The sequence below is a fragment of the Catharus ustulatus genome, chromosome 15 (genome assembly GCF_009819885.2).
Source record: "Catharus ustulatus isolate bCatUst1 chromosome 15, bCatUst1.pri.v2, whole genome shotgun sequence".
NCBI lineage: Eukaryota > Metazoa > Chordata > Aves > Passeriformes > Turdidae > Catharus > Catharus ustulatus.
Window position 1 is genome coordinate 13,873,685 of NC_046235.1, and position 139,211 is coordinate 14,012,895.

The window sequence follows — 139,211 nt, forward strand, 5'->3', positions numbered from 1 at the left end:
AGGACCCCTCAGCCTGGAGCATGTGGGCACTTCAGTTCCAGATGTGATGCAGGGGGACATCCTGGCTTGACTTCTAGGTTTGAAGGGCTCAGGAGCCTCATTTGGCTTCAACCCACATGTGCACTTGGGTATGTAGGCAAAGCAAGTGACCTAGGGTGGTCCTCAAGGTGTTGGGGTCCCTGCCTTGAACACTGATCAAAGTGAACCCCCCAGAGCTCTGGGCTGCCAGCTCAGGGAGGGATTCAGATGCTCAGAGGAGTCAGTGCAGCAGCAGGATGACAAAGTGAATAGTACAACCTGACCAATGAGATGGGCTTTGTTTTATCTAGAAAGCTGGGAATAGAGAGGGACATGATAGAATCTCCGAGGACCCTTGAGACAACAGTGATCAGTTGATCTCTGTGTGTGCTGAAGTTGGGACAAACTATAATCAGCTTGATTTGCAATGAGAAAGTTCAGAGGTGAGATATTAAGACAAAAGATTTGGTCACCATAGGACAGTCAAGCCTGGGCCAGGTTATGCCAAGGGTGTTTAAAAACCAAGCTGGACAAGGCTGTGGCAGAGCAGTCAGGTGCAGGTGTGGGGCTTAGAAGGGCTTTAATTCCCTGAGCTTGGTGCTCAGGCAGGGGACACACAGTGGCACCATGGACCCAAGGACATCCTTGTCCTGCATGCCTGGCTGTCCCCATTCCAGCAGCTGTGTCTCCTTGCTGGCCGGACAGGTTTGACCCAAACCATTCATCCCTTTGTCACAGCACAGCCTGGACCACTCAGTGTCCCCTCAGCAGCTCCTGCCCTGCAATGGGACAGGGACCAGTGACATTTCCCAGTGGGACAGGGACCAGTGAGATCCCCCAGGCCCTCCCTCCCCCTGTGATTCCGCTCTGGAGGTGGCATTTCTAAACCCAGGAAAGCAAAGCTTGGCGGCTTTTAGACACTTACAAGCTATTTTACAGGAATTTTCAAGCTATTTTCTAAGCCTTGTTTTGGGCTGGTGCCTTTTGGCATTTTAAAGAGAAAAGTTATGTGGAGGCTGAGGCATATAAAAATCCAAAACTCGACCACTCCTGCAAAAACAACCCTGCTTGTTCTAGGCTGGCTTTTATGGCTGCCTGTGCGTGATGAAAAGTGGCAGGGGCTAGCGGCAGAGTGCTGTGGCTATTGCCACATCCCAAACCGCATGTTCGCGGGTGTGCTCCTGATTTGTTGAAGCGCTCCGACTTTGGAAAGGTTTCCTTCAAACAGAGAGGGTGGGGAGCGGTGCTCGCTTGGGGTTTTGTGGCTCTTTTCATGTTACTTTAGCTCTCTGGTTAAATAAGCAGAATTAACCAAGATCAATCAAAAGAAAAGCACTTTCCTCCCCTTTCGAAGGCTGCGAGGAGCACACACACTCTGCAGTTACAGCAGGAAAGCTCCAAACACCGCACCTCCCCAACTCACACCGGTCCGCATCCTTTCTGTCGGTGCCTGCAGTCTGCTGGTGACTAAGGAGGTTTATCTGCAGGGCTTTGCAATCAAAGGGCTGCGATAGGCAGGGAAGGATTAACCCCAGAAGGGGAGGAAAATCCCCGGCCGCCTCCTGCTCCATACATCAAACGCAGCGGCTCATCCGCAGCGCAGCGCAGTTAATCACGGAGCGGCCCTTGGAGAGCCTTGGAGTCGGGCAGGACCTGAGATCTGGGCAGGCTGGGACACTCAGGCACCCCTCAGCCTGCCCCAGCCTCGGTGTCCCACTCATACCCATCACCTGCCCCCAGCTGTTCTCCTGAGTTGTCCCACACCGTGGGGCTGTGTCCACTTGGGAGCACTGAGTGTGCAAAGAGGGATGGGATGATTCATTCCACGGTCATGGCACAGGTCAGGAATGGGGCATCAGCTGTGCCACTCTGGCTGCCAAGCCTCCCATCCTGGGACCAGAGCATGTCCCTGGCACTCCAGGGCTTCCCCCAGATGGTTTCCATCCCATGGGCTGATGCTTATTGACGACGATCCTTTGGAAGCTTTTTGCACTTACCACGGGAGGTAGCAGCCGGCTCAAACTCCACATGTGTTCATAAACTTGCTACCTGTGCTGTTCCCCGTTCCTTTCAGTGCAGCCTGCATGTCCTACACTCCAACCCAGCCCTTTCTCACCAGTGCCAAGTGCTGGATCACACCCACTGCAGCCTGATAGCAGAGATGTTCCACCTGGGCAGTGCCAATACCACAAATGGCACCGTGCCACACACTTCCCCTGGATGATTGATCACCACCAGGACTTCAGAGGAGAGAGATGGTAGCCCTGGGAGCTGGATGAGGGTTTCAGCTGGAGTGCTCAGCTAATGCTGTGATGCCTTGCTGAACATGTCCAAGAGCAGCTGTAACATCCTGGCTGGTGAGTGGTCCCTGAGCAAGCAGAGTAGTTTGGTATTTGGAGGAAAGCTCAATGAACTTTTTAAGGGGAAAGATCCTGTTTTTGCAGCTGTAAGAGTTTCCTCAGAAGAGGAAATGGCCTCCCTGCCCAGCCCACAAGCCCACCTGTGGGAGGCAGCCAGGCACGGATGCTCCAGGTTGGACTGTTGTGATCCATGTTCCTGACCTAAACCTTCAGTATCCAGCCCACCATGGAGGATGTGTGCTGCCACTCTGGCATGGCCACCTGGGTATGTTTTCAGGCAGATGCTCAGTGCTGGCCATAACCCTGGAGTCCTGATGAATGCCCTGTCTCACTTGGAACATGATCCCGGCAGCTCATCCTTGCTGGCCATGGAAAGGACGGCTGCTGGAGCCAGAGTGCTGTGTTGGGGACAGCCCCCATGGCACAGGGAGCACAGGTAGGCTGGCAGCAACCGCATCCCACGGAGCATCCCTGCTCAGGGAGTGGTGGGGAGGCAGGATCCCTGGGGAGGGCTCTGCAGACAGCACAGGGCAGTGCCAGACCCGCTCTTCACGGGCACCAAGAGGGTTATCCCGGCCTGTCTGCAGCTCCATCCGCAGTGGAAATACTCCAAGCAGCAATGCAGGACGCATGTGTTCACCGTGCTGTGGGGATTTCCCTCCCAGCGGTGACCGTCACCTGGGCAGCAGCATCCCCAGGAGGGCGGAACGGGCCAAGCCCCGAGCGGAGCCGCAGTCCACATGTGCCACCGCCTGGACACTCTGCGAACCGACTGGAAACCTCCGATCCCGCCGCTGGAGCCTCCTCGGGACAGGGAGATGTTTGGGGCTCCTGGGATTGTCCTCCCGGTCAGCGGGACCCAAAGGGCTCAGAGACAGGGCGCAGTAGGGAACACAACCCACAAACCGCATCCTCCCGGCTGGGCTCTCGCTGTTTGGGGCTCTCCCGTCCCTGAGGAGGGCAGGGACCGCAGGGAGCACCAGGGTTTAGGAATTGTTACATCAAACTATCTCCACACTTGCAAAGAGCACGGAAACCTCAGGGCTTTTCCACCTCCGGTTTCTGCCAACCCAGCCCTGCTGTCTGTGGAGCTGAAATTTAGCGAAACGAGGAGAAGGAATTGGCTCTCACTGGCCCCGACAGCAGAGGACACAGAAACAAAAAATAAGACCTCTTTTGGGAACTCTTGGGAAATGGGATTTCATATGAGTTTATCGCACAGGCGGATTTCGCGTCTCTCCGCACACCTCGCAGAAGCGCTGCTGCTCGCCCTGGCACCGGCGATGCTCGGCTCTGCGGGCTGAGATCTTATCAGGGGGATGCCCCGGCCAGAGCCAGGGCGTATCAACCAGTGCTGTGCTGAGGACACCTTGGAAACAACATCGCAGCGTGTTCCTGGGCTGTGTTTCTGGGATGAAGCCAGGCACGAGGAGGCTTTCTGCTTTGCTGCCCCGGGCAGCTGCTTTTCAAGCAAATCCTTTGTTCCCGCAGGACAAGTGTTTTCCTTTAGGAAGAGAAAAGGGTTGGTTTCGGTGGTTTTGGAGGAAGGGGTGAGCAGAGCGGTGCTGTGGCTCCCCCGGGCCGGGCTGCCGGCGGCAGGTGGCAGCAGAGCCGAGCGGGGGCTGCGCTGCGCTCCGGGGCTCCTCTCATCCCTGGAACTCACTTATCCAGGGGCTCCCCGCATCCCTGGAACTCACTTATCCAGGGGCTCCCCGCATCCCTGGAACTCACTTATCCAGGGGCTCCCCGCATCCCTGGATTTCCCTGATCCAGGGGCTCCCCGCATCCCTGGATTTCATTTATCCAGGGGCTCCCCGCATCCCTGCATTTCATTTATCCAGGGGCTCCCCTCATCCCTGGAACTCACTTATCCAGGGGCTCCCCGTATCCCTGCATTTCATTTATCCAGGGAACCCCCGTATCCCTGCATTTCATTTATCCTGGGTCTCCCCGCATCCCTGGATTTCATTTATCCTGGGTCTCCCCGCATTCCTGGATTTCATTTATCCAGGGGCTCCCCGCATCCCTGGATTTCATTTATCCAGGGGCTCCCCGCATCCCTGCATTTCCCTGATCCCGGGACTCCCCTCATCCCTGGAGTTCCCTGATCCCGGAGCTCCCTTCATGCCTGGATTTCCCTGATCCCGGGGCTCCAATCATCCCTGCATTTCCCGGCTCCCGGGGCTCCCCTCATTCTGAATTTCCCCGATCCCGGGGCTTCCCGGACTGCCCCGATCCCGGGGCTCCCCCGCTCCCAGCTTCATCCCGGAACGAGCCAGCAGCAGCATTTCCTTCCAAACCGATTTTCCTTCTCTCCCGGCTGTGCCGTGCCCTGGCTCCTTTCCCAGCAGGAAAGGGGAAGCACGCAGGCAAATTCAAGCTGGATCTGCGCTGCTCCCCATCCATCCTCAGCCACCCCAAAGCTTCCACCGCGATCTTTGCCCTGCTGGGCACAGTGACGGCTCAAACATTTCTCTGCCTGCTCCATCCCGGGGTCTCGTCCCTCCCAGAAAGGATAAGCAATTCCCACTGCATCGATTTTCTAATGCCTCTCCAGAATGAGCCCCAGGAACCAGGCAGAGGGGGAACCTCTCTCACCTCTAAATACTCTTTAGGAAAACATTTTAAAAGCACAGTACAAGGCTGTGGGAGCCATAAACAGGTTTTCAGTGGGTTTTCCATGGCACCCACCGTCTGCTGGGGGCTCAGCCAGAGCCCACGGCAGAGCATGGCTGGCCAAGGCACCAACCAAAGCCCAAAGCTCTCCCCTGGCTCCAATGCACTGCTGGGAGGGGTCCAAGGACATCCCCCCCCATTCTTGGGGTGCTCTGGGGTGCCTGTTTACAGGGTCAAGTGGTTTTGTTGAGTCACGGGGCAGGGCTGGCAGGTGCCCAGAGCTGCACCATCAGCTGGATGGAGGCTTGGGGCTGTGCCACCCTCAAAGAAATAGTGGGGGGAAAACTGTAACCCCTGGCAGGGAGCTGGGAGCGTCCTCCCCAGACTGCCATGCTCCTCTAACACCCTGTTTGGTAAAAAAAAAAAATCAATTAAAAACATGGAGAGAAAAAAATAGTCTGCTTTGAGAGCAGAGAGCCCTGGCTGGTGGAGCAGCTCCTGCCAGGAGGGTGGGCACAGGAATGGGGTCAAGCTGCCCTGACAGACATGGTGTGAGTTGCAAAGCTGGGATCAGGTCCTGATTTGGAGCCATATGATTTTAGGAAGCCCAGGTCAGGTCACAGGGGCACATAAAGCTGCTGCAAGCAAGAAGAGAGGCTCTGAGCCTGTAAGTGCTTCTGAGCAGGACAGGAGGTGTTTGGGACCAGCTGGGGATGCTGGTGGTGGAGGATCTGCAACCCGTGGTGCTGAGCCAACCCCAAACATCTCCCTTTTAGTCCTTGGATCTCCTGTTCCTGGAAGCAGGGATGTGGGAGTTCCACTGCAGAGGCCCAGGGAGAGGGAGAGGGCAGGAGAATGGCACTGCCAGTTCCCAAAGGACTGAGCATGCAGGGCAGCCCACCAGAGCTGCACAGCTGCACTAGCACTGCTGTGGTGGGAAATCCCCTGCCACAGGCAGCCCCTCTCTCCTTGCCAGCTCTGTCCCCTGGGGTGCTGAGTTATCTCCAGCACCGTGGTCCCGGGTGCCTGTGTCACCCCACCCAGCCTGGCTCACCAGAGATGCAGTTAAGAGCTAGGGCTGCCCTCTCCTGATTACACACAGGGGTGCTGAAGCTTTTATCATGGGCAAAGCCCTGCAGGCTCACTCATCCCTCTGGCCCCTCCGAGTGCTCCCAGCCTGGCTGTGCTATCTCCCCTCTTCATGTGAACTGCACGCCTTGCAGCCTGCCTATCTGCAAAGCCCTGCTGAGCAGGACAGGGTCCCTGGCCTCTGCCCAAGGGAAAGTGCCACTTGCTGCTACCTGGGGAACTGGTTCTTCCAGGGAAGGACGGATCCTGATTGCTCTGGTGCTGGCACTGCAAACCCCCAAACACCAGCAGCTGCTCCTGGGACAGGTGCAGTCTAGGAGCTGCCTCCAAACCCTGTGCTGGCCCCTGGAGGTGGGATGAATGGGCAGGACTGCCCTCCAGCAGCCAGCAGACCTTCAAGATGGGACAAAATTGGTTATACAGTGTGTTAGAAAAAGTTAAAATATAAACAGCCAACCTCACTGTAACTTCCTGGGGGGTTTCGTGGTGTTTGGGCTATGACACAGCTGAGCAGAGGGGTTGCAGGGAGAACAGCTTCAGTAGGCAAAGCATCTCAAACAGCAGAATATCCCAAGTAGTCCTCAAAGAGCAATTGCACTGCATCTATCCCCGGACCCCCTGCTTGGAAAGGGGACAAGAGGGAAGTGTTTGGCCCCCAGAGACTGTGGGGAGGGGGAGGAAGGCTGGAGAGCCCTGGGAGGAGATGTCTGTGTTTGAGGACTGAGCAGACACTGTGCCCAGGTGCCTCTCAGCAGCAGCAGCAGCAGCTCAGTGCCCCAGCCTTGGCCAGGATTATCAGTGACTCTAACACACCATTGCCGTGTGCAGAAAGGCAGGAGGTGCCTTAATGAGGCTTGCTAAAGTTAATTATTAAATTACCAGCTAAGACAGTGCAGCTGCAGAGGCCAGTGCTGGCACAGGAGGTGCAGTGCCACGCAGAGCAGGACGGCTGTGCCTGCCAGAGGGAGCGATCGGGCAAAACCACCTCGGGAGCTGCTGGAGGAGAAATGGGGCTGGATTGGGCAGGTGCAGGGAGGCAGAGATGTGTGTGCCCTGGGTTTCCCCCTTTCTGGTGTCCCCATCCCACCAGGCAGGAGAAAAAGTCAAAAGCAGCCACTAATGTGCTTTTTGTGTCGTGCTGTCCTGGGGAGCAGTCCTGGCCCACCAGCATTAACCATCCCTGGCTGCTCTCCAGGCTCCAGCTGCCGTCCTGCTCCAGGCTCTGGGCCACCTTCACATGCTCCTCCCTGCTCAGATAAACTGCAGGGATGTTTTGGTTTGGCACGAGCCTTGGTTTTGCATCTTTAGGAGAGGAATTACAAAATAATGAGATAAGGCTGTAGACTAGAAGCAAGCTAAAAAAAAAATCCCGTTTCAGGAGTAAAGATCTCTCTCCTGCTGGGCAGACTTACAGGGTGATCTTGCTTGAGGACATAAATTGCTGTCAAGGGTTTCTGGAGAGTGGGAAAGACCAGCTTAGGGTGGTCTTGTGCTGACCTTGTTCTGGCTCTACTGAAACAGAGGCAAGATTTCACTGTGGGAACAGGAGCTTAAGTAACTTGCTGGGGTGGAGAGGGGCAATATGTGCTTTTCTCCTTGCTCTTTTTCTGAGGATGGAGAGAACCTGAAAGATGTCTCTCTCTGAAGAGGATAAATTCCTCTCTGCCTCCTGTTGTTTCCACTCTGAAGTCCTGGCCTTGCTAGCTGTCAGATGAAAATGTGTTTAGGAACAAACAGTGTTAGCTGAAAAGCATGAAAATTGAACAGACTGAAACACAGGCGAGGAATCCTGGCTCTGACTGCACATGGCTTCACTTTGCATTTATTTTGCTCATGATTGAACTTCAAAGTCTAACAACAAGCCTGGCAGGAGGACAGACTCCCTTACAGGTCAGCACTGTTCCTCTCACCAGACAAGGGAATGCTCTTGTATCACTGCCAAATTGGGCAGCCAAAATATAACAAAATCCACCTGCAAATTCTGCACTTCTGGCCTGAGATTCTTTCACCCAACCTGGCTGGAGCTGGTCAGTCATTGTCACTCCTCCATCAATCTCCATCATCTAACATCCTCAGGACTTCTTCAATCACTGAATATAATTGATACTGCTCAATATAATTGTAAAAATGAATGCATTGATGCAGAACACGGGCACTGCATCCCCAGATTTCAAATTGAACTTCTCATCCCTCATTAATTTCCCCTGATGGTGTTGGAGACAGAGGATGTTTCAGGTCCCTGAGGTGGGTCTCTTTTTTTCCTCATTGCTTATTCAGCTGTCAGGGACCTCAGGAGCTCATTGGGAAGTGCAGGGGCAGAAGAGGCAAGGGCAAATATATAAAGTCATAAAGTACAGTATTTTGAAGCCTGGGCTCCTGAGCTCTGGCTCCCTGTGGTCTGGGGACTCCAGATCCTCCTGGAGGCTTTACAGGAGCATGTCCATGAGCATCCTATGGTTTTACTTGCCTCCTGGAGCTGGGAAAGCAGACAAGCTATATAGAGATCCTCTGGTTAATGCCATTGCAGCTGCTGACTTTCCTGATCTCCAGGCTGACTTTTCAAAACCACTGGTGGAACAATTCCTTTCCTTTGCTCTCATCTCCAGAACCAGACGAGGTTCTCCAGCCCTCCTGAGGGCCACCACAGAGCCAGGGAGTTCCCTGCAGCCTTCCAGGCACTACAGCATTATCTGCCACCCCCAGCCCGGGTCTCTGCAGGGAGGGGAGCTGGGGGACAGTCCCCTTGCCTGAGGCCAATCTCACCCTGCCATCCCCAGCCCTGTTCCTCCTCTGGCTGACAGGACTGACGCAGACACTGCTTGTCCAGCCCTCCAGGACCCTTTCCCATCCCCAGTGACCTCCCTGGGGACAAAGCATGAACATGAGCCCTTTTAGCTGCTGTGTTTGTGTACACAAGCCCACTGCTGACACAGATCTCTTAATCCCCCCGCCTGTGTCCCACGGGCCGTGCTTGTACAGCGGTGGCCACGGCTGGGTGCTGGCACTGCACTTTGCTGAAGCCCTTTTACCTCTGACTCGCTGATCAGCTGCTGACAGGGTGTTATCAGGAGGCTGTGGTGGCTGCAGTGGCAATGCCAGCATCCTGGCTATGGGGACTGTCCCCAGCTTGACTTGCCAGAGGGTGAGGACGACTGGTGCATGTTGCTCTACACTTCTGAATTGCTTTGCTTCCAAGTTATCATCTCTCCCACTTCATGGGCTTCAGATCAGAGGTGGAGGTGGCTCAGCTCACAATTCAGCAGGCTGATGTTTCCTTTGCACCAGCAAAATATTTGGGAAAGCAAACACAAAGCTGGTGAGTTGGAGTCACAGACAGAGGGCCTGGCTGGAGGCAGAGCACAGGTGGAGGGGAGAGGATGCTCAGAGCATGGACCCATGTCCCCTCCATGCACCCTGGGTGCATGGGACAGCTCTGCTGGCTGCTGGGGGAGCATCTGTGCAGCATGGAGCCTGCCCAAGACACAGCATGTGGAGAAAAGGCAGGAAAACCTGCTCAGCACTGAAACTTCCCTGCAATGGAAGCAGGGATGGGAGCAGAAACATAGGCAGTGGAGGAAGAACCTTGTGATACCAGGAGCACAACAGGGCCTCACAGCACAGCACAAGGTTAAAGGAGGATCATTTAGCACGCCTGAGGGTCAAGTAGAGTCAGGCATGGAGCTGCCCCAGCTCCAGCCCCTTTGCCTGTGTGCACAGTGCAGCTCCTGGATGCAGAGATGTGCTGTACCCTCCTGGGGTCCTTTGTCACTCATGGGGTGATGGCTGGTGCTCAGGGCAGGCAGCCAGGACTGGCTGGACAGGCAGAGTGTGTGCTGACCCTCTGCTGTGGGTCACAGGAGGGGACATGAACTCTGTGTGGGACAGCTGGCCAGGCAGCTCAGCCCCACCATTCCAGACTGGCTTTTGATGGGGTTCCTGCCTGGTTCCACCTCCTCTGGTCCCCTCAGCTGCTGGCTGCTTGTGCCTGGCACCAGAGTCAATGTGGCAGCAAAAGTGGGAACGAAAGCACTGGGGCAGGATGCCCAGTGCCCTCAAAAGTTCAGGGGCAGAAATCTGAACTCTTGCACACAAGAGCAAAAAGATTCTAACTTCTCACTATTTTTCAGTTCCCTGGCTGTCCAAGGAGGAGAACAGCACCCACTGGGTCTGTACCTACTGGTGCAACACAGATCCCAGCGTGCTGCCTGCCAGGGAAACACCTGGCCGCAATGTCCTTGTGCTGTGGGTCAGGCTAGGATTTGAATGGCAAAGCCCAGGGCTTTGCTTTGACTGCAGAGGGGTAAAACAATATTTAAATAACTGCCAGGCACCGGAAGGAGCAGAAGTCCCATGGGAAAAGAGAGAATTTGTGGCTGTGCATGGCTGATGGCTTCATCGTGAATGTACAACCTGCAAAGGGAGCTGCCTCTGATTTAGTATTTCATAACTTTGGTGGTTGACTCCAAGCATTTTGGCTGTTAATTATCCTTATGTGCTTAGAGGAAAATATCCCAGCAATTCCACCCATCAATCTTATTGATTCTCACCTTGAGTCTTTGGGAGCTTTTAGGGCACCTGCACAAGCTGCCACTGCTTGAATTAATTGAGCTCTGTGGAGCAGCCGCTGGCTGCTGCCTCCCTGCACATCAGGCACAAGGCAGAAAGATGTATGACCCTGGCCAGCGCTGGTGCAAGGAGCTGATGGCAGGGAAATACAAATTCCTGGGAATTACAGCACATTGCCAGCATGCTTTGGTTCTCCATAGGAATGGCACATCCTTGAGTGGGCTGAGTTAGGGACCTCTGGCACTGCTCTGGGGGGTTGGGACCTGGGAAGGATGCAGGACATCTCATCTGAAGCATCTTGAACAAGGATAGTAGAGTCCTTATACCTCATTTCTCCTTGTAGAAGTGTCTGAAATATTTCCTGATGATGGAGGGGTGGCATGGAGGGTAAATATCCTTCAGAGAAAATATCAGGTACAGTGGTCAACTTATGTTTCCACGAGCTCCTGGAAATTGAGGTTGTTTAGGGGACATAAGAAACCTTGGGCTAGTATATCTCCAGCAAAATATACAAGGTGAGAAATTGTGTTCTAGAGGAGGTATTGCTTTCCAAAGCCCATGTCATCAATAACTAGGAAATGGGGGAATTTTTCTCAAGCAGTCAAGATTATTTACTGGCTTTGGGGAGTCCTACAAGAACTGTGGCTTTTGGAGGGAAAAGTTTTGATGATAAAGCAGTTATTTATCATTAGATATCTCCCCCCAATCCACTTATTAAAAACATGCAAAAGCTGCATAACAGGCTTCAGATTTTAATTACAGGATATTTGCTCACATTTCAATCTAACTTCCTAGCACCAGGAAAATCCATGGGGTGTACTCAGACACAAAGACATCTGCAACACCTTCCCACCGTGCAGAGGATGGCTGGAAGCAGTGAGGGGTGGGCAGCTTTGAGAGCTGGTTCCTACCCCACACATGGCACCAGCGCCCTGAGAGCACACTGCCTTTGGCTGGGCTGCAGCATCAAACCACTGAGCCCCTGGGCTGTGCAGTCCTGCTAAGTGAAAGCACTTTTTAATGGGGATGTAATGGAACTCGTTAGTGTCCGCTGTTTTATTACGCAGGTTGAAAATTACTTATTGGTGGGAACGCGCTCACTCTTCACACTGATCCTTCATATGCTTTGCTGGAAGGGTCCAAGTGAATTAATCTCAGAGCCAGGGAGTGTCTTCCATCTCTCTGCATCGCATGGCTGCAGATAGAAAAAGCCTGTGGAGCTGTCTGGGAGCACTCAGTGTGTTCTCACCCCTGTGCCCTAGCAGCAGAAGTGGAGAAGCCGAGCTTGCTGCTCTGGCTGCACATTGTGCTTCACTGCATGGTCCCTCTCTCCAGAGCAGAAGTGGGAGCCCTGGGGTTTAAAACGGAGCAAGGAGAGGCTAAGATCTGGGTTAAACAAGGGGATGTTGGAGTTGTCTCTGGCATAAACAGAAACCTGCAGGAATGGGTGTTTCTTCTTTCTTCTTCAACTTTCTTCTGGTTCTGAGCTAAAGCGGGTTGAAATGTGGGTATTAAAAATAGTAGAATAAAAGGTTTGGGTGTTTTATTTTAAAAGTATTCTAGTCCTTTGTGATGGCCACTATGTGCCACTAATAGGTGTCTGCTGGGGTTGGGAGGCACTTTCTATGGCAGAGTCACAGAGATTTGCTGGCAGCCTGCCCTCAGCCCCACCAGTGGCACAGCAAATTGGGACTGAAAACTTCCACTGTTCTGTGTGAAAGAATCTCAAACAGACCGAATAGGTTGGGTCCGATTATCCTGATGAGGAACTTTAGGGCAAGCTGAATATTTTTCAAATTCCCATTTCAATCAGGCCATGAGACCTAAGAATGGTTCTGCACCAGCATACCACCTCTCCTCAGATCAAAGGCCTTTTTCTTCTAGGAATGAGCTCTGGGTATCCTTTGAAAAGCTTTTCCCTGTGGGCACCAGCAGTTGAATGGTCAGGCTGCATTTGCAAGTCCATTGGGAGCAGGATTTTGACACCTCTTGGGGGTAGTTGGGTTTGCTGGAGGGAAACACTGCAGGGCTGCTGCAGGAAAGTCAGCCCAGCCTTGTGTGCATTGTCCCTGACAATGTTTCTGCCTGGCAGGGTTCACGGAGCAATAACAACCACATAAATAAGTCAAAGCATATGACTCAGGATAGGAAGCTTGGGCTTTCCTTGAAAAAATCCTCTTTCTCTTTTGCACAGTGTTAAAGATGCCTGAGCCTTAATATTCTGCCATCCACGTGTAAAACTTGGGCATCTCACCAGGGAACAGCGTGACCAGCACTGGCAGAAAGCAAACTGGTCTGGAGGTGCTGGAGAGAGAAAATTCCCTTGAAGCACACTGCAAATCTGAGCTGACTGAGAGGTCTGCACAGCCCCTGGGTGCAGGGAAAGGAGGGGTGATCAGGAGTGTGCTGCAAACGCTGATCAGCATTCGGGACCAGACTAGAGCAAAGGTGAAACTGCAGGAAACGCTTTTAACGGTGACCTCGTGGTCACAGAGCTGGACAAAATTAGGCAAGTGGAACCTGAGAAAGGGGCTGAGCTACCAGCCAAACAGGATGGTGAAGTTAAGGAGCATATCAGTCACATTGGCTGCTTTGTGCTGCTTGCCATGCACAGGCCTTGCTCCAGGCCACTGAACTAAAGCTGTTCCCAAAGGGAAGGCTGGGCCCCTAGGTGAGCTTGCCAGACCAGCAGAAATGAAGCTGGGGATATTCCAGCCAAGCAAGATCCAGAGATGCTGAGACATTAATGGCCACCATCAAAGCATCTTTAAAGCTCCAGGCCAGCACCAAAGCAGCCGGCTGTCTGCAATAAATATGCAAGCCACGCTTCAGTCGGGGAGAAATAAATAAGCTGTTGTACACGGAGCAAGGGAGGTGGGGAGCTCCTGCCCAAATCACTGCTCAGCAGAGGAGTTTCCCTGGAGACTGCTTCCTCAGAGCCTGTGCAGGGCCAGCACAGGGCCAGGAGGCAGCACCTGGAGCTGCTTGATGTGGTCTGGGCAGGCACAGGGACACATCTGGGGTGAAGGATGAGGCAGAGAAGCAGGACTGTGGATGCTGGTCAGGTGCTTTTGTTGAATTTGGGGAAAGCAGAGATGGATTACTTCCCAGTGAATTGTTCTTCAGAAATGTGGAGACTCCTTGGCTGCTTCTCAGCAAGCCCCTGGAGGGAGGAACAGAATATCCAAGTGCTGTGGATGCTGGGTAGAGCAGGGGAAGTTGGGTTCAGCAGAGATGAGGACACCAGGGGAGAAGAGGAGCTTGCTGGGCATGGCCAGTGTGTTTACACCACTGGAGGTGGTGCACACCCAGCCTCCCTTCCCATGAAGGATGCATGTTTGAGAGCTGACCTGCCAAGGTGATGCTCCCTACAGCTGATGCAAGAAGCTTGCACAGACACTTTCCTCTCTCCCCCCTCGCTCGTGCATTTATTTTCTAACACTGAAAATGTGACGGGGTTTGGCCTGGCTGGGCACCACAGGAGGGTGAGACATGCCCAGCTCCCTCCTGCCTGGAAGCTCTGGAGCCAGTTTGGTTCTTGGCCACCGTGGGCTGGTTCCTGCTCATGTGGCAGCAGAGCAGTGCCCCAAAGGAGCTGGAAGGCTGCACCTGGCTGGGGGACAGGTGAGGGTCACCATCAGCCTGCAGCTCCCCTGGCTGCAGCCACCTTCCTCACCCAGCTGTGCTCCCCACACAGGGACCTGCTCCTAGAGAGGGTGTGGGTGGGACGGCTTGAGAGCGCAGATCCCAAGTGGAGCTCATGAGGAGCACATCAGGGACTGGGCACAGCAGCACAGGATGTGGCTTGGGTTACAGCAGCTCAGCTACTGAGCCAGCCAGCCCAGCAGACCTCTCTACTGGAGTTATATTTAAACTTGCTTTTGGAATTTTACTGGCCAAATTCTTGAATGATTTGGGACAACTGCTGGTGTTCCCTGAGGCTGTGGCACAGGAGGGTACTCTCTGAGCCAAGAGGTTGGGTAGCAGGGCACACAGAGAGCTGAGATGGTCTCAGTGGATCATCCCTGACAGACTGGAACTGCCTCTACGGATCCACCAGAGCCCTGATGCTGTTGCCCTTCCAAATGTTGTGCTGAGCTCATGCTTGTTTCTCACTTTCTTCTTTCCTTGCAACAGTGAAATCAGCTTTTCATCCTTCTCCACACATCAGCAGCTGGCAGCTATATCTTCAGTGCCTTGTCATGCTGACGGGTCTCCTGCAGGGATTGCATAGATGTGTCCCTGGGGCTGCAGGACATGCCGGGATTTCCAGATGAACCTTTCTGGGCAGAGGCAGAGTGCTTGCTGTGATGAGGGAAGAGGCTGGGAGAGGCTTGCATTGAATAAAAAGCACATCAAGTGAGGGCTGCTGTGAATTAGTCAGGTTGTGCTAAATGGTATCAGCAATGCAAGTTGCCTTTTAAATGTGTATAATTCATGTGTACATTCACACACAGTCTGCAGTTGCTGTCTTGCTGGCTGCAAGAACTGAGGACAAATACCAGGAATATTAATGATGATGATGAGCAAGTGACATTCTATCAGCTAGAGATCAATTAAATGTTTTAGCCTATTCAAACAAAGGTTTTGCTGGGCACAGGAGACGAGAGATGATTTCTCCCTCATCAGTGTGTATAAATATCTAAAGGAGGGGGGTGCCAAGAAGATGAAAGAGGGCTCTTCTCTGTGGTTTTGAGCAATAGGACACAGGCAACGGGCAAAAATTGATGCACAGGAAGTTCCACCTGAATATAAGGAAGAACTTTAGTGTGCAGTGACCCACACTGGAGAGCAGAGAGGCTGTGGGGTCTCCCTCACTGGAGATACTCAAGAACCGTGCGGATGCAATGCTGTGCCATGTGCTCTGGGACATGCTTTACACAGGGAGCTGGGACCTCATGGCCCAACCCGACCAGATCTGCGGTTCCGTGATTCCCCAGCACACGCACCGAGTCCCTTTCTGCACTTTCCAACCACGTTATCCCCACCCGAGAACACCCCTATCCCTCGGCTCCTCCGGCCGGGGACACTCTGTCCAAGCGGGCTCGGGGACTCTGGGGCTCCACGGTGCGTTCGTGCCCGGAGTCCCCGAGCCCGGCCGGTCCCAGCCGGGCAGCGAGGCCGGGCTGCCGGGGAAGGGCCCGGAGCCCTTTAAGCGCCCCCGCCCGCCCCCCTCAGCCCAGCCGGGCGTTGCATCAGGCCCGTGCGCGCCGCCGGCCGCCCCGCGGGGGCGCGCCCCGCACCGCCCCTCCCCTCGCCGGCGGCGCGCACGGGCGGGCGGTGCGCGCCCCCGCGGCAGTCGCGTGGTCCCCGCGCGGCTCCATATTGCGGCGGCACCGGGGTCGGGGGGTTCCCGGCGGGGCTCGGGGGCGCGCAGATGGCGACGCAGGTGGAGGCGCTGCTGCCCGGCACGGCCCCGCTGCTGCCCGCCGAGGAGCGCGCCCTGGTGCTGAAGCCGCCGCAGGACGGCGGCCGGGAGAAGGGCGAGCCGCCCATGGGCCCCGACGGCGGGCCGGCGGCGCCGAGGCCGCCCAGCGCCAAGCAGCAGAAGGAAGAGAGCAACAACCAGGAGAAGGAGAGCCTGCTGAGAGCCGGCGGCGAGGCGGAGGACGGCGGCGAGGCGGGCGGCGCGGGGCGCCGGGAGTTCATCGAGGCCCCGCCGCCCAAGGTGAACCCCTGGACGAAGAACGCGCCGGCCGTGAACGGGCAGTCGCCTCCCGGTGGGTGCTCGGGGGTCGCTGGGAGCGGGCCGGGGGGGGCCGGGTGCGCCGCCGACCGCGCCCCGGGCGGCCGCGCCATGCGGCACACGCGGCGTGGGGCCGCGCCCGCGGCCTGCGGGGCCGCGCCGGGGCGGGGGGCGCGGTGCGGGCGGGGGGAGCGGCGGCGCCGGCCGCGGCCACGAGGCGGGGAGGGCAGCGCGGCCCGGCCATGCGGCGGCGGGGAGCGGAGGGCGCCGGGGGCCCGGCGGCGGCGGGCGGGCCCGGCGGCGGACACGCGGCCCCCCCCCCGCCTTCTCCTCCCGCTCCCGGCATTCCGCCGCAGCAGCGCCGGCAACGTGGTCGGTTCCCGGCGTGCGGCTCCCCCGGGAGCGCGGCCCCGGTGCCCCCGCGGGGGCCCTTCCCCGGGCCGCGGCCTGCGCTGCCCACGTGTGCGCGGCCGCGGCTCCCCCGCGCAGGCCGCGCCGCCTTTCTCTGCCGACTCATGGCGGCGGCGGGGCCGGGGGCCGCGGCCGAGCGCGGCTCTGCCCGGCGCGATCGCTGCCCCGGGGCAGGGGCACGGCTGGGCACCGGGGGTCCCCGAAAAGGGGAGCGGAGGGGCTGCGCTGTCCAAATCGCGCTTGTTAACCCGCTGCTGTCGTCAGCAAAGGCTGAAGCTGCAGAGCACCATTTCCTCGCCTGTCGGGATGGGTGTTGCGCTCCCCTCGTACCTGCTTCAAGTGAATCGGGAGTAGGGGAAAACCTCAGAAGTTTCCACTAAGCGTCTTGTTTGGCAAAGACTTAATCTTTTTCTACCTGTCTCTGTTAACTCCGAAATCACACTGCCAGATGTGCCATCAGATTCCCAATTACTGTACGTGCCAGTGTTTTGTAAGAACTGTTACTGCCTAGCATGATGATTCATCAGAGTTATTGATCTTTGGGAGATGGACAGCTCTGCAATTTCCACCTGGAAAGCTGTCATCTTAATGGCAAGTATAGAGGACAAGTTAATCGTGCCAGGTAGAAGTCTGTGTTCGGATTGTTTGGTGGTTTGTCGTTGTAGTCATGGACATAAGCAAAGCTTAAGGAAATCCAGGACAGCGTCGCTGTCTGCGTTTCCCTCGTGCGTTATGACACAAAACTGGTCACATCGCTCCTTTGTGTGAAGGTTGCACTCTATTGTGATGCCTTCTGAGATAACGATCCCGAGAAATAAACCAAAAAATGCAAAACTGCAAGGTTGAATGTTCCTGTTTGAGTCTCCTGCATAAGGAGTGTCCAGATTCATTACCAGGCTCGGCAGTCGCAAAGGTGTGGGATTTGTCAGAGTCAACAGCGTCGAGGCAGCTGCCCAACACAAACAGGGGGCCCTTGGAACTGCTGGGATGGTTTTTTGAAGGAGAGAGCTCAGAGTGTGTCATTAGCGTGTCCACGCTTTGTAGGGTAAGGGAGTAATGCTGCAACACTCCGAATTGTCCTTGGGCCCAGCACAGTTGTCTCTGTATTCCCAAAGGTGTGTAAAAAATGAAATTTTGTTAGTGGTGTGTTCTGGGACGCTTGGCAGCACTGACTGGTTTCAGCAGTGCCCCCAGTGCTGCTGCCTGGCTCTCCTCTCTTGGGCCATTGTTTCTTTTGCTGTCTGTTCATTAGCAGAAGAGAAAACGTGTAAAATAAACACGGCTGGTGAGCTCCCACGAGAGGCAAGGCTGGCAGCTGACCTTGCCTGGCAGCCCTGCACCCAGGTGCCTTCTTGTAGAGTTTGCAGTCTCATGTTGTGTCTTCATTTCATTGGGTGGAGGATTTGTTTTGGCAGGCACTTACCAAAAAAGATCTGGAGCATGAATTTGTGTGAAAGAATCAGCTGGTGAGGTGAGTTTTAATGTTGTAGTGACCTCCAGGAGGATCACCCAAGGAAAGCGACTCTTTCTCCACCCTTGCAGTGGATTGAGATCTTCTGAGCTCTGGAAAGTCATACTGGAAGTTTTTAGTTTCTCAGCAGAGCTTACAGAGCCTTTGCTCATAATCCAGTGTTCCCAGTGCAGTGCTTGTGTGCTGAAGATACTAAATGTTTTCAGAGGAGAGCAGAGAGCGTAGTGAAGACAGCTCTGTAAAGATAAAGGGATCCCTCTATGACTTGTTTTACAGGCTTTGAAAGCCCTAATTTTTTTTATAATGATTACATTAATTATAGACCCGTAGAGCAGATTTAATGGACAAGACCTTCTCCTTAGATGTCCACACATTCTGTAATGGCCTGTGTTGGAATTGGTGCTTATAGAAGTAGAAGTATTGTGCTCAGGGAAAACAGAGCTACTTACAAGGTCTTGGTGAGTTTTTGCTGTCCGTGTCAGAGCATGGATAGGGAAGAACTTAACAAATCCACCTCCAGATGGTCAAAACACCAGTTTGTTTGGAACTGTTTGACTTGGCATGGCTGGGCCAGTTGAGAGCAGTGGGGGCCTGACACAGGGACTGAAGAACAGGGTTGGTTTTTTCATGGATTTACCTTTAGAAGCTTGTGTCTTGCCTACCTGCTGCAGTATTTTTCTGCTCGAAGTTGGCAGTGCAGCCTGTAATATAATAGGATGTTCGAGCAAACGTTTGTGCTTTTTCAGGAAGGAGGGCTCTTCAAGTGAAGCCTCTCCTTGCTTCTTAATCTGCCAAAAGCACAACGACTTGGCAGTAAGTGGGGCAACCATTAGGTCGGGTTAGACAGCAGTGGTACTGCTGATGCTCTGAGTGGAGGCTGAGACTCGCCTGGGGTGATCTCATGGTCTCTTGTCAAGATGCACGTTAGCTTTTTATTCGTGTGTGTTTCTGTCAGGTGCAAGGTGCAAAGAGGAGGGGGGATCCTTTGAGTCTTGAGGTACACATGGTCCTGTCCTATGTGGCAAGGCTTGTACTTGACACTGCTGGCTGCTTGTGACTGCTGCAGAGCTGTAATGATGCCTCGTTTTTACTCTCTAATGATCTAGTAGCAAGGTCTGTGTGACCATGCCCTCGTTATTACATGTTCTCTTCTTATCATGTAAATAAATGCAGCCGGCAGCCTGATGGTACATGATGGTAGTGTATGTGTGTCTGCAGTAGTGAAGGAAATGTTTTCTGGCAAAACCAGCTTTGCACTACTGGCTATAAACCAAATTTAAAGTATTTTCTCCAATTCTTCTGTAGATCAGAAGTGTGGCTTGCAGTTAAGACAGTTCGACCTTCTGGAACATGTTGTACTCCTCCACTGTGCCCTGCACCAGGGCTGGTGCTGATGCAAGCGTTGGTGTGGACAGGTGTTAACAGCACCCCGTTTTGAAAACCTGCTGGATGTATTTCAAGAAATGTTGCATCAAGGCAGTTGGCACTTCTTTATTTTTAAAGCCATTTACATCTTGGAAGTAAGAACATACAGGTTTTAATGACCAGCACTGCAATTGCTGAGCTTTACCTGCACTAACTTCTTAAATTCTCTTTACAAGTACTCGACCAGGGAAAGTGGTGTATTTCCTAGTGGAGATGCAGGAGATGCTTTGATTTCTTGAGTCGAGTTTCCTGCGTGCTCTTTGGCAAATGTGCTGGATGGTTAAGCAGTACTTTCCAGAAGGCACACCTTCGTTGCTAGCAGCAAGCACCAGGGTGAGCTGACTGTTGTTGGGAGTGCATGTTGCTTTATGCCTGAGCAGAGGCTGACTTGGCTACCGGTACTGAGGAGAAGGCAGGGGAAGATTCATTAGCATCTCACCCCTTGCTGACTAACTCCCCATAGGGCTTTCCTTGAAACCAACCTCCAGTGCAGGAGATAAGACGGAGGGGAAGCTTGTTTTACCATTGGCATTTCTTCGTGTTCAGAGGAGGCACACACATCTGCTTGCTCAGGTATCCATCTTGGTAGTCCTGCACACACCTATTTCCAAAGTGTTGGGCAATTCTCACTCTGTCGTGGCATGTAGTTGTGGAGCCCTTCTGGCTGTTGCAACAGAGCTGCTATCGCAGCAGGAGCCCTCCCCCCCACCACCCCAAGTTTCCTCTCCAAACTACTGTTTTGTTCCGATCCCACAACTCACGTTTGAGTAACTCTTCCCATCTTGTTGGGGTGGATGAGGGTAACTGGAACTTGTTGCTCCAAAAAAAACGTGAGGCTTAGTGTTTTCCCTCCCCCGCATACCTTTGCCCTTCAGCTTTGTGCTGGACCTTTGCCCTGTTCTGCACTGTTTGTTTCGGGAAGAGAAGGCTGGGGAATGCGGCGCAGCTCCTGGGAGCTGACTCACTGGCCCTGCTTGCTGGGCTTCAATGCCTGCTTCTGCTGCGACCTCCAGTTCCAAACTGCCACATCCAAGGTGTCACTGAAGGATTGTCTCCAACTATCTCCTTACTCTCACAACTCTTTTTTTAAACTTTATGTTGCTCGTGGTGCCCTGGAGGTCTCCACCAGGATTGTGGCAGTATGGGGGCTTCATTCAGATGTGAAGACAGATTGAGTCCAGAAAGCAGGACTGGGAATAGGGGCACTGGGGCTGCAATGCTCTGCTCTCCCTTCCAAATTATGACACCAGATCTTTTTGCTGTGCTCAAACAGTATGAAATTATCTTCAGGGTAATGCCAAATGCAGACTTGGATAGGGTTTGTGGCTCTTTACATACTTGAGGCTATAATGAATCTCCAGCACTATCTCTGTGGTTGAGCTTGTTTGGCAAAATAAGGAATGGGCATTCTAGTAGGAAGCTGTGCTTGCTGTTCAAACCAGGCTGAATGTTTTAACCCTTACAGTTATTACAGGTGCTCTTACCCTGAGTCCAGTTGGGTCTGGGGAGCTTTGATCATTCCCAACCGCGATACGCGTTTACATTATGGTCTTTAATGTGTTACTTATCCTTTGGTCATCTTGGTGTTGAAGCCTTTGCTGACTTCCTACCAAGGGCCTGAGTCTCCACACTGCTGGCTCTGGCAAATTCCTGGCTTGCTGTGTACACAGGGAGCTTGGGGAAAGAGGTGATGCAACCTTGGTGATACCTGCTGAGCTCTCCCATGGTGATAGTGCTGTCTAGGTGGAGCTTTTCATGGCCAAGAAGTTGTCTTCCTGGGGTTGGCTAAAGCTCTGGGTGGATCTCTGAATCCACTTTGTGGTCTCTGGCATGGTCAGCTCTGCATTTGTTCCTTTCCTCACTTGAAGCCAGCCTTTGGTTCCACTTGTTCTGCAGGTCCCGGTCCTTGTTAGTGAGGTCTGAATGGAACTGGGAAATTGTCTCCTTGCATTGAAATAACTGGTTAATCTGAATATCTTGTAGCAGATAGTGCAGCTGCATGATTTGAGGTCAGAGGAGAGGAAAAAGAAGGGCTTCAAAGAAGTTAGTGCCATGCTGGGAGAACTTAATGCTACTGGTGTATTTAGGTAATGCTGATGGGTGACCAGAACAAATAGGAACTGAATTTGGCCTTGAAGAAATCAATTACCAGACTTCTTTGTGGGTAAAGTTTTGGGTCAGGGTCGGTCTGGATTGCTTGGCAAACAGAAGTGGGTGTGCACATGAATGTCCCACAGCTGTGGAGCAAAAACTGGCACAAGGCATTTGGTGGAAATAGGTTTGCTGATAGCAATTCTAATGCTGTGCAAGATAAAATTTTGTTTTTGGGAAAGGTGGTGGAAACTGTGGTCAAGTGTCAACATGTTTCTGAAGGGAGGCTCATCCTGTAACTGGAAGTTCCCAGAAGATCCCCTTAACTGAACTTTGCTCTGTCAGAGCACACATTTGTGCTGCAGTCTGGGGGGCTCCGTGGGTAGATTGCCTTTCCCGAGCAAACTGGTGTGTGCTTTGTTGTGGCTCTGCTGGTTTCAGTGTTTCACCAGGCTCATGGTGCTTGTTCAGCTGTTGGAGCCGTCCTTAGCAAGTCATTTGGCCCCGCTTTTGTGTGACACTTGCTGTGAATATTGCCAGGATCAAGAGCTCTTCCTTCAGCATTAAAGCTACATGTGCTGGGGGATGTTCTGCTGAGACATGCAAGGAGAGGGAGGAAGGGCTGGTAACTGGCTCATCTAATACCTGCTTTATCAGTGAGTTACCTTCACTGTCCTTCTGGAGGAAAGCTGACTTAGGAGCAGAAGCTTCCCTTGACAGTTTCATGTGTTTCAGGGTTGTATAGGAACACGCAGCAGGGTTCAGTGCTTTATTTTTGTTTTGTGGGTTTGAGTCACCCTGTTCCTTTGTGTGGTGACAAACAGTAAGATTTGGTAGAGTTCTCTGCTGCAGACTGACCTTGTGTTGGAGGTGACCATGGTGGCCCTGACTGGGCTGGGTGCTCTGTCACAGCATGCCAGGTGGAAACCTTAATTTGCTTTAGAAGTGGTCAATGGGGATGGTTGTTGGTGTGACTGAGGTCTTGATGCTGCTCAGTCTGATTCTGGTGACACTCACAGGTGACACAAATGCCCTTTGTTCTCTTGATCTAGAAAATGTTGTACTGGTCCCTCCAGAATACGTGTGACACTCACGCTGTGCTGACGGGCACAGCCTGCCCTGACCTGTGCTGCTGGGGAAGCTCATTTGCTTCCTGCTGGACACCCCTTGAACTGGCTGGGAACAGGTCTGCAAGCTGCTGCTCTGGCAGGTGCTTCTCTGCACTCCCCACTCGCTCCCCAAAACTGCCCTGGCTGCTGATGGGGCCCAGGAGAGGCGCCCCTGCCCCAAGGTGTTGAGGAAAAGCACCTCTGGTGCTCCTCAGTGTCACTCGTTTGATCTGCCAGGTTCTGCAGAGATCCCTTGGTGACCATGGCAGCTGGGGACAGCCGGGAGAAATGGGGACTCAGCTGGGGCTTGTGAACCTCACACGTCCTTGACACATGAGGCAGAATTAAAGCACGATTGGGAAGCTGGACAGGGGATGGAAATGTGCTGTGTGTCCTTGTGCTGGCTGAGGTGGGGTCTGGCAGGTGGGATACAGGCACTGCTCCACTCTCCCCAGCCCAGGAATGGGGGCACAGCTCGGGGGGCAGCAGAGCCTGTCCCGGGCACACTGCTGAGCACGTTTTTCCAGCCGAGTGGAAAAGCTGGGTGCTGTGCTCCTGCAGAGTGACTCTGCAGTCTGCAGGGCACGGCTGCGCCGGAGGGAGCCACGGCTCTATCGCTTCTCCTTTCCTGGCAGTCATTCCAGCACTTGGACTTGCCTGCAGCCTGAATGCATGGAGAGAACAGGGGGTTGTCAGGGCTGGATAGGGTAGCTTTTAAGGAGTCTGAAAAAAGCTGAGAGAAGAGGTGAGTTTTTTTTCCTGGCTAAATATGTGGGGAAACAAGTATGAAATTGGAAAAACCACAGAAATGAGGAAAGGGTAGAGTTTTGTTCGTCTGAAAGTGAGAGAAGAAAGGAGTGTGGGGAGATTGGTGTTTTACCTGCCTGGTAATTCAGAGGTGGGTGTGCTGGTAAATGCTGAGCACTGTCTTTAAAGCAGATTATTTATGATATATATTCAGCCTCCACACTAAATCACACAGCCTTTTTTGTTTTTCTTTATAACTGTGCTTTTGAAAGCTTCTAGTCAGTGATGTAAATTAGTGATTATTTTACCAAGTTTTAGCTACCAAACTATCTGGTTTGCACATTTGCAGATGATGAAGCTAGTGACAGAATAAAGTAGTGAGAACTCACAGTAAATAAGCAACACTCAAATGTTTGATAAGCCAGCATTCACTTAAACTCCAGGAAATTAATTTCTTCGGATTCTCCAAGGTCACATATTTCTTTTTTTCTTTTATTGTATGTTGCAAAAAAAGCACTGAGTTTATTCCTGCGAGACCCTTAGGATTCTCTGCAATTTTTATGCCTTTGCTGTAACTGGAAAAGTTACACTTCCAAGTAGTCAAAAAGTCTGTATCAGCTCTCCTGACCTCACAGAACAAGCCTACTAAAAGTAAAGACAACCACAGTAACAAAAAGCAATGCTCTTGGCCTCGTTCAGCACAAAAAGAGACACCTAAAGGAGTGGCTGAAGCACTTTAACGTAGCTGTTACCTCCAGGTGGGCTTGTGTTGGCAGGTCAGCTGGAAGCTGTGCAAGGGGCAAAGCAGAGGGAAAAACAGAATGAAGAATTAAGTGTAGGGAGTGACACCAGTATGTGTGATGCTGAGAAATGATGTGTCTGTAGCAGCAGATATTGAAATGTGGAGAAACACATCCCAGAAATGCAGTCAGGAGGATTTTGCTGTGACTGAAACAGAAGTGATGGGACGTTTGTGCACGAGGTTCCACCCAGCAAGACAGGAGCGAATCACGGAGGTGTCTCCACCATGTGCTCAGATGACAAAGCATTGAGACTTCACTGTCTGTAATCATATTGAATTTCACTTCTCAACTCCCAGCTCAACCTTGAGAGCTCGGGGGAATACCGACTATGATCTCATGCATCTTCTGAGTGCTCAGAAATCCTCTGCCACTGAAGAGGGTCTTGCACTGAGCTGAACAAAAAGGGGACTTTTATTTTGGCTTCGCAATCTCAGGTGAGCTCTCCAAGCTCACTGTTGTGGTTTTTTGGGGCTTTTTTTTTTAAACTGTGGAATGATGAGTGTGACATTTGCATACTTGGCAGGGAGGAATTTGCTGTAAATGAGCCACTGTTTAAAATTTTAAAATTAAACCTGTATAGACTTTTGTGACAATGATTTGAATGAGACATGGCAGATTACAGTGAGATAACCCTCTTAGCTTCAGTTGGAGGTGAAATCTGAGTTGATGTAATTGTCAGCAGAGTGGAACCAAGCAAGGATGGAGTTTGGAGGGTGATTAGAATGGCTGTGTTTGATTAAAACCAAGGAGATAGCCTGGGCCAGAGGGAGGGAACAACCTCAGAGTGTGAGTCTGCTTTGTAACTCAGTTAAAAGATTTAATTATGATGTCTTCACTGTGCTGCCTTATGTACCCTACAGCCCCCTGCTTGGCCCTCTGCCTGCAGCCCAAAGGTGGAGAGAGCCATGCAATTTTCAGTTTTTGGGGTTTTCATAGGGATTTATGGCATCCTTGTCTGTTGTTATGGGGCTTTACCACGATACTGGTGCATTTGAGGAGGTGGGGTGGGATCCTCTTTCATGGAGACACTGGATTTCTGGGTACATTAATGGATTCTTTGTCAGGAGATGGATCTGTCCTGCCTGCTGCTTGCTAAAAGGTCCTTGGGCAAAGCTTCTCTAAAGTTTAGATCTGCCCTTGATGTACAAGCAGAAAAGTGTGTTGCAGCTCCGAGTTTGACTACCCTGTCAGAGGGAAACATCATCCTGTATCAGTTTCCACAGTGTGGGATCCAGCTGGCTTCTGGACTGCACCAGAATGGCTCCTGTATTTCAACAAGAGTCTTTGAGATGTGTATTTTGCTTGATTATACCAGGAGTTTGTGTCTCTTCAATATCCACTGGCTTAAAGAACAGTTTGGGGAGGGTGACTGTGGTAATTTGAACCAGACTTGTGTATGGTTGTTCTCCTGGAAGGCCTGGGTACCACTCCAGGCTTACTGTTGATGAAAGGAGAGGCAGAGAGCTGGCTCACCAGCTGCTCCATGGGAAGAGTTATCAAGTGCCTTTAAGTTGCCTTGGACTTTCTCTGAACCCTGTTGTTGGGTTCATGATCCAGAATGTTGGAACTCATGCTTGGAGCAGCAGCACTTTGCTGCTTCTCCACTTTGGAAATGAGGGGAAGGGGTTAATGGGAGAGAACACCCAGTGTTTGTTCTCTCCAGTGCAATCACTGATAAGTGGATGGGAGAAACAACAGCCTGTGACCTTCCAGTTATTCCTTGTGTGCATGTGCATATGTGAGTGTTGGATTTGCAGGACTGTCTGTTTGGAGACCTCTCATTCTTCTGGTCACATTCTCCAGACCCCATTGGCATTTCTGGTGCTTGGAGAAGAGACCTGGACCCTCTTCCATGTGGATCTCTGAAAGGAATTTTTGCCGGGCACGGTGCCGGTCCTGCTGGTGGCTGTGTGTTCAGCCCTGCTGGGTCTGCACTGCTCCCCTTTGCTCTGGAGGAGACTGAACATCAGCACTGAGGTACTCATTTAGTGTCTGGTGTGGAGTTAGCTAGGGAGTTACCTTGGATAGTGCTGTGATTTTGGAATAGGTGATTTATTTTTTTTTCCTCTTGGAACTCTGGGATGCTAGAAGTCATTACTTTTCAAGTATGTGAAGATAGCAGAGGTAGCACAGCTGAGCTTCACCAAATGCACAGCTGTTTATACACTAAAAGCCTATTTCAGGCATTTGTTTCCATGTGGTTTGTGGGAAGTTGATCTCAGAGCTCACACTAGCTGCAGCTCCTGAGCCAGTGTAGGGTGATGGGGGTGTTTGGGAACCAATCTAACCTTTCCTCTGGACAGGGAACAGAAAACCCCTTAGCAGGTTCTGGTGGTCTGCATACCCTTGTAGAGGAACTGATCTGGGATAAACTTCTCCATAACTTTTTTTTTGTTTCTGTTGCACACACCTTAGTGGTGTCTTGGGACCTAGCCAGCATCATGTTAGGATTGATCCATCTATATCATGCTTCACCTTCTCTCTGAGGGGGTAAATATCCTATAGTAAGCTGAGAGGCATGGGAGGTGTTGGTGAGGACCTGGCAGCTGGAGAGGGCTGGGACAATCTGGGTGACTGAGAGCTGGACCCTCCCCGATCCTGCTCAGCAGGTAACAAAGGAGGGGAACAGGAAGCAAACAAGATCTCGGGAGGGATATAATTGGCCATGCTAATCTTTGGGTTTAGGGTTTCTTGCTTTGCTGCTTTTCCCTCGCAGACCTCATGCCCTTCTCTGCTGAGTGTTGCTTTGAAGAGGCCTGTAACTGTCTTGGGAACCTGTGCAGGCACTGCCTTGGCCTCCGAGGGGGAGGCTGGTGACAGATTCGAACTGAAGTGTTGCACAGGGCCAGAGAAGAGATTCAAGCAGCTCTGGTCTCTTTGCAGTACATGCTGGACTATGTAATTTGGACCTTTTTCCTGCCTGGATTGTCCCTGCCAGGCAGCAGGTCAGGTTAGGAGGAGAGATACCAATCGATCCTGCCATCTGCCAGCACTTCCCTCCCCAGCCCCTCTCCTGTGCAGCCCTGCAGCTTTCGAGCCATTGTGATTGAGTTCTGGTCACGTCCCTGCTGCGAGTCCCCCCGTGACCTTGGAGAGGTCATTTTTTTTTCTTTTTGCTGACGTCCAAGTCTTTTGTCTGCAAAACGTGGAGGATGATTTGGTTACAACTTCATGGGTCGGAAGCCAGAACAAATCAGGTGGTGCCTTCCTGTGGCAGTGTGGATGAGCCCCATGTCCCACTGGGAGCAGCTGAGGAGCTGGCTCTTGTGTGTGACTGCACAGCCCTCACCCGGTCAGTGCGCTTTGGTGACTGGCAGGTGGCACAGAGCACTCTGAGGTCGTTTTTCCCCGTTTGGGGAGCAGAAGGGCAGTGGGAGGCAGGGACCAGCAGGGAGCTGGTTCCTGCTGGCACTGGGCCTGTGGCCACGGCCCCATGGCAGTTATGGCTGCAGGTTGCTGTAATAACGAGTCAGCGCTTCTCTTGCGTCAGGGATACTGAACTGCTCTTCAGCCGCTGCCCTGCCAGGAGGAAGCAGTGTCCCTGCTGGAAAAGGGGGACTGGGGACAGGCAGTGGGTGGTGTGGAGGTCCCTTCCCAGCTGTAGCTCCTGAGCTGGGAGAAGACTGGCTTGGATTCAGCACTATGAGCATGGTTGGTGGAGGAGCGTGGTTAAAGCGTGTTTCCTTAGGGAGCAGCGGAGGGGAAATGGGGGTCTCATAAATAGGGTGACTTTTTTGGACCTGCCCCAGATACCTGAATAGCAGCAGTAGCCAGATAGCCCCTGGGGAAGGGGGTATGTGTGTGGATGCATCAGCTTTTCTCTTCAAATGCCCCATTTTAGCATACGGTCTTCTCCTTTGTGTAAAAATACCATCAGGCAAAAATTGAAATTGAGATCCACCCCCAGCGCCACCTAAAATAAGGATGACTGCCCTCAATTTAATTTGATCTCTTGGGCTCTGTGTGCAGCAACTCTGGGTATTGATGCCCAGAGCAAACACCCCTTTACCACATCTGCACCCTCACTGATGGTCCTGAGAGGGATGCTCTGTGCCTGTCCCAACATCCTGCTAGTTACCATGCATGCCCCTGACCTCCTCCTCACTCCATCCTCCACCTTGCTTTGCTGTATAACAGGAAAATTCACAGAACATGTTTTTCTGTTGAGGTGTTGTAGGCTGTATGGATTCTGTACAGGGCTGAGGAGAATGGTCAGGGGCTTGGGAAATACCTGGCTCTGCAGAGACTGGTGCTGCAGTGAAGAGATCTCTGGTTCCTGTGGTGGCTGTGGTCCCTTTGTTCAGATACCAAGTCTTTCTGATATTGGGTGCATGGTGAGAAACAAAAGTTTATGCTTGCAAGAAGGAGAAGGCAATGTGGGACCATAGGGTCCAAATTTCATGAGTCTGTTCGTTTGCATTGTGATACTGTTATTTCTTGCTCCTTCCCACTGAGCATGGCTAGGAGGGTGTTATATGGGATGGGTAGGACTGCCTGGATCCCGTGTAGGGATTGCCTGCTGCTCAGCAGGTGGCTGATGGGATGATGGAGAGCTGCTGTGAAGCATTGTCCTGCAGCATCTGGCCAGTGTTGGGATACCTGGTATCAGGGTGCCTTGGGAGGTAGCAGGTGTGTGTGGTGGGAGGAATTGGTGGGGCTGGTTTGCTGGCTTCATCTTTTTGTTGGGACTTTGAGCAAAAAACCTTTCTCTGTGCCTTGGTCCTTTGTGTTTGAGTTTTAGTTTTGGGAGAGCTGGGAGGGGAGCTGACCTGGACAGGCAGCCTTAGTCCTGCATGGCAGGAGATGGGCTCCTTGGAGAGCAGCCCAGAGCTTTACCTGCTGGCCACATACGTTTCTGCTTGCTTCCTTACCATGGCTTTCTTGGGAAAAGAAAACACTGCCTGATTTAGACTTCTCTTGGGCACCTGAGGTGCTGCCCTTAATTGGCAGGCTAATTTTTAATTTAAGTCACTTGTGCTTGCAGGGGTAAAAAGTGTCCCAAAGGGTCGTTGTGCCTGCTGGTCCCTGACCAGCCCTATCTCAGATATGTCCTCCCAGCAGCCCTGTTTTTCAAAGCAGGTCCTGCAGACTGATTGCTTTGTGCTTGTTCTCAGCTCTGGGGAAAGCTGCCTGCAAGCCCAGTGTTCTCAGTCTGCTCTGGAGAGCTTGGAGTTAAAACTGTGTTAATCATAGGTGTGATGAGTTGGACAAGGTCAGCCTCTCCTAGACAAGGGGCTGAGCACTGGATGCAAGTGTCTTTCCTTGACAGGAGTTGCCCTGGCAAACCTCTTGAGGCAAATGTGAGCTGTATCTGCCCTTGGCCATCATGGTCCTTGCTTTCTACTGACCTCAGCCACTGAGCAGAGTCATTGCTTTTCTAGTAAATGTAGTGACAGAGCTACTCTAGAGCTGTGGCTGAGCTCAGGAGGAGCCAGGAGAGCCTTGCTGCACATCTAGAGCAGGACAGGGCAGTGGGGAATACAGCAGTGAGCTGAGTGAGAGGAGACCTTGAGGGAATGTGAGTTTGGAGCTGTGGTGGTGACCTGTCTGATAGGAGATGTTGGTGATGGATCACCTGCAGCTGCTGCCTGATGTGGTGGCATTTGTGGTGTCCAGAGCCTGGACCTGTTGTGAATGGCTGGTTCTGCTGTGGCATGTATTTGATGAAGAGTTGGTGGGACAGCCTAGCAGGAATGCAGCCTGGAGAACTGCACCCCTCAGGGTACAGCAAGGGGAACATTTGCCAAAGCCTGACTTGGCTAAATTCTTGGCTGGCACAAAGGAATTTATTTTATCAACCATTGTGGTGCTGTTATTTATTTTGGTTTTTGGTAACATCTGGTGCAGCTGATCCAAACAGGTGGTGTAGCAGTGTTACCAACTTGTTCCTTCGCAGAGAAGCCCAAGTAGGGAAATAAATTGTATCTTGTTTGAAATCTTTAAGGTATTTTCAAACCTTAATGATTTTCTGAATCTATGATGTACAGGGAGTTTGAGCTTGCTGATGTAGAAGCCTGAACTCCTCAGTGACCATACAGAAATCCAAGATGTTTAAATGCATTTGGGACATGGACTGGTGGAGGATTGCAGTAGAGCATGCAACTTGCAAAAGATCCAAACTGGTGCTTGGAGACTGTTCTGGGTGTGCTGGGCTGTCCTCTATATTATGCCTTCAAATGGCCACAGACCATAACTGTGTAATAATGGTAGAGAGGAGTCTTGATTTAACTTCTGGGTATTTTTGCTACACTTGGCTCTTTGTTCCTCTGTGGGATGAAAGCATCCCTGCCTGAGAATGCTTTGAACATGGTGCAAGTCAAAGGAAGAGAAACAGGAGTTATTTTGGCAGAGGGGTGTTTTTTCTGTTTTTGCATGAGCTGAGCCCAGGCCAGAGAGCATTGCCCTGCCTGAGGGGTAGTCCTTGCTGCAGCTCTTGTGACTTTCCAGCTGAATGTGTGTTTTGGGTAGCTGATAAGCAGGAGCCAGGGGCCTGCCCCTGTCCCAGGAGGACCTTGCCTTGCTGGCAGCCTTCCTTCCCCCTCCTCTTCTGGGATCCTTGAAGAAAACATAATGTATTGCTCTCTCAAAAGTACTGTTTTCATATCTTCTGGGGGAGCCTTTATCAGCAGGGGTTTTCCACACACACTGTCCTGTGTGCTTCTTAAATGAAAAGTCTGGTCCTTCTAGCTACTTAAGTAAACATCTTCCTGGCAATACATCAGGCCTGCCAAGAGAAGGGCTGTACCTCTAACTGGAAAGAGACTGGGGTGCTGGGGAGGTTGAATAATCTGTTCTGAGGTCTGAACCCCCCAGACTCCAGTGTCCCCTGCAGTGACCTTTGCCTGCTGACAGAGACTCCTGAGCTGGGAAAGGGAAGGGGTTCTGGTGTGATGGGTGATGTGCCAAGGCCCTGCTGATGGGCCATTTGGTGATGGGCATGTGTGTGTGTCTGGTGTAGGGGCTGTGTTAGAGCCAGGCACAGCTGCTCATGTCCCTTGTGGCTGCAGAACCAAGGACGATCTAGAGAATGCTCACTTGGCTTTTGCCTTGGCTTCCGTCTGTGCTCCCTGTTAGATGGTCTGTATAGATTTTCATGTGATGTTGCTGCTCAGGGGGAGTGTGGGGTGCCACCAGTTAGCTCATTTTGTGAATCTTTGTCCATCTCAACAACCTTTTTTGTTGTGCACTGTTGTCTGCTAGAAGCCAATACAGAAGTTTATTTATGAGAGCAGCACATTCGGGTAAACACAGACTCCTTCAAAATCTTTCTTGCAACAAGTGGTTGAATTGAGGTGGGTTCCAAACTGGATTGATGTTTAACTTGAGATACTAAGAAAATACTTCCTCTGTTTAGCTAAAGCAAACAAATCAAGAGAGGAGACCTTTTAAATATGATTTGCACTCCAGCTGTAACCAATACTGATATTTTTTTTTTTTCTTTTACAGATATATTTCCAGCTGATGGCCAGTCTGGTATGTATTAAATAAAAATGGAACTCTTCAAACCTCCTTCTCCCTTGCCTTCCTTGCACTTCTCTTCCTTCAGAGTCAGCACTAACCAGACTTAGAAGACTGGTACATGCAATGTACAGTCTGGAATATGCTATGGACATTAATGTAAAAAAAACCAAAACCAAACCACAAAAAAACCCCACCCAAAAACCAAAGCAAAAAAACTTCCTAAATAAACCTCTAATATTTGGTCATTGCTGTATAGCAGATGACATCTTTTATGCTTTCATGTAGTGATGACTAAACAGCTGGAAGGTTCTTTCCTCTCATACGTTGTAGCATAGCAAATTTGGATGTCCGGGGTGAAGGAGTTTGGGAACTTGCAGGTCTTGGTCATCACACATAATTGAAAACACTGACGTGTCAAGTTGCAAATGTAACTCAAGATTGTTGTTGTTTATATGTTACCTGTATACAGATGTGTCTATGAACCTGAGGATATATATTTGAATTTGCAGTCCTTTGGGAAGACACAGACCTCTCCCATGGCTTGTAGTCTCTGTGTTGCTGTTGAGTATTGCTGTTAAGGCAACCATGGTACTCACTGTGTTGCCATCAGTGCCAAGAAAAAACTTCCTGGCTCCAGTGTTGTGTGCAGCCTTGCTGGGAGAGGGAGGTTGCTCTGGATTCAGGTTTCAAATCAGGAAAGGAATGTAGTTTTCAGAAGCAGATACTGATGATCTCAATTCCTGCCTTTCCCAAATTGCCAGAAGCTCTTCATCCAGGCTGATGTTGTGGAAGTGCTAAGAGTGAAGGAAAGGTTTGTGTTATAGTCAGTGATACCAAGATCAGTCAGTGAGAGCCTGGTAGTGCCATGTGGGGCTGTGCCATAGCAAAGGCACTGGGAGTGGAAGTCAGTGCCTCACTTGGCCTTGTGTCACCCCAGGTGTGTCACTGTGTCCACCTCTGATGTCCATCTGTGGCTTTGCATGGGATCCCATTTCATCAGTTCATGAATAGAGTGAGGGTAAATCACTGTTTATGGCAGAGACATTGGAAGTATGGAAATCAGCTCTGGTGTCTTCAAGCTGATTTCAATAAAAATAACTCACTGGTTTAGAGTGGTCTGGTGGAATACTGGAGGCACTGTAATTCAACTTGCTGACCTGAACAGAGGGATGGAAGCTGTGGATGTGTTTCCAGAGCTGTAGCCAGCTAACAAGGCCATGGTGTACAATTAGATGCACTGGATTAAGACTTTTATTCCACATTTTCAAGTTCCTCATTATTTTCTTGCCTTTTTAACATGGAAGAGTGAAGTATTGGGGTTTTGAAGAGCAAAGATGTATTCCCATGTGTTGAGTTTTTAGGAGATTTTTCTCTACCTTGCTGAAGATCTGTCTTCTTTGGATATTGGGTTTTGTCTGCCTGTGCTCTGAATTCAGAGATGTCCTTTGCTTGGCACTACTCCATCCTCTGTTCTCCAACTGGTTGGGGACCCTGCACAGCTGCCTCTAGGGTGGGGCATGAGTGTGTGTCTGCAGCAGATGATAGCACTTCAGAAAGTGTTTGTTACATGTCAGCAGTGTTGCAGAAAACATTACCTACAGAGCTTGGGGCTTTTTTTACAATTCTGTATGTTTTTGAGGAGATAAGTTAAGGCTTAAACAGGATTCCTCTAAATGGTAGCTGCACAGGACACTGTGCAATCTTTCTCATACCTTTCTCCAGAAAAGCCTTAAAGCTGGTGTCATGCTTTTTCTTCCCATGCACTAAGCTTATCTGGAAGCTGTGGTATCTCACAACACAGTGAAGTGTGAAGGCAGCAGGCAAAGGCAGAGTGGCACTGCTCCTGCCACCAGAGCTGTAGGGTTTGACTACTACACCTCCTTTAAATTGCTGAGGTTATTGAATGAGTCAGTTTACTCTGGTCACCAGAACTCCCACGTGTAAGGGGTCTGTTTTTTAAGCTTAATCTTGTGAAGTCAGGTTGATCTGTATGGCTGGTTTCCTCTCTGGGTGAGAAATCTTTTGGTCTTCTCCCAAGGAAATGATTAGCAGAGTGATGGAAGATGCTGAGTTGCAATATCAGGGCTGGGAATTGCATAGGTGTGGGGTGCCTGAGCCAAAATTCAGCCATTTTGTAGGCACAGTAGCTATATTGTGCCCCAGAGCATGTTCCTGCTTGTTAGCATACAGATGCCAGCAGTGTCTGCCCTGAGCCTGGATCCTCAGCCTGGATCATCCCCGTGTCACGTGCGAGCGCCGTGGAGGTGGAAGCGCAGCAGTGTTTGCGTCCCAGTTACCTAACAGTGTTTGCAAATAGAGCAGTTGTTGGTGAGAGGCCTCACTTCTCTTCTGTCTGGCACAGCAGTGCCTCTGTCCTCTCCTCTCCCACATCCCACAGCCAGGATTTGGCAGCTGTAGGGTGCTTTTCAGCAGAATCCATTTCAAACCATGTGATCTGGAGTTCAGATGGAAAGCTGAGAGACTTCAACACCCTTGAGGTGCAGGGTTGGGCTTGGTGGGCAGAGGGACACACTCTCACATTCCCACTTCTGCTGCTGAGGAGGACTGGGAGGAGGGCACATTTGCAGCTGGATGTCTGTGGATGATTTCACTGTGAACACCAAATTTCTGCCATGCAGCCTGTGCTGTTCAGCTCCCAGGACTTGCTTCTATGTGAAATTTGCTCCCTTCTCTGGAAGGGAGTACTTTTATCCACTTGAAGTGGATCTCCTGCTAGCTTAGTGTGCTGTGCCTGTGCCCTCCTGGCCTCCTACATGCTGCAGCCAGCCCTCCTCCTCTCAGTGGTGGAGGATCCCAGCCTTTTTACTCTCACCTCTCGAGGAGCTGCCTCTTGGTGGTTTAATTGCTTTTCTTTGAGCAGCTGTAACAGCCCTGTGCCCTTGTTGAATTCCAGAGACCAGAGCTGACTGCAGGGTGCAGTTGTGGATGTGCTGGTGTTAACAGAGCAGCAAGTGATGGTTTGTCTTGGTTTCACCACTCCTGATGACGTTTTTTCTTCTGCTGCACCCTGACCTGATCATTTTGTACAACTGTCAGCAGTGTCTGAGATATCTTTATTGAGTGTATAAATGCCTCTTTGAATTAAATGCTGTGAAGTTTTCTATAAAGAGATGAGGGTGATGCTGCTACTGCAAGGAGGTGGTTTTTATAAAAGGAGGGGAGATGGATCTTTAAATTAGAAAACTGCTCTGTTGCACTTTTTTTGTAGTTGGGTATTCCTGACTCCTTTGGGAAGACTTAGTCTGATTAGGGTGTTGTAGTCTTTTATGCTCTGTATTGACAGGGGAGGCAGCCACCTGTAGTACTGGAATTAGCTTTATTAGAGAGTGATTTATGCAGCAGGATTCATGTGGTTGTGAACCCATGAATGAAGTTGCTGTATCAGAGTTACTTAGAAAAACCTGCAATGTCACTGCATCTCATTAAGGTGGGGGGCATAAGTGAGGATGGTGCATCTTCTGCTTGGAAAAGCATGCTCTGAAATCAACTCAGCTGAGGTGCAGTAATCCTGAAGTAGCACAAAAAGAAGCCCTTCTGCTTGCTCTCAAAGATCACAGAGTGCCTTGTCATGGTTTTAATGCTCTAGATTCACCAACAGGAGGAAGCCCCCATACATGTGCTCAATTTAATTTGGGTGGTTGTGAGACTGTAAGATTTCTTCAGCTCTTTTATGGAGACACCCTGTTTAGTGGGAGACCTAGGTATGACCTGCCTAAATTCCTGAGAAAGTTTGCTGCACCTGCTCCTACCACCAAATCACTATTACTTTCCCCTGCCCCAGGAGATGGAGCTGGATTTTGGTGCTGGCTTTGTCTTCCTTGACTTCACAAGCTGAGCTGCTGCTCAGTCTCTTCTTGTTCTGTACAGTCAGGGAGGCAGGTTTGCAGCTGTGCAGGCTGAGGGCAAGGTTAAGTGGTCACTTAGCAAGTGGCCACTGCTCGGGGGATACTCTGGTCCTGCTGGGATGCCTCTGCAAAAGTAGCCGTGAAGGTACAGGAATTACAGTGGGATGAACTCAGAATGATGTTATTTGAGTTACATCAGTCTCCTTTCTGGAAAACCATTCAGTTCTTTGAGATGACAGGTTTTCCAGAGGCATATTTGTGCGACCCCTTGTACGACCCCTCTCCCCCTCCACTGGCAGGCACAGTGGGAGCTGCTCAGTCTCCTCTAGACAGTGTGAATGCTTGGAGCTGGAGGGTCTCTCTGCAGGCGCTTGGCTCTCGATTCCCGTCTCTTCGTTGTTAAATATTTACAGTGAGACGTACCAGATGCTTCCCAGGAAGGGTTTTGTCAGCTTCCAAGTCCCCAGATGCAGCTGCAGAAGAGGCTGACAGCCATTAAAGGGATCGTGTCAGCAGGGTTTGCAGCGATGCTGTGACCTCCTCTCGCTCGTGCCACGGGCACCGCTGGCTGTGCTCTCAGCTGCAGTGAGATCCAGGCAGAGAGCACCCTTCTGCTGATGTCAAGAGATTAATGATGTCTGGTCCTCAGGCTTTTTGTTTTTCTTCTGCTTTGAAGCTCTTTCACTGCAGAGGGAGCAGGTTTGTTGAACCTTTTTTTCTAGGGCCGTCTCTCTGCAGCAGTGATGCTACCTTGGCTCCCGCTCGGTTCTCAGCACACCGGTGTCTGTCTTGGTAACCCAGCTGTCCTGAGGAGAGGGGGGCAGACTGATCCAGGGGGGCAGACTCGTGCCATCAGCTCTGGGCATCACCAGTCCTGGCCATGGAGAAGCCAGCAGCTGGAGCATTGCTGCCAAATGTGTCTCCACACTGGTCAGGTTCCCAGGGTGCCTCCTGCTTTCAAGATAAAGTCCAGGACCTTGGGTTAGGCCCCTGTTTGTTGCTCTTGGTGCTTATCAGCTTTTGCTGCTGACAAGGTGACCTGGGCAGGGAGGGTCCCCCCAGCCTGGGCTGTGTGCTGCTCTGGCCCCTCCACCCGGGATAGCCTGGATGTGCACACAGGGCTTGCTCCCGTGCCAGCTGTCCCTGATTTAGGTATTACAGCTCCTGGATGAGGGTCTCCCCAGGTGCTGTGGAGGTAGGATCCTGGGAGGTGGCAGGTCTGTCTCTCTGAGGGGGGGCCAGGGAGGAGCAGGCTCGCTAGGTCATCGTTTTTCCAACTAAATATAGTTGCCTGTGCTTTTATAAGGTCGGGATTTTTGCATCACGTGACGGCCTTATCCCTCCCAGCCTGCCGTCGGAGTAGGGATCGTGTGTCTGAATGGGTAATAATTAACTGTTAACTAGCTTTGCATTGGAGCCGGCACACGGGCAGAACGGTGCAGCAGAGGTACAGGGAGCAGAGGAAACTGCTCCTGATCTGTCCTGGAGGGTGGACACCCCCCCTTTAATTTGCAAATCACTTGTTCCCAAAGGTGAGTGGGTTGGGTTGTTTATTTTATTGTTTTATAAGGAGTTGGGAGTCTTGCTTGGTGTCTGCCCTTGCTGTCCTGTAGTTCCTCTTCATGTCAACCCTCCCTCTCCCCCACCATTGATTTTAGTTTTTAGGTCATGAACTACCAGCTGGTGTGTGAGCTGGCTTGGAGGAGGGCCTGACCCTCCATCTCCTCCATGATTTGGCTCACTTGCATACCCTGGGCCCCTGCAGCCTTGCCTCAGGTGCCCTCATGTCCCAGCACTGGTGTCCTTGCTGTGCCTGGTGCCTGGAGCAGCAGCTGGATGGACTCGTGCCTTTTCTCAGGGGCCAGGCTGGTGTGATGTTTTCCCTGCAGCGTTTTTCCTGGAGCACCACTGGCTTTTCCAGCCCCCCTCCCTGAACCCTTTAACCTGACCCAGTGTTCACAGGTGTCCTTGAAAGCTTGTCTGCCTTCCATGCCGGCAGAGGAATTGAATTGCTGGTGACACGCTCTGCCAGCTGGAGATGTCTGCACCAGATGTACTGGGTCAGGCACTGGTGCTGGAGCAGCCTCTCCTGCAGAGCTGGTGGGTGCCTTTTCCCTGCTCAGAGAGAATGGGCTGGCTCAGCAGCTCTGGGGGACTGAGTCAGCCCAGCTTCCTCATTTTGACAGTTTCTGAAGTCTGGTCAGCTGGGTAACCTTAGCTGTGTCCCTTGTGTGATGCTTCTTGGTTTCTGGGAGCCATTGGCTTCCCCTGGAGAGAATCCTTAGTTTAGGATTATTATTTTTTTTTTTTTTTTGTAGAACAGTGGGCAGGAGGTGCTACATGTGCTGTCTCAGTCTGTGTGTGCCTGGTGTCTCAGGGATGGTGTGCAGCTCTGTGAGCACGGATTGCGTGTCAGGAGTTTCCTAGAAATCCTCTTCAGGGAAGCGGTTTGCTTGAAAAGGCAGTGGGAAGATGTCACTCGCCCTTAAGAGGTAGTTCATTTGCTACCTTTAGTAGTAGCTGTCTGTGCCAGGAAGAATCCAGGGTGCTCTTACTGACACTGTTAATGTTAGAAATACCTGTCAGTGTTTCCTAACCCGCTCCTCCTGGGAGTGTAGCTTGGGCACAAGTTGAAGCGTTTGTGTCTTGGACTGAGAGGCTGCAGGGAAGATGATCATGCATTTTTGGTAAGTCCAGACCCTTCCTGCCCCTTGTTTGCTCTGGAAATAAATGTCAGACCCTGCAGATAATGCGTGTGTGTAGAGCTTGTAGCAGCTTGGTGTGTGTGGAGGAGCAGTGCTGTTGCTCAGCTCCCTGAGGAGGGCTGTGGTCTGACTGGAGCCCCAGCTCTCTGTGAGGATCTGTGCTGCCCGTTTGTGCTGTCAGCAGAGACGGGCTCTGCACATGTCTTGAGCTGCTCCTCCTCTTCCGGGGCTTTCAGGACTATCAGCTGAGGGTTGTGAGGGCTTGGAGAGCTGGGATTATAACTCTGATACCCACACTCAGCCTGTGACAGTGCTATCCTGGCTCTACCTGCCTGTACCCCAGCCTCCCTCCCTGCACTTTTCCAGGGCAAACTCTTGAGCTCCTGGAGCTGCCTAGAACACCCAGGTGGGAGTGTTCTCTGCTCTCTGTGGAGCTGTCAGATACCCTTTTTGAAGTTATTTTTAGCGAGTGATCTTTGCAGCAGTTGCAGAGCTTGCATTGCAGAGAGGTGTAGGCAGCTCCTTGCTTGCTTTGCTGTTACAGTAGGGCTTGTACAGTGGAGCTTCTGCTGAGGAGTTGTGGAAAATTGCTTGGAAGGCTTTGAGCCACAGTACCTGCAGCTTATCTCCTGCTCCAGCTGAGCAGGCTTCCCATGTGCTTTACAAGCCTGATTCCTGCTCAGCCATCCACCTTAAGGATCCAGTCGTCTTCTTGCTCCTGACCTTGGCCATACTTCTGCAGTTTTTCTTGCACATACAAGAAACTTCTGATACTGCTGAGGTGTTGCAGATATTCCTCTTACCTTTGTGAGCAAGGCCAAATGCTGCCTACTGGGAGCTGTGAGACCACATGCTGCAAGTCATGGGCCCAGCTGTGGTTCTCCACAGTCCCAGGAGCAGCTGGGAGCCCCTGTTGTGGAGACACCAACCCGTTTGTGCTGGAAGATGTCCTTGTGATAACAACTCGTTTAAAGCTGTTACAGAGCTCCATCCAGTGCTCCCTTGTTTCCCCTCTGGCTGCAACTGCGATTTGCTGGGAGGTAAAGCTGTAAAATATTGCAGACCTAGAGGAGGTGCAGTCTGTGGGCTGAGTCTGTCCTGAACCTTTCTGGCTCTGTGTGCCTTGTGATGCCTTCAGCAAAATGTGAGCATGCCAAGCAGTCAGTGCTATAAATCCCAGGCTTTTCCGCTCGTGTGTGGAGCTGCAGCGACAAGTGTTTCCCATCTCAGCTCTGGCACACAGCTGAGGCTGTGCTGGGAGCAGCTCCTTGGGAGGCAGGGCAGAGCTGGATCTGCTGATTGGTCTCTGGAGGTATCTGCACCTCTGTGCACACAAGGGTGCTACCACATGGTTCCCTGGGGAGGCTGAGGCCCCCTCCCATCTGCTGGTGCTTCTCAGCCCCTTTACAGCAAGGCTGTGTTGCCCACCACAGCCTCTTGCTGATGCAGAAATGGGTGTAGCACCCATAAAAAGGGCATCATGTGTTTGCCCCCATCCCCCAGGGCTTCTCTGCCTGTAACTTCAGGGGGTGTTGGACTCAAAAAGAAAAGAGCTGTGTCACTGTCTGCAGAGGTGGGCTGCTGGTGGGAGTGGGGGCTGTTGTTGGCTTGCAGGTCACATCTGGCCTGCAGGACGGGTCCTGCAAATATCTCTGTCTGCTGTTGGTGGATGTGAAGCTCACCAGCTGTGTCCTGTGATGGCTTGGGCAGGCTCAGACTCCAAGTCCTGCTCTGAGTGCATGGACAGTGTTGAATCTGTCATGCCCCTGCTGCTGTGCAGATCAGGCTGCCCTGGGAGAGATTGCTTGGGGCCTGGAGCAAGGAAGGGGACAGGGTTGGTGTCCTGAGTTTCCCATGTTGGAAAGTGGGGGATGCACCTTTGAAGCTGTTCTCTGTTGGCTCCTTAGGTCTTTTAGGCCAGGAAGGGGATTCTTGGCCACCACAGTGGGGTCCTGGCAGGCCTGGCTGTGGCTGGTTGCCTGCTGGGTCTTTCTATGGGAATTTCTTTGTGGGTTGGTGCTGTTTCACCACATCTTTCCTGTGTATCAGTACCCCAGGAGGGACTCTCCTGCCCTCACAAAATCCCTGTGAAGGACCTAGCTATCTCCTGGAAAAACATCTAATCCCATACAGAAAAATTTTAAAACATTTTTCTCAGCTCACCCCTGTCCAAGCTTCACTTGCTCTTTCTCACCTAAAAACCTTGATGCCAGAGCGGTGTCCTGTTGTGTTGGTTATGACTTAGTCTTCACATGTGCCAGCAGTGTTCTGTGGAGTGTGGGAAGGAGGGGGGATTGTTTGGAGACAGAAGAGTGAAGTGGATGCTAGTGGAGTGCTGGGCACGTGGCTGTCTGTCCCACACAGCTCCCTCGGGCTCCTGCAGGGCACTGGGGAAACTGGGGATACTGGTTTGGCTCTTGCAGCCCCGTCAGGAGCTGCATCACAGAGCATGCGCCCCTGCCTCAGCCCCTTCAGCACAAAGTCCGGGCTCTTGGCTTGGAAGCACCTTTATCAGCAGTTTGTGGCAGGTGCCAGGCTGTGCAGCAGGGAGCAGGATGGCTCCTTTCTGTCGGCCTGGCTGCTGGGTAAGGAGGGCGTGCTGTGTCACGGACAGTGTGCCAGAGCTGAGGATCTGCATTACTGCTGGGAGCCCAGGCTGCCCTCTGAGGCTGCCCCAGCTCCTGCTGGGGTTCTCAGAGCCCTTGTCTGCCCTTGCACATGAGTGGTACACCTGGAGCAGGCATTACAGCACTCTTGCTGTAGGTACCGGTATTTCTCCTGTAATGCCAGGTCTCTGCCCAGCACTGCAGATTTATTGCCTCTCTTCATTTACCTTCTCTAAAATTCTAGTATAAGTTCAATTGGATGCAAGGAAAGGCAGAAAACCAGTTGTTGAGTGTTTGGTTTCATTTTCCCAGATAAGGTAGCAGAATTGTCTCCTTGAGTTCAGTGGTCTATGTCCTATGTCCCTGTTGGGGTGGAGGGACATTTAGCTGTGGATCTGCTGTCTCTCTGGCTGTCTAGTCCTTGTGCAAGGGTTCTTCTTCCAGATAAGAGGTGTTTGCTCACCTGGATACCCCTGTGATCCTCCCACCCCAGGGCTCTGTGCCCCAGCCAAGTGTGTGCTGCAGGAAAGCACAAGGGGTCTGCACAGCCTTGCCCTTGGTGTTTGTCAGCTGCACTGGGGAGTGAGTGTCCGAATGAATGAATGTTCTGGCCGTGGCACAGCCACGGGAAGGGTTTGGGGATGGCAGCATTGGGGCTGCTGTGGGTGCTCCCACCTGTGCCTCATCCCCTTGGTTGCTAGGGAATAATCTCCTTGTGGCTGGGCAATCCCATGGCTGGGCAAATGATCAGGTTCTGGCTGCAGGCAGCAGATCAGAACTCGAGACCTGCTTTTCTGTTCTTGGCTGTGCCAGCATCTGCTCCATGGCTGCAGGCAAAGCTGCTCCTTGCTTCCCTGCCCGCTGTCCCTGTGCCAGCCTCACACCACTAAAGAAAGCCCTGGCTCCTGCTGCAGCTGTTTTGTCTGTCCCCTCACACAGAGAGGCCCTGTTTTTCAAGAGGTGGTCAGGCACTGCTAGTGCAACTGAAATTACTTACTGCCACCAACCAGATGCGAAATGAGAGTTGGTTGTGAGACGCCCAGAGGTCTGAGACATCTGTCAGCAGCTTTGAAAGGCTGGGCTGTGAACCAAGGCAGTATCCAGTGTCCCTTGCTGCTCGTGCTGAGCTCCTGTGTGGGATGAGCAGCACACACTTGCTCTCCCCTTCCCAGGCTCATGCAGTGAGGTTTTCCTGCAGGGGGTCTTTTCAGCTGAGCACCACAAGATGTGTTCTGGTGCCCTTGGTTTTGTTGCTGTGCCCTGGAGGGTGCCAGGCGTGCGTGGCCTCTGCTTGCCTTGATCTTGGCTCAGCAGATGCTGTGTCTGGCCGTGTCCACCAGCACAGTCACACACCCTCTTGGTCTCCACCATGAATTGCTGGATCTCTGCTCCATCCATGCCCACAGCCCTAGCCTGGAGCAGGGAGCAGCCTCCCTGCTGGACTGCAGCCCTTTGCTTTGTGTTTTGTCTTTCCGCAGTGCTCTGCAAATGCTAATTAGTCTTCTCAGCACCTCAGCGAGATAAGGGATCCCTGTTCATATCTTGCAGATAAGGAAAGCGGCAGAACTTGTTTCAAACAATCTCCTCCCTCCCCCCCACAGAGATGATGGAGTCTGCAGCACCTGCCCCTGCAGCCTGTGCCCCTTCATCCTCTCTCACTGCTGCTCCTGAGACCCCTCTCTTTGAGTGATTCCCAAAAAAAAGCACAAGAACATCTATGGCTGGAGGGCTCCTGAGGTGAAGCAACTGGAGGAAAGGGCCAGATGCCATTGCTGTGCTGTGAGCAGGCGCCTGGATGGGATCCTTGCAGGGAGAGAGGGAGCCCTGCTGTCCCCCAGCCCTGCAGATCAGAGCCTGATCAGGCTGCGCCAGTCCCGGCAGTGCTGTTGGAGCAGGCAGGGGTGCTCTGTATCTGTGGAAAACCAGGCTGGCTGTGGGTTTGTGCTGTAGCTCCTGGTGCCTTTTGGAGCTATATTTAGTTGGTGACATCTGTGGGTGTTGAGTGGAGGATTTTGGGGGCTGTTTTGAAAGTGCTGGCTCTTCCTACACTAGCAGGGAAGTTTAAAAGCCTTGTGGCAAGCTTTGTGCCGTGGAGCCAGGATTCTCAATGAAGTGCACGTGGAATAAGTGAGGGACACGTGGGACTGCTGCTGCTCATGAAGGGAAGCACTTCAGGTGGGTTGGGGAGGTCCTGGGGAAAAAGAGGAGGATGCAGGAACCCAGCTGGGAGCTTGGACTCTCCTGGAGTTGAAATCCCCATGCAGGAACCATAGAGAAAGGAATTGAGGAAGGGTAGTGCACATGGCTCTGTCCTGCCATGTCTGACTGTGCCTTATTGACACTTCAAAGCCTCCAGCTCTGAGCAAGGCCAGGATGAATCACTGGTTTTAGGGCTCAGAAGGGGGACCGGTTTTGATCATCCAGGCAAAGTTGTCCAGCCTTTCGAAGGAGATCAAAGGCAGCTGAATAGGCTACTCAGGGTATTTCCTGGGGCATCCCCAGATAGCCTGATCCTCCCACCCTCACCCTACACTAGGCAGGGCTGCTTTTTTTCTGAACAGAGCCAGTGAGTCAGCAGAAATCCTCATGCAGGAGCCTGGAGGGCAGAGCTCAGTGGGCTCTCCTCCCGCTGTGAGCACCAGTGTCCTGGAGGAGATCCTCATCCCTGGTCTTTGGGGCTGGTTTGTGTTGGGCAGAGTTGTGCTGCTCTGTGTGCCCTGTGTGAGCCTGATCAGACACCTTGCAACCAGACCTGAGGGACACAAAGCAAGTTGTATTCCTGTTTCTGCTTGTAAGGAGGTAGCGTGTGAGCTGGAGCCAAGATGGGCCATGGTGAGGTTGACGACTTGCCGTGAGGTCTGTGGTGGTGTGAACCCCAACAGTCTCACTCTGATGTGTTAAAACTCCCCAGAGGTCCTTCAGTACCTAAATACTTTCAGCTGTAGCAGGATTTAGGCACTTGATGTGTCTGGTTCATGCTCTCTGTACATTTCCTCTCTTGAACTTGCTGTCCCTGCTGGGATGCCTGACTTCAAACCAGGATTCAGCAGCCACAGACTTTTGTGTCCCTTTACAGAGTCCTGCTCTACTCCCTGGGCAGCACCAGCCTCATGGCACTGTGATGAGGCTTTTCAAGGGCATGTTTGTTCTGCTGTTCTGTGGGTACTTTGCAGCATGAGCTGAGCTCCTTGCCTCCCCTCCTCCCTGACTGGCAAGGGCAGGAGGGGAGGGCAGAGCTAAGGCAGGGAGTGCCTTCCTGCAGCAGGATGGGGTTAAAAGTCCGTCTCTGAGCCACCTGGATTGGTCAGGAGTTTTCTGATCTTAATGGGGCAGTTCTGAGACTCAAGTCAGGAGCTGGCTGTGTTTTGTGTTTACTTTTTCCTCTTAGCCCTCCTTTGCTGAAGGGGGAGCTGCTTTGCTTCCTACCCACTTCTCTCCAGAGCCAACACTCCTATCCACAGCCCTCAGCTGTGCTTTAACACTTCTGTTGTCCTTCTCTTGCAGAACTTACAACTCCAGCAAAAGTGGTGAGGGCTGCCAACCCGAGACAGAGGAAAGGAAGCAAGGTAAGGCTGTGCCTGCTCTCCTCTCACTGGGCCCCAGTTTCTGGTGCACTTTCAGTGCTGCATGAGCCTTTTGAGGATCTGGAAAACAGAGCTCTCCCTTCACAAGCTTGGTTGTGGAGAGGCTGATGTCCTGGCCTTATTCTTTATCTCTTCTTCAACATTTTAAGGGTCTTGCATGTTGTTCTGTCTGACTTTCTGCCCACTATGTCATGGGAGACCTTCTTACCTCCCCTCTAGCAAGGAGGCACTTGGGGGAGTCCTGGATGTGGAAAACCTCTCACCCCACTGTGAGGACACCCAGGTTCCCTGTGGGCTCAGCCTGTGCCCAGCTCTGCAGTGCAGGCAGGGTGGTGACAGTGGTGTGCCTGCAGCTCTGTCCTTCCCTGTGCAGTCTGTTCCTCTCTGGCCCACAGAGAGCCAGGGGAATTGATGTCAGACAAAGCAGCTCCTCTGGAGGAACCAGGGCAATTTGTTCCAGGGAATCAGTGGTGATGGAGGGACTGTTTCTTTTGGGGCACAGCTGGGGACAAGGGCTGTTGCTGTTGGCTCCAGCAGCCAGTGCAGATGTATCTGCAACTTGATAGGACTTTCCTTCTCTGTTCCATTTTGGAGAGAGAAGGGCCCTGGGGATGGAAGTTGCTCCTCTCTGTGAAACAGGCATGGCCCTGCACTGCAATTGGTTTTCCCAGGAAACTTGCCTCCTGGGCAGAGGAGCATGGCACTTGAATGTAAAGATGTGATCTCCTGAGGGATAAAAAATTAATTTGACTCCAGATTAATTCAGAAGTAGCAATCCCACAAGGGCAAGGAGAAGTTTCTGTGCCCAGATATACTCAGTGTCCAGCCATGATTCATTTGGTCCCTGGGCAGCTGTTTGGCTTCTTTTCTGTGTCCTGCAGGTCCTCTGAAACCTAACAGGTAGAAATGATGGTAGTTAGCAGGTCGTTCATTCAGCAGAGAAGTAGTTGATGTTCCCCTGTGGGGTGACTATAATGAGGGAGTTCCCTTCACCTGCTTGGATTTTCTCACCCACTCTGAGACCATCCCCTTGCTTTGTTGGCAGCACATCGTGGTTGTAGTTGGGCACTTCATTGGGGCTGTGCCTGGCTGTGACTGCCACTAGGTGGAAGAGCTTCTTCAGTGGGATGTGGTTGCTTCAGGTGTATTCAGAATGCTGTAAGCTGAGTGCTTGCCTTGTCCAAGAGGTGGTGCCTGTGATTGAGTGAATTACTCTGGGCAGCTTGCTGCCAAATGCTGCTGCTGAGGCAGACTCTCTGGTGAGAGGCTGGGAGCTTGCAGGAGTGATGGCAGTCTTGTTACAGTGTCTGATGGACATAAACTTGTCTGCAGCCATTTGGAATTAGGTCAGGGTTCCTGCTTTGGTGGGGAGAGGGACTGTGTGTAGTGGGAATACTTGCAGCTTTGTGCACTAATGGAACCTTTCTCTTTGCTACAAGGTTGGTGACTTTGGTGATGCCACAAATTGGCCAACACCTGGAGAAATAGCCCACAAGAGTGTCCAGGTGAGAACACAGAACCATTGTGATGTGAGCAGGATAAGGCCCTTGCAGACCTCTCTATCCCTCTGGAAGTACTGGCTGAGCCAGGCCATTTGGGGTGCTGAGTGTCAGTGTGGAGCAGCCAGGAATAGTGTGCAGGGAATTTCCTTTTAGGGCTGCCCGTGTGGCAGACTCCCTCCCTCAGTGCTATTCTGGGAACCTGGAGCCCTGTCTAAACCCTGGGCTGGCTGAAGCAGGTAGGCCAGCTCCCAGACCTGCTCTCCTCAGGGCTGCTCCATGCAGGAAGGGACTGGGCCAAAGTCAGGAGTTCACAAGAGGAACTGAAAATGCAGGAGAAAGGTTTGGTGTTCTGAAGGGGCTCAGCCCTTCCGCCCTGATGAGGACATGGGTGTCATTGAAACCTTTCTATTTTTGGATGCTGCTGTGCTGGCTCCTGGCTGTCTGTCAGGGCAAGGTGGTCACTCACCCTTTTGCCCCTGGGGCAGTCTGGTCCCTTACAGGACAAACCCATCCATGAGCACAAGGTCTCCCTGTCAGCCCATCTCAATGAGCCCTTGCCCTGCTCAGCCATGAGCCCTTCCCTAGAAGCAGGACAGGTCTGGGAGATACAGAGCAGGAATGCACCCAGCCTAGGGCAGAGTCTTTCTGCTCCTGCTGGGACAGCTGGGTCTGCCTCCAGCTCCTCACTAATCCCACCTCTCACATCTTTCTGCCCTGGTGTGTCCCCAGCAGCCGCACAAAGCTCCATCCGTTCGGAAGCTGCCTGTCAAGAAAGACATGAAAGAGCAGGAAAAGGGGGATGGGAGCGATGGCAAAGAGAGCCTGAAAACCAAATCAGATGAGTCTGGGGAGGAGAAGAATGGTGATGATGACAACCAGAAGTCAGCCCAGAAGAAGAAAGGTAAGGCAGTAGCTGGTGGGGACAGTCCCCCAGGCTCAGTTTGTCTCCCCATTCCCAATCCACAGGCAGGTGGAAGCATCCTCTGCCTTCCCTGGGTACCTTGCTGCAGGACATGGTCCCAGTGCAGGGACAGCTCTGGGAAAAGGTGTTTGCAGGCTTCAGGTGTCATTTTGGTGGGAGCAGATGGAGCAAGGCCCAAGAAGGGGCAGGGCAGGAGGCTGCCTTCCCATGTGCTCCATGGTAGCACAGAGCATCCCTCACTGTGGTTTGTATCAGCTGTGGTTTACACGTGGGCTCGGTCTGTCCTGAGCCTGGGCAGGCAGAAAGGGGCAGAGGAAGGACAAGTGCTGTGACAACTGCCACAGGCAAGTTCTGACTCATGTCCCTCCATGTCTCAGAGTTCTGGTCAGAGCTTTTCTGCATCCAGTGAGGCCTGGAGGGATGTCACACGACAGGGTCTGTCTAAAAGGCCCTGCTGCTTTCTCTTCTCCATGTGTGGGGGCTGCTTGGCAAGAAGGGGCTGCGAGAGAGGAAGCAGACACATTGTGAACCTGTGTCACACCCAAACCCTGTCCTTTTGCAGGCAACAAACACAAGTGGGTCCCTCTGCAGATAGACATGAAGTCAGAGGTGCCTAGGGACAAAACAGCCTCTCGGAACAACCGGCAGAACGAGCAGCACAGGCACCCTTCCAACAACCGCAGCGAGCTCAAAGGTGGGGGCTCGGGCTGGGAATCTGCAAGCCCTGCGGCCCAGGGGGCAACTTTGCTGCCTTCAGAGGGCTCTGGGTGCAGCAGGCTTGCTCCTGGGAGGTGCTGTCATGCCCTAACACCCCTCCTGCCTCTCCTCCCCCGTGTGCTGCAGGCTGGCACCCCGACAACAAGCACGAGCGCAGCTGGCAGGACCATGATGAGACCTCCAGCGTGAAGAGCGAGGGAGGGGCCGTGCGAGGAACCTTCCGGGGCCGAGGCCGCGGCCGGGGCAGGGGTCGTGGCCGTGGCAGAGGAGGTGATTGTTGTGTGTGTGTGCTCTTGGGACTGCAGGGAGAGTGACACAGCGTGCAGAGCTCTGTGTGCCTGAGAGACCTGGGGCTCAGAAGTGGGCTGGGGAGGGCAGAGTGCTCCAGAGATACAGGGAAATATTGTGTCAGGTCATTCCAGCTGGTCAGTTGAGCTGCTGTTAACAAAGCAAACAATTCTTACTAGTATTTTATAAAAACAGGTGTCTTCCTCCTACTCAAGCCAAGCTGTTTTTCATGTTTTCTGCCCCTTGCAGTACCTCTTGAAGCATGTTGATAGTCTCTGAAGGCTTTATGCCATTCAAGAGCCAAGCAGGAGTCATGGCTTGGGTGGGGAAGAGTATCTGCCTGGCATTTGACTGGGCAGTGTCTGCTAACACTGATGCAGCTTCAGTGTAGGGCCTTCATGTGTCAGCTGGGCTGCCTAGTTGCCCTTGGGTGAGAGGGTTTCTGGCCTCTTCTGTGGCAGAGAGCAGGAGGATGAGGGATGTGGGTGCTCCACTGTGAGCTTCCAGGGAGTCCTCGGGAAGAGGGGAGTGTTAGTGCAGGAGTCCAGCCTCATATGGCAGTGCAACCTGTTTGGCACATCCCAGGGGCTCTGTGCTGACCCTTCCTGGTGTCCCCCAGGGCACTTTGACTACCAGTACGGATACCGGAAATTCGAGGGCTCGGACGGCTCCCGCACCCAGAAGTACGCCAGCAACATCACCTACTACTTTGACAACATCAGCAGTGCTGAGCTCTACAGTGTGGACCAGGAGTTGCTCAAGGACTACATCAAGAGGCAGATGTGAGCACCACCTCCTGTCCTTGTTGGCTGGTGGGGACTGTGCAGCCAATCCCATGGGAAGGGTTAGAGCTGAGGTGTTGACTGTGCTTTGCTTCCTGCACCAGCCACATCTGGGCTCCCCAGGCTTGCTCCCCTTAGTTGTGTGGGTTGTTCCCTTGGGGGTGCCCAGAGCATGGTGGTTCAGGGCTTCATCTCACTGATACGTTGTCCATGCAGAGAATATTACTTCAGTGTGGACAACCTGGAGCGAGACTTCTTCCTGCGCCGCAAGATGGACTCGGATGGCTTCCTGCCCATCACACTGATCGCCAGCTTCCACCGTGTGCAGGCACTGACCACTGACATCAGCCTCATCATCAAGGTGAGGGCAAGGAAAGGGCACCTTTCCTCCTTGGTCTGCTTCTCACCACCCCTCTGTAATGCCTGTTCACTGTGGGTGAGGTGCAAGTGAACCCTTCCCTTGTCCTTGACTTGCTCCTGCCTCCTACTAGTCCTCCCAGGGAGGAATGGCTTGGGCTGACCCCCTCAATATGCCAAAGCAACCCCTCAGTTAACCAAGTACTGCTTGGTTCCAGGCTCTGAAGGACAGCAAGGTGGTGGAAATCGTGGATGAGAAGATCAGGAGAAAAGAGCAGCCAGAAAAATGGGCTCTGCCTGGCCCTCCTATGGCAGACTACACACAGACAGACTTCTCCCAGTTCATCAACTGCCCCGAGTTTGTGCCCCGGCAGAGCTTCCAGAAAGAGACTGGTGAGCACTGGGGGAATGTGGAGGGAGGTGTGGGATGCAGTGCTGGGACTGCAGCACAACTGAGACCCTGCGAGTCAGGAGGCAGGGCAGGGCTCTGCCATTGGCTCTCGGCTTGGTGGTGGGAGCTGGTGTGGGCTCTGTCTGTCCTTGCACCCCCAGAATGCTGCTTACTCCAGACATGTGAGAGACTGAGTATGGCTTGTCCTCTGTTAGATCTGAAGGGATTCAAAGGGAGTCAGTCCTGCTGAAAGTCTCTTGGCTTGCCTGGAAATAGTCTACAACTGCTGGGCAGAACCTGTAAATCCAACCTTCCTTTACTTGTTGAGGGGATAGATACCGGGCACAAATTGGGCAGCAGGTGTGGAGCTGTCAACCAAGTGTTACAGAAAGGTCCTCTGTCCTTCATGGACTTCCCATGCTCTTGTCATCCCATCCCATGGGGGCTGGCAGGAGCCCAAGGCTGGACCTGAGAGCCCATGTGAAGCATCTTGGTGTTGTAAGAGTTTTGACAGGAGAAGATCTGGCTCCAGACTCTCTCAGGAAGGTTTCCCAGAGAGCAGCAGAGCACGTGCTTTAGGGCTTTGTGTGTCTGGGAAGCTGTCACCTGCAAAGCTCTGTGGCCACCCCTGGCATCATAGCCTTAACTGGAGATTCTCACTCTAGCACTTGTGAGCCCTGTGCTGGTAAACCTTGACCACTCTATGCCAGTTAGTCCTGCAGGCTGTGCCATGCTGCCAAAATGGTTGGGTAATTTATGACTACATCCCTGGGTTCCCTCCCTCCCTCTAAAGCAGTTTGTGGCTCTTGTTGGCTCCAGAATCCGCTCCAGGCTCCCCACGTCCTGCCAGCCCAGTCCCCACCAAAACAGAGGAGGTCAGTAACCTGAAGACAATGCCCAAGGGCCTGTCCACAAGTCTGCCAGACCTGGATTCAGAGACATGGATTGAAGTGAAGAAGAGACCCCGACCTTCCCCAGCCAGGCCCAAGGTAAGTGATGCAGGAGCTGTTGGACTGGGAGTCTCCCAGTGGCTGGGGTGACTTGGATCATACATGGGTGGGCTTCAGTCAAGTAGGGTCTGTTGGGAGTGATGTCCCAGTCTCTCCTGTTTCCATCTGAGCCCCTTTGGAGCTGCTCCTCAGTGTAAATGAAGTGTTCTCCCCAGAGGGGCTGGGGTAATAAAACAAGGGGCAAGAGTTGGGTCTTGTGTCACTGTGTGGTCTTTACCTTGTGTCACCTTTACCCCTCTATGTGCAGAAACCAGAGGAGTCAAAGACACCACAGCAGCAGAAGCAAAAGGACCAAGATGAACCTGAGGAGCTGGACTTCCTGTTTGATGAGGAGATGGAGCAGATGGATGGCCGCAAGAACACCTTCACAGACTGGTCGGACGAAGACTCGGATTACGAGATCGACGACCGCGACGTCAACAAGATCCTCATCGTGACACAGACCCCTCCGTACCTGCGCCGGCACCCCGGCGGCGACCGGACTGGCAACCACACGTCCAGGGCTAAAATGAGCTCAGAGCTGGCCAAGGTGATCAATGATGGGCTCTACTACTATGAGCAGGACCTGTGGACAGAGCAGTTTGAGCCGGAGTATTCGCAGATCAAGGTGAGAGTGGCTGGCCCGAAGGATCCGTGTGGGCTGTGGGGAGCCTCGTGTGCAGCAGTGGCTGCTGGGCTGGGGTGAAAAGGGCAGTGCAGGGGGTACAGCCTGCTCGTGGGGTAGAGCTAAGCCTGGATTAGTCCTCTTGCAGTGTTTGGGATTCTTGGCTCCCAGCATTGTGTTTGGCCATACCAGGGATAAACACCCTGTATGCTGTAGGCAGAGGTGAGGCCACAGCCAAGTAAACAAAGTGCCTGTGGTGAGATGACCTGGAACGTGGTGCCCATTGTTCTGCTGTCTGCCAGGATCTCAACTGGCAGTGCCAGATCTGTGAGTGAAACTGGGTGTTTCTGCCCTGCTCTTAGTGCTCTGTGCTCTGTGGCACAGTCTGTTGGAGACTACTTGTGTTGGGGATGGATTCATAGATGGCTGAGCACTTGGCCTGTGCTCTTCTCTGTTTTGGTGTCAGTTTGCATAGACATGGGCTTTTTATAGAAGGCCCATCTGCTGTTTTGAAATGTTTGGGTCCCAACTTGGTGACTCTCACTTTTGGGCGCTTGCCTGGATTCATCCAGTGACAGAAATCATGGCTGTGAGGTGGGATGTCTTATTGGAGCTCCTACCTGGGCTCAGTTCTTCCAAGTTTAGTATCTGGCCCATTGCTGAAGCAGTGCTGCTCTCTGAGGTGACAGAAGCTGGGGGTGACAGGGACAGTGTGTTGGGGTGTGAGTCCTTCAGATCCACGGGAGCATTGTGCCCTGCTGCCAGCAGGCTGTGAGGATGTGGGGAGGGGGCTCTGGGGACACAAGATGGTGGCAGGGGGTCCTGGCTAAGAATGGGTCACTGAGCTCATCTTGAGCTTTACTGCACTGTCTCTGACCATGGTAATAGCCTGAGAGAGGCACGTGCTGGTTAGTGAAGCTGCTTTGTGGGATCCCTGAAAACTTGGCAGCATCAATGGCTCAGATTGGCCTGTGCAGTGCCCAGTTTTCTGTCTGCTGCATCTCCCCTTCCTGCCCCTGTGAATGCCCTCAGGGCCCAGTGTTGCAGCTGTTGCTCAAGCAGAGCCATGGTTGTGATGGGGTGAGTGGTTTCTTCACCATCTTCTTCCTCCAATGCAGCAAGAGGTGGAGAACTTCAAGAAGGTGAATATGATCAGCAGGGAGCAGTTTGATACCCTGACCCCAGAGCCCCCCGTGGATCCAAACCAGGAAGTCCCTCCTGGTCCCCCCAGGTTCCAGCAAGGTAAGAGATGGGGTGTGAATGGGTGGGGACCAAATTTGTCCAGGCTTCTCATGCTCAGAGGTTCTTAGAGGCTGGGTAGCAGCTGGGGAGAAGGACCTGGGGTCACAGGTGTGGTGGATTATCCAGTTCACAGAGTTCACAGGATATTCTGAGTTTTGTTTTTCCCAGATTAGTGATGTTCTTCTAACTGAATGCTGTGGGGCTCTAGAAGAGGATCCAAAAGCAGGGGTGCCCAGTGGAGTGAGGGAACTGTGGTAGATTCAAATGTAGTTCCTGGGATTTGGCTTTCATCTTAGACCCTCTCTGAGTACTTGGAATGCAGCTGCCTGCTGGACCTTGTTTCCCTGTGTGACACTAGGGCTGTGTCCTTGGGGACAGGGATTTGTTGCTGTTGTTAACCACTAGGAAGCAGATACCTTGTGGGGAGCTCTTTGCATCTGCTGCTAGGATTTGGGTTTTCCAGCCAAACTGGATTTCAGGCTGCTTGCGTGGGAGGGCTGGGATGTGTCCCTGCTGGGTGGGGGTACCCAGAGCCCAGGCTGACCCAGGGTGGGGTTTCTCCCTGCAGTACCTACAGACGCTTTGGCCAACAAGCTCTTCGGAGTCCCTGAGCCTTCCACCATCGCCCGCTCTTTGCCCACGACTGTCCCAGAATCGCCCAACTACCGCAACGCCCGGACCCCCCGCACCCCGCGCACGCCGCAGCTCAAGGACCCCACACAGACGCCCCGCTTCTACCCAGTGGTGAAGGAGGGCAGGACGATAGATGCCAAGGTGGGAGCAGGCTGGGCTGGGGGGCAGGAGCTGGGGCTCCCAGCTGAGGCCTGAGGAGAGGGAGCACATCCCTGATGCACCGTGTCTTGCAGACTCCACGGAAGAGGAAGACGAGGCACAGTTCGAACCCTCCGATGGAGTGCCACGTGGGCTGGGTGATGGACTCCAGGGAGCACAGGCCACGGACTGCCTCCATCAGGTACCAGAGACAGCCTGCAGGATTGTGGGGGAGGCACAAATGGGAAAGGGAGGGAGTGTGGCAAGGAAGGGGAAAGGCATCTGGTCTTGCAGGGCAGATTTCCTGTTAGGTGACTGCAGAAAGGAAGGGATCAAACCTGCCCTTCCTGGAAAGGAAGGGAAAACCTTCCTGGAAAGGAAGGGAAAATCTGTAGCCTTGGAGAGTAGCAAGATGACTTAATCAGAAAGACAGGTCTCCTTCCTAGTATGCTACTCCATGGCTCGTGTCCCAAACCCAGGATAGTGACAGGCCATGGGTGGGACCAGCAGACAGGTGGGATGGAGGTGACCTCCCTCTCCTGGGTGGTGCCAGGGAAGGGTGCTGACAGGAGTCTCTCTCACTCAGCTCCAGCCCCTCGGAGGGGACCCCGGCCGTCGGGAGCTACGGCTGCACCCCGCAGTCCCTGCCCAAGTTCCAGCACCCCTCACACGAGCTGCTCAAGGAGAACGGCTTCACACAACACGTCTACCACAAGTACCGGCGGCGCTGCCTTAACGGTAGGGAGCCTGCACCGAGGGGTGGGACAGGTGTCTGCCATGCTTGGGGACAGGAACATGGCAGGCATGGACACAGACAGGGCCCTCCAGGACAGCTCTGCTGGCAGCTGCTGTGTCCCCACAGTTTGTGCTCTGGGGCTGGGTGTCATCACAGTGCCACAGGGCTCTCCTGCACACGAGCCCCTGACTCCCTGGGGGAGGATTGGCTTTGTAACCATCCCCTCTTCCCCAAACAGAGCGAAAACGACTGGGCATTGGTCAGTCCCAGGAGATGAACACGCTTTTCCGGTTCTGGTCCTTCTTCCTCCGAGATCACTTCAACAAGAAAATGTACGAGGAGTTCAAGCAACTGGCTGTGGAGGATGGGAAGGAGGGGTACAGGTAAGAGAGGAGTGACAGAGTGGCCTTTTCTAAGGGTTTGGCCTTTTGCAGGGCTCACAGCAGATTAAGGCAGTGCCTTTGCCTTGCTTGAAGGTGGGTGTGGGGTAGTTCTCAGTCTCCTGCTGCTGCCCTGTGTTGTGTGCACCAGTGTCTGAGCTGCATGTGCTGCTCCCTTCCCAGGTACGGTCTGGAGTGCCTTTTCAGATACTACAGCTACGGGCTGGAGAAGAAATTCCGGCCAGACATATTTAAGGACTTCCAAGAAGAGACCATCAAGGATTATGAAGCTGGTAGGTGCCTCCTTTGGCTTCCCTGGGATTGGCAGTGATGCAGCTCCATGATGCTGCTGAACCTCTCCTCGTCATTCTGAGGAAGCCATGGTAGTGCTGTACATTGAGGACTGGGATGTCCTGTTGCTCCTTTCACAGGAGAGGGTTGAGTATCACCATCCTGAAGATTGTTGGAGGAGGGCAGTGGGTGGCTGCAGCTCTCCCAAAGCATTCTTGTAGAGGCACCATTTCCTGTGGGATTTCTCAAGGCCTTGCAGTGGCTGAACCTTGTCACCAAGACAGCTGAGCCTACGGACATCCCAAGGCCAGGGGCCTTCCCAGAACTCTGATGTAGATTACTTGTGTTCAGGTTTTCCATCTTGCCTAGATTATGCCCACCAGCAGGACAGTAGGGTTTGTGGGGAATCCTGGAGGAAAAGTGTCTTGTTTGGTTTTTGTCCTGCTGACATCTGGATTGTTTTGTTTTTTTTTTTTCCCCCGCTCCAGGGCAGCTCTATGGGCTGGAAAAGTTCTGGGCCTTCTTAAAATATTCCAAAGCCAAAAATCTGGACATTAACAGCAAACTGCAAGAATACCTCAGCAAGTTCAAGCGCCTCGAGGACTTCCGAGTAGATGTGAGTAGACACAATTCCTGCAGCACCCTGCTGGCCCCTGCAAACAGCCTGCTGAGGATGGAGGATTTTGGGGGTCCCCAGGTGGTGGCAGGAGGAGGGCAGTGACACCTACTGTCACTCCCAGTCATTGCAGCCAGGCCAGGAACAAACTGTGGGATTGAAATATGACAAACCCATTCTGTGTGGGATGAGGGAGATGGGTGAGCCTGTCCTCCCTGACGAGGTGAGGAAGGAGGAGGAAGGGGAGCATTGATGGTTGGAGTATAGCCAGCCTTGTATGGAGCTTTGGCTCCCAAGCTTCTGGACTGTGCCTCTGTGTGGGAAGCACATTGTCACCATTGTGGTCAGTTTGGAAGTCAGTCAGTTTTTCTGTCAAATCTGGCAGCAGGAAATTTGGACAGGGAGGCTGAGTGCTTGGGGTGAATGTGCATGTTCCTTGTGGGCCAGGGAGAGAAGTTGCAATTGGAGGCTTGCAGGAAGGCTGTTTCCTGATCCTAGGGGAGCTGCATTTGGAGGAGGCTGTGCTGATACTGGGGTCCTTCTCTTTCAGCCACCCATGGGGGAGGAAGGTGGACACAAGAGATACCCTACGACGTCAGGGGGTGATGGCAGGAAGCGCTACCCATCCCAGTCTTCCAGCAAAACGGTCAGCCAGTGCCCATCCAGCCAAGCCCACGCCTCAGCCAGCCAGCCTGCACAAGAGGATGCCAAAAACCTGAGCCAGCAATCCCCTGCCCCATCAGCTGCAGAGTCGCAGACAGTGGGGAAGTAGAGAGGCTGCAGCGTCCGCTTCCTGCCGGGGGGTGGGGTGGGTTGGTGGGGAATGGCTTGGAGAAGGGCAGACATGAGGGGGTGGGACAGGAAGGGAGCTGGAAGGTGGGTTCCCAGGAATAGGCTGCTTGGGAGAAACTTCAACGCACACGATTTTCTTCTCTTGTGGCTGGAAAGCAAAGACGATCTGCATCCAAAACACCATTTTGCTATTATTACCCTGACTAGAGCCAGACCCGCTCCCAGCAGACCCACCCTTCCCTTTCCCTCTCCTCCTGTGCACACACTCATGTCTTAGTGTCTCTTCAAAATGAAATGTGTTCTGGCTGGGTTGGAAAGGGGAGATTTTTTTATTATTATATATATATATCAAGTTTTAAATTATTGCTAGAAGTTCGTCTGGATTTACCAAAACAAGTCTGCTCTGTGTGGCCCCCAACGAGTCCCCTGTGTGTCCCCCTCGGATGGCGGGGCAGCCGCTCAGGAAGCTCGGAGGAGCGAGGTTCCCCAGTGGGGGACCGAAGCCACAGCGTGTGCCGATGCTGCGGAGCCTCTGACCTCCATGACCCGGCTGGCGTCTCCCATTCCAGCGCGGCGGTGCCTCCCTCTGCGACGCCGACTGCGCGCCAGGAGCATCGCCCTGCTCCTTCTCCCGCTCCCTTCTCCCCAGCGTCTTCACCTTCCCGAGGGTCTGGCTCTCCCTGTGTCCACCTCTCCCTTCCGTCACGGACAATTTGGAAGTCAACCAAAGGACCTTTGCCAAGGATTGGCTTGTTGTGACTCCTTCCTGTGAGGATGGCTGGTTGGGAGGCTGGCAAGCACCTGGACTCGAGCCTGCGTGGACGGTGCACCCGCTGCCCCAGGAACACCCATCTCTTGCAAAGACAGGACTTTGCTGAAGGAGCTTTTCTCTTCCTTTTCCCTTGGAAAAAATGACATAACAAAAAAAAAAACCCCACAACCCCCTCTAAAACAACAACAACAGAAAAACTCTAAAAAAAGACACATCTCCCTTTGCTTTCTTCCTTGGAAATATTACTGAAGAAAAAGAAAAAAAAACAAACAAAAAAACCCCAAAAACACACAAAAAAAAGTTGCCTTATGGTGGAGCTGGAGCGGGGAGGCTTTTTGGCTTCCTGCACCCTGGGGTGCACTGGGCTCTTGGCTCCCCCAGGCCCAGAGACTCCTCACGGCCTCGCTGATCTTCCCTGCGGCCTTTCCTCTGACCCCGCAGCTCGCTCGGATCCTCCCCGACACGGAGCCTCCTGGGGCAGGTGCTGAGGGCAGTCACAGCCACCACTCGTGCTCACGTTGGTACCATGGCAGCCTTGTCCCCTCGACAGTGACTGTTCCTGTCATGGCCTTGCTCACACCCCCGGCCCTCCCTGGGCAGGAGCTGGCTCTGCTCCTGTCTGTGCTTCCAGCGTGGCTGGGGAGTGAGCAGGGAGATGGGCACAGCAGCTGGGGGGACTGTGAGCAAGGGCTGCTTCTGCTGTAGCCTGACAGGGAGTGAGGCAGCCCTGGGAACGCTGTCCCACAGCAGGCACTGGCTCAGGGCTGCTGGTGGTAAGCAGGGGCCCTGCCTGGCCCAGGAGAGCTCTTGGCTTTCCTGTTGTGTTGTGGCAGGTGGCTGCATGGAGTGTCCCACTCAGGGCACAGTCCCTGTGCATTTCCAAGGGCTGAGATGACACCGTGTAGCTCCTTGCTCGGCTGAGGCAGGGGGTGACAGCAGAGCTGCTCTGGCAGGTGATTGATCCTTACACCCAGCACCAGGTGGACTTTGGCAGGCAAACCCTCCCCAGGCTGTGAGGGGTGTGTGTCAGGCAGGAGATGTCTGAGATGTCCAGTGCTGCCTCTGGAGATGCTCCAGAGGCAGCACTGGGAAGTTGTGTTCCTTTCCAGCCAGACCCACTTGCCTTGCTGCCACTGTGCTCCTTCTGCTGGGTCCCTGGGATCCCAGGCTTGGCTGTGGCTCTGGGGCTCCATCCCTGTGAGCTCCAGAGCTCCTGTGTGCAGTGTGGAGTGGGCACATGATGCATCACTCCAAAGGTACAGCTCCTTCTGTTGCCCTCTCTGCAAAGTCACCAGCTGGTACTGAACGATGTTTTCCCAAGGGATCCAGTTGAGCCTGAGCTGTATTTCACAGCTGGAAGGAGTCATCATCTCTCCAGGGCCGTCCTTGTGTGGCTGCAGGGTGGGTGCAGGGTGGGTGAGAGCAGCCAGGAACTGAGAGCAGGAGCAAGAGGGGAAGCACGGCCAAGCTGTCCATCAGCAAGGGGCTGTGGGTGCATGTGGGGCCCTGGCTGAGGCCATCACTTCCCAAACTGACACTGCCTCCAGAACGCTGCTGTGATGGGGGCAGGTGGGCTGGTCTGGGTGGGGTGGCTTTGTGAACTGCTGCTAGAATCAAAAGCACAGCTGGGTTTGAGAGGCTGGGGAGCTGCTGCTTGGCTGTTTGCTGGTGATCCTGCCCTGGGTGGTGCACCCCTGCCATGTCACCCTGCAGCTGGTACCGCTCACACCTGATCACAGCCCACCCGAGGCTGTGGAGCTCCGTTATGGCAGCAGTGCTCTGGGGTTGTGGGGTGGGAACTGGGCAAGATGGGCAAAAGTAACACTTGTACAGTGCTGTGGCCGTGACTGTTATCTCTGGATTTCCCCTCTTGTGAGCTGGAGTCAGATCTCTAAGGTTACCTATATAGGAGGGTTTGTCCCTGATTTGGGAAGGAGGAGGCTGGAGAGTCGATCAAGGGCATTGTAGATGTGTTGCTGGTTGATTGCAAGTGGAGGCAGGTCTGGATGTGCCACAGGTGCTCCTTGCTGCTGTGTCTGTGCTCCTTTCATTGGCATGTTCTCTCTTGAAGTCAATTGTCTGCATTTTAGCAACAAATTCATAGGAAATGGGGAGGGATAAGCTGCTGCTATGGAGTTGTTGCTTGTAGAGCAGACTATGGAATTGCTTGGGTTGTAGAAGAGGTAGGACATTTTCCAGAGAATTTCCCAAAATATTGATTTTTGAATAATTTTTAATTTTGATCCTGAGGTTCTAGCCTTGGCATGGAAGTGTTTTCCCTCCCCCCTCTGCCAAGTCAGTGGTTTGTCACATCAGTGTGTGCACCCAGGGGAAGGTGGGTCAGAAGAGCAACCCCAGTGGTCCCAGTGCCCTCAGCTCTGTGGACCGTGTGCCTTGTTTTGCTGTCTGTGGGACAGCAGTGGGCAGGACAGAGCAAAGATGGATGGGACAGCCTGAGGCAGCTGCTGCTCGCTCTCACCTGCCTTCCTGCAGGGAAGGGAACACAGAACCATTCCCTCCTGCTCCGTGCTGGGGCAGTGCTGGCAGAGGGCAGGAGCTCCCTGGTACATGGTCCATGCCCGGCTGGGTCAGCAGCGAGGTTCTTGTCCCCACTGAGTGAAGGGACAGCTGTCCAGGGGAGGTCTGCATTTGAGGAAGCTCTGCAGAGGAGGGAGTTAGGCCTTGCTTGTAGTTTGGATGCTTCACCTCCACCAAGTGTTGTGCATTTTGGAATTTCAGAGGGTTGAGTGGTTGCAGCCTTGCTCCGGTGAGCGCTGATTGTCCCGCAGCCCGCGAGGGCTGCATGGTGCTGGTGTCCAGCCACTGGCAGAGCCTGGGGGGAGCCCCAGCTGCTTCTGGAAAGGCTGAGGGAGGCTGAGTCAGGGGAGCATTCCTCATCCTGCCCCTCCTCTCAGGAGGTCCTCCAGGCTGCTGGAGCTTAGGGCTCCTTGCCAAGGTGAACTTGCCTTTTAGAATGCAGGTGGCTGCAACAGGTACAGAGCTGTGGTGTGGGGTCAGAGGGGAGGTGGAAGGTGTATTTTTGAGGAGGCTTTGTTGCTTTGCCATGCTCATTTGGGAAAAAAAAAAGATTTAAAAAGTAATGATGCTGCTGCTGTTTTTGCCTGTCCATCTCTTCTGCTGCCCCCTGGCACCCCTGATGGCGCCTTCTCACTGTAGCCCTTGGGGTCCCTTGAGTTTCGGCACCTGCTCGGGACTGGTCGTTGTACTGTAACAAACTGATGTGTTTAACCTCAGTGTCCTGCCACGCTCCACATGGCAGTGCAGAGGGGGCCTTCTAGCTGTTAATGCCTTTCCAGTTACTTTATCAAAAGGAAAAAAAAAAAAAAAAAAGGAAAACTGTAAATGTAGCAAGCTGTGTTTGCAATGCTTATTGTCTCCTGTCTCCTCTGAGACTGGTTCTGTCACTTGTCACTGTTTGAAATGGATGCTGGGCTCTTCTCGAGAGGGTTGCTACACTCAATGTTAAATGGCTCACTGACTTTTTGAAAGTTTCCAATACAGGTAACAGATAAATGAATTTCTTTCAGTTTTTTTTCTAAGCAAATGTTCATCTCGGTGGCGTGGAGCGGGTGGCTGGAGGGCAGCATTTCCAGGAGTAGTTTACAGTTTCACTTTCTGCAGACACTTGAACATAGGACCGATGTATCTGTGACGAGCACATCCCCTTGGTGGGAAGCTCCAGAGGAGCAGGGAGTGCCCTGGGTGCCAGCTGGCCCCTGTGGAGCGTGCTGGGGTCCCTCCCCACACTGTCCTCCTGCTCTCTCCCCAGGTGTCAGCCCTGCACTGGGGTGGCTTGTGCCAGTGGTGCCCCTCATGGGAGGGGGTGCTTGGCACCACTTGGTCCCTCAAGCCTCCCTGGTGCAGCCCTGCTCCCCGTCTTCACCCCCCCCCAGCCTGTCCTGGTCCCACTGGGGTTGGAAACCTTTGGATGTGTGGCTCAGAGACACCCACTGAGCTGCACCCCAGCGAGTGCAGCCTTCTGCTGCTCGTCTGGAGCTAAAGGGGTCATGGTTCCATGTGCTGGCCCTTCTCAAACCCTGTGTGTCCAACCTCAGCCTTCTATTTCCCAAAACTAGAGAGTGTGTGCAACCTTCTTCAGCTGCATTTATAATAGAGACAAACTTAAAACGACTCATCACAGACCATGTATCACTTGGGAGGAAAATCCTGTTAATACGGCCCGCTGTACATGATCCATCTCTGTTGATAGTACATAATCTTTGACCCATGTGCTAGGATCATCACATATAAAAGGAAAAGAGAAAAATGTAAAATACTTGAATGAGAGCTTGTATTATAACATTAATATTATTCAGAGTATCTGCTTTCTAGGCTGATGTGATTCATTATTCTAGTAATGCTTTAGTCCTTTGTAATTTGTGGTAATTATGCTTTTTCCTTTTTAATACAAAAAAAATGTATAAAAATAAAAAGTTCAAAAGACAGTGGTGCCTGGGTTTTCTGTTCTGCTGACTTGCCCTCTGCAGGGAACTGCAGATGGGTGACTGGGCTGGATTCATCCTGGTGCAGTTCTGGGGACTTGAGATTAGCAGGGGCAGTGACTTTGGTTCCACAGGTAGAGCTGGGGTGACCAATGGTCAGTGCAGCACAGGCCAGCCCTGTTCCTCGAGGGGCTGCTCTAGTATTGGGGAGAAATGGGGTGGTTTTTTTTCCAGCCCCCAGGCAGGACTGAGACTTAGGAAGATCCCTGAGAGAATTCAGTGTGTCTTGAATGGTCTATGGGTGCTAAGGAGTGTGCACATTGTTCTGGGGGCCGCTTTCTTGGGTCTTTTCTTGGAGGGGTTCCTTAATCTCCACACAGCTCAGGGCAGCAGGGACTCTGCTTTCCTTGGAAAATCTCTGTAATTGATCAGAATTTTGGCTGTGTCTCAGAGGGGAGGCTCTGCAGGATCAGCTCCCAGCTCTGCTTCCCTGTCCCATGAGGGGAAACTCCCTTGGTGTGCAGCTGTTTGTGGAGCAGTGATGAGGCTGTGGCAGCCCCAGGTTCAGCCCTGTACTCACCTCCTGTGTATCAAAACTGCTCACAGCAAGTCAGGCCCTTGTTGCCTGTGTGGGGGAGTCTTTCTAAGCTGTGCCCCAGAGATTTTCCACGGAGTTGCAATCCTGTGTCCCAGGTGCTCTGAGTCACAAAAACTGATTTTAATTGTATCACATATAGATGGAATGACTTTGATGTTTCTATAGAGTGAGTGCCAACAAGAGAGGCCAAATCCTCACCTCTGATGCTAACACCTTAATAATGGTAACACTGAGCCATGTGGCCCAGAACACACCTGGCTCATACACAGGCAGCTGGTACCAAGGGACAGTGCAAGTAACAGAGAAACAAACCATTAGATTTTAAAAATAGATTTCTAGAGCAGGTTTTTTTTTTGGTGTCTCAGATAGAAAACAATGGCAGCAAAAGTGCAGTCGTTTCAAGCAGCATATTTAACTTCAGTTTCATGTTTTGTTAGGTGTGGACAAGAACTTCTTTCCTGATTAAAATACTATTTGGCATAAATCATTGTCTCTCATTCTGCAGGGCAAGAGCTGCTGGGCTGGTTCACTCATCTTTCTTGGGTGGATCAGGGATGCTTTCAGAGAGCGGCGTGAGGCTGAGCAGGACCTTGTGTCTCTCGAAGGCTTTGGACTGTCTGAACATTTTGTCTGTGCCATGCAGAAAATCCAGCACTCCCAGCACTCCATAGCACTGGTTGAACCTGAGAACCAGAGATAAACATCACTGGAAATTACTGAGGTTACCTTGCCCTTCTCTCTCCATTCCTTTCTGAGCTCTGCTAATCTGTCCATGGGCTTTCTGCTGCACCAGTCTCCCTGGCAGCTCTGTCCAACCTCAAACTCTGAGTGAACCTTGTGCAGCTTCTCTCTGGTGCCATCACTGCCCATAAACGGTGGCACTGAGCAGCAGCTGTTTCTCCTGGGCAGCTCAGAGCTGTGGGAGCATTGGACACCCACGCTGCCATGCCCCATGTGCTCTCAAGACCTGGCTGTCCTGGGCTGTGGAGCAGGTGTGCTTCCAGATGGCACAGCTCTGCAGTGATCCCTGTCCTGGCATGTGGTGACTGAACTGTCCTCTGGGCTGGTTCTGCAGCAGGGGCAGACGTTTCTGGGGAGTATGTCTGAATGCAATGCCCACTGGGAGATGGGAATGTTTCTCCACTGCTGGGGTACGTATCCTTGAACAGTCTGCTGCAGCTGCTCCCTCTGCAGCACAGCAGGCTGAGAATGTCTGTCAGGAAGGGTTAATGGTGATTGCCTGGGCACAGTGTAATCTGATCAATGTTACTAATCCCAGTGTATGGGAGAGGGACAGACAGGCAGGCTCACTAATTTCACCTGTGTGACTTGCCCTTGCTCTGTCTTTAGATCACATGAAGTGTATTCTGAACTTCTAGGAAGAACCTTGCAGAGAACTGGAATCCCTTGAAATCCCTCTTTAACTGCTCTCAGGTGAACTGGAGAGCTGCTCTGCTGGTGTGTGTTAGGCAAACCCACTTTACCCTCAGAAAGGAGCTTTCCCTGTCAGTGGTGCCAGGGCACAGGCAGGAGGGACAGGAGAATGGAAGCTGAGCAGTGCCCAGACATACTTGAGGTGGTGGAAGTCGTGGAACTCTGGAGATGGCAGGAGGGGCAGGTGGTAACCACAGTGAGAAATGCTTGTTGTTACCAGAGCAATGGAGAACCATGCTGAGATTGAAACAATATGAGATCCCATGATCATCGGGCCAGTCATCACAGGCAGAGTGTTGGAGACCTGGAAATGAGAAGAAGCTACTTCATTAATGGGCCCACAACAAGCAGACTCTTCTCTAGGACCTGAATGATCACCTGGTGATCCATGTTTGTTTTGTGCAAACAAACAAAAGAAAAGGGAAGATCCCTCTGCAAACACCTTACTAAAGTTATATAATCATCCAAAAAGTAATAACAGAGATAAGAGAGTTCTACTACTGCAAAGTGTGCAGAAGTCAGGCATGACATCAAACTGTGGGTGAGGACAGCATGATTCCAGTAAATCACCCTGGAGTCTGAGGTGTGAATTTCAGCTTCACCTTGGAATAATCCTGAAGCTGCTCTTGGGAAACCTCACTGTGAAAGGACATGGCCTGCAGACACACAGAGCAATGTGACAAACCCTGCTGTGTCATTTCACTGTGTCCTGCCTGTGGCTGCCCAGACCCAGCTGTGTGCCCCAGCAGAGCTCAGCTGGGCTCCTCATTGTGCTGTCCAGTGTCTGCTGGGGAGACTCAGAGCTGATGCTGCAGCCCATGACTACTGCTAACAGGAGATAGAATTTTTAAGTGGAATCTTTTGAAGGTGGGATGTGTTTTACTGAGAAATCTCAGCTGGAGGATTGTTGAGATACATTCCTTGCAAACGCTGATTCCAGCACAAAAATCCTGACAGATTCCAAGTCCACACAATCACTCAGGCTGTGTGTCATATCTCTTGCTGAAAGCACTGCCTGTGCTCCCAGTCCTCCTGGGGCTCATGGGAAGCCCTGTCCAGTCATGGAGGCCCTTGCATCTGTGCTCTGAAAGCTACTGAGTCCAATATAAACAATTACTGCAACCCTCCTAGAGCTGAGCTTCTTGGCAATGCAGCTCAGTGTCCTCTTCCTAAGGAAAAAGCCTCTAAGAGCATATTTACTTCTCTTCCCATTTCACCTCATCCAATTGAAATCCCACTGCACACAGCAACTGGAGGATGACCATGGCAGAATCCACTTACTATGTGTTCTATTGGGTGAGCATAAATGGAGACCACACCGATGGGGGCTGTCCACTCGTGGTGCTTCTTGTGAATGTGCTTATACAGCACTGGGTGGTGAACAAGCCTAGGAAGAGTAAACAGAGAAAGGCAGGTTTTGAGCTCTGCAAAAAAGGAGTCACAGAACACAATTTCTGCAGGGGACTTAGCATAAAGATTTCAGAGCAGCTGGCAATAAGAGTGTAGGACTCCTTGATTCCTTTGCTCTCTTTGTACTGAGCCTTTATTCCATTAATATGTCTGCTGACTGATGTTAAACTCAGTCCAGATAAATCCCATAAATCACAGTCCCTGGATTACTTATTTATTCAAATCTGGGAATACTATTTAGGGGAAGACTCACTGTTCTGACTTTTTCTACTGGCAACTGTCAAAGAATCAGAATTTTCAGTTTCATGGATCCTTTGTAAAAAACGGCATTTACATTTTTTGGGTGCATTTGTCCTAAAGGGAAACCTACAGATTTCTGAGTACTGTACTTGCTTCACTTCTTTTGTCTTGCTTGCTTTAGTTCTGTCTCTAATATTGGTGTCAGTGTTTGGAAATCCTGCAGTGCTGGGAGTCAGGCCCTGATTTATAGGTGCTGTACAAGGGAACAGAGATCAGTCACTGACCTTTGAGATTTTTGTGTTTCAGGACAGTCTTGTTCTTTTCAAAGAATGCTGGGTTACAGATTCTGTGTAAAACTGTCTATTTGGTTTCTTACTTAGTTTTTAAGCTGTTCTACCTTTAAAATTCTACCCATTTTTATTTACTACAGTTACTGGCAGCACCAAGGCCTCATGTTGTGAGAGTGGATTTTACAGGACCTGTAAAATTTCCCATATAAATACCAAATTGCTGGAACAGAGGGATGAGGATTTTTGCTCTTGTAGGGTATAAGCTTAAAGGCAAGGAGGAAAATCAAAAGTCCTGTTCCTGTGTTCAGCTCACCTGTGTGAATAATAGAAGAGAATTTCCTCTACTACAGTAAAAATGCTTAGCTCCACAAGAAACCACTGGAAGGTTGGCAATTCCTTGCTGAAGGCGGTGTCCCACCATTTCATGATGTAGAACATGGGCACAAGCATGGGAAAGGAGATAAAGAACTGATTAGCCAGCGCTGTGTAGATGGCTTTCCACAGTTTCTTTGTGTCCACCTGCAAAAGAGAAGTCAGGACTTGAGGCTAAGAAAGAAGCAATGCAGTTCTAGTTGGAAGGATGAAAAGCTTTAAGATTTTTAGGCAGTTAGTTTTGGGATCAGCTCTTTAACAATCAGTCAGTGCAGATCTACTCAGTAGCCTCATAACAGGATCTGCCTTCCTCCCTGCAGTGGGTGTACAAGACTTGGCTTGATCCTCCTGGAATCCTATCTGGTTGCAAGAGAAAAGCATAACAGGTTCTTCTCCCCATTCCTGGCCTAAGAGATTGCAGGAGGTGTTTAGTCAGCAGAAAAGGCAGAGTAAGAAGTACTTACAGGATCATTCTTGCCCAGCTGAATGCGATAGCGAGTTATGAAAGTTGGCTTTCCTGTTATATCAGCCACCAGAAGGATTCCATTGAAGCCCCAGAAAGCAAGTGCAGGCACCAATGCAGCCCCTGTGGCATGAGGAAAGGGCAGACATGTTTGAATGAATTGGGAACAATGGCTAAATCAGAAACAAAATACACTGGCATAGTACCCAGAGGACCTTGCTGGGGCCCAGATGTGCCAAGTGTGTGTCCCCTGCCCCAAAATGTTTTAAAATGGAAGAGAGGTAAGTTCTGACATCCAGGTAAGATTAAAGAATGGGAAGGAGGTTAGAGCAGACAAATGTCTCAGAGGTTGAAACTTGACCTAACTGAAGCTAAGAAAAGACTTCTATGTGGCTAGGAGGTCTCTGTTGCTTTTAAATGCAAGCAGGGTAAGTTTGAGTTGGTCTCTAGGACCTTGCAAGGTCCCTACCAGTTCTGTTCACCAGCTGCTAATCACAAAAAAGAGTTTTGTAAGTACTACAGCAAGAGTAGAATTCACTACATTTACTTATGTTTTTAGTAATTAGTTCTACTGAGTAATTCAGTTCTCACAGGAGCAAAAGTGTCTTCACAGGGAAGCCACTTAGCAGCAGCAAAAAGATCAGATTTTTAATGTGAACAGGGTTCTGATGGTGACCCCATCCAAAAGCAGAACATGAGCTGTGGGTACCTTCCAAGCCAGTGCTTGTCAGTGGGAGGACTAGTGAGTTTTGGCCATGTCTCCCTTTTATATGTAATACATGGATGATTTCTCCTGAGAAGCATTGTTAAAACTCACCAATGAGGAAGATTGTCCACTCATCTCCCTCCATATAATCGTAGAACTCCAACCATGCTGTTTGCCAGAAATTGCCTAAAGTTACATTCTGCATAAACCTGTGGGAATAACAGTGCTTGGTTGCTCATCTATTCATCCACTTTTCCCCTTTCCATAGAAAAGCTTCTCCTCAAGCTGCTTTGTTTGAACATTCTTACCAAGAAGCAGAGTTCACTAAGGCAGTGAACAGGAGCAGGCCTGTACTGAAGACGTAGGCACTGATCCTCAAGGCATGTGAGAGCTTCTTTCCCTGTGAGAAGCAACAAGAGTAAGCACATGCTGCTGTGTCCTGCCCTGGCATTTTTGGTATTTGAAATGATGAAGGCAGTCCTGTGATGGCCTGTTTGCTTCACACACACTCTGAAGAACACAATAACAAAGCTGTTGTGGGATATTATCCATCTGTCATGCTTACAAGACCTGCATGACTGATGTGGAATTTCTCTGGAATAACCAAAGGGAGAAGAAAGGACCACTGATGTTTTCCCTCTGTTTTTATTTGGCATGCTGCCAAATGTTGTACCTGGAGGGCTGTAACTCCAGGGGTTTCTGGATAACTCAGAGCAGTAGGAAAGGAACACTGGGCAAGAAGGAATAGTACTCCATCTCAGCACCTCCCTCCCTCAGTGTTTTCTCCCCACAGCAGTCAAGAACTGCTGTGCTCAGATGACCTGATTAACAGGAATAAGCATATTAAAAAAGCAGTATTCAATATATTTGAATATTTAAATATGCAAAACAAAGTTGTTTAGCAAATATACAACAAATTTATATTTAACGATCTGTCTTTTACAGTAGTCCAAGTTGGAATTGATTCTGGAGTGCAATTAATTTGGGTTTTGTGAGTGAATATGAATTATATCTATTTGCAGTGTAAATGTTTTTAAAAAATCAGTGCAATAGTATAATAACCAGCTACTGTCTTCTTCATTCCCCTGTCCTTCCTGTTTTTTTAACTGTTGTGTTGTCCTGCACAAACAAACAGTGAACACAGTGTGACTCATAGCTGCTGTCCTGCTCACCTCCTGTCAGAGAGGACAAACAAGAGAGGCAGCTCTGAGAAATGCCAAATGCAGGTGCTTTAGGATAATGCAATATAAAGGAATCCTCTTTACATGGCTTTTACATTCTGTAACAGCTACAGATCATGAAATGTGGCCCAGGACTTATAAGCAATATTTATTTGTCCCAGGACAGAACCTTGCTCATTAGCACTAAAACATTCACTGTTAAAACAACCAACCAACCATTTCTCCCTATCACCTCTTTTTTTTTTTAATTGAAAAATCAGATAGGGAGGAAGAAACTGGCAGGACTCTTGCCCTATAGTTGGGTATTTGTGAACCCTAAGATTTATATGAGAGCAGTGCAATCAACTGCCACTGTTATCACTGGGGGTACTGAAGTGCAAATGCCAGGCTGGCAAAAGCCTCTCCTCCAGCAACAGATAGTGCCTGCTGGATCCTGGACCAGGGATTTGCTCCCTTAGCAGTTTCATACTTCCAGCTGCAGCCATGTTATGCCCCATGTATGCTGATGTAAGATTTTCTCAGTCTTTACCATCACTTACATATTCTTCAGAAAAAAAAGGTTACAGAAGCTATAGAAAGCTTTGAGCTTTTTAACAGACTCATATCCTATAAATCATTTTTCTCCTGGGATGAAGAGCATACCAAACAAAAATTTTCTCTTGCAAGTGTCAGAATTTCCAGTTAGCCCAAATAAGGTTTCAGTTGCTTAAACATTCTCCAGGTCAAGAGTTTCAAACCTCAGTTTAAACTCCTAATACTCACAAACACTGTGCATGTCCTGCTTTGAGACAGGACAAAGAGGAACTAAAGTTCAGCACTTCAGCTATTTTAACAGCCCTTTGGCTAGAAACTGTCCTGTTTTGAGGCTGTGTTTTTATTGCATGTGATGAAGTGATTACATTAATCCCACACAATATAATTACATGAGATGCAGAAGTAGAGAAGTTTACATAGGAAAAAATCTTGTTCATCAAGTCCAAGTGCTTAATACCCTGTTTGTCCTCATGCCAACAGCTACAGCACAGTAGTTTCCAAACCAATTCACAAATTGCTTGAGTTCTTGCTCTTAAAGTGCTTGTAGAAGGTGGCAGACTCCCTAAGTGCAGAACAGGGTAAGTGCTGGCAAGGTAAAGAGAGTGGGGCACACCAGGTGGCAATAAGAGTTTAGCAGGACCACTCTGATGAGGTGGCACAGCTTCTGGTTATGGGGGACTGTGGTTCTTGCCAAGCCAGAAAAGATAACAGGTCCTTCCCCACTTGCTGCTGTAGCTGCAGTCCACTGAAAGGGAAAAATGCTGGGGAACTGTTGCTTTAGTGGTAAGAGGTGAGCTCCTAAGCATGCTAAAATGTTCAGAATGAGGATGTGTCTGTCACTTCTCTTAGAAGGTGATTACACAATTCAGCCTTCCAAAGCGCCTGCATGATGATGAGCTTGAGCCTTTACCTGCTTCTGCAGCTCAGCAGAGGAGGAATATCCAGAGTCTGCTTCCATCTGAAATAAAAGGTGATTTCAGTAAGTGAACCTTGTCCAGCTGGAGAGTGGCAGAATATGATGCTGACAACAGCAAATCCCCTCCACCTGCAGTTCAGAGGTAAAAGTGTAAAATATTTACTCTGTGCCATGTCCTGTCGTGCTCCATCCTTTGTGTGATGGCCATGGAGCAAAGCTGAGCTTTTCAGAAGAAAATTGCCTTTATTTCCTGAGGAGTTAGTAGTGTCCCAGAAGATTAACAGGGATGCAAGGATAACAAAGAAAAATGGGAGAACAGCCAAAACCAAAGCTTTTGATTGTGTCACTGGTGTGTTGTGGCAATACTTCCTCCCTTGATCTGGCCCAGGAACACACTGCAGCACCCAGCAGCTACTCCAGCCCTTCCCAGGCTGTAAGGAAACAATAATCTGGGACATATGTTCTTCCATAATGACAACATGCAATTAAACAAACAGGGATGAAAACAAAGTGAGTTTGTGCCACAGAGAATAGAGCCCTACAGGCTTCACTCAAACTCTGAGTGACAGTTTAAGAGCACGGTAAGAAAATCATCTTTGCTTCAAGTCCTGCTACAGACACTTAGAGGATTAAAGTCCTAAATGGGCATGTGGCCATCTCATAATGAATCTCTCACCATTTAGCTCTGCTTGAACATTTGTTGATTGTTTCTTTAAAAGAAATTTTAAAAATAAATCAAACCCAAGGTTTGAGTAGCTGCTGGGGCTTCACTGCCTGCATTTCAGGCCATGTTCAGGCTGTCCTAGGGATTACTGCATAGCTGTTTTTATATTTCTGCAGTCTTATCATCAAATATAATTAGCAAAAGTTAACAAAACATTTCTTAATGTTTTCTTGGTTTCACATGGTCTTTAAGAATAAACACACAACTTCTAATAATAGGACAGCCAGATTACTGAGGATTGCAGAACTTAATCCATTTTGTTTTTCCTACTCAGCAGAATATTCAAGCACAGGCAAACTGCTACCTAAAGTACAAAGGCAAGCACAGAGAAGGTTCAAAGGTCCCTGTCTAGGGTACAAACAGTTGGAAATTTCCTCATTAGGAAGATGATATTCTATTACCTTGATGATGGAGGGAAGCCTCTTGGGAGTACTCTTCTTGCAGTGTTTCAGAAAGGAGGAATAAACTGTCAGAAAGAAATCCTGTGTTAGTCAGGAGGTTTAGATTTGAAATTACAGCCTTCTGGGTATGTTCTTACAAATACAACTCTGTTTAGTTACAGGTGTTCCCAGCTCTGTTACATTACATATTAGTATGCAGGTAAAAGGGCATGAGACAGAAAAATTAGACATCATCTTCCTGCTTACTCACAGACACAAAAGAGCAAGGCCAACCCACCACAACACACCACCCACTTTAGTGGAAGAAACTGATGTTAGAAAGTTCTGAGAAGGAAAAAAAAAAAAGTAAGGCAAAAAGGGATTTGAAACTTGAAACCCTGAGGCCAACTCCCAACCCTGTATTTTAACACTAGGGTTGGATGTACTCCTATGGGAAATGCTAAGTTTTGGTAGTAGTCTTGAAAAGTAAACCAAATCCAAGTTCTCTTTGTCTCCCTCAGCTAAAAAAGGTGGTGTGAGAGGTGCCTAAGGTTCTATTGCTTAAAGTGAGAATGTGATGGGGAACCTGCAGTGTCCCAGGGCTTCTGGTCCTTCCCCAGACACAGAACTCCTCACCACTGCAATTTGTGAGCTACCACAGCCAGTCTGTGGGATTTTCTTTTCCTCTCATATATTGTTTGCCAACCACATCTTTATTGATAAAATACAGTTGAACTCTTAATATATCTGATGAGGAACACCCGTAAGAAACAACCAAAAATAACCTGCTAGCCTGAAGAGAACAGCAGAAATAGCATGCCACAGGACAAATTTAAATGGATCTTAATTTTTAAAAGATCTTCTAATCATGGCCATTATGTAACATCCACTAAGTGCCCATCTTGTCACACAGGTCCTTTCAGGCCAGGTGTGGCCACTGCCTCCAGGAAAACATTACTAAAACCTGAAATAAGTCAGGCTTGAATAATCCATTCCTTTGAGGCTTTGCTCCATTCCAGCTTTCTTAACAGGTTGTTCAAAGCCTTGAACAGTTGAGTGTCTGCACAGAGGGAGATTTCACAGCTTCTCTAGGAAATCAGTTCCAGTATTTGACAACCTTCACTGTAATTTTTTCCCACTTGGAATTTTTTTTTTTTTGTTATAATAAGAGTTAGAACCAAAAAAATTAGGCTGTGCACATCCTATCTTTTACAGCCACCCAGTAAGGAGCTGAAAAGAGCAATATCCAATTATTCTGCTGGGACAGTAAACAGTGCTGGCCATAGTTTTCTGTGGTTAAAGAGATTATTCTGCTCTGATGACTTGGTAGCAGACATTAGATTAGGAGAGGAAGACTGGAAAGAGGAGCCTCACTGAGCTGGAAGGCTGATGCTCCAGAGGTTCCTCCATCCAGCACTGCTGACTCAAACCTGCTGAAGCTTTGCATGCAAAGAGCTCCAGAGCACAGCACTGTAGGAAATGTGACTCTGCTTTGAGTTTTTAGAAGGAGCTATTACTTGACTGAGCCACATATTCTGTCCATTTAGGAAAGAGTTAAAATTGCAATTACATTTCTAGTATTTATGACAGAAGGCTGGCTTGGGCAAAGATTTCCAGTTCAAAGCAGAGCTGCCATATCTGCTTACCCTCTGTTTCAGAACACTGCCTTTATTAAGCCACTTTTCAGGATAAAATTTTACATTATTTACATTAAACCCAGAAAAATTTGGATATAGTAGGTTTTCCCCAACATCTCATTACCTACTCTCTTTTTATTGTGTCTCTCCTGATTCAGAATACAACCCAATACATTAAAAAACCATTCATGTAACCATGGCTGTTTCAGCAAACAAAAAAGCCATTCAGCTGCTTGGCACTGCTCTCATGCTGGCATATTTTACAGCCCCAAATCAACCCCTGAAGCTCTCAGCTGCCTGCAGCTATTTCCAAACATCAGTTAGAACTAGGACTGCTTTAAAAAAAAAGTTCCTTTCCAGTTATTTCGAATTAGTTAACACAAAATTTGATCCAAAGCAAATTCTCAATCCTAGAGTAAAGTAATTGCTTTTCCAATCAGTCTCTTGACATTAAAGGGGAAACATACACTAGTCAAACAAGAATTCTAATACATTTTTTATATTATTATTTCCATGTATAACTTAATTTGCCCAACAACTGTTCATTAAGTTACAGATCTTGTTTTCACTGAATTTTCCTAACGTGAATTTTTCCTCTATAAGTAGTTTTAAAATGCTCAACACAATCTGAGTATAATCTGAAAAAAACCCCAAAACTGCTGTATTTTTCACATTTAACATGTTTAAAACTATTATTTATGCCCCATGCCTGCTGTTCTCTTTTATTTTATTTTGCCTCAAGCTGAGGCAGCACAGGCGCCCTTTCCCTGTACTGCATCCTTCTGCCACCAGCCACTGCATGGCAGGTGCAGCTCAGAACAGCTCCATGTGCTGTGATGGACTGGCTGCCTGTCCCAATTCCTCGTGCCTTCCAGTGGAGTTCTTCACTGAAATCAACCTTTATACGGCACACAGTGGAAAACCACTCCTGGGAGAAGAAGGGCTGTGACAGTACAGAACATACAGAACAAAAGACACAGGAGCACTTACCTGGTCACCTGAACAGTTGCATATCAGCCACTCTGTGTGGGCAGACCCAGGAGCAGACGTGCTGTTTGATGTCCTACCAAGCACTGCACGCTTTTAGGGGGAGCCTTCGTTCCTAGAAAAGCTGACAATGGACTTCACACAGACACGTTACCTTTTAAGGACTTCCTCAAAGTCTCCACCGTATCTTTTCAAGCTACTACACCCTTGAACTCTGGCTGCCTGTTCTTTGCTCACCTCCTGCTGATGGTAGCCTAGGAGAGGTCCTTTGTGTCTATTCAGAGCCCAGAGTTCAACTCCTCACTTTCCACTACTGCTGTCGAAACTGTATGAGGGTTTATGCAAGGGCAACAGGGGTGTTTCCAAGCAGGAGCTGCCTGTCCCCTCCCAGACAAGTCATGTGAAGCCAGTGCCATGTCACTGTTAGAGCTGGCAGTGTTCCTCGTGTGTATGTGCACACTGTTACTCACTTAAGCACGAGGAATACATCTCTGCAGGCAAGTTTTTCATCACTGTGCCTGAGAATAAAAAAGCCACCGACATCCTAAAGATAAGTAGTTTTTATAATTCACTAAGTCATGGCTGCAACACAAAATAGCTACTGCCCATGCAACTGAATGGGCCAAAGGTTTATTTGTTAAAAGCAGTAAGGGTTACTGTGGAATATGGCAAAAAAACAGCAGTCTAGTTTTCATGCTGTTGTACTAAGTCTAAAAATTGCTCCAACTCTGTTGCTACACAGTGCCCTCGACCAGTCACAGGCCTTGCTTGCATGGGTGAGGTGAAGATACACGTAGGTTAGTATGTGCTTGGGTTCAGTTGTCTTTAAACATGATGTTTACAGACCATAAAGTGTGTAATTATGGTATTGCAGAGAGCAAGATGTAATTTACAGCAGCATCGATCTTTCTTATGCAAATGTGGCCCCAATCTGTTACTTAGCCCATAAACAGTGACCTATTGCAAACTAAGCTCTGAGAACTGAGGGTGTTGCTATCATAACTTTCCAGATCTATTTTTCCACAGGAGGAAAAACAGAATATCATCTCTGCCTCACAGTTAGCTTTGTTTGCCCTTCACAGGTGAAGCAACACACACTCTTTCTCAGTAACACCTCAAACTACAGAGAGCTCTGCAAGACTGAACAGCCTTTGACACTGTAACTGTTCCCATCATCACCTTCTCTTGCCTAATTCCAGCTATTCCCTGGTCCAGACAGAAGTTGTAATTCTTAGCTGTTGCTATTAATTGGTATTTATCAAACAGAGCAGGCTCAACGGAGAGGAATGTGATTCCTTCGAACTATTTACTCACGTGCAGAGGAAGTGGAAATGAGCATCTCAAGAGAGGGGTGCCATAAGGATAATGTCCTCAGCTGATCTTTGGATTTGAGCTTGCAGGGGGAGGGCTGTTCATCCAACAGCCAATAGTAGGTGACAAGAGTGATTTTCAGACCTCAGAGTTCCTTTTGAACCACTATTCAGCTCCAACATGGATGATCTCTGAAATATTCATACCCATAGGGACAGCTCAGCACATTAGTCATAGGGTTGTAAATGCCAGTGATCTTCTGCTGCAATTTTGTGTCTAGCACAGGTTGTCACTAATTCCTGCCTGCTGGCTGCCCTGTGCTGATGTCTCCACCACAGACTCTCCAATGCTGCTGCAATCTTTGCTGAGCCATTCAAGAAGTCTGATTTCTTCACAGTAAAAAAAGCTTTTTGATCAGACACTTCATATACAATTTTGTTCACTCCCCATGTTTTTTTTAATAGTCACTGGTTGTTTCACTGTTTGAGAGGAACATCAGGGAAAATCCAGGAAGTATCTTTCAGGGGACTGAACAAGCCCATACTGATAATTCCTCTAAGGCTGAAGAGGAATCTGAACATGGACACATCACCCACTGCCTAATTACTGAATCATTACTGCCTAATTCCCTGAATTCTGAACCAATTTCTCACCCTCTTCCAGGGCACCACAGTGGTTGCTGTGGGAGCACGTGGAACAACAGAAGGGTGAGGAAAACGCCAATTCACCTTCCAGGATTCCCATAATAAGTTTTCTTGTGGTGCTGTGCCTAAGCTCCAAAAGGCACAACAAGACATGCAGCTCAAGCTGCCCAGTGTGAAAATGTTGAGCTAAAGACTTTTATTTCACCTTATAATGCAGCTCTACATTCATGTGTAGATGTAAGGACTCTTCAAGACCTGCTTTGGAGTGCTGGAGCTGGAGGCAACCTTGGTAACCTCCAAATACAGAAATGATGGGACTTGTTAAAGAGCAGGGTGCTTTTCCCAGCTATTCTGAATCTTTATTAGCCATATCATGTTTGAAAGAAATTCTGATCTCATCAAACAAAACATGAACCCAGGTCTTCCCACAAGGGCTTGCAAACATCCTTGAACAGCTTTTTTTTTAACACACAAATTTTGACACACTACAAATGTAATTTATCACAGGTGATTATTGCCTGCAACACACTTTTATTACAGTACAAGGCACAGATATTTACACTGGCCTGAGGAGATGCATCCTCCCTTTTCCCCTGGACTCAACATCCCTTCAAGCGCTGGGTTTATGAGCAAGAAAAATTACTCTGAACTCTTTTGGGAAATAAAAATTTAACCTTATATTTACAGTGTAATGTAATTCAGCCTGCTGAATTTACCTGCTAAGAACAGTACAGACTCAACTGACCACGGCAAGAAAGGTGATTACTCTGGCAGTGCAGCATATTGCATGTTGCATAAATTATGCAACGCCAGAGACTGCAGAGCTAAGGCAAAAGGGTAACTCTCTATCATCGCTGAAGATAAACTCTGAATCAAAATAATGCTCAATAAAGGGAATGTAATAAGATGCTGACAGCAGCAAGGTCACTTGACAGCAGCAGCACTTGAAAAACTCTCTTCTTTTCTAAAGGTAACTTTTCTGCTGAGGCATAAGCATTAAACCTGAGCTGTTGAACAGTGTCTGACATATGAAAGACACCAATATCTGCTTTTCCAGATATTTTGATCAAAATGCTGGGCATGTAGCCAAGATTTAGGGAAAGACTCCCATACGGTGGGCAGACAATCCAGTACCAGAACATATGTATATATAGAGGCACATACCTATTTTACAACAGATACAACCCTGTCCAGAAGGAAAGCAGTCTAAAAGAAAGGAAATACTATCTAAGCTTAATTAGTAGACAAGTTTCCAAATGAATTGCCTATCTGTCATCAGCATCAGCCAGCAAAGCAAGTGTTGGCTGCCGTGTTACACAAGCAGTAGCTGCTTTACCAGCTACAACCTTCTGTTGCTAACGTAATTTAAATTCCATTCCTGGAACAGGAGAAGCCAGACTAAAAGTCTGCAGGTGTAGTAGGAACTTAAATGACTTCTATGCCCCTGCAGGAAGAAGCAGAACTTGCTCAAGGAGCTTGATATGCACTACACCATAGAAGCAAACAGGACCGCAGTGGTTCGCTCTCTGGGCCTTAAGAAATCCCCCTGTGGAACCAAACCCTCACCGCACTCCCACCCTGCGCGCCCGTGGCCTGGGAGCCCGGGGGGCTCGGGCCTAACCCGGACCCGGGGACCCCCTCACCTCCCTTTGGTGAGGGAGGGGCGGCCGCTGCTTCTTTCGGGGACGCTCTGCCAGGGCTCGGCGCAGCCCGTGTCCCAAGGGATCGGGGTGCTGGGGGCTCCCCATGCTGGGAGCCCACCCCAGCCCCGGTGGGCGTTATGGCGCCTCTTCCTTCAAGGAGCGGAGGCACCCAGCTCCCTCATCGCTCCCCCCCGCTCGCGGAGTTTGGACTCGCCCGCCGTTAGTAGTGCCGGGGGGGCCTGGGCGAGCCCATTAGCTGCACTGTGGGGGGGCAGGAAGAGGAGAAACACGAGCCGGCCAGGGCTGCACGCATGCCCAGTGCGGGCACCGCGGCCGCGCGCAGTACCGTTCCCGCCCCCTCCCCCGCCCCGTCGCGCGCGCCGCCGGCTCCGCCATCTCTCGCTCTCTCTCGCGAGAGCCAAAGCGGCGCGAGACCCGGAAGCGCCGCCCCTCGCGGCTGGGGGGACTCGGAGCCGTCGCGGTTGCGCGGGGCGAGAGCGGCGCGTCCCGGCCGCGGCTGCCGGGAGGTACCGGGGAGCGGGACGGGCGGGCAGGCAGCGGGACAGGCACTGGGGACGCAGGGCTGGGCTTGGGGATGAGGGGGCGGCGGAGCGGACAGCGGCCCTCCCGCTTTCCGGCTGCGATGAGCCGCGTCCGGCCGCCCCCAGGCTGTGAGGGGGCCCTGAGGTGACCCCGGGCCGGTGACCCGGGCCGGGCTGTGGCGGTGCGCTCGGTCCCTCCCGGTAACTGGTGGCGCAGGGCCCGGCCGTGGGCTGAGGCGGAGCCCCCTTGCAGACGCCTGGGAGCGGTTTCGCCGGTGTTATTGCGGGAAAGGGGCACAGCCGGTGGCTCACCCGAGCTGTGGCACCGCTGACACTGCCGGTGATTCCGGCTGAAACCCCGCCACAGTGTGTCCCGGGTTACATCAGAGAAAGACAGAATCCCAGAATGGCTCCGGTTAGAAGGGACCGCAGGGGATCACCTGGTCCAACCTCCTTCCTCAGCCAGGGTCATCCCAGAGCGTACGGCGGCTCTGGAATGTCTCCACTGAGGCGGACTCCAAAACCTGTCTGTGCAATCCGTTCCCATGTCCGCTCCCTGAACAGTTTTTGCTCATGTTCTTCCTCATGTTCAGGGGAAACTTCCTGTGCATCACTTTCTGCCCCTTGTCTCTCTCTTGTCACTTGGCATCACCAAGATGAGCCTGGTTCCATCTTCTTGGCACCCCCCTTTAGATATTCATACCCATTGAAACTTGAGTTAATGAGTGTTCTCTCTAATGCCTCCTGTTACTGTGTTTAAACAATTGTCTTCATCATAGAATCACAGAGGGGTTTGGATTGGAGAGGATTTTCAAGATTAACTCATTCCACCCCCCTGCTGTGGGCAGAGACACCTTCCACTAGAACAGGTTGCTCAGGGCTCCATCCAGCCTGGCCCTGAACACTTCCAGGGGTGGGGAAATAGCTGAGGATTAAAGATGAGGATTCACTGCCTGTACATCTTGTGGCCAAAGTGTCAAAACTTATGCCAGGAAAAGGAAGATAGAGATAATAATTCTTTGCATAAATAACTGGACTGTTGATTGTGCATCTGCTGTTGTATTGTGAACAGATGCTTGAGATTTCATTCAGCATGTTTACAGAAAGTGACAAAGCAAGAAAGAACTGGTGTAAACTTTAAATGGGTTATTTGAAGGTGAAAATGGAAGTATGACTGACTCCTACAGCGCATTTATTCATATATTACTCTTCCTTCGTTTAAATCATTACTTATTTGTCTCTTTAATGCAGTACCCTGATAAGATTGCACAGCTTGTGATCCTACTCTGTCATTCGAGTTCAGCATCAGCTGCCTTTTTTCTGGTCCCTGCAAGATGCCAGCAGCCCTTGCAGAGAACAGCCAGGTTATCTGTGAAGTATGGGCCAACAACCTGGAGGAAGAGATGAGGAAAATCCGGGAGATTGTTCTGAGTTACAGCTACATTGCCATGGTAAATGTTTTATACTTGACCTAATTGCCTTCATCAAGGCATTTTTTTGAGTTGTGGACTAAGTTGATTCTTGAGTGATATCCCCAGTCAAACTGAACTAGAAGAAGTGAAAAAATTAAAAGCTGTTGAGTTGCTTTGCAGAATTTAATGCAAGCAGTGCTGAGTATGGATTGATTGAAAGAAGGGGAAGAGGGAGACCAACTTAAAAGCATGAATTTATTTAATAGTTCGCTATTCATAGTGTATTAGTTTGTGCAACAGGAAAATGAAACAAGTCACAGTTGAGTTTAAATCCTTATTTTTCCACCAGTGTGTTTGTCCTTTGAATGTTTTTCTCCATTTGATTATAGAAGATGCTGTGGGACTGGAGGTCAAAAGGCCTGCAAGTGACTGCTAGCCAGCTAGGCTGCCTCCTTTCTAGTGAGGGCAGATTCTTAGGGAAGAAAAATATTCTGGCTGGAGATAAGACAATATGTTCAGAAAGCTTTGTTTAAGGAGAGAAAAATCTCCTCCTGCTCTTACAAGTCTGTATCTGCTTGGCAGCACCCCAGTGTGTTAGATAAAGAACTGGTTTTAGCTGTAATGCTGTAAGTTCTGCCAGCTTTGCTTAGGAACACTGAACCTCAAGATATGAAAAGTCCTAATTGGAAGTGTTGCAAAAGACAGGTGCCTTTGTAGAGTGTGTGGGATTTTGGTGCCAAATTCAGCTGTGGAAGTGAATATGATTTTTTTGTTAACATTTGTCAGTGGGAAATGAACTTTTTGCTTCTTTTTAGTCTCACTGAAAGTGTTCTTAGTGACTATGCTGTAAGAGTAGACTGATAAACCTCTTGGGCAAGGGAGGGATTGTGTCAGTGCGCAGCACTGGGTTTGTTGTGAAAGATTTGTGTATAATAAGTAGAAGCTCAGTGACCTAATCTGAGAGTAAAAACAGTGTGGCAGTTTGGTGTTCAGCAAAGACAGCACACTAATTAGTCACTGCTAAGTTAGTGGTTTCTCATCTAACAGACGGCTGCTGCTGTTGAGGTGTGTTTTGACTGACAGTAGTTTTTGTTAATGTAGGCATTGATTGTTCCTCACAGCAGTGGAGGTTTTCACTGTCTGGACTGTCCTAGCAGAGTGGTAATAATGACTCCTAATAGAATCCATGGTGGAACTCAATTTTCCCTTCTCTGCCAGGACACAGAGTTCCCCGGAGTTGTTGTCAGGCCGATCGGTGAATTCCGCAGCTCCATAGATTATCAGTACCAGCTCCTCCGCTGCAACGTTGACCTGCTGAAAATTATCCAGCTGGGCCTGACTTTCACAAATGAGAAGGGAGAATATCCTTCTGGTATCAACACCTGGCAGTTCAACTTCAAATTCAACCTCACGTGAGTCTGAGCTTGGCAATAATTTCCTGTTCCTTCTGCTGGAGTGATGCTTTCCTTTGGCAAATACTGGTGTCGGTGTGTTCATTTGTGCTGGCTGGTTCTGAGCAATAAGGATTCAGATTCTAGTACAGACTATGTGGGAATCTGTTCTGGATTGCCAGGAGTTAACAGTGTATCTGGAAGTCAAAGCCATGCTAAAATTCTATCCTTTTTACCCTTTCTCTCGGTAATTTTGTGTGCCTTTTTTCCTGGAACAGTGTTTGAAACTTCATATATATATATACATATATATGTGTAAAATTCCATCTCTTTCTGCTAAAAATAAATGGGTGTGCTGGTCTCATCAAAAAGAAAAAAGACCTCTTTACAAGATCCATGCTTAAGTATAAGCTGGGATCTAAAAACATGTTGCTGCAATCATCACATCTGTTCAGGAGAATGAATCTTGTTAAATGGAGTGTGGCAGTTCTTGTCTCCTCCGTACTGTAATATCCTAGGCTGCAGCTGAAACAAGTTTCATTATCCCTTCCCCTATAATTATAAAGATGAACTCAGCATAATTACCACTAGAGCTGTCTGGAAATAAAGAAAGGGTTTATCTGTCAAAACCACATATGTAGAGGAAATTAATCTATTTTTATGAAACTGTCACTGGAAAGCATTACAAAAATTTGTAGCTACTATGATCATCCAGTTCTTGACCCCAAAAGTTGCACTATTTACTCCACAAATTTGTGAGCCTCTTACAAGTATTGAAATCAGAGTGGTTTTTGCTGTGTGATCACTTCATTTAAATTAGTTATGATATTGATAGAACTTGGCTCTGTGTGTTTCCTCCCCCTCAAATGACACAAACCAGTAAAGAAGTCAGGTTCCTGCTCAGCTCTCCACCAAGCTCATTGTTCTTGTCCTCCTTCCTGGGTCAAGGATGGTGCAATTCTGTTTACTGTTTACTCTCAGAGATGAAAGTAGAGGTGCTGATAAGGTGGTACTGCTGTGGAGTAAACAGGAAAAATGTAGACAGGAATGATGGTCAGTGCTTTAGAATTTAGAAGATTAAATCTTCCTGTTTGGGAGAACTCCCCTTTCCTCAGGGCCCTCATCTGTGATTCCCTTCACCTTGCAGAAGGGACATTGTTCAAAACTGTCAGCTTCAGTCCTATGAAGGTGGAATCTTTGGAATTTGCACTAGCAATGGAAGTGTTAACTAGTTATGATCACAGAGCAGTTTGTTATGGATGTAGGAGGCTTCAGGACTGGTATTGAAACTGAGTCAGTTTGAATTTTCTGGAGAGACAAATTGGAACCCTATCCAGAAGTATCCTACTGGTTAGCCCAATTCTTGACATAGTGTGGGGAGAATTTTTCTAAAATGAGCTTGTCTTGGCAGTACCCTGAGTGCAAACTTGCTTTTTTTTTTTCCTTCAGGGAAGACATGTACTCTCAGGATTCCATAGACCTCCTTGCCAGCTCTGGGCTGCAGTTCCAGAAGCACGAAGAAGAAGGGATTGATACCCTGCATTTTGCTGAGTTGCTAATGACATCTGGGGTTGTCCTCAGTGACAGTGTGAAATGGCTGTCCTTCCACAGGTGGGTCCAGGATGCTCACTGACCCTGTTAAATCTCTCTCTAATTCTCTGCCTTTTCTATGAAGATTGACAGATTTTAAGGAGAAAAATTAGCAGTCCCACAGTTAAAATAAGCTTCAAGATATGAAGGCCAAGTTTAAGAAGTAAGGACACTTCATGGTCTGACTTCTAACAGCTTGTGAATCCTTTTGCTATTACAGTCTCCCTCTCTGAGAAGCTACTAACAAATTGAAATGTGATTTCTACACTTAGTAAATGTATTGTAAAATAAGGATTTTGTTTCTTCTTTACAATATTGGTGGTGCTCTGAACTTCCACTTGTGTGGTTAAGACATTTTTCTTGTAGCATTTCAACCAACTTGATTAGGAAACCTCTGGTCCAACTTGGTATCACAAATGAAAGGACTCACCACCACCTCCTTCTTCCTCAACAGATACTTGCAGAGTTTTCTGCTTTTCTGTATTGCCCTCAACTACAGAAATGTACAGAGTTGGGAAGAAATGTGTATTCTTCCCAATGGCTTAGCTGTTCCACAAAAGGCTAGTGAAGGCACTTGGGGAGCATCCCAAAGTCCTCTGTTGACATAGAAAATCAGGATGGGTTCTGGCTGAGATCTAGAGTTTTATGAATATCAAAAAACATTGAGGCTTGAAAGGCACAGCAAGTGAAATTTTATTGAAAAAAGAGGGACTAGTACCTTGGGTTATAGGTACTGCCTGCTTACCTGATTTCTCTGTGGTTTTGTTTCCAGTGGTTATGACTTTGGCTACATGGTGAAGTTGTTGACAGATTCCAGGTTACCAGAAGAAGAACATGAATTTTTCCATATCTTAAACCTTTTCTTCCCATCTATCTATGATGTGAAGTACTTAATGAAGAGCTGCAAAAACCTCAAGGTACTTTTATCTCCCCAGCAAGCAGGTGATGGGCATTAACTCTGTACATGTACAGGAATACAAGTGGCAGAACTACTGCATGCGTTGTCTTAAAACTGGAATGTCTGCAAAAGTCAGTAATGACACAGAAGCACTCCAGTCAGTTTGTATCTGATGAATACTGCCCTCCCCAGTTTCAGACTTAGCAATGTGTTTATAATAAAGGGGACATTGCCACAGCCTTCTGATTTGTGTATCAGAGGCTAATTAAAATTCAGCATATTTATGTTTCCTATGCAAGGGTATTTCTTTTGCGTGAAATACTCCATGACTTGATTAAGTAAGAGGTAAGTAAGGGCAAGAGGGTTTAAAGTAATTTATCTATTGAATCACTGCCTTGAGTAAAGGGAGGGAAAGGCTCAGCATGTGTAACCTATGAATATACCCACAATTATCTCAAGTATCTGCAACTGGAGAAGAAAGCACCTAAATTTGAGATGTTATTTATGCACTCTTGAAAAGCATTTCCCCCATATTTCACTCACAGCTGGAGTGTGCATACTGCTGGGATCTGTATTGGTTCATCATACCCTGTTTGCCCTCATGTTTTGGAGAAATGTGGCAATTTTGGCAAGAGATAGATCTTCCAAAATACAATCTCTTCTTTTCTCTTTGCAGGGTGGCCTTCAGGAAGTGGCAGATCAGCTGGATTTGCAGCGAATTGGACGACAACACCAGGCAGGATCAGACTCTCTTCTCACAGGAATGGCATTTTTCAGAATGAAGGAGGTACTGCAGTGTTCTTCCTTCTCTGCTTCCTGTCCATAAATGCCACCTTATACAATGTGTTGTTTGTTTTGGTTTGGGATTTTTGAGCCTTGTGGCCGTCACATTTCAAACTGTCAGGAACAGGAATTGCTGATACTGGCACAGACTTGTTCTGTTTACCTGCCTTTCATGTGCTTATTATTAATTTGTACACTCCATCCTGGAGGTGGCTGATTTTAAATGAGCTGTTAATTAACACTGGATGCCCTCTGATTTAGAGGCACAGTTAAACAATACCTGTTTGTCTTCTTTTTGTTTTCAATCTGCAGTTATTTTTTGAGGATACAATTGATGATGCAAAATATTGCGGACGACTGTATGGCCTCGGCACAGGAGTGGCTCAGAAACAGAATGAAGATGTGGACTCAGCCCAAGAGAAAATGAGCATTTTGGCCATTATCAACAACATGCAGCCGTGATGAGCGGTGCCCCTCAGCAGAACATGTTTACCATATTGGCAGCTGCTGTCCTCAACCATTTTCCCTAAACAGTATCTCAAACAAAAAGCATCTCCAGTACACAGGCTGCACCAAGCCTTGCAGTTTTGCTGAAGAGCTGCATTTTCCTTTGAAACCCAGATGAGTTGACTGAATTCCTAATGCCAGCATTTGTGGTTTGCCATATTTTTAATACCAAGGGCAAAGGACAGAATCTACTGTGTATACCTCTGCTTTTTTCCTCTTTATACTGTACAGACTCTGCAAGGAAGATTTACCGGTAGAAAATATTGGGTAGAACTGAGGGTTGGGAAACGCAGTGAAAATGGACGCAGACATGCACACAGATTTGCAGTTTGTGTTTTATAAAGCTTATTTTAAAACTTCTGCATGTTGTGAGGGTGACAACTTCACCTCATGTGTTGCTTATTTTATCTCTGTCTGTGGAAATTGTTCCCTTTGATCACTGCAGAGGTTTGGGAACAGATGAATTAAAAATGATCCTTGCAGCTAAAAATACTCAGAGATTTGCTTTAACAACAGAGGGAATGGAGATTAATGGAGCTGATTTGATCAGCACTCCTTAGTTTCTAATTCTCTGTGTTACTGCTTTGACTCATACTAAGCCTCAGCTTCGTTCTTACGGGTATTAAGGAACTGTTCTGGAAATACATTCAGAGGCCCAAAAGTTCACCTTTGACAGGGGATTGGACCAACACTCTGATTTCAGTTTTCTTCAACTTTAACCGACAAATTTTATTCTTCTGCAACACAGCTAGGTCAGCATGGACAAATATTTTTCCCTCTTCTCCCCCTGCTTCTCCAGCCCCTAATTTTACAATATGCTTATCAGCTAAAACAGGGTTTCTCATTTTTTCCCCTGAGTTTCTGATTTATTTTTTCATTATAAACACCTGAAAAATAGTTAAGAGGATGAAGAACTTGGGATTCTGACTTTGAGAAACATTCTATAGTGTTTTTTTTTTTAACAGCTCTGTAATGACATTTCTTAAAAGAACCCTTTTGGACATGTCAAAGATTTTTAAGACTTTGTCTGGCATTTTGAACAAGCTTAATCCAATATTAGAGTTGAGGTTTAGAGCTGGTATTTGAAATGTTTGTAAAGACTAGTTTTTATTTTTTGTAAAATAAATTTTTTAAACCAGGCTTTGTTTTGGATTTTCCATCAAGCACTAGAATTTCCAGTTGAGGCTTTGGAATCTGAATTTGGGAGATACATGCCTGAACATGCATGATGTGTTCCTGGGGTAGCTTTTAGTCTTTAGAGCTCATTGTACAGTAGTTGGGGAAGGCTGAGCTGAAGGGCTTGGCAGAGTTGTATTCTCTCCCTGCTGGTCTCTCAGCACAGCTCAGTCTGGTGCAGATTCCTGAGCTGCAGAGCAGCCACTGAAAGGGACAAAGTAGTGTGTGAAGTTTTCTGCTCCATCTGAACTCGGTGATTCCTGCTGGAAGTGCAGGAAGGCAGTTTGGTTAACCACTGGCTCCCCCTCCTGGTTTTCGGGTGCTTTGTACAGAATTTAGCAAATTCAAATTGGTGGCAACACTTCACTGGTTAAACACACCTACAGCACGATCTTGTTTCAGTCTAAGCCCTGGCTTTCACCTGCTGCTCTTGGAGCTGTTCTGAGGCTTTACTCAGCTCAAAGCAGGAAATCTCTCAGGATTAAGTTTGCATTTTGGCTGGAAGAATCTGCAACAGCTTTTAATCTAAAAAATCCATTGCTCCTGCTTTTAATTATTAAACAATAATCTTTACTGTACCTGAAACTTTTAAATTCATGATGCATTGACTTTTTTTTGCTGCATTTAAAACCTTCTAACAATGACTTAGACAGATGCTGTGTTTACTAAGGCTTATGCCCCCCTGTGCTTTTCATAGAAGTTACTTTTCCTAACAAGACAGACAAAGCCTTTAGCTGTAAAATTGGTCAAAATACTGCACGTTCAATTCTGCCAAATCCAGGATTGGCTTTGGCACTTTCTAGAAAAGCACCATTCTAGAGAACTTATTTCTATACATCAAATTAAATACCAATTCATGCTAGTAGAAGACTTTATTTAAAGGAGAGAAAATAAATTCACAATGCTGTTAAGAACAATACTGGCCTAAGGGTCAGATTGCTTACAGAAACCATTGATTTTCCTGAGGGCAGCTACTCTTCCTCCTCTGCTGCAAGACTACACAGCACTCAAAACTTTCTCTTGCATTAAATAGCAAAATCTTTAATTAGCATAGTGTCCAACAAATAAAAAACTATACAAAAATCTGTTATAACAGTTCAAGCCCACACTCTACTGCTTTTCAGTTTTCTAACAGTCCCCTTAAAGAAGTAGCAGTGGATGAGTACAAGTGGATGTGTATAAACCTGGCATTTTGTATCAGTAACAGCCACAGCCATCAAAAGAAGCCTTCACTTGAAGAAAGAGCAGCCTTAGTGTTAAGCAGCTGGAGGCAGCTCAGAGGAGACACTTTGGTCTCCAAATGTCACGTCAAGAAGCTCCTGCCAGCCTTTTTGTGAACAGCAGCATCACCATGTTTCCTAAGGAGAGCCAGAGCCTCTTCCTGCAGCTCAGGAGGACACTGGGATCCAAGGTGGAGGAGCACGAGGCAGCACTCCAGCACGTCAGGGAATGGGAAGACCTGCAAAAAACAGAACAAGAGGTGATGTCTACATTTTATTTTACACTTGTTCAACATAATCAGGCAGCTCTCTAAAGACACTGCTTTGTAGCACTCTCAAAACAGCCAGGAGTCAGATGCATTTTCTCTTCACATTTATCCAGGTTGTCCCCCTCTTGCCCAATCACCATGGTTACATGTTTTCAAATGTGTATATGTACTTTCTACAGTTCCTAATCTGTAAAGGCCATTTTATAGCTTAAATTATTTCATTGTTTGTATTTTTTTTCATACATAAGTAGCAAGGGATTACTCTTCAAATGCGTGGGATGATCAATACATGATATCTCATTGAGTTCTCCCACACAGGAGCTTTAGCTACACTTTGCAACTGCATGGGGAAAATTACACTTGAAAGAAAAATATCACCCTGATGCCATGTGTCAGTTCTCTCTCAAAACTGCCACAGGATCACAAGGAACATCAGTGTTCCTTTCTGTATGAAAAGGATTCTGTGATGAAGTGGCCCTTGCAGAATGACTCTTCAGAACTGCAACAGCTCTTCTGAAAACTTACCTTTAAATTGTCTGGGAATTCAGCTAATTTCTGCTTTGCTTTCAGAAGCTGCTTTGTGAGCTCAGGGAGTGTAACTGGCTGCTTTGCTTCGTCTTTGCTGTCAAGAGAAGAGCAGGTGTTATGAGTAACTTTTGTTAGGTGAGTCTGTAGCCTCCCTCCTGGACAAGGAGCACAGGAGAGAACTGGCTGATCTAGCTTGTTCTTGTTAGCCCCAAACCAATGTTCAACAACGAAGCAGAGCTCTTAGATCATGCTTAGCCTTTTCATTATCCTCCCTTTTTCAAGCTGCCCAGTTTATTCACTGTACCAACACCTCATGCATCACAAAACTATTCAGCTGCACTGACTTTATGCACGTGCATAAAATCCAGGGGAAATGGAAGATTTCTGAGCTGTATATTCAAATGTTCCTGGGTGATAGGCTGGAGATTAGAAGCAGTCTAGGCAAAACCAGAAATTTGCTGCACAAACACACAAAAAACCAACACTTTTCAACCCACTCATTCCTGTGCTGAGTCTTACCAATTCATCTGGTTGCTGTCAGAGCATGATTTGTCTGATTCAGTCTCTGAACTCTGTTCCAGGTTGCTTCCCTGGGTGTTTCCATCTGTGTTTTCCTGGAGATTGTTCCTCTGCTGCTGATGCTGGCGGATCATTTCTGCCAAAGTCTCCTGGACCTCAGCTATGTCTCTCTGGGTGTTCTGCAAGGCAGCCATCTCTTCTGAAAGGAGCACCTGGCAACCCTTCAGTTTTGACTGTCTGTCTACCACATCAACACAGTCAGTTCTTGAGTCACTCTGTGTCTCACACTTGGGAACTTCAGTTGTACTGCAGAGGTTTTCACCCATCTCAGCTGCAGTTTGAACCGTTTCGTCAGGGGATGGGTCACCTGAAATACAGCTCTTCTCAAGGGCTGTCTGCTCACTGGGACACAGCACAGCCTTCTGCAGGCCAAGGCAGTCTTTGGGTGGGTTCCACCACAGGTCATAGAGCAGTCTGTAAGCCACAAAGCCCTCCAGACTCCTGCAGGCATCCATGCTCTGAGAGTTTGTGCTGTCCAGCTTGTCTCTAAGGTCATCACAGCCTAATAATGAGAAAAGGAATACAAATAGTTCCTTGAACTTTCCAAAGACAATGAGCAGATCTGGTAAATGAACCAGGAAACCCTGGAAACCCAAAACATCTTTGGTATCTTTGTGAACACAATACTCTGTTCTAGCTAAAATGTTCTCATCAGCTACAGCAGATTTCCTTGGTCTCAAGCTGCAAAACACGAGTCACATAATCACAAGCCACAGACTAAATGCACTGCATACCCTAAAGAGAATGGAGGACAAGTTGGAGTGTGTGTTGCTAGGAAATGAACACAACATTCTAATGTCTCCCATCTCCCTCATGGAAGAGAATTCACTCAGTTTCCTACATCACTCACTCATGTGACACAGCTGAGCTTCCTTCCACAGTCAGGAATTTTCATTGCCCAGTGGCCTTTGCACTAGCCAAACTCCACAAGTTTCCACAGATACGGCTATGTCCTGCTGCTTCCAAACATTATTTAGCCTAGGAACATTAATGGACACAGCTGTGCTGGCAGGAAAGGGCCCTGTCAGTGCCAGAAGAGACACAAGGACAGACTTACCCTCAGGAAGGACGATACTGCAAAGCTCCTGCATCAGAGTGAAATTCCCAGCATCAAAACTGCGAGTCACAGCTCCAAGGATACTTTTCACTGCCTCATCCCACGTACCCAAGTGACAGCTCAGGGCTGCAAGGGCCAGGTCATGGGAGATATGGAAAAGCACCTACAGGAAGCACCAGAGAGCAAGCACAGTTAATAGTTTTACTGCAAAGTATGAGCTTATGACAACTGTGGAAGAGCCCAAAAGCACATGGCTTGATTTCAGTGACAATGCAATTTACACAATCTCCTTCATGCAGGAGACAGAGCATTTCTACATCACCTGGAGCTGTAAAATCAGCCACTGTGCTTGCCTGTGTCTCAGTAAGCAGATGAGAAGTGGGAGCAGTGACTCACTGTGGTCACAGAGAAGAGCTGCAGGAGCACCAGTCTATGGACAGACCTTGCAAACTATTTTGACAACAAGCAGCCCTAAGAATCAGTGCTGAGACTACTCAGCTCTGTCAATCACTCCCAGCCAGCACATCTCAGTGACCTCAGTGCTCACCCCCAACACCCTATGCCAGTTCTTACCCTGCACAGATACAAAAGCAGAAACAACTGGTGGCTACACAAAGCTGTCCCAGCTGCTGATCATCTCTCCCAGACTAAAACCCCATCCTGCAGCAGGGTGCAGACAAAAGGTCCCTGGGAATGGCTGCTGCAACACCATAGAGTGGCTGGGTTTACTGCCTGTGCCCAAGCAAGGATTTGTGCCTGCACAGACCAAAATCCATTTACCTGCTTTGGGTGTGTGTTGCTGGTTGAAGGAGGATGCTCAATCCTGCGAAGCTGCTCCTGTGCACTTGTGGCTTGTTCAGTGGTGTCCATGCCCAGCACATTCTGCCACACTTCTGTCACCATGTCAAAAAAGGAGGCCTCTCTGTTCAGCTCCCAGCTGTGGTAACAGGGGGGCACAGGGCTTTTTCTCTCACAGGGATTCCTTTCACTGAGGCACCTGCAGAGCAGCTCATTCAGGCAGAAAACAAGTCTTTGTCCCTTTAATAATGAGAGGAAAAAAAAAGCACTGAGCTGTTGCAACAAGAAAAGCAATCCCTTGCTGACCACAGCAGGTAAGAGTGGTTTAAGAACATCATGCCTGGTAGCAGCTTCTTGGTGACAGAGCCTAAGGAAGTCAGGGGAAACCTCAGAACAAGCCAAGGTAGCCACCTGCTTCTCAGTCCACAAAAAGATTTCAAATTTAAGCCTCCAGCAGCTGCACTTCCAGTTGGTTCATTTGTTCCTTTAATGCAAACAGCAAATACTTCACATCTTTCTTCTCATGACTGGTACTACACTTAAAATAAGAATCCCACTTTCCTCTACAACCTCTCATACAACAACAAGCACAGAGTCTATGTACCTCCCCACCATGATCATTCCACAGTCATTCCAATAGACTCCTACAAAAATATTTTGAGGCAAAACCAGCCCAAAGGACCACTTATGGACTATTAACAATGGGAAATGATGCCAAGTTATGTCAGACTGGAGAGACACAACACTGAAGAAGGTGGAAAGGAAAGGACCAGACTCACAAATAAAGTTTTATGCTGCTGAAGGACTTCCTGAGCTCCCACCCAGTTCCTGGATAACAGCAGGTCTTGGGCACATCTCAAAGACAAAGTTGCTGACAACTCCTCCTCCCCAGATATCAGAGCAAGCTCGGCAGCAGTTTTAAGAGATGTCACATCCCCCTTTTTTGACAACACTTTAACTGCATCATAGGGTGAGGAAGCTCCCAAATAACTGAAAAAGATAAAAGCAAAACAAGTTGATTGGTACTAAAATAGTTTTTAAATTGTATTGCAACACAGTAGCACAAATATGCAAATGAAGATGACCCTGGATTTTCCACAGGTTCTCAGAGCACTCAGCACTTTTTCTTATCAAAGTTTACTATAGACATATGGTGAACAATCTGATACAGAGCCACAAAGGGAAGTTACACAGCCTTAAAGTCAGGACTGAAATCTCTGGTCTGCACACCACACATGGGTTAGTTGAGCAATAAAACTAAACAGATTCAGGAGACAAAGGGTATATGCAGCTGTTTGTCCCTACTGCACTTCTCTGGGTTTCATGCAAACCCTTTCACAAGTGTGACACTCACAAAAATGCCAGAACTGAAATCAGCACCACTCCAGCCAAAATATTTCAAGGGGCATTAGTAATTTTAGCAGTCATGAAGTTAACACTCCAGTTGGAGCAGGATAACCCAATGACCAGGGTATCAGCTAAGGCTTCAAGATGAACTGCTGTACTGCATGTTTCCAGTGGAAAGGTTGGAAATCTCACACAGTCTTTTTGTAGACAACCTAATCTTAGTCTTGCTAGACTAGTTTTCAAAAACTTCCAGGAATGTCTGTGAAAAGAGATGGCTGTACTGTAATATGGCATTTGGACTTTCTGCTCTGAACTGCTCTCTGGAGCTTCACTTCCCACCTACACTGGAGGAAATTTAGTGAGATCAGGCTCAGAAAGCACCTTAGACAACAACAGATTTCAACCAGTACAAACCCAAGAACCTTCTTTGTTTTATGGAACCAATTCTGTCTTCTCCCCAGTAACACTCACCATTTGGCAGCCATGGAATAATGGCCATCCTTCTCCAGCAGAGCTGCCCAGCTGGTGTAGAGATCCTTCAGAACTGGATCTTCTGGGCGCAGCCTGGCCTTGGCCATTACAATTGCTTCCCTAATGCACATAAGGGAAATCAGAGAGAAAAGTTAATCTGTGTGCAAAGAGTGAACCAAAATGCTCAGTCTACCCCACAAAAAACCAAGATGAAGTGCTAAACATAAATATAGAGCAACCTGTAAAAGTTGTTCACTTTCAGGAGCTCGATAGCCTCATAGACTTTATGGATGGACAGGAGATGGGAGGCAGCCTTCACATACTGCTCCTGAAAACACAGCTGCTTGGCAAAGGCTTCCACTGTCCAAACCCAGGCCTGGTAGCCAACTGCAAAAGAGAAGGCAACACCATTGGAGGCAGTTTTATAACTGGAAGAATTCTTGTGAGATACCATCACTGTTTTTTTCAATATGTACCTCTGCCCTGCCCCAGGTTAGTTTCTATTTCTTAACCATCCTAACATAAGTCAGTGAAGTGGGGCAAAACTAAGGCTTGAACATGACTGCAGGACTTCCCTGCCAGTAAAATAACTTAAAAGCGTATTTAAACCAGCTGCAAGCTGTAAGGACTGCTAATCTTATCACAAAGAACTAATTCCCGAGTTTTTGTCCAGAATCACCAGAATGAGGGGACCCTTGGCAGCCAACTCCGTGAGTTTATGTGGTGCTAGAGCAAACATACCCATGGGTGACATGGCTACCAGCTGGTCTGTCAGCTCCCCCCTCTCAGCAGCTGCCTGGAGGACACCCTTCATGTCTCCTTTCCACAGCATGAGCTGCTGGAAGAGCTCTGCATGCCCATTCTCCAAGTGGTGTTTTCCTGTTGGAAGCAAACACAATTCCCATCAGCTTGAGTACAACAGCATCATTTGTTATAGTAAAGCAGCTTGGCAAAAGGGAAATCATTCAGGCTTAAGATAAGGCAGGTCTGCATCTGAAATATGTAAAAACTACCTGGGAAAAAGATAGATATTCTTCTCACACAGTGCTCCATTCAATTCTAGATTGTAATCCACAGTAAAGAAAACTCAAGCATTTTTCCCAATTTGTTTTCTACTTGAATACAACACTACAGTGCACATATTTTCTTTATGCCACTTACCTTCCATATCAATCATCTTGTGCAGAGAATCCCTGTCTGTGAACAGCCCCAAGTGGATGCAATCCTTGAGGTCAGGGGCCACATCTTCATTATTATCTAAACCAGAGAAGAATGAATACTTAGGATTTAACATAAAACTGGGAACTGGAATGTGCCAAATCACTGAACCACTGTACACTACTCAAGTGATGGCAAATACTTCTGTCTTCTACTTTCTTTCCTGTACAGCAGATTTATTAATTTGGTCAACACTCAGATCTAAGTCTGATATCACACCAAGTCACACTCTTTGATAAAGGTGAAGATTTTAAAAAATAATGTCCTGTGGTTTAAGTCAAGTCCCTGGACACTTGAGTACTTGAGAGCACCTACCCTCTAAGTATTCTAAATTTTGTACTGATACCTTTAGTTTTCAGACATGCAGCCAGCCTCAAGCAGTCCTGATGCATCTCTTCTTTTGATCTGTGATCCATTAATGTGCTGAAGGGCAGAATAGAACGAGGCTTCCTCTTCTTCAGAGAGGCATCAGGAGCTGAAAAATCAGACACATTTTAGTCACTGCTGCTGCAGTTACAGCAGAACTCAATTTATTTCAAAAGCACTCTTTTCTTTCTCTGGCACTTATTTGGTGTCAATTAGGAAGGGAAGCTGCAGTCAAACAAGTCTCTGCCTTGATACAGGAGTGTTAAAAATCCCTGAAAACATACTAACTTGGTCTCTCTTTAGGTGATTCCTTTTTCACAGGAGCAGCTTTCTGGGTCACAGAAGGCTTTGGCAAGCTGAATGAAGAATAATCACATGCAGATGAAGATGTATCCCCGGACACTGTGGAGTCAAGCGATTTAAAAAAGGGAAAAGCAATGAATGGAAATGCACACAGAATAATTCACACATTCACATTCTGTTATATTAATTTTGAAATAGACAGAAACCAAGCTTTGCTTTGCCATAGAACTTAACAGCTTTTTATGGAAAGGAAATATCAAGAAAACAGCAAACTGTCAGAAGACTAAATGAGATGTCAAGAGACACCAATGAAGACCCATCAGTATTACTAGATTCATCAATGCTGACCAAAAATGGCATTGTTTCAAGCCAAACACAGTAGCTCTGCTCATGAGGCCAGACAACTATCTAAAGACAATTAGCCCCAAACTAGCTTAGAAAATTATAAAAGGCATTCCAAAGCCTTTTTCCTTCAAGGAGACAATTTCAATTCAAAACCATACAATGAGAAAATCTGCATTAAACTTGGTGATGCTGTGAGCTGGGAAACACTGAACTAAGATTTGATTATTACCAGTCACAGAGACTTTATCAGCCAACTCTGCCTCCTGAGCTTCTTTTTCTCCTTCGTGGTCCGACACTCCATTTTCCTCCAGCAGCATTTCCTTCATGCTGTCATCTCCATTCATGGCATCATTTGCATCCTGCTTGCCTGGACTCCTGCCTGCAGGCTTTTTCTTCTTCTTGGCTTTGACTTTTGGCTGTATACTTCTTTTCTTCTCTAATTCTATACTCTTTTTGCCTGTAAAAAATGTAAATTTTAGTGTATTAACTACCCCTATCTCAGGATCAACATTTAGTTCCCAAATAAGGCCACTCAATTTCAACCTAGTCACAGATTATTCCTGAACAGGAAGAGGCAGATTTGGAATTCAGCACAAGAACTTGCATCATTCAAACACAGCAGCTTTCCATTTCTCAGCTCCAACATCACCTTCAGGAAAGATCTTCTGCTTGAACACACTCACCCTGAGGAGGCCGTGTGTGCTCCTGCTTGGAGATGTGCCATTTGTGAACAGAAAAATCATCTGCCCCTGTATAAACACAGTCTGAATCCACTGGTGACCACTGGACACTCAGCAGGCGGCCCTGGTGCCCTCGGTAGTTGCAGAGTGGCTCTTCCTTCATCACATCCCACACCTTGGCAACAAGAAAGAAATCCAATTACTCAGAAAGTCACTTCTTCACCCATTACTCTGTATTTTCTCATAATTTGCACAGGTAGGAACTTCTCTGTTGGGATTTTGCGGGGGTATTTCAAACACCAACATGCAAATGGAGAAAATGCAGGGCTTCCTTTGTTTGCATTGATAGAGCTGCACAACAACTTTCTTTTCTAAGGATCCAAAAGTGCTAATATGAAAACCTAAATGACTCGACTTACAAATCAATTCACAAATCACAAGATAATCTGCATATCAGGTATCCAGAATCAGCAGATTGTTACCAGAGGTAAACTTGCAGTACTTCAAAATTTTATTTCACAGAAACAGGTTTTGCTCTTTGATCAGCTGTGGAATGGATGATTTGAAATACAATTCTGAGGTGCTTTGGACAATACCTGTGCAGTGCCATCATAGCAAGCAGACACCAATCTCCCCTCGTGGTGGGGGCTCCAAGAAAGACTTGTGATTTTAGCTGTGTGCCCAGCCAGAGTTCGAAAAGGCTCTGTTATTGTCAAAGGATTTTCTGAAGAGTTCTCTGAAAGAAAAAACAAAAATTATTAAGTATGGTCAGAAATAAACAGAAACAGATAAACAGAAATAAAAAGGCCAAGATTTGGAATATAATCTGCAAGCTGTTACCTACAACATTCTTCAGATTATGCACATAAATGGTGGCATTGATGGAGCCTGAGGCTATCAGGTAACTCAGCTCTGGCTGGGTCCCATGCTCATGGTGCCAACGAATGGCATTGATCAGTTTGTGATGCTGCTGGATAGTGCAGAGCAACTTCAAGTTTGGTGCCTGAAATATTTCAATTGAGCTGAAATGTAAGAACAACAGTGTAAGAATTTCAGTAGTTGGTGAAAATGGGAACGTTTTTGTTATCTTGCATGAGCAGAATTGGAGCACATGAATTAGAGTAACTGAGTTTGTGCCCTCTGGATTCAACTCAAACCCTGGTTTCACTGGTCAGCAGAAGTGCATTTCAACCATGGAGTGGATTCTTGAAATAGCATTTAATATGATAATGAGGATCCTCCATGCCAAGAGCAGATACAACAAATAACAGCAGGGAATGCTGTGTTATCATGATTCCAATAAATCAGCGGTGAAAGAACAGAGATAAACCAGGGCAACAAAAAGTACTTTTGCTTCACCACAGTGACTGCAGTGAAGATCAGCACAGACACCACCTTAACCCACAAGTGGGACATACCCATCCTCATTGCCAAGAGCCAGGAGTTTGCCATCTGGTTTCCAGCTGACCTCTGTACGTGCAGGCAGCTTGTGCTGCAGAAAGAAGACACAATTATTGCCAAAACCTCCCAAATCTCTCTCACATACATTCAGCACAGCAAGGCTGGCAACTGGACAGAGCTGCAATTAAGTCTGCAAAATGAAAAGTCATTTAAGTGCCCATTGCTTTTGTAGCAGTGACATAAACCTGAGCAATTAAGACTGAAATAACTGATGCAAGAACCAATAACTGCTTTTTATCCTTGTCTAATTCTGAGAAATATTTTGAAGTTTTGTCTGGATTCCAGCAGAACCTTGATGTTTCACAACCTTACACTCCTTGGAAAGCAACAGACATTGCAAGCAAATTCTTTCACACTTCAAAAGAAACCAAAGTTTACCTTTAGTTATCCCTACTCATTTGAATTCAGACAAAAGCTACTTACAATTTACAATTTAGATGCCTAAATATGATAATTTCAGTACCTCTGACATTACTCTTAACTCGAGGAAGAAGCTAAAACCCAGCTGATACAAATCAATACCCTTGGACTGACTCCACCTGACTTAAAAGAACTGAAGATCCAACCCACTTCACTTATTTTGTACTTTCAACTAAGAAATGACTGATCACACTTGAGAAGATACTCAGTGATCACCAACGACTCTGCACTGGCTGCAGTATAAATGAAAACAGCCTCCTGAAAAATCATGATTGTTTTTAATGAAAAGTTTGTTTTAAAAAATTCATGGTTGAAGCAAGGGAACTAAAGGAATTGAGGTAAGTAGCTCATGCATGCCCATCATGTGGTATAAGCCAGGATATAATTCAGGATATCATTTCAAGTGCTTTGAAACTGGAAATCTCCTACTATTTCAAACAGCTACACACAGTTTTAAACCCAAACTCTACCCCCATTTACCTTTCCTAAGTAAATCACAGTGTAGAAAGTTAAGTAACTGATACCAGTAAAAGATGTACCATGTTGACACCAGGAGAAAAAAACCCCAACCCTCTTCAGACACAAATACATAAACTCTTTAAATAGTTTGATTCATTGTCACTGAAGTTGATCAGTAGAGACTGAGGAGTTCAAGTTTTTTGTTACAGATATATCAACAAGGTAAAATCAGAAACTTAACTACAAGGCCATGGAAACTCTGGTGTGGTTTCTATAAATCCATAAAACCCTCTCAAATTCATACTCACTTTGATTGAATTGGTGTCTCTGATGACTTTGTTGATGTCATTTGCTTCTCCATTAAGCTTCCAGGGATTGTGCTGAAAAACAATTCCTTCTCCAGCACAACTATATAAAGTTGCAGAGGGCTGTTCACTTTCTTCTCCTACCAAAAGAGAAAAAGAGACAATTACTCTCTATTCTTCATCAGTCTTCACAGAATCTCTCCCACTATAAATCAAAGCATTATTTCAAAAAGCAATATACATCCTTCAATTGCCTGTGGTCCAGCAGCAGGAAATTCTCACAGTACAGCCTTCTAAAAAGGAGTTCTCATTTCTATCAACAGATCCCTTGTAGCACAATCACTTTAAACAGTAAAATTCCCCTTAAATTTTGGTCCTTAAAAGAAAATAATCCAAGTTGTGTAAGAAGGGCTAAAGCTCTAACAGCAGAAACTCTGGAACCTGTATTTGATCTGATGCAATTACTGCAGGAAGCCTGTGAATTTCCTGGTCTCCAACACCCTGAAGAAAGCCCAGAGGTGTATGGAGCACTACTCAAACCTATCTCCTGAAGGTACCAGAATTCACAAACTACAAGAGTTTGTTCCTCAAGCAGAACACATTCTAAGCTGCTCCAAAGGATTGTCACCAAGCAAATGGGGCTCCTTCCCCTAAGAAGGGAGGCAGTAGCAGCTTCATGGCATCTGTGTGCTCTGCATGGACATTCCACTTTGTCACAAGGTGCTGGAAGACTCACCAGAAATCAGAGGAGGAGTTGGAGGGCCCCAGGCTAATGTGTACACTGTCTTCTTGTGGTAAGTGCTGGAGATCTGAGGCGGCTTATTCTTAGCACTGGGTAGGAAGATAAGGAAGCAGGGGCAGTCAGATTTCAGCAAATGGAAACAAAAAAAAGATAAAATCAAAGCAACATACTTGAGACACCAGGTGTTCTAACATTCTAAAGCCATGGCTCAACCAAGCTTTCTTTAACATCTGCTGTAGAGCAGTACTAAAATGGTAACATAATTATCCTGGTGACCTTCCCCTCCTTGCTGCTCCTCCTTCCCCGAAAATGTCTTTCTGGGTAAAGTCTTCCTGAACTGATGTCCTCCCACAGGTGATCTCTGGTCGTGCAATTTTAAGTTGACCCTAAAGTAAGTTCACCTTAGAAGCTCACAGGCATAATACAAATGAAAAAACACACTGAAATTCCAACTGTTTGACTAATTTTAACTTAATCTCACTCATCTAACAGCAAAGGTATCCCTCAGGAAAGAGCACACCACCCCTGAGTGGTAACACGCCAGCAGGATCTGACACTGATGAATTTTAAAACTACTTTTTTACCTGCTGGACAAAGTGTCAAATATGCCAACTTTTCCATCATCTGTTCCAAAAGCCAAGGAGCCTTCCTTAGTTGGATGCCAGGATAACTGCAAGAAAAATATAGAGAGGCACACAATGACCTAAGTTACAAATTCCTTATTGCTAAATAATGAACAAAAGGAAAATGCTGAAACTGATGAGCAAGTCCACCCTTCCACCACAGCCACTTGATTTGATCACTCTGCTCTGAGCATCAAAGGCTTTCCCCTTCCAGTTATGAGGGGATAAGATGCAAGGGACTAAACCATTGAAATGCTATTTGATAGCTACATTTTAAAACAGAAATAGCAGCAGTGGCTTTTGACCAACCAGTGGTTAAACCTTGTGATGGCTGTATTGGTTTTTGGTATCTGCCAAACTTCCTAGCAGAGCAGAGCAAGGGCAACCACGGATGAAGCAAGGAAGAATCATGAAGGAGGATAAAAGTGAAAAAGTAACATAACAGCCAGCTGGACTTCAGCTTATTTCCACTAGATGTAAATGCAACATTCTAGGATTGTAAATAGGTCCAAAAACTTTTTGCCAGATTCTGAAATGGATTGTATACAGAAAGAATTTAGTATAACACGAACAACTTTAGTCGGGACAAACCTTCAGAATGAAATAGAGAGAAAACCATACTTGAAAAAATTTAAGTGAAAAGAAGAGAAAAGGGGAGGAAAAAAAAGGAATCCAAAACACACTTACTGCTGTAACCTTGGACTTTATGCTTTGCCAGAAGGTTTTAACATCATAAATGTTGTTGACAGACAAAGTATTCCACACTCGGATCATGCTGTCCCCAACCCCAATGGCGAGGCAGCCTGTGTCCACAGGGGAGAAGGCAAGGCTGTAGACAAATCCTCCAAGGGAGGGCATGGTCCAGCTACAATCCAGAGTTGACAAATCCCAGCATTTCACCTGAAGAATATTTAAGGAACAAGGAATGGTTAAATACAGAGTGACTGACAGGACAAGAAGAAACAAAGCAGAAGTGAAATGAAGAATCAAAGGGTCAAAATGCAAGATGTGATCAGCATCCAGAGGATTCCATGTCACAGACAGGGCTGCAGTAGCTGCAAGATTGGAATGGACATATGAATATATTTTACTAAGTTTCTCTTCCAATTTCAAAACAGGAATCACTCTGCTGCCTGTAAAATGATTGAAAAGAAAACCCAATTAAAAAATAGATGCATTAGTTTAATTAGTTTATAATTAAATGATTTTAAGCAGGAAAACAAGGCCTTTTAAAAGTGAAACAGAGGAAAAGCAGTGGAAAACACCTTTCATTAAATGCTTACTATTCAAGTCCAGAGTGTCATAAGCATTCACTCCACCTTGCTAAGAGGTTGAACTTATCAACTAACAGAAACATACACAACCTGTGCTCAGAACAAATGTTAGTAAGTGATGTTATAAAATGCTAAAATAAACCCACTTCAAGAGAAAAACTGTGGTCTGAAAGGGTAGTCTCACTCAGTCAAATGGCATGGTAGAGGCATTCCTATGCTAATTTTTAAATGGTTCTTACATCTCTGTCCATTGAGATGGAAAAAAGGAGCTCTCTGTCTTGGTGCTTCACAGAACTGAGATTGAACACAATTCTGGAGTGGTTTTGTCCTTCTGAAGATCCCAGAAGAGTCCACTTGCGTTTGCCAGGCTGGGTCAAATTCCAAAGGAGCAGTTCTCCTCTGCAAAATTGAAATTTATTTTAATTTTTCACTTCAGAACAACACAGGCCCTGTACAGACTATATGACAAATAAACTGCAAGACAGGAGTACTGGAGTTCTGCAGACATCCAGTGCCTGTACAAAGCCACACACACAAACTCCACCTGAAAACTGACATTTTTTCCCAGCAGATGAGCAAAACCACAATTAGTGCTATTAGGCAACATCCAATTAGATTATGGGACAAATAGCAATTTTCTCAATGTCTGAACTCTAACTCTCAGCCTGTTTTCTCCTGTTACACTGAAAAGGAAGGAAGAAGGGGGTGTCTTTTCTACTCAGCACTTCCTTCAGCAGGAACAAAGGAATGAGCAGCTGCTGCTGAGTGCCCCACTCACCCAAAGCCACTGGACACAATCTCGGTGGGGTGGCCAGCAGGCCAGTGCACAGTGAGCCAGATGCGCTCCTTGACCGCAGGATCCACGGCTCCACCTCTTCTCTTGGTGGGTGGCAGCTTCAGAGTCATCACACCTGCACAACCAGGAGGCATCACTGCACCTCACATTCTCAAACACACACAGGAATCCTGTGACTCTGCAGCTTTAATGACATTCTCCATGCTTTTAGCACACAAAGGCTGCAGTTCAAGAGCTATTCACCCCTTGTTGCTGTTTATCTCTTACTTACTCCTGCCTCTGGTACAGCTCCATATTCTTATGGTTTGATCCTTGCTTCCAGAGGCGAGGTAACAACCTTTCTTCGTGGCTGTGTCCTGTGTCAGCTCCCCATTTGGAACCTTGCCTTCTTCTGGAGGAGCTGCTGAATACCATTGAAATCAGGTTATTAAACATTAAATTTCAAAGCTTCATAAAAATTACATTGATTTCTATCAGAATATATTTTATTGAACTTATCAGTTGCTCAGCTAGTTACCAACCCTCTGTAAAAAATTCAGTCCTCCAGAAGGACATTTACATGAACTAAAAGCTATTCCACAAAGTGCTAATCATACATACCCTGGAGCTCATCCTGCCAAGCAGGTAACCTTTCTTCCCCAGGCACAGGGCACCAGGCCAGACAATGGATTTCATCCTCATGGCCTCTCAGCCTGTGCACAACTTCTCTCTTCCTGCTGATATCAATTATCACCACCATGCCATCCTTGTAGCTGAAAGCAGAGATTTAAATTAATCAAGTGATTCTTGGATGCTTGGGGAATAATATCCAAGGTGATTTACAGGCTCTTTTCAGGGTCATTATCACCCTATTACAGAGAAGCCAGCCTGGACCGTTACACTTTTACAGATTGCTTTGCCTTTCTCAGGTTTACCAAATCTAAACGCTATTTTTAATTTGTTTTACTCCAAAACAAAAAGAACAGCCACCAAGACCTCCTAAAAATTAACTTTCAACCATGTAGCAAAACTTCCCAATTACATTCTTGCAGAAGAAAAGTGGAAAGCAAAACATGAGGAATATTAACTAATGAGCATTTACCCAATGGCCACGAGGTTTTCATGATGAGGAGAACAGGTGAGGCAGAAAACTGTCCGGGGCTCTGGGAAGAACTGCTGGCTGTCACTTCTGTTGTGCCAGTAACAAACAATGACACCTTTCTCATCACCAGACACAATCAGATCTTTCACTAGAGGTGACCAGTGCAGCGCTGAGATTGGATTCTGAGGAAAGAGCATTGGAAACGTTTAAAGCTGTTTTACTGGCATTTAACACAGAATAACAGGCAGGAAATAATCTGGCATTTAACACAGAATAACAGGCAGGAAATAATCTGGCATTTAACACAGAATAACAGGCAGGAAATAATCTGGCATTTAACACAGAATATCAAGCAGGAAATAATCTGACATTTAACACAGAATAACAGGCAGGAGATAATCTATGAGCACTGCCCAGCATCACTTTGGTTTGTCCCAGAATGCCTCAGTTCTTTCAGGCTTTGGAGGATGGATGGAGTTACTGATGGGCAACACTAACTAACTATACATTTAGTCAGTCCTATGGGGCACAGCAACCTGCAGAAATCATTCCAGGTGAGCTGGGTTAAGCGGCAGCGAGTCCAAACCACGAGCACGCTGCTTCACTGCGGCTTTGATGACAACCAGCAGCTAATTACAGTGCTGGAACAGCGCTGCAGGCTAAGAACAAAGAGCCGGCCAGGAGCATCCAACGCTTAATTCCACCAGGTCTAAAATTCACTTTTGGGCACAGCAGCCTCATCGTGCTTTGTGTGACCCCCAAAACCCCGCAGCGCACCCCGCGAGTCCCACCTGGTGCAGGCTGTACTCCAGCACCGGCGACAGAGTCCCGCTGTCCCAGATTTTGACGCTCCCGTCGTCCGAGCTGCTGGCGCAGAGGCTGCTCTGCCCGGGGCAGTGGCAGAAGGCGAACCCGGAGATCCTGTCCGTGTGCCCGATGAGCTCCCCTGCCGCCACACCGAGCAATCGTCACGGGGCACCGCAGCCTTCCCCAACCTCCCGCACCCCAAAATCCCGCCTCCCCCGTGCCCTCCCTGGGCTCCCGGTGGCGGGGAGGCCCCGCAGCCCCGCTGTACAGCGAGAGGAGGTTGTGACGGTACCGTAAAACGTGGGCGCGGCGGCGGCGGCGACATCCAGCAGGCAGACGCGGTGCCTCGCCGCGAAGCCGAAGAGGCGGCCATCGCTGCTGGCGTCGCTGCAGCGGCTGCTGTACCAGTTGGGGGAGGCGGGCAGCGCCCGCACGCCCATCCCCACCGCCGTTCCCGTTCCCGTCTCCAGCCCCGTTCCCGCCGCCATCGCCCCGGGTCCCCCCGCGCCGCCCCACGTGCCCCAGGCGCTGCCGCCGAGCGCCGCGCGCGCCGCCGCAAAGTGTCGCAAAGCGCGCCCCTGCCCGTGCGCCCGCCCGGGCGCTGCCGCAAAGCAAGGCCGGGAAGATGGCGGCGCGCTGGGCGCTGGGCGCGGGTGAGGCTGAGGGGACGCGGCGCTGGTTTAGGAGGGTCTCGCTTGAGAGGAGGATGACAGGGATGGAGCAGCTCTCGTATGAGGAAAGGTTGGGAGGATTGGGATTTTTCAGTCTGGAGGAGAGAGGCTTTGGGCTGACCAAGTTGTACCCTTCCAGAGACTGAAGGGATGATGTAGTGAGAGTATTTACAAGCGCCGGGAGTGGCAGGATAAGGGGGATGGCTTCAAACTGGCAGCGAGTAGGTTTAGATTAGGTATTGTGAAAATAATCTTTCCTGTGAGGGTGCTGAAGCTCTGGTACAGTGCCCAGAGAGGCTGTGGCTGCCCCAGCCTTGGAAGGGTTCAAGGCTGGGTGGGGCTCGGAGCAGCCTGGGATAGTGGAAGGCCCATGGCGAAGGGCGGGGCTGGATGCTCTTCAAGGTCCCTTCCAACCCAAAGCATTCTGTGATTTTGTGATTCTGTTCATACCTCGCTCATTTTCCCTTCCCTTCAGGTGCTTCCTGGGCGCGGGGTCTCCTCAGCTGGGCTCGGCCGGAGAGGTGAGTCTGGGCACTGGAACAGGCATTGCCCTGCTTGGCTACCTGGGCATGGGGTCTGGAGTTGCCTGGCTTGGCCATCTCACCCAGCCCTGGAGCTGTAGGGAACAGCTCACTCTCTGCCCCTGTGGTGTCTTTCTGTGTATTCAGAGATTGTGCCATGATGGATGGAGGTGTCTCTCTCCTCATTTCGTTCTGTTAGACATCCATATTTTCTCTTGACTTCATAGTTCAGGTCACAGCAATGTGATATCTGTGCTGTCCCCAGTCCCTGCTTTCCTTAGTTGCTGAAGTTTCCCCTCATTCTGGAGGAATCCCATAGCTGTGCTGCAGGAACACTGGAACTGCCAGCTGTATCCCTGCAAATATCTGAAAAAATACTCCATGTCATTGAAATATGTGTGTTATGCTAATCTCTGCTTATGGGATGTGAACAGTGGTGTACAATGTCCTTTTGAAACCAATCAGCATGCCCTGTTTGCCTTTTTAAAGATGCTTTGCACAGGTTGGCCACACAAAAGGACATTCAAGGCTCAGTAAAACTCACAGTATTTGGTCTTGAACTCATCTGTTTCTTGTAGCCACCAGTGGCTGCACACTGCTGCTTTACCTGGGCAGCAGGGGGCAAAATGTAGTTTGGTTTTTCAGAATATGAGGTGAGGAAACTGCCTGAAAACTAAATTTCTTGCTGTCAGCAGTCTGGTTTTTGTGTTGACTTGATAGTGTTTTGGAAGAAGTTTAGAACTACTATTTAGAGCAAAATTCATCATGTTTATAAACCTCTAATGCACTGAGATACTCAGCCTCTTGGAAAACCAGAAATTTTCACTGCTAAATATGTTGTTGGTAAGAGTTAAATAAGTATGGAAAGTACCTTGGGAAAGGTACAGATAGTTTGTGTGAGTCCTGAACTCCGCGAGAACATCAGAACAGAGGTGACTGTGACTCTGTCTGACAATCTGAGGACATTTAATGTGGAATCTCATACCAATATTCATGGTTTGTTTTAAGAAGCTTGAGTCTTCTTGCTGAATTAAAAAGCCCTTTCAGCATAAATTATAAAGGACTTTAATAGTTTGTTTTTTTGAGTACACAAATGTGCCAGTTCTCTTTTTCAGGACTGCAAGTTCACAGTTTTCCAGATAAACTGGGCAAGGACAAAGAACTTGTGTTCAGCAGCTGAGGCTGTGGTCTTGTCTTGCAGGTGGCTGGCATCTGGTAGCCTTTTTCCTCTGTCATGCATCCACACAAGCTCATCTCTGCAGAAAATTGGGAAAATTGGGAAGTGGGAGAAGAAGAACAGGATTGTTTACCCTCCCCAGCTGCCTGGAGAGCCTCGCAGACCAGCTGTAAGGATGCTTCTGTGAATGTCCTTACCTGAGAATGTCTAGCAATTTCTGAACAGGGTGACTGCACAAGACATTAGTTTGAAAGCTTATTTGCTTATTATTTAGGATTTTACTCCGTTTGGCTGTTTTGTAGAAGTTAATATCACTTGGAATGCTTTCCATCTCTAAATTATATTGGATCCTCGAGTTGCTTGCAGCTGATCACTTACTCAACATGTGGTTCAAAGCTGCAAGGCCCCATCCTCTGTAGAAACCTGTGAAATACAAGGAGGTAAAAATTGCACCATCAAGATCTGATATTCTGGAATTCCATTTTTCTTCATTAGGAATTGATGTGTTGTGGCTTTTGTTAGACACATTGGTCAGTGTTGTAAAAGTGTTTACATTTCAAAATGTTTTTTTTTAGGCATGTGTTTTGTGGGCTATGAGCATTTGTTGATTGCTCTTATGAACATTGTGGCCTAGGACATAGATATCCCTGCTGTGGACTGTGCTGACTGGTGCAGTGTGTGTGAAAATGCAGCTATTGACAGACTGGTTTATTAAATCAGTGTTTTGCCTGTTTATCAAGAGTGCCATCTCTTTCAAATGTGTATTGATATTATATTCTGCTGACTGGTGCTGGTCCCTGTTAGCTGTAATGGTAAACGAGTCTGTGGAGGCAGCTCTTCATGCCAATCAAACTTGAAAGCCTCATCAGTTCTGAAGAGCTAATTAAGTTCATTCTAGTGATATTGTTTATTTGCTCTCCCACTAAGTGAAGCTGACAGCAAGGTAATATTTTTAAGGCTGAATGGGCATGTTAATCTTTGCTTCTAAAGTGGGGAGAATGAGTGGAAAAGATGGTGCTAAATCTTCTGATTACCCTTTTCAGGGACTTCTGCTTATAAACTAAGTGTCTTAAGGTTGTATTAAAATTTCTTGTGTGCCAGCACCTTTTTTTAGTGCTTTTCACTTTCAAATGTCAAACCTATGCCTGATGTGCTGTTCTCATAGTAGGCAGAGCCATTCTTATTTTATTCCTAGTAAGAACATGGATTGTGGAGCAGATATGGATGCTCCATTCCTGTTTTCACAGCAAAATTACTCATCCTTCTTTGTTTTGCCCCTAGGAAATATATCACTGTCGGAGGGAAATAAAATACAGCAATGATAAGATGTGGTATCTGGCAAAACTGGTAAGCAAAGAGTACTTTGTACTGTGCTTTAGAGAATGCAACATTTAATTGCTGTATTTGTCTTAACAGCCTCATTCAATCACAGTTTAATCAGCATCTTTATAGCAGAGTCCTGGGGATGAGCATGGATCTGGACAGGGAATGGATGTTTATAGTTTGGTTTAGCTGTAAGGTATTGCATTAAAGAAAAGGTAATTAAGGAAATGTCAGTATTTTTGTTTTTGTAATAGCAGTATAATTTAAGTAATGTCTTCTGAATAAGAGAAAGGAAATATTTGTAAATGCAGAAATTAATTTTAATACTTTGATTGCAGATAAAAGGAATGTCCATTGATCAGGCTCTTGCTCAGTTGGAATTCAGTGACAAAAAGGGAGCAAAGGTGATCAGAGAGGTAAATAGCAGTATTCTTTAGCACTTCTGGTTTCCAGAAAACTTTAAAATCAATACCTGTCACCAGAAGTTTGGAGGTTTTCTACTTCTGTGGGTTTTTGTGTTTCAAGTAAGCCTGTTGGGAGCACATTCTACCAACTTATTTTTGTGGCAGTCGTGTAATGTTGTGACTTATGAATATGTTGGGATCACTTGTGCTGGCTGTTCTGATTTGTCATGGTGATGAATTCCACATGGGTGTCCTCTCTAGCAGTGCTTGGTGTTAAGTTCATGGTAAAAAGTGCAGAATCCTGGTCACTAATGGCTGCTACATCTGTGTGCTTTGGTTCTTAACCTGTAAGAGATGAAGGATATTATTAAGCAGAGGACTGAGTTCTCTAAAGGCACAGAAGCTTTGAATACACTGTAGTAGTTTGGATTCTCAAATTACTCATTTTCTTGGCTGAACTGTTGATTCCTGGTATAATTATGGCAAAGAAATGTCCTGTATTAGCTGAAAATATTGAATGGACCAAGTTCATTCTGTCCACCTTGGAATTTATTTCTAGTCAGATGTCTAATTCCACAAAGGCCTCTGCATGGAAAGCTGATAAATACTGGTGGAAACCATGTTTTCCACTCCCTTTCCTCCCCAAAAATGTAATAAAATTGTCCTGAGGCTTTTTCATTCTATGCAAGAAACATCCTTATGTAAGAGATGCTTGTCTTTTAACAGTTTTTATATCTATAAAATACTTTTTCTGTAACTGACTTGAACTTGCAACTCCTTTCATGTTATCTAGAGATAAGAAATAGCATTGCTTTAATTCCTCCTCAGTATTTCCATTTCTTTTCCTTTTGTTACAGGTTCTGTTAGAAGCACAGGAAATGGCTGTAAGAAATCACAATGTGGAATTCAAATCAAATTTACACATAGGTACATTTTTTAAATTTAGTACATTAGAAAAATGTCATCCTACTCTATCCTACCCTATGAAAATGTGTTATATTTAATAAGATTTTGATGCTTTAAATCACCAGAAGTGAATAGAGGACAGTTTCTGCTAAACTTTACTTTACCAAAACATGAAAGGCACATGTTTGCAGCATTTTTAAGATGAATGTATCCATCTGAGAGTGGAATTTCTGCTCTCTATTGAACAGAAAGTCCTAAAGAGGAAGATATTTGACACAAATGTGAAAGATTGGACAACAAGAAGCAAACAGTTTCTGGTTTATAATGTTGCTAGTCAGAGATGCTGGAAGCTTTGTTTGTGGCTGGTACAACTTGATTTGCAGGATCCAAGTTAAACTTCCAGCAGTATAAAAGTACTGAGTAATGACAGTAAAATTCTGAATATAAAGACTTGTCTGTAGATGATTTGCAGGATAAGCTTGTAATAACTAAAATGCTTTTTAGCCTAGAAAAATGTTAGAGGAATGTTTACTCTTAGGTGTTTTGAGGCCCAAAGAAAAAAAATCCCATTTTGTCTAATAGGAGATACATTTCACTAAACTGACCTCATAAGCTCTTAAAGTCACCTGGAATGTAGAGAGGTTTGATTAGAATTCTTTGGAGCCTTCCAGCCTCTGCCACAAGAAGGCTCAGCTGTGGTGCAGGACTGGATGTGCAGATAATGAAATTCCTATGACGAATGCAATAGAGGGAGAAAGGAGGGAAAATGAAGTCTGTAAGACTTTACAGGAATTCATGAGACAAACTACTGAAAGGCAGTGAAACAAATACCACCTTCAGAAGAGCTGTATAATCTAGCAAGTGCTCAGTGTGATTTGTCCTTCACCACATACTTATCTTCCTGAATTCACCTTTTTGGTGCTCCTGAAGAGCGTTAATGCAGCTCACGGGTTCCTCTGTAGCAGTGATCTGCTAAATGTAACAGAAGAAAGATGGAGGGGAGAAGCCCAAGCAGAATTAACTTTCTGGAAGCAGCCATGAAAAATACCCTGGCAAGGGAGGTGTTTTATTGCAGCTGTAGCAGTTTGTTCTTGACTGAATAATCTCTCCTCTCCTTTTCCCTTCAGCGGAGTCGCAGACGGGCAGGGGCCGCTACGTGAAGCGATTGCGGTGCCACGGCAAGGGCATGTTTGGCATGATGAAAATCAACAGGTGCCACTACTTTGTGAAGCTGGTGGAAGGTCCTCCTCCTCCCCCAGAGCCACCAAAGACTGGCTTTGACCAAGCAAAGGAATATGTGCAGCAGCTGCGAAACAGAACCCTTGTTCACACACTGTGACGCTTCAGTGGCTGTATCAGTATCTCTTGTTGGGCACTGTAATTATGTAAAGGAATAATTAAAGTCATGATTTAGTTATATCTTTGGTGCTGCAGGAGCTGGATGATGTGACACAGATCATGGGTTTTTTCTTATTTCTCAAGTCACAGGTATGGAAAAACCTTGGAGCAGCAGATGTTACTTTTTCTGAGTTACTTGGACCACAGCATTCGACCCTGGACTGTCAAATCTAAAACATCTGGTGCTGTTATAAAGCTTGGTGTCTCTGTTATGTATTGTGGGCCTTTTTTTGTAAAACTGTCCTTGACAGTCATGTTGCAAGATCAAGCCTCAAACTAAAATTTGACATCTTAAAGTAGTTACAACATTGGAAAAAAACAAGTAGCAGTAGACAAAACCAAGTAACAACAATATTTCACAATATCAGACATCACTTTTGGGTTAATCTGGGCTGTAACAGCCTTTGTTGTGTGTCTTGGGCATTGTGTCTGGGAGTGGGAAATAAAGAAATGCTTGGAAGTTCAGGCTTTGGCAGTAGGTGGCAATATTTAGTTTGTCAGAGAGGAAGTGTCAGTGAAAACTTCCACAATGGTCAAACTATTTTGGATTTTGCCCATGGCATTAATAATCTGATGCAGGCATGGAGTTCAGGCTGTTCTCTCTGGAAATTCATTGTGGGTAACAAGCAAAATATGGAGAAGAGCCTTTTTTTGGTGAAGAGTGTAGTAATTCTGCATTGTCTGGAAACAAATTGCTTTTGTAACATTGAGGAAAGTGAAACACTCCATAGGTTTGATATGGAATGGCTTGTTGCATATACAAATCAAGCTTTCAGTTCTCTGAAAACAATCCCATTTTTATCATGACTTCTTTGAAGAGAAAAAGACTTGAGATTGATAGGGGGAATCTCATTTCACTCAGTCAGATTTTCAAATCAAGATGGCAAGAGTTGATGAACATTAACATAAAAACAGAATGAGCAGCTGTTTGTACATGCAAATGTCTAATATTCAGACCTTTCTTTTCCTTTCTGGGAACATTGGAGTGGGAGATAGATTGCTTACCTCATTTGGGTCTTTTTACCTCAACAACTTGTAGTAGCTTTTCTTGCATATGTTTGGTTTGATCAGTGCTTGGATGATGGCAAAGGGACAGTTCCTGTAAGGAAACAAATTATATTTATTAAAAAGGTGATTTCTTTTGGCTACCAAAGAAAGGGTCTCATGATGCTCAAGAGTATTAAGGGCTGGTGAAGTTACACAAGAAGCACATTGAGAGCTCAGTGCCATTAATGGGGACCTATTTGCACTCTGGTTTGCTGCAGTGTACTTTCAAACACATTTCTTGCTGTAAAGCCACGATTTAGTAACTTGCCTGAAAGGTGTGTTCTGATAAAACTCTCTATCTCTGCAGTCCCTGATGTGTGTTTGAAGAACTGTTTCTGTTGTACTGTGATAAACAGCTGTGCTGGTCTCTGCCAGCTGCCCTTAAACTCCTCTGTCAGAGTGAATCTCTTCCAAGTTGTGGCAAACTTGAATTGTTTATAACCTTTTTGGGCATCACTGATCTGGCAGAAGACTGAAGAATCACAAAATAATCCAAGTTTAAGAAGCAATCACATATATTATGCTTAGATGCATCTAGATATCTAAAACCTGGCTTCTAGGAATTTTATTCCAGTACCTATTTCTGCTGCGTTGCTTCAGATCCTTTCTGGACCTTCAGAGAAGGCTGTATCCTTAGAGATATCATTACTCTGTTTATGAATCCACAGACAGAGAGAAGTGAGAATGTGACTGATGTATTTTCCAACTTCTTTTGTAGGTGGCCCTGAAAGTCCTTTAAACAAACAGACCCGGGGTTTAAAAATTTTTCAGTTAAAAAGCAAGGTTGTTGCTTGTTCTTGTTTTCTTCCTCAAGACACTAAGTGGGAAAACTAATTTTTGGCATGTTTCTAGTTCTTATGTTCCTTGGTAGAATTTTCTGCTATCTTAAACATTCAGAGCTGATTTTTATGGCTGAGGAAGCTCCACAGCTGTGTCTGTGACAGGAGTGATGGAAGACTGGGTGAGGAACTGCCTTGGTCCCTGCCTTTCCCTGGTAGGATGATAAGAACGTCTGGAATGGTTTCTGTGGTAGGTCCATCAGAATGCTGGGAACCTGAACTTTTTCTAATTCAATAAGATCTAGTGACACAGCTTTATACTGGCAAGTTCTATATACAATTGTATATTTATAAATTGTAGAGGTTTGATCATGGTAATTAGTATTTATGTGCCTCAGTTGTGTGCTTGGTACAGATTCAGACACAAAATTCCATGCTAACTGCAATAAGCCTTTAGCAGATCATTTATTATAAAAGAATGCTTTAAAATGAGGTGTCACCAGAAGGGATGGAGAGGCAGTCAGGCCTCTACTTGGTGCTGATTTCATGAGTAACATCTGGGGGCACTGTAAACTCACCACTGCTGTGTGTTTGTGCTGGTGGTACGGAAACAGAAGGAGCAAGTACATGGGAAGGTGTAGAGAGGCTTCAGGGAAATCTGAAGAGAGCAGAACTGTGAGCTTTGCTTAGCAATGTGAGATTTGACTGAGGAGAAACTTGTAAACCTGCTGTTGGGCTTGTTCCTAAACATTTTGAAGTATCCAGTGAGAAAGTAGAAGTACTTTAGTCAGGCAGCCTGATATCTTTATGGATGTGTGTGGTTGGTTGTTTTTTCCTTTTTAAGACTGCTGGGCAGTTATTAATGAGGTGGTTCATCAAGGTAGAGTAAAAAAGGCTTGAGATTGTAACTATAAAATTATCATCACCTGTTTTTAAACATGGAAGTTAAATGAGAGTCTGAGTGTCAGTGACTGGACAGTGGGGCACCACTGGTTCTGGCCAGGTCTGTACTGGGAACTGCTGGGTGAGATGGGTTCCATTAGGGCTCAGCTGGTACCTGGGCACTGCCAGGTGTGTTCTGCCCAGTGCTTCAGCTGTGTTGCTGTACCTGGTGTGCACCTGGTGTGAAGGTCATGCAGTGCAAATCCTGTGATTCCCTGTTGGCACAAACGAGCTGTGTGACATTCCTGTCTCCTCTGCACTGTGCTGTCACTTGGGAAATCCTTCAGTCACTGGAGTGAAGGAACAATAGGAATCACTGCTTCCTGCCAGTCCCTATGGAAATCCACTGCTGGGATGCTGGAAAGTAATTTGCAAACACAATTCTGCTTTGAATAGAAATAAGGCTACTCCTAATGTCTTCAGTGAACCACAGAAACAGAGTGTGACATTCCCCAGCATATGAGCTATAGTCCTGCTGAAAAGGCCCCTAGTTCAGGCTCTTCAAACAACAAGCCTTTATTGCTGAATGACATCTATCCAGCAGCACTTCAGCCATGTAATTTAAAATAATTAAAAGCTGAACAGAGTAAGAGACTGTAATGGCAGAAATAATCACACAAGTTGCTGTTTGCTGGAGCCTTACATGGCAAAAATAACTTGAGGTGAAAGTTTCAGGGACTGACTTTTGAGTACTTAGGCTGAAGTGAGGAGCAAGGTATCTCTTGGGAATAGTCAGTGAATACAGAGCTCATTTTGCATTTACTCTGTAACATTAACACTCTCTGCTTGTTTCAAGGAAGTTGTACATTAGTACAGAGGGCAGGCTGCCATTGAAGGGAACGAGCCAAGGAGAGCCTGACTCTACCTTGGGCAAATTAGACATTCACCTCAAGAGTATTAGCTGAGGAAATTAACCTTAAAGTCTGTGCAATACACTTGAAAACAATGACAAAACGTGGGGCAGAGCACCTGAATGACTGCTGCATCTGTGGGTGGTGCTTTTGTGCATTGCACAGCAGTGCAGCCATCAAGCTTTGTGTGGTAAAGGACCTGTGGCACCCATGTTCCAGCTCTCAGGGCTTTTCTGTTTACACTGATGAGAACTCCTTTACTGCTAAGAATTTGTCTGCTATGTGGGTGACAATGTTCTATCCCAATAGAAAAGTTGCAAACCAGTTTTCTGTCTTCTGTTATTAATCAAACCCTGATGCCACCTAAGAGTGGAGTAAAAGCATTTGTACATGCTGTTGTGGGAAACTCCATCCATGTGTGCAGCTAATAAGCTGGGAACTGTGTCTACAACTCTCCTATTGATTATCACCTTCAGAGCAAGACTAACAAGGGTCCTTACTGTATGCTGCTTGTGTAAATTAAAACTTTATTTAAATGAAAGCAGAGTGAGATGCACTGGGCCAGTACAGGACTGCTGTTCAAAACCAGCTCCTCTAGATTCCTGATTCCTTGCCCTCTTTTTTCCCCACTTAAGATTCCCAACAGTGCATTAAGATGAACTCAGTAGTTAGTAAATTTTCCCCTGTGTAGTTTACAGGCTCAAGGTTATGGGCTAGAACAAGTAGTGTCATGCTATAAATCAGGTGTAATGGAGCAGCTTGGGAGAGTGCTCAGGAGTCCTTCCCCTCACACTGTGTTTGTCCAAAAACTCTGAAGTAGAGCTGGCACGAGCCCAGGAACCCCCACCAATGGCTGATTAAATAACTAACAGTAAGCCTTGTGCTGCTACCCTCTCTCTTGACAGGTGAATGAGGCAAGACAATTTTCATCTCCTAGAGCAAGGTGTATCTAGAGAAATTTGGGTGTGAAACTACCAAACTGAGGTGTCCTTAGGAGGGAAAGGTGGATTCCAAAGTTAGGGAAGGGAAGGGGCAAAATTATTTGAAACTTGGATTTACATCAGGCTGACTGGAGTCAAGAGCAAGAATCAGAAGTCTGGTACAGTTACACTTCTCTTTCCTCCAAAAGTCAGTGAAAATTTCTGAGATCAAGGCAATACCAACTGAACTATTGGCTGAGTAACCAGAAGTGTCGGCGTTTGTCTCTAGTATGTCACACTTCAAAGCAGAAATTCCCAGCTGTTCTCATCAAGTCCGAGGTGTTTCAGAGTTACTCTTCATTTTTCTTTTGCTCTTATTATCTGTCTCTTTAGGGGGCCTGTACTCACTGCTTTTGTGGGGATGGATGCTTGGAAAGTGATTATTGTTCATCTTCTCCATCTGTTCTGATGCTGGATATGCCTGTCTTTTTGAAGGCTTTCAGAGTCTGTGCTGGGAATGCATTTCTCTTCCTAGTGTTGAGAGATTTGTATTTTTAATGGGTATTTGTTTTATCTATCACATGCTAGATTTATTCACTTGATAATCTCTCAGCAACACAGGCAATCCTCTCATGTCCTGATCTAGTATGCAGGGATTTTATTCATTTAACAGTTTGGCTTTGGGCTGAGATAGCCATGAGAGGTAAATCCTGCCGTGTGCTGAGTGTGCTCACCACCCCCAGAGCAGCAGGGACTTGCAGGCAGCTGCAGCTGCTCTCAGGATTGTGCTCTTAGAAGCTTTCTTTACACATGTAATATATGAATAAGTTACTGTGTGCTGCATGTCTTTCCTTCCCAGACCATTCCCTTCTTTAATATGATTTCTTGCTGATAAGTGAGGCTTCCTGATGGAATTTTTGCAATGACTGCCCGTGCTCAGTTAACCACTTTTGGGTGTCTTAGGATTTCTTTTTTATATCTGTCTGCTGTGATACAAAACAAAGGCATCCTTCCTTCTTCAAGCTGTTTTGTTAAAGTTAGTTGGAAAATGAGGTGGAGAAGCAAACAAAATTGCTTTAATAAAGTGACATTTCTGCCCCACTCCAGCACAGTCCTGGAATTAACTCAGTATCATTTTGCCTGAATGTGAGAAATTAACATTTCTTTCTATCTACAGCAGGGAAAAACAACAGGTCTTTTGTTCTCTGACACAGACGCTTCAAACCTATTACTCACTTAAAAAACCAAAAACCTCCACAGATTTAATTCAGCTCCTTTATCACACAGCATCCTGTCTCTATTTTTCAGAGATATTTTCAGATGTTATGTTTGTTGCTGATAGCAATTGTGGGGGCCAAAATCCTGGGTTTCAGAAGGAGGCTGATAATAAATATTTCTGATATGGTTCCTGGCAAAGCAGGGCAATGGGGGTGAGGACCCAGGGGTGCTTCATAGACCCACAAGGTGAAAAGCAACAGCAGCCCCTGTGGTTGGCAGTTCCTTGGCACAGTCAACACCCTCATGGCACTGACAGCACAAACATTTTGTGGCAACTGTGCAAAGCAGGCAGCCAATTATTCTACTAATGATTTCTTCTCACTGCTCTCCTCCTCCTCCATCTGCCCTAGAGAGAAAAACTTTCTCCCCTGTACTTTGCCCTCATGGATAATGGCAATAATATTTTCTTTCTGTAAAAATGTGCTAGTACTGCAGTAGCCTGTGCTGTGTGGAACTTGGCTCTGTGATAACAGTCCTCCTCTAAGTTCCTCCCATTTTCCAGACTTTTCTGGATCCTGTCTGTGACTGTGGTAGCTGTAGCAGGGATAGTCTGAGTTTGCATCCCCAGTGACTCCTCTCTGAGCTCCATCATGCTGGAGCTACCTGGGGTGAAGGGAGGAGAAGCATTCAGCAGTGAAAAGGTAACTTCAGATACTCCTCCTCCACGGATTTTAAAAGGAGAGGGGTGCAGCTTCCCAGTTCAAGACTGTCTTGTCCTCACCACTCCTGCCAGCTATGGAATCCAATACAGCACTTCCATCTAGAGACAGTGATGAGGTGGTTATTAAATGCAATAGAAATCATTCAGGCCCCTTTTGATTAGAAGTTTCACTCTTATTTCTCTGGCTGTTTTTTGAAAAGAGTTCAGCAGAGAGACAGAGCCAGGGAGGGAAACACTGCCTGCTTTGTTGTTTTGAGGGGATGGGGCTTTCAAGCACACAAAGGTAGTGTTTTCCTCCAAAATAAATATTTGATATATTAAGATACAAATCTTAACCTTGAGAGACTGGGGACCCTTTCCTACCCAGCCTGGGCATTTGAGCAGTGATCCAAGTGCACTAAACTGTGTGGAAATGTCATCTTCTGGGTGCTCATCGTGGAATAAAGCACCAAACATTTAAGAAATAACCATTACTTTGCATATAACACATGCCAGAGAAAGAGTGTGAAAAAAAAGTCAGCACCCTTCTATCAGCCAGCTCTTTTGAATAAAAACATAAAATATTAATTTAAATCAACTGAAAGGCATTAAAAACTTGATGTTCTCCTTGCCCCAGAAGTACTCTGCTGATAAGAAACAAATTAAAAATGCAGAGCTTTCAAATAGCAAAAATGCTGCATATTTTAAATGAAGTTGGTCTTTTTATGTATAGCATTTTGGACTAAAAAAATAACGTTAAATGCACATAAAAATGATTACTGTAAATGGTGAAGACATCAAAGTTTGGCATCAAAGTAAATGAAAGCACTTGGAAGTCTGTTTGTTTGATCTGTACATAAATAAGCTTAAAAAGAAGCCAGGGCACTCTTACACAGCTGGAACTGGGTAGCCAGTTCAACTTCACGTGCATCCCAGAGATTCCCAAAGCAGGTTAGATCCAGACATGGTCAGTACTTTTCTTGGGATGTTTGTGTTTGCCCTGCACGCTTCTCTGCCAGTGCACAAGAGAAAATGAGTTGGCAGAAATCACAAAGTTACAGTTTCTTATAAAACACAGAGTGAATGAACTCAAGGGCAATGAAATAAAAACCTCTTTCCTCTTCTGGTTTTGGCATGAGGGTCATCAAAATGAAGGTGAAAGATTGACCTTGTTGAAGCCAAGGCTCTTATTGTTAACTGTATTCCTCCTGGTTGTGTTTCACTTCCCATTCCTGGGTTGGCAAGAAGTGTGAATTAGGAATTTATATCAGTAAAGATCTGCTACAGAACTAAGCCACACTAATGTTCAGTTCATTTTAATTTGCTCTTAGGAAAAAAAAAAGCCAACAAAAACCCACAACAAACCTGAGATGTGGGATCTGCAGGAAAATGTGGGACTTAGTGCTTTTCACCAGAAGACCCCACTGTGCTTTACAGTGATGAACCCCTAGAGGAACCTGCAGGGTGCAGGTTCAGAGCAATGGCTGAGCTCTGGGATCTCTTTGGGTATAGTGCAAATGTGAGACCTTTATCTACAGAGAGCCAAACTGCAGCTCATTCAGTTTGAGAACTGCAAGTTGTAAGCAACCAAGACTCCAAAGAAAACCTTCTTGGCTCCTGTGACTTTTGTTCAGCAGCCCAGACCTTTGGGACCAGCAGACTTTCAGTGATTAAGGGTGCATGGTAGTCAGTAAAACTCATTCTTAAAACCTCTACACATTTACCCTGTTTTATTTGGTTTCTAATCAGGGCTCCTCTATCTCAAACCTTTCCCCAGAACCCTAAGCTGGAGCTGCCTGTGGCTCTGTGGTCCAAAGGAAGATGTTCTGCTTTGAAGAGCAGCTTGAAAGGCCATGTGTTACCTGGCACAGGAGAACATGCTGCTCCTTCACCTGGCCTGTGTTTGTAGCCCTGGAGTTAAATGTGCATCCTCCTCAGGAGGCACATCCCAGCCTGTGCCTTTGGAGATGGTGACTTCAAGGCTTCTGCAGGGGCTGCAGTGAGGAAAGTCTTGGTAGAGGACTTGCCCTTCAAAAATTCAGCTACAGCCTCAGGGTGTGTGTGCCTCTGATTTACAAAGGTATTATTTTTCCCTGTTGAGAAAGTAAAAATTTTCCTACCCCCCTGTTCTCTTCCATTCAAGAGTTCCACAACACATGCTCCCCAAAACAATTATTTTGTTAAAGCAGGGTTTCTTTTTCTTCCTGAAAAGCTCCCCTGTCAGGAGTTAGAAGGAGAAACCTAAAGTCTCTGGATCACTTTCCATTTTCTTGCTGTGAGTGGGAGTATGGGATAGATTTTTTTAATAAAAATAGCTATTTTTAAAGTGAGAGAAATAAAAACCCTCCCCTGGAGTGAAAACACAGCCTGCATCCTCCCAGAGGGGTGGCAGCTGAGGTGGCAGGATGCAATTTGGCACTGTGCTCTGCTCTTAGGGCAACACACTGGATTTTATTTGGTGAGCCCAAATCTCACTGGAGAGGGTGACTGGGTCGAGGGTGGGTGGTCAGGATTTGCTCACCCCCCTGTTGCAGCACAATGCTGAGGCTGCTGGGCTCACCTGGGTGTCAGTCAGCTTTGCAACCTGCTTTCCTGGCTCTTGCAGCTGTTTTTATTGCAGCTGCCACTTAGCAGCATCTGGTTTATTTTAGTTTTGTACAGTATTCTCCATTGCTTCCTTTTAGTGCCAGGTTGAATTTCACAGGGACCTGCGATGCATCCCGAGGGAGGGCTGAAAGAAGGAGGCTGCAGGAACAGGCAGTGTTGATAACAGGCTCTCAGCACATGGCAAGCTGGTTTTCAGGGATGGAATTAGCTCAGAAATCCTCATGGTTCTGCTTTGTGGACAAGAGGAAAAACCAGGAGGACTCGGTGTTATCACCTGCATCTCCCTTGCCTGGGAGAGCTTCTCTGCAAGTGCAATAAATCTGTTTTCCTGTGAATGCAAGAGAGTTCTTGAAATAATCTCATTGCAATCCCTCTTGTTATTTTTAATGGATTCCAGGATGAGCTGGTTGCTATGTGTAGCTTTTTTACATACAAATTTGGGTTTGAACCCAGCTGAATATTCAGTCCAATTAAAAGCAAAGTCTTTGCTAAAACAGAGACAAGGGGAACAGTGGGGAAGTCTTTCATGCAAATGAATGAAACAATGAAAACAGGAGGACTGAATGTTTGTTATTCATACATATTCTTACAGGTAATTATTGTGATTTCATTCCTAAAAACTGCCTGCTTTAAGAAGAAGTGATTGTATTCTAATAAGTACTTGTTTATTAAACTTCCAGTGACTGAAGTTGAATATGAATTATTAAAATGTCTGTGAGGTGCAGGGTTGTTTTTCTTTTGCCAGGTGTCTGGGAAAAAATAAAAGCAACAGGAAAGCATGCAGCAGGAGAGGCAAAATGTAAGGCAAGAACTGGTCCTGCATCAGGGGTCCCAGTCCTGCTGGACACAAGACACAAGACAGGATCCCCCAAAGCCAGAGCTCTGTCACCTGCAGGACAGGTGGGGAAGGGTCTGCACTGCCCAAGGAAGCCAGCTGAGAGTTCCCTGCTTGGGTAAAACTGAGGTATATATTTCTCTTGAGAAATAGCAGGAAATCTGGGCAGGACTTAGAATATCAGGAGTGCAAAGGTAACAGCAGGGGTGTTGCAGCACATGACAAAGAAAGGAGGAGAAGAGGGTGGTCTGTGAGGAGAAGCATCTGTCTGTCAGTAAAAGACACAGTGTACCCCTCAATTTCCAAGTACCAAAAGGATTTAGACTTGGAAGTAATAACAGAGCAAGGGAAGCCTGGAGAACTCGATAGATTTATTCTTGTAAGAGGTTAATGGCTTAGCCCTTAAAATGTACCAGAAAATGCAAGGAGGTTTATGTGATGACTTTGACACATTCTGGCAATAAATGCAATGTGAAGATGTTCCATCCATTTGCCTTAAGCCTTTGACTTTACTCTGCCACTCTAGGAAAGTCACTACATAAGAAAAAAGAGAAGATGTGAATTTCTGTTGCAAAATAATTGTGTTTTTCTTTAGCAGCTTACTCCAGGAAGGAAGCTCTTGCCTTTGTACTCAGCGTCTCCCAGGCTTCCCAGCAGTGTCAGGAGCTGTTGACCAGGTTTGAGGACAAGTGTGGAAGAGACTGAAGTTTATAGAAAATCAGTGACAGGAAGAGGGGAGATCTTGTAAGTACCTGAACAAGAAAAGCTGTGATGCCTTCCAGAAAAGAGACCTTGTCCTGGCCCTACTCCAGGAAAAATCCCACCTGCAGTTCCCACCTTCCTAAAGCATCAAGTCCTTCAGTCTCTTGACACAAATCAGTAGAAAATCAAACTGTATATATATATATGGGGTTTTTTTGCTAATGTGGTTGAATTCTGGAGAACTATGGAACCAAAATGTCCTGAACAGTGATCCTCCTGAGCTTGACCAGCCCATGTGCATTGCAGGCTTTAATTTCCCTGATTCCTGGGAGTTTGCTGCGTGGTTGTACAGTTTTGTCTGAGAGAAATGAAATGCAAGTCCAAAGATTCTTCTTTAAGCCCAACAACCTGCTGGGTGACAGAACACAGGTACATTCATATCCATATCTTTGATTGCTGGTTATTCATGAGGTGCTGCAGGCATCTGTGCCTTTTCAGCTGAGCTCCCTGCTGTGTAGTCCTGCTTCTGTCTGTCTCCAGGAGAAAAACACATTTTGGCCCAGTGATGTCTGCACTGCTGTTTTCTTCACAGTACTCATGTTCTGAACATCTATAATTCAAAGGTCTTCAGAAAGAAGTGACAGTTTCTCTTCTACAAAATAAAGAGCATAATGACTTGTGTTAATTATTCCTACTTGCTTATTCACTTACCAGGTCATATATTACTCCAAGGCTTTTAGTGCCTGGGGCCAAAAAGGGTCATTACAACTCACAGCCTAATGGCCTGGCCAAAAAAATGTAAGTGAGGGAGAGCAAGTCCTGAGTCCTTCTCTGGAGTCATTTATGGATGCCTTGGGAATTCTACAAAGGAACAGCTTGGAAAACAAACAGGATTGTTCAGTGTTGAGTATTGCTCTCGTGACATCTATGCTATTACAAAGATTTACAGCTGGAATAATTCGATCTGGGTTTTTCTCTTCCCCCCATTGACTCACATTTTGGAAAGCAGTCAGGCCCTGAGAGTTGGGTTTTGCATAATTGAAGCACCAGAACAAATTAAGTGGAACAACTAATGGGGACGAATTTTTTTCCTTTCCTTCTAGTCTGGGTTATCAATTATGAATTAGTGGCAATCTAAGATCAAAGGGGTTCCATTTTTGCAGCTGAATTTGAGGATTTTGGAACTGAAGAGATGAAATGCAGCTAATGACTCATTTCAGGAAGGCTGAGACAGGAGATAACTGATGGGTGGAGTTAAATGTTTGCTTTAATGTGTTTCTGACCATGGACATACCCTCTCAAATGTAAAACTGGACACTGAGATCAAGTTAATCATATAAAATGTTGCTGAGTTCCTCTTGTGGGGCATGGCACACAGCAATCTGATCTGCAGCATCTTTTCCTGATGCTGAACATGACCTAGTTATTGAGACATAGAGGAACACGTTAAGGTTATCAGAAATTTGTTACACAGAAGGCTGCTCTGCATCAGGACAAATTCCATCACTGCTGAGAAAACACAACTTTCCAGCAAGAACAGTTCAACACATGCTTAAAACAAAAAAAAAAATTATAAGGGTTTTAAATTAAAAGTGGCTACAACCCAATGGAGGGACGTTGAGAAGAGCAGCCCAAGGCAGGGCTCAGCTATGTGCTGCTCCCTGAAGTGTCAGACAATAAAGCAGTTTATGAGTCAAGACAGTAGATGGTGAGACAAAGATCTGGGAGCCTTAGGGGACAAACAATAATCTGCTGTGCTTTCTGCAAGGAGAGTGCAGGAACAGTGGACAAAACAGGTAGGAGCAGCAGCTGCCTTGGGTTTAAGAGCCTTTCCTCCTTGAGATACTCTGCTCCTGACTGGCCCGGGTCAAAGCAGGTGAAAAAGATTTGTGTGAAGTGCTCAGCTGTTAGTGGGGACTCTGGGGGTGTGGAGCTGCCCAGGTGAGGTTGTGGTTACCTGCTGGGGCTGGCAGGAGGATACACCACCCATGGAGCTTCTCTGCAGCTCCAGAGGAGGAATTCCTTAGCATGGAGACTTGAATGCAGCAGGAAGAAGCTTCCCAAGTAGTCCTGGCACAAGTGAGTTTCTTACTGGTGTTATAAATCTTTGAATTCCTGAAGGGAAATTATTGGGGTGAGGTTCTGGGGTCAGCCCTGGGGGTGTGAAGCCCCTGTGGCTGCCCAGCATTTCTGTTCAGTTTAGCACTAGTACTGGCTATCAGCTCTTGCTTCAAGAGCACAGAAGAAAAAGTCAATTATCTTGTGTGCTTTTATGTAAAATATTTTCTTTGGCCTCAAAGTTATTTTTAATGGGATGTTAGATAAATTTCATGCTATGTATTTCTTATTTTGTTTGGATAATTCCTTCTAAATAGGATTTTAGATAAATATGATTTTAATTGTTTCTTATTTTGTTTGGATAATGCCTCATAGTAGGACTTTTGAAATTAATGTGAATCTATCACTAAATTATAATGGAGCAATTATGAAAATAATGAATTTATGATCACAACTGCTGTTGGAATAAAAAGGAAAGAGATTCTAATGACCTGACTCACCTTTGCTGATGTATCAGAGAGAAAATGAGGCTGGGAGTACTAAATGTTATATCCAAGCAGTTTAATGTTTGGAGAGAAACTTTCAAAATTTCACATGTATGTGAAATGGGAAATGAATATTTATTTTGGAATTAAAATAACATTTCCAACTGCAGAGGCCAAATGGACAAAACCTGTTCAGCTTTCATTAAGAAATTGGTTAATGTTTTTTTCCTTTTATCTTAAGGACTTAAAACAATTTTAGGGGGGATCGCTAATGAAAAATGCTTTTCCCTCCATAAATTTTGGTTTTTATTAGAGTTCTGATGTGGGCAAGGTGTGTTCTGCTGCTGTGAGTTGCAGAAAACTTCATTGTTATCTGGCTGTAACAATGAGCACCTGGAGATGAGAATATCTCCTACAAACCACTAAGGAATCTGTTCAAATCAGTGGCTTAAAAGTTTTTTTCTTTCTCTGGATCGTTGTCTGCATTTGTTCATCTTGTTCATGTTTCTCCAAGTGCTCCTCTACTTCCTGATACCAATTTTATTCAGGTATCTGCTAATTATAAATCTTTGTCAGAAACTATAGAAGGTATGACCTGGGCATGGTCTTTTAGAAAATAAACCTAAACCATTTACTATGGGGGAAATACTCAGCTCTTAATTAAAGCTCTGAGGTAGATTTGGTGATGACTCTCTCTTCAGACCACAATATAAATCTTTCTTTTGGCTTTGATGCTCTCTGCACAGAGGGAGCCCTGTGAGCCTCTGTGCTGCTGTGTTTGCCCAGCCTGGGCTCGTTATGGATCCTCATGCAGGGGCTTCCCCAGGTGAAATCATGCCACAGCAAAGCTGTGATGCTCAGTGTGCTGCTGTGCTGAGGTGTCAAACCACATTCCTTATCTCTGCATGGCTCTGCATCCTCTGGCCTCTTCCCTGGTGCTGCCAGCACATCCAGCAATTTCATTCCCTGGATTGTGCCAGTGATGGGATTGAGAATCTCCTGTCCCCTCTGTTTGCTGTTTGTTTTATTTGAGGTGTTGTTAACCTTTACTTGGTGCACTTATTTATTTCAGGTTTTAATAGTGTGATAAGGTCACTACAAATTTAGTGGGAGGCGTTTTAAGCACTTGCAGCAATAAATCACAGTGTACATCACCCTTGTGCAGTTCATCCAGAACCAGAGAAATCCATTTTGGTCCATAATATGAAGGCCAAATAAAGCCAGGTATCATAGTGAGAAAGCTTTGACGTATGGCTCTGAAAGAACCTGCACACTTCTCCTCTATAAATTAACAGCTATTTTGCAGAACTGACAAGTAGCTGATATTCTTGGAACTGATCCTATTTGTGGCTTTTTTCCCCTCCCCTCTTCCATTCTAGTCTCTTGATCTTTCCCTTTAGAAAATCCAAAGAGTAGAAAAAGCAGTCTGTTCTCTAAAGCAGGTTTTAAAACACTGGTGGTGCGGACCCATGTCACAAGTCCGCTGAACTCTCTGGTAGTGCATGAAACCCTAAAACCTCAGGGACTCATCTCTGCAGGAACATGCTCTTATCTATTCCTTTATACATTGGTTTTTTTTTTTTCTTCTTAGACAAGACAGCCTTTGCAGGTAGGATCAAACCAGACTGCAGGTCATCCTGAGAGCTGCAAAGTCCGAGTGACCAGAGAGGGAGAGCAGCAAGCTCTGTTCAGGAGCTGCAGATAAAGCACAAGGCAATGTGTTGTGGGGCACTAAACTGCACTGGCCAGGAAATGGGCTCAGTAACCTGGCATGTATATTCTGCTTTAATTCCTGGTGGTTTATGGCCCCTGCAGTACCCCAGGAGCCTGGCCAGTCATCTGACCTTACCCCTCCCTTTAGTCCAGCAAAATTCAAAGGTTGTTTGAGAGAAGAAGGAAGAGGAGGAGGAAGGGATTAGTTGCCAGCAGTGGTGTTGGACCCCTGAACTCTCTAAATGACCCAAGAGGAGATTGATTTAGCCTGTAAAGCCCAGCAACCTCCTGGGTCTTAAGCTAGCATTAAAAATTAAATGCCAGTTTCTGTGTTATTAAAGGTGGAATAAAATTGCTGCTTCTTACCACACTCAGAGCAAGAAAAAGATGGAGACTTTGTAGAGCTCAGCAACGCCGTTCCTGTGAAGTGCAAAAGCAGTGTGAGGAGGAAGGATGACTGTCTCCTCGAGTTTCTCCTTCATCTGTGTAGTGAGAGAAGAAAAAACACTGTGAGTGAGAGACAGTGCTGTGATGTCTGCCAAACTTGCCAGAGAGCAGAGTGTGGCTGGGCTGTGTGCACAGCACACCTGATGGATGCTCAAGCACAGCTCTGTAAAAACAGGCAAGTCAGGCTTTGCCAGGCACTGCTGCCTCTCACTCAGTGTCAAATGCTGCCTGCTAGAGCAGCTCCCTGAGTGATAGATTAAAAAGCAGCAAGAGCTCATCAAAGTCTGGATACATCTCTTTTAGGTAAATAAAACCTTGTCACTTTGGAAAACTGCAGGGACTGGATGAATTTTTCCAAGGCCAGAGTGTGAGGCAGTTTTCCCCTCACCATTATGGATGTGTTTTGGGTACACATAACCATTGCTGGTTCTGCCATTTTAATTTTATGTCCTTGCCTGATGTTTTTCTGAAGAACTGCAGCTCCTAGAAATGTCTGATTTGTTTATTTTCAAAGGTACAAAACTCTCACCATCATCTGCATAGGTATATCATGAATCTCTGACCTGTCTGCATCAGGCTGAAAGAAAAACCAAACCTTTTTTGCCATCAAACCCTGGGACTTTTATCAAAGGACACATATTTTTGGAGCAATAGGGCTGAGAAGAGGTGATGCACAGGACCTGTGTAACCTGGTGGAGGTCCCTGTGACAGGAGATGAAAACTGGTGGTCCGTGTCATGGAATTCAGGGAATGGGGCCAGAGGTTGGAATAAACTGGATGTGCCCTTGCTGCAACCCCCCAGAGGTGCAAACCACAGCTGTCACTGGCAAAGGACAGACTGAAGCCAGAGCCACTGGGAAAAGGGACACTCACATTTAAACAGGGTCAGTGCCTCATGGTCATCACCATGCTCTGAAATCTGCAGCTCCACAGCATTTTCCATGCCAGTCTCTCTCAAGGCTTTTAAAGCCAACTATTCTGATAATCATCTTTTAATTTTTTCCTAACTGCATCCATAACTTCATGTCTTTAGTAAAAGTCTGCTTAATTCACAGCCATGTTGTAAAGTCAAGCTGCAGTTCCAACGTGCCCAATCCTAAAAGAAATGTTTGATCAAAAAAGATCCATTTCTCAGGGAAATTATCTTTTATTTGCAAAACAGAAAACATGTTCATTTAACTGCACCATCCCTGTGACAGGTCCCTATTTCACCATTCTTGTGTAGCAAAAGTTTATTTTTAATAGGTTTATTGCTTTTTGGTCATTTGTTTCCAAAGATCTCCCTTCAGTGCTACGGCTCTGATCTGGAGTACAGAAAATTAATTCTTTTTACAGTAGTCTATTCCTTTTACAAGTCCTCATTTTAAGTGTAGCTCAGCTGTATTACAAATAAAAGTGTGTGGTCCTAGAGGGACTGCCAAGGCTCTAATTTAATATTGTACTGGAGGCCTTGTAGCGTCAGCGCTGCCGGATCGAGGATTTCTCTTTGCAGCCCCCCCTGTCCCAGGGGGAGTCACGAGGCACCAGGCTGGCTCTGTCAGTGTGGTGCTGCTGGGTGTGTGTGCTCACTCTTCTGCCTTTGGATTTTTCAGGCTCTGAGCTTCATTAATAGAAATGAATCTCCAGAGTGAAAGCTCATCTCAAGAATCTGAGTGTGGGGAGGGGTTGAAGTGGATGATTTTTAAAGGTCCCTTCCCACCCAAACCATTCTGAGATTCTGTAATAAATAGGGAAGAGCTGTGAGTGAAAATAATCTGACACTGCCAGGGTTTCAGCCTCTGCTGTGAAGGCACAAAATCCCATGGAGGCATCCTGAACTCCCTCTGTGATGTGTGTGCAGTCCTTGGCAGATCACAGTGCCTCAGGAGAGGACACCTGAGTACCAAGGCATGGTTCTGTGGGTGCCACTGGCTTTCTGTCTGCTCCTTCCTCAGTGCTTTCAGAGAGTTTGAGGGATAAAACCTTACAAATTGTGGTTTGGCCCTTGTAGAATAGATATTTAAATGGAAATAATAGTTTTGTAAGTTATGATAGAAAATTATCCACAACTAGGAGTGGGGTTAAGACCACTCAGCATCTAACAGTACCACTAAAATTCACCATTTTCTTCATCTATAGGATGATTCAGAGCTCTGGAGAGCTTTTTCTTACCTCCTCATTTTTTGTAAAACTATGCTACACTTATGAACTCCCTCCTCCTCTGGCTAATTTTCTCTGGGAAGTTTCCTCCTCACTGCTGACAGATGATGACCTAGGTCTTGTGCATGATTTGTGGAGAAAGCAGCTCAGTTGATGCCCCTTATTCTCCTGTTTAAAGCTGAGTATGGTTCAGCAGAACTCAAACACTTTGCCCTTGAGAGTAAATCCCAAATTGCAAGATGCATCTTTGCCACTGTGTTTCATGCTCTGCAGGCTGAGCTGCCTGTCAGGATTTCCTGAGCTGTGGGGATGAGCTGATACTCCCCACCTCTCCTGCCTGCTGACAGGATCCTCATCATGAAATGCTGACTGGCTCAGTTTCATTTTGCTTGTGTCATGTTGGCATCTCAATCCCTGTGAAACCAGAGACCCTGTTCCTCTTGCAGGGCTGGATTCTGTGTGTCCTTACAGAGAGCAGTGTTGGACCTGTAGGAAAAAGTGATCTGGGCAGCTGAGATAAGGGGCAAGAAACAAAAATATTTTCCCTTTTCCATGGGGAATTTAAAGCAGAGAGTGGAGAGGAGCAGCCCTCCCTAGGGAGCTTGCTAGAAGCTCCAGCAAAGACTTTGAGGCTGCTCAGGATGTTTGTGGCAGCAGAAGAAGCACATGGTGCTCTTGGGGGGAGGTCTGTGACTCTTACCTTGCCTGGGGACAAGTGGAAAATGGGATTTAATTGCCTGAACAGCACAGGTTGCTTTTGAAATAACTGTTTATTGTCATTTACTCTGGTGCTATTTCTGCATTGTCAGCACTCAAGCCCCCAAACTTTTGACATGGGATGAGAACCCTTGTGTGGGGCTGGTGGGGTCCAGTGGGAGCACATGCAACTGGGGGTGATAGAGGGAAAGGGCACAAATTCAGGATGTCATTGATAAATGTGCTTCTCATTGTTATCTTGCTTTGAAAGACTTTGTGAAAGTGTGGACATATGGACTCCCTTAGCACTCAGTTGTTTTCAAGAGGCATATTGTGAGTGGGTGAGTGTTTGATAGGATGGAAATAAGGAAACCAGAATTTTCCCAAGTGGTGAATCACTTCTGGCTCTCCCATTAACAGAAGGTCTCCTTCTCAAGGTGACTTCATTAATTGGGCCCTTTATCATCTCCTGCATCACAGAGGAAAGTGAAAAGATATCAGCAACTGTGTGTGGCCCTGCAGACAGCTACCGTCTGCAAAATCATGCACTTTCCATCAAAAAGTAATTAAATTAGCCCAGATTCCATAAGTAATACAACTGGATCTCCCTGGCACCTCCCAAGAGAATCATACTCTAAGTCAAAAGCACTCAGAGACTGTATTTGTAAATGAAACAATTATTAGTTTAATTCAGTCATCAAATTAATTTTGGAGAAGCAGGAAATGCCAGTCACTGGAGGAGGAGGCAGCAGAGTGTGGCTCCCACCTGCTCAGGCTCCAGCAGGACTGATGGATGCAGTGAGAGGATGGACAGACTGACCAGGTTGGTGGTGTCCACACCACCCTGAGCCAGGGTGTTCTAGATGGAATTTGTATTTGTTGTATTTTATACAACAGCTGAAGATACATGACCAAAGGGCAGCTCCCTTGGCAGCCACAGCTCTGTGTCCCACAGGCTGCAGGGAGCACAGTGAGGTTAAGACCAGGAGCAAGCCAGGGCTCCTCTTTGTGCATCAGGCACTGAAGAGAAGTAGTCATGACACCTAAATTAGAGCCTGGCAGGACTGTAGTCAAACCACATCCTGAGCATTGCCATGAAGTGCAGTAAGTGTTCTGTCACATGCAGTTTGCTGGTTTGCTCATCCCCTGCCCTGGAGGAGTGTGTGCACAAGGAGTTATTTGCAGCAGCAGGAATTTTCACAATAACCACACACCTTCCAGCATGCTGGAGAGAGCAAGCTGAGATGTGGAGATAGTTACAGCAGAGGGTGTAGTGAAGGTCCTTTAATCAGACAGCCCCTGGAAACACTTTGATAGGGACAGAAAAACATGGATGCAAAAGCTTTTCTGTTGGAGCCCAGAAACTCAGGATTTTTGAGCTTTCTGTGCTTTCTGGCACTGACCTCCTGGAGAACACTGCTTTTGACCTGAGGCCTTAGAAAAGGCTTCCAATTTTCACTGATGGAGTTAAAGTCACAAATGTGTAGTTAAAACAGAAGTATGTAATTTCACATAGTGAAGGGTTTTAGTTTTAAGGGTTTTATAATGTACTAATAGGTATGGAACAAGATAAAGAATTTTGAGCATTGTTTCCTTCTGTGTTCTTCCCTCTTCATGGTTTCAGGCAGTAGTTTCTATTTGGACAGTTAATGCTGCACTGTGAGTCACAGGAGTTTGGTTATACGGTCAAAAGTATAAATAATATGTATTAATTCTCTATTAAAATATTTAGCTTTAAGAAACCTTGTATCTAGCTAAATTCACCTCCATTTTGCTCACTTTCAGATAAAAGTGTTGCAAAACTCTTTATACTTTAGATAAAACTTAATAAACAACCAAACCCAAACACAAAATAATTTGTCTCCTTCTTGTTTTTAATCCTAACTCTGAGTAAAGACAAAAGAAAACTACAAACAAGCCACTAATTAAGTAGTGCTAATACCACCTTTACACTTTTCTTTTTATTTCTTTTTCCTGGCTTGTTGTGCATCAGTTTTTTCTAGGGGTCAGGACTGGGTTTAGGTATCTCCATTTCAGTCCATATCAACTGCACAGCTGTCCTGAGAGCTTTCCTGGGCTCTTTGGTAGTGCTCATTTTTCCTTGCTCCAGTGGATGTGTTTGTTCCAGCTGTACTCAGCTTGTCCTAAACTTGATTGATTTCTAGAGTTCCTTTACCTGCTGATGGGCTGTCTCTATTTGGTACCTAAATTTTTCACAGTTGCTTTCCTAACGGTATTCTGCTTTCTGCCCAGCACATTTTAGCATTGGGTTTAGATTCAAGTACAGGTTATATTCTATTTTGATCTGTACAGTGTTGATTTTTTTTTGCCACACAATTTATTATCTTGACTGATCTTCCCCCTCCTTGTATTTATGACTCTGTGCAGGTTTCTCTGTATGGTTTGGTTGGTGGATTAACTACTTGAAATGTGACATTTGACAGTTGAAGGGTTTCTTTCTGCTGGTATACATGGATGCTTCAGGCAAAGTGACTTGAGATCTTGGATTGACAGATGAAAATAAACTTCTTATCGTGAATTTTTTCAATTGGTCTATGAAACCTAGCACTATATGATTTCCTTCACTGTTTGATGCAGTAAAGAATGCTTAGACCCAGGCATGCAGTCCAAGGTGTGAGAGCTTAGTGTGTTTGGAACTTTGGGCTGGGTAACCTTTCTGGTCCAGCTTTGACCCAGACTTGAAGTGAAATAAGGCAGGAGGGAGCCCTTGGAGGTGAAACCTGAGTGCTCTGAATGGGGAGTTCAGCCATCCACATGGTTGCTATTAATTGTAATGATGGTTGTGAATCGACATTCTCATGGATCAGGTTGCACAATTGTCCCTTTGGTGCCATTAGAGCATCTCTTGAGGTTCCCTCTTCACTTTTTGCCATCAGCCAGAGCACCTGCCTCCCCTCCAGAGTCCCTATGGGATCCACTTCACCATTCCCCTCTAGCAGTTCTCATTAGCTGGGGTATTTCATCAGTGTTTACCTCAAGGAGATCTAACTAATCCTGCCAAGGCACAGTAACAAAACCTGGAAGGGACAGTGCAAAGCTGGCATCCAACACACAGCAAAGCCCTGTGAAGTTCCCTCTCACCCTTCCCAGGCTCAGTGTGACCATCACAGTCAGGTTCCTGTCCCAGAGGGATGTGCTGGATCCAGAGCTTGGACCACAAGCACCATCCATTCTAGCACTTGAGTTTTTGTGCTGTTGCAGGGATGTCCTTCAGTTTGGCTCTAGCTGTGATGAGAGAGAAGCTCTTCAGGAGCTGGCAGTGGGAAGGGGCTTTGCCTGCAGATCCCAAAATCCTCCTGCTGGCCATGCTCTGCTCCCCACCCTGGTGCAATGTGCAGATCCTGCTGCTGGCACTCCACGGAGGGATCTGACCCCAGCTGCAGTTTCCTTACCCACTTAAGCGTGTTTATTTAGCTTTGCCAAAAAAGGTGGTGTGTGAAAATTGCTTTTATTACCAGAAAAAGAAGTTTGCAATGAAACCTGTCTCCTTGGGTGCACTAATTCTATTTTACAAAGAAAGAACATATTGTTTTAATTAATCATATGAAAGCAAAATTAGCATGATTATGTGAAAGGTGCTGTAAATCATTCTGATCCACATCATTGAACAAAGAGCACTTAGTTATTCCAGAGTTGTTAAAGATTTTATCTACCCAAGTGAAAATTCAATTAGCACAAACCAGTCTCATATAAAACTAAGGATTCTGACTGCAGGAAAAACTTTGTGTGTGAATACTACCTTGTGCCAGTTTGATAGATTACTGTAATTAACTGTATCCCACGCAAGCTAAACAAAATTTACAGAAATGTTGTTGTACAAAAGGAATATCTTCTCCCTCGTTCTTGGCTAGAAATTTGAATAGTCTCCATAATATTGTTCTGATGATCCTAATCCATGTCAAAGTAAAAAAAAAAAATGCTGCAAACAAATGCAAAGGGCTCTGACACTCAGTGTTTTTTCCCCTCCCTGCTGCATCAGAAACAGGAGCTCCACTTAACATGTCTCAACTTGAATTCAATTAGTTAACCCAAGATGTTTCAATTAAGCTACTTGAATTCAATTAGTTAACCCAAGACATTAGTAGGGAAAGACAAACCAAGAAGAAATGAGATTGCTTAGCAAAAAAAGCCATATTCCTATTCCTTGCCTTCCTGGGAGACTGGCAGAGTGCTAGAGGGACAGAAATGGAGGGCATGACAAATTATGCATCACCCTAGTGTAAAAATAACTGTACAAATAAACATGTTTGTTCTTGGACGTGTCTTTCCTCACCTGTTAATTGCATTTGTCAGGCTTTGGCTGAGTTCTGCTCCTGCAAGGCAGAAGTGCTGTCGGTGTGTGCAGGGTCAGGCTCTTTGCTGGCCCACGTGTGCAGTGGCATATTGATACAGCTCTTGGGCTGAGGGGGTTTTTGTGTCCCTGTCACCTCGGGATGCTCTGGGTTTGTCTTGCAAAACACTTTATTAAGCAAATAGTAGTGGCCTGTTCTAGTGAGAGTGGCCAGGTAGAGAGGAACTGGTAGCTCTGTTTTAGTATTCCAGGTTGAGCAGAATGTGCCCTGTCCTTATCCACACATAACTAGGGAAGATTTGGGGAGGATTATCTTTATTATCCCCAAAGATTTGTACAATCTGTGGACTGGACCATGTCTAGTGAGGAAAGCAACCCTTCAGGGTCTTGAATATAACTACTAGATGTTCTTGTTGAAAATGTAGTGGTTCAAGATATGACCTGGTAGTGTCTGGTGTCTGCCCTTTGTCTCATCTTGGGCCAGCTTTCCTGTAGAGAAGTAGGAAAAACCATGATAAAATTGTTCAGTCTGAAGGAAGAAAGGGAGAATGAAAATCCACTTCTCTTTGGATGCTTGGGTATAAAATATGACCAGTCTCTTGTGTCAGTTGTTTGCTTTCATTGGATTTATTGTGTAGTTTGAATTTCCTTTCAAATGTAACTAAATTGTCCCAATTTGGATGTGAAGATGACTCTGGCACATATTGAGGATCATGGCTCTTGCAGCAATACCACACCAGACTCTCTGATTTATGGGGTCTCTCCTGCTTTTTGAACTGAAAACAAAAAACCAGGAATGTAAATAAGCCTTGAATTGTAAAATGGGCTGGTGCATGTCCCTGGACTCCTCAGCCTGCAACTAAACCTTGTGGCAGATCCTGGCATGTTTGATAATCAAAAGAGTGCCTGGGTGAGATCTCTGTGAGCCCTTCCCATTGCATGATCATTCCATTTGATTCAGATAGGGGAAAAAAAAACCCCTTTCAAACTGCAGAATTGCTGGCATTGCTTTCTGCAGCACCTTAAAATGTCTTGGACTTCTCCCAAGCATGTAATGGCCTGGTCTGATTCTCCTTCTATTACAGCTCAAGCACTGCAAGTCCTGGGGTCAGATCCTCAGCTGGAATAAATGAGGATTGCTCTGATGGCACTCAGAGATCTCTGCCAGGAGGCATCAGCAAGGCACTGCATTCTTTGTTTTTAAGGGAAGAAGTGGGCAAATGGAACTGGTAGCAAAGAGGATACAAATATCTGTAGATATAGGCAAGGTAACTAAAAGTGTGGCAGGGGAGTGAGGGGGAGAAGATGGGAGCAAACACTTGGAACAACTGTCAGAGAATCATAAAATCGTTTAGGTTGGAAAAGACCTTTAAGATCATAGAGTCCAACCTTTCTGTCACTGCAGTTTAGATTACTTAAGTGAAAACATTTACCTGCAGCACAAGTGAAAGATCTGTGTGGCTGAAGTTATGCTCGTGCTTGTTCCCTTGGAGGTGAATTCCTTTTTATACTTAAAAAAGAAAAAAAACCCAAGTATAAACTCCCAGAAATGAGCATCCCCCCTGTGCTATTGAGGGTATCAGTGGGGTGTGACAGCTGCACCCTCTGTACAGCCCCCCCATCCCACAGCAGCTCTGTATCCCCTTCCAGAGCAAATCCCTCTTGCTCAGCAGTTTGCCTTCCCTGCCAGTTTAATTTCAATACAGTTGGATTTCAGGCTTCCTCCTCTTAATCCCCACTTATTTCTTTAAACAGAAATGGTCAACCATTTTGGGGCAAGGTGGATTAGTGGAAGTGTTGGCAGAGAGCAATCTCTGTGTGGGAAAACCCTCAGCGTGTTTCCTCCAGTGCCAGATTAGCTGGGCTGGCCCCTGCTGGGTGAGGAAATGGGTCATTGCTAATGTTGTTTAATTTTGCTTTTCTGAGATGGGCTGTGGCTGCCTTAGCTCTCTGTAGCTCCAATTGCCACTCATAAGCCTCTGTGCCTTTCAATAACAGGATGGCAGTGGGTCAGTTGTGGGGTTTTTTGCCCTCCTCAAACTTTGCACTGGTTCAAGTCAATCATTCATTGAGTGATTTCTCCATCCTTTTATCTTTGTCCCCCTTACACTCTCTTGGTCTGTTTGCTGACTGAACAGTAACTCATAATACTACAGCTGTCACATTGTGGGCTTTATTTGCCTAGTCACTTTTTGTTTTGTAGAATTAATTAGATAAGGATAGATTTAAGTGACTGTGGAAGTCGGCGATGAAACATTACGTTCTCATTAGCTGGAATAATTCAGTTGCTCTTCTGTAATCTGCAGAATCTCCACAGAGTCAACAAGATGGATGTGAGTGAGAGGAGGGGAAGTTTTTCAGTGACCTCTTGCCAGGGGGTGGTGGTGGGATGGTTCCTTGCAATCAATATCCCTCCTTTGCAAAGGGCATCCTTCCTGGTCTGAGCCACGAGCGTGACCAGGGGCTGCTCCTGCTTTTCAGGAGCAGAGTCAGCACTTCTGGTGCATCTCCAAGGCAGCTGGCTGTCCTCCCTCCCACTGCTGAAGGGTCCCCTCCCCGCCCTGTCACTGCAGACTTCCTGCTTGGAAAGGCAAAATTATTTATTCTTTTACAAATAGAGAAGAATAGGGAGGAAAGGAAAGAGAAAAGGTGGGAGAGGAAAGGAAAGGAGAGAGAAAAGGTGGGAGAGGAGAGGAAAGGAAGGAGAAAAGGTGGGAGAGGAAAGGAAAGGAGGGAGAGAAAAGGTGGGAGAGGAAAAGTGAGAGAAAAGGAGGGAGAGGAGAGGAAAGGAAAGAGAAAAGATGGGAGAGGAGAGGAAAGGAAAGAGAAAAGGTGGGAGAGGAAAGGAAAGGAAGGAGAAAAGGTGGGAGAAGAAAGGAAAGGAGAGAGAGGAAAGGTGGGAGAGGAAACCAAGTCTGACAGAGGTAACAAATGGGATAGAGTTTTGTTTTTGGCCTCATATGTCCATGCATGTGTGATTTGAGCACTTTGAGGGTTTTTTTTGTCATCACAAATGCTACCATGATATAGGTAATAAAAAAATAAGAGGGCTTTCTATTGAGATGAATTAAGAATCAAATTTTATATCAGAGTAAAAATAAGATTTCAATGTTGTCCTAAATCTTGAAAAAGTAAATTTTTGGGGGCCTCCATTTTAGAATTCATGCTTCCATGAGTGAATGGCTGTTGTGGAAAAGGAAATCTTCCATGCTTCCATGTGGGAGGATGGAGATCTGTTCCTGCAGAGGGGATGAGCTGTCAGGAATGTTGAGCTGCAGCCTGGGAGCAGAAAGGTGATGGAATTCCTGGGAGACAAAACTGGAGCTGCACTGACATAAGGCTGGGGGCACAGATCTGGGCTGGATGAGTCCCTCCTATAAATAATTGTTGAGGAATACAGCACTGAGGATGCTAAGAACTGAAAACAATGCCAGGGACAAAAATGCACAGCTAGGGAATACTCTGAGAGACTGGAATGAATCATAGAGTGAAAAACAAACCAGACCAGGGCAAAGTTCTGGGGTTATAGCAAGTAATGATGCACCTCTGCTGTGAAGAGCCTTGAATTCAACTGGTGAAAGTGCTTTATAAGCTGCACACCAGGTTGAATTCCCACTGAGGCCAATGGAATTGCTCCCATTTATTTCTTTTAATGAGTTGATGTGGGCCTCAATGGCCATGTTGTGATCCCCTGTTCTTTGTGGATGTTTTCTTACTCTGCTGGACAAATATATGAGTTGGTTTCAGCTGGACAGTTCTAGCACCAAGAATAACCTAACTCACAATTAACAGTCTTCTTGTTGTTTAGGATCATGAGCTGTCATAGGATTGAGAACCTCTTTGCCTACCAGAGTTTTAAAATGCTTTTCTGTTTTGGGCACACATAATGTTCTAGTGCTGGCAGAACTGTAGTACTTTAAGGACAGATAGAGAGCTAGAAAATAAAATTTACCTGCAACTGTGGGGAGAACTTTGCAGATTTTTTTTTTTGGCTGGGAAATCAAGACTGGTGGTGGGAGCTTGTCAAATCAAGGCTCCCTAACTATTTTCTTCAAACCAGGAATTCACCTGGATTAGGTGTATGACCTAAGTAAAATTAATCCTTTAATCTCCTAATGATACTAAACAATTAACTTGACAGATATTTGTAGCTGACTGAAAAATAGAAATATTTTTTAGGCTTAAAATGGAAAAGATGGTTTTGTCCTAATGTCTTTAAAACTTCCAGACATTCAGCTGACAGCTGCAGGAATCTGAGGAGCAGAATACCCTTAGTGGAGGCCACACAGGGGTCAGGTTCAGACCCCATCTCCAATCTCTGCTGGGTTATTAACTCTTGCAATATTCCCTCCCAGACCTTCTGGTTTGGGTAGTGCCAGGAACTGACACCTCTTTGCTTTTTCCTTCTTTCCCTCTAAATTCCTAATTGCAGCTATCTCTGTTCATTTGAAAGTTTGCTATGACCACCTACCCCATAATTGCAGATCTGAGTGTAAATTGAGAAAGGCACCTGGGGCTTGAGTTTTACTGTCAATAAATCATCAGGACAATCTGGGAGCTGCAGCAGGGTGAGGTGTACCTGTGGGCCAAAGGGGTGGGATGCTGTAAGTGCAGTGAAGCAGGAGAGTGGAGGAAAAAAGGACTAATTAATGCTTATTGAATAAAACTATTCTGCTCTTTATCTGTGGGAATTAGATTTAGAAAGAATTAGATTCAGAAGAGGCTCGAGCAGGCTGATTCAGTGACATGGATTTTGGTGTAGCACCGAGGCCAGTGTTGTTTGCAGAAGCAGACACCAAGGTCGTGTCTTTGAACTACACATGTTTTTGATGGGAATAAAAATGAAAGACATTTGTGGTGTCTTTGAACTGGTATCAAAAACAAGAACTGGAGGTCGCAAAGTGACAGTGAAGGAGAGGATGCACCCGAAATATTCGTGACAAAAATTTCTTCTGCTGGGTAGAGCTTGGTACTGCACAAGAACTTGGCTGTGTAAAAATACCCTGCAAGAAAAGGCTGGGAGGGAGCAGAATGGGTCTGCTTTGGGAGAACAGTGCTGTAGCCTGTAAATCAAATTGTTTGGAGTGGTGGCTGGGCCAGTGCCTCAAAAGTCTGCTGTGGACAGCAGCAACAGCAGCCAGGCACCAAAAGAGGAGCTGGGTCCAAAAAGGCACCTCCACAGCCTTGGCAGGGACAGATGCTCCTCTCCTCTGCAGCTGGTTTAGTACAAAGGACTGGCAAGGTGGTGGGTGAGGTGAGAGAGGCAATGGGAGTTCAGTGCTGGTTTCTATTCCCCCCCTGCTCTCTTGCAGCTTTTCCTGGAGGTTTCACCCCTGCAGATATCTTGGGTCCCTGCAGTACAGGTGCTGCTTGATACAGCAGCATCCCTCTGTGCTGTGACACGATGGGCACGCTGTGATGGGCACGCTGTGATGGGCACACTGTGATGGGCACACCCAGCTGCAAGGGAAGGACAAGCGCTCCCAGCACAACCCCTCCACTGGCAGGGCTCCTTCCCAGGTGGGTTCTTGTTTTTTGGTGAGTGTGCTGTGTCTGCAGCAGCAGAGCTGAGCCAAGAGTCTCTCTGAGACAAAGGCAATACAAAGAGGGTGTTTGAGGTTGGGAAGGCTGAGCCAAGTGTCTTGAAACAGGTTATAATAGTCAAGTGGATATTTTTTTCCCTTATGGGCAGCACATGGCTACAACAGGACCCTGCTGAGACCCCTGACTCACCTCTCTAGCTCTTCCCACCCTGTGTGTGGCAGCCCAGCTGATGCAGAGCCCCTCAGAACTCAGCTGGGCTTGAAGAATAAAGTTTGCCTTGTCTGTGTATCTGGTGTTGGTTTATTCCCACTTACTGACCTTTCCTGGCTGCTTCCTCAGCCTTCCCTGGGATGCCTCCCCCTGTCTGATTGTGTCACCCTTATCCATCCATCGAGGGGGAGTGTCCTCAGGCAGGGCTGTCACTCCTGATGATTGACAACAGGAAGGGCATTTGTCCTTTTGTCTATCACTGTGATAAGCAAACCCAGTGCCAGTCATTTGCATGCAGGGAGGATGGTTTCATTAAGAATTTCATTAAGATGGTAATGTTTAATGTTTCCTGGAAAAAATGAGTTTTTAGGTTGTTCAATTATATAATTAAAGTCAGAGAATTAGGGAAGATTGCAAGCTGCTTGCATAATGTGGGCAAGTTTAATGGTAAAACTTGTAAATAAGTTCAAAGGAAATGAGCTTTCTTTATGTTTCTTGCCTTGAATGGAGTTTGTCTCCTGCAAGGGTGAGGGATGTGGAGAAGGGCAGATGAGCACTTAACAGACTCTGACAGGGGAATGTATTAACAGACAGGTGTGAGCTTTCTCTGAGTTTGAGCAACAGGAGATGGGTCACCTGGTAAAATGCAGAAAGTGCTGCCAGGCTGGACCAGGCTGCTCCGTGGGCTGGATTTCAGAGCACTTCTTGCACTTTATTTAGCAGAGCATTGGGTTACAGGAACTTTGGCCTGGTGCTCTGCAAGGTGTTTTTTCCCCTCTGCTCTTCCATGTCTGTGCCCCCATGGTGGGGTGGAGATGCTGCACTCAGGCTGTGCTAGAACTGCTCTGTGTGCGGCTTCCCAGAGCACAGCAGGATCTGAACCTGGAGCTCATTCGTGTCCCAATGGCTCATGAGACTCCCTGACTCCTGTCCTGCCCCAGAACCACTGATCTGTGAGTGGGGATCTCCCAGGGAGCTGCTCTGCTCCTGCCTGCTCAGGGTTACCAGCTCCACGTGGTTATTCCAGAAGATCTCCAAATCTTTTCATAGCAGCCCTCAAATATCAGTCCTGAAAAGTGACATATAAAGGAAATTTATTAAGGAGAATTCCCAGCAGAAGCTCAAGCAGTATAACACCTTAAAAAGAAAATGGTGACCTGACAGAGCTGCAACAGTGCCATGTATTACGTGCCTCTCCTTTAGTGCTTTATATAGGTTATTTTAAGGAAATGACCATTTTGGATGCACCATTATTCTTTATAAAGAAGATCTATATTTGAGGGATTTGAGAATGACATCTGCTTCCTCCTCTCTTATTTTCCCTGTTTTTCAGTGTTCCAGTTCATTTTCTTGCAGGCTTTTATTTTGTTTAATTTGTGACTTTTGATTGCTGTCCAGCATATTAATATTTCATATGGAATATAATTTATATGAATTAATTTATCCAGTACTCTTTTACTCATTCAGCTTGTGAAATATTCACAAAAAATCCTTTAATTTATTAAATCCCATCATCTTTCCCCCAATTCAATATGCATTTTATAACCATTCCTTGGGTTGTGAGATGGTTTAGGGCATTTCTTGTGGAGCATGTGGTGATGGTGCATTTTTGGGCACAAGATCAGGTTGTGTATTTTCAGTGCTAATAGTCTGGTCTTGGTGGAAGGGTCCCTTCAGCCCCTGAATGAGCTTTTGCCTCAATATTTGTCCTCCCAGATGAACGCTTTTGATTATTTTTTTTTCCTTCCCCCCCAGCCTTCCTGCATTCAGCAAATCTTCTCAGCACATTGACAAGAATGATGCATAGGTCTTTCATTATTATTTATCTGCAATGTTTTATGCATCAATGAATCCCATCTTTGCCTTCTGCCTGATAAATACTTGGCTGCAGGAGAAATGTGCCCACCCGGTCATTAGCAGTCAAAGAATGCCTAGGCAAAGAATTCCTAGGAGAATACTGCTGGGTCAATAAAATTGTGTCTAGGCATTATGCTGGACAAAAGGGGATTACTGGGGTATTGAATGGGAGGTGAGTGATTATTGATTGAAGTATCTGTGTTTTGAAATAGCTCTGAATAAAAACGTACCTCGCGTGTCGTCGCTTGCCAAACTTCTGGTTTTTCTCTGTGCTAATGGAAAGAGTCCTTTTGTGCTGCTCCTTACCAGTGATGGTATTCACCTGCTCACTCGTGGAGCCTGCCCTGTGCAGTGTTTCAGCCTTGATTTGTGGTTCTGAGTTGCTGCCAGTGAAGCTGTGAATGTTGGGACTCACAAGGTTCAAAATGCACTCTGTGGATTTGCCCCTGACCCGTGGGTGCAGACCTTGCCCCGCAGCTCAGTCTGGCAACAACAAAGCTGTCTGGAGCAACTCTCTGCTTTAGCACCACTCTCCATTTAACATTTCCTTATTTCCTGTCATCAGAGCATTGAGAAGATTG

General features: G+C 47.5%; 5 protein-coding genes across 14 annotated transcripts; 3 read left to right on the plus strand and 2 right to left on the minus strand.

The window, feature by feature from the left end:
• Positions 1-16,011: 16,011 nt before the first annotated feature.
• On the plus strand, positions 16,012-56,974 carry LARP1 (La ribonucleoprotein 1, translational regulator). 2 transcript variants are annotated; one of them, XM_033073402.1, is made up of 20 exons: positions 16,012-16,369; positions 31,839-31,865; positions 44,535-44,596; positions 46,054-46,119; positions 46,846-47,017; positions 47,601-47,732; positions 47,882-48,025; positions 48,663-48,825; positions 49,042-49,186; positions 49,401-49,575; positions 50,393-50,562; positions 50,831-51,190; positions 52,306-52,429; positions 52,998-53,203; positions 53,296-53,402; positions 53,787-53,938; positions 54,175-54,319; positions 54,500-54,609; positions 55,096-55,223; positions 55,774-56,974. In XM_033073402.1, exons 1-20 carry the CDS (start codon positions 16,027-16,029, stop codon positions 55,993-55,995), a joined length of 3,153 nt encoding a protein of 1,050 aa, XP_032929293.1. In that variant the 5' UTR covers positions 16,012-16,026; the 3' UTR covers positions 55,996-56,974. The 2 variants fall into 2 exon arrangements, with proteins under 2 accessions (XP_032929293.1, XP_032929294.1); XM_033073403.1 differs by having other exon boundaries at positions 46,849-47,017.
• Positions 56,975-58,651: 1,677 nt separating this feature from the next.
• On the minus strand, positions 58,652-76,920 carry FAXDC2 (fatty acid hydroxylase domain containing 2). Of its 7 annotated transcripts, none has more exons than XM_033073039.2 (11): positions 76,721-76,920; positions 73,126-73,237; positions 70,520-70,584; positions 69,389-69,436; positions 67,072-67,163; positions 66,875-66,972; positions 66,059-66,180; positions 65,536-65,741; positions 64,564-64,669; positions 63,420-63,586; positions 58,652-62,531 (listed from the first exon to the last, which is right to left on the minus strand). In XM_033073039.2, exons 4-11 carry the CDS (start codon positions 69,434-69,436, stop codon positions 62,375-62,377), a joined length of 996 nt encoding a protein of 331 aa, XP_032928930.1. In that variant the 5' UTR covers positions 70,520-70,584; positions 73,126-73,237; positions 76,721-76,920; the 3' UTR covers positions 58,652-62,374. The 7 variants fall into 7 exon arrangements, with proteins under 7 accessions (XP_032928930.1, XP_032928928.1, XP_032928932.1 ...); XM_033073037.2 differs by having other exon boundaries at positions 73,126-73,246; XM_033073041.2 differs by lacking the exon at positions 76,721-76,920 and adding an exon at positions 74,437-74,926.
• Positions 76,921-77,162: 242 nt separating this feature from the next.
• On the plus strand, positions 77,163-84,982 carry CNOT8 (CCR4-NOT transcription complex subunit 8). The gene is made up of 7 exons (XM_033073610.1): positions 77,163-77,247; positions 78,514-78,713; positions 79,893-80,086; positions 81,515-81,676; positions 82,428-82,572; positions 83,230-83,340; positions 83,649-84,982. Exons 2-7 carry the CDS (start codon positions 78,597-78,599, stop codon positions 83,796-83,798), a joined length of 879 nt encoding a protein of 292 aa, XP_032929501.1. The 5' UTR covers positions 77,163-77,247; positions 78,514-78,596; the 3' UTR covers positions 83,799-84,982.
• An 890-nt stretch (positions 84,983-85,872) lies between these two features.
• LOC117003475 (gem-associated protein 5-like) lies at positions 85,873-102,669 on the minus strand. Of its 3 annotated transcripts, none has more exons than XM_033073441.2 (28): positions 102,461-102,669; positions 102,153-102,307; positions 101,362-101,543; positions 100,881-101,032; positions 100,552-100,680; positions 100,263-100,395; positions 99,724-99,883; positions 98,898-99,110; positions 98,172-98,257; positions 97,582-97,676; positions 96,849-96,985; positions 95,619-95,692; positions 95,041-95,222; positions 94,797-94,936; positions 94,204-94,375; positions 93,750-93,977; positions 93,161-93,274; positions 92,853-92,981; positions 92,450-92,545; positions 92,030-92,167; positions 91,528-91,675; positions 91,289-91,408; positions 90,250-90,460; positions 89,453-89,710; positions 88,673-88,835; positions 87,556-88,117; positions 87,034-87,130; positions 85,873-86,478 (listed from the first exon to the last, which is right to left on the minus strand). In XM_033073441.2, exons 1-28 carry the CDS (start codon positions 102,654-102,656, stop codon positions 86,323-86,325), a joined length of 4,626 nt encoding a protein of 1,541 aa, XP_032929332.1. In that variant the 5' UTR covers positions 102,657-102,669; the 3' UTR covers positions 85,873-86,322. The 3 variants fall into 3 exon arrangements, with proteins under 3 accessions (XP_032929332.1, XP_032929331.1, XP_032929333.1); XM_033073440.1 differs by having other exon boundaries at positions 100,552-100,683; XM_033073442.1 differs by lacking the exon at positions 93,161-93,274 and having other exon boundaries at positions 100,552-100,683.
• A 58-nt stretch (positions 102,670-102,727) lies between these two features.
• LOC117003546 (39S ribosomal protein L22, mitochondrial-like) lies at positions 102,728-109,033 on the plus strand (the record flags this gene model as incomplete). The annotated part of the gene is made up of 7 exons (XM_033073519.2): positions 102,728-102,821; positions 103,315-103,360; positions 104,562-104,706; positions 105,819-105,884; positions 106,199-106,276; positions 107,122-107,191; positions 108,298-109,033. Coding segments are annotated over 7 exons (711 nt in total), but the record flags the coding sequence as incomplete, so codon positions are not given.
• Positions 109,034-139,211: the final 30,178 nt, after the last annotated feature.

Excerpts from the sequence above, each read along its gene's own strand:
- LARP1 (XM_033073402.1), top strand. The coding sequence starts at position 16,027 with ATGGCGACGCAGGTGGAGGCGCTGCTGCCCGGCACGGCCCCGCTGCTG. Across the intron at positions 50,563-50,830 it reads CTTCCCCAGCCAGGCCCAAG|AAACCAGAGGAGTCAAAGAC; the intron begins GTAAGTGATGCA and ends CTCTATGTGCAG. Across the intron at positions 55,224-55,773 it reads TCGAGGACTTCCGAGTAGAT|CCACCCATGGGGGAGGAAGG; the intron begins GTGAGTAGACAC and ends CTTCTCTTTCAG.
- FAXDC2 (XM_033073039.2), bottom strand. The coding sequence starts at position 69,436 with ATGGAAGCAGACTCTGGATATTCCTCCTCTGCTGAGCTGCAGAAGCAG. Across the intron at positions 66,973-67,071 it reads TTAGTGAACTCTGCTTCTTG|GTTTATGCAGAATGTAACTT; the intron begins GTAAGAATGTTC and ends TTATTCCCACAG. Across the intron at positions 65,742-66,058 it reads AGCTGGGCAAGAATGATCCT|GTGGACACAAAGAAACTGTG; the intron begins GTAAGTACTTCT and ends TCTCTTTTGCAG.
- CNOT8 (XM_033073610.1), top strand. The coding sequence starts at position 78,597 with ATGCCAGCAGCCCTTGCAGAGAACAGCCAGGTTATCTGTGAAGTATGG. Across the intron at positions 82,573-83,229 it reads AGAGCTGCAAAAACCTCAAG|GGTGGCCTTCAGGAAGTGGC; the intron begins GTACTTTTATCT and ends TTCTCTTTGCAG. Across the intron at positions 83,341-83,648 it reads CATTTTTCAGAATGAAGGAG|TTATTTTTTGAGGATACAAT; the intron begins GTACTGCAGTGT and ends TTCAATCTGCAG.
- LOC117003475 (XM_033073440.1), bottom strand. The coding sequence starts at position 102,656 with ATGGCGGCGGGAACGGGGCTGGAGACGGGAACGGGAACGGCGGTGGGG. Across the intron at positions 101,033-101,361 it reads GAAAACCTCGTGGCCATTGG|CTACAAGGATGGCATGGTGG; the intron begins GTAAATGCTCAT and ends CTCTGCTTTCAG. Across the intron at positions 99,111-99,723 it reads CCATCTCAATGGACAGAGAT|GTGAAATGCTGGGATTTGTC; the intron begins GTAAGAACCATT and ends AATATTCTTCAG.